Source organism: Chelonoidis abingdonii, chromosome 22, assembly GCF_003597395.2.
Source record: "Chelonoidis abingdonii isolate Lonesome George chromosome 22, CheloAbing_2.0, whole genome shotgun sequence".
NCBI lineage: Eukaryota > Metazoa > Chordata > Testudines > Testudinidae > Chelonoidis > Chelonoidis abingdonii.
Window position 1 is genome coordinate 25,033,852 of NC_133790.1, and position 143,082 is coordinate 25,176,933.

General features: G+C 47.9%; 2 protein-coding genes across 3 annotated transcripts in view; both read left to right on the forward strand.

Annotated features, from left to right (window-relative positions):
- The first annotated feature begins 4,878 nt into the window (after window positions 1–4,878).
- On the forward strand, window positions 4,879–100,404 carry NOS1 (nitric oxide synthase 1). The gene is made up of 29 exons (XM_032800025.2): window positions 4,879–5,158; window positions 32,180–33,431; window positions 45,791–45,920; window positions 55,185–55,322; window positions 57,110–57,255; window positions 57,868–58,030; window positions 59,200–59,291; window positions 60,833–60,974; window positions 62,148–62,287; window positions 62,866–63,040; window positions 70,011–70,112; window positions 71,244–71,438; window positions 72,649–72,734; window positions 76,898–77,042; window positions 77,524–77,628; window positions 78,271–78,329; window positions 82,896–83,012; window positions 85,299–85,473; window positions 86,760–86,898; window positions 88,076–88,154; window positions 89,410–89,603; window positions 90,280–90,449; window positions 91,398–91,608; window positions 93,135–93,222; window positions 93,714–93,835; window positions 94,620–94,768; window positions 95,493–95,687; window positions 96,976–97,094; window positions 97,869–100,404. The coding sequence occupies exons 2-29, from the start codon at window positions 32,698–32,700 to the stop codon at window positions 97,882–97,884; spliced, it is 4,326 nt and encodes a 1,441-aa protein (XP_032655916.1). The 5' UTR covers window positions 4,879–5,158; window positions 32,180–32,697; the 3' UTR covers window positions 97,885–100,404.
- Window positions 100,405–109,514: 9,110 nt separating this feature from the next.
- Window positions 109,515–143,082, forward strand: part of FBXO21 (F-box protein 21) — a 36,720-nt gene continuing 3,152 nt past the window's right edge. The window contains exons 1-12 of one of the 2 annotated variants that reach the window (XM_032800028.2): window positions 109,515–109,720; window positions 113,622–113,757; window positions 114,933–115,027; window positions 121,766–121,887; window positions 126,472–126,618; window positions 126,968–127,104; window positions 127,414–127,550; window positions 128,527–128,703; window positions 129,513–129,645; window positions 136,882–137,072; window positions 139,133–139,290; window positions 142,307–143,082. The exon at window positions 142,307–143,082 is cut by the window's right edge and continues 3,152 nt beyond it. In XM_032800028.2, coding sequence (XP_032655919.1) covers window positions 109,539–109,720; window positions 113,622–113,757; window positions 114,933–115,027; window positions 121,766–121,887; window positions 126,472–126,618; window positions 126,968–127,104; window positions 127,414–127,550; window positions 128,527–128,703; window positions 129,513–129,645; window positions 136,882–137,072; window positions 139,133–139,290; window positions 142,307–142,485 — 1,794 coding nt within the window. In that variant the 5' untranslated portion in view covers window positions 109,515–109,538 and the 3' untranslated portion in view covers window positions 142,486–143,082. The remainder of the gene's footprint in view (window positions 109,721–113,621; window positions 113,758–114,932; window positions 115,028–121,765; window positions 121,888–126,471; window positions 126,619–126,967; window positions 127,105–127,413; window positions 127,551–128,526; window positions 128,704–129,512; window positions 129,646–136,881; window positions 137,073–139,132; window positions 139,291–142,306) is intronic. The other variant, XM_075060077.1, reaches the window with a different exon arrangement.

A 143,082-nucleotide genomic window follows, 5' to 3' on the forward strand; every position in this document is an offset into this window, starting at 1 on the left:
CACTTTTATCTCTTTGGTGTCTTTCTGAGACTCAACTAGGTTCAGTCAAGGAACCTACCACTTGTGCCATCTCCTGCTATTTAATTGCTGTTTTATTAGCATTTTTTGTGGTCAGAGTTTGATTCCACATTTGTATTGCTCTTCAAAGATGTTGTAAAGGAATAACAAATCTGTGGACATTAGCACATTTAGAAATAAAGGCCCCACTTCAGCAAGCACCTAAGTATGTGCTGAAAGTTTAAATGTGCTTGAATGCTTTTATGGAAGGGGGCCAAGTTAGATGAAAAACTGCAATCCAGAGTGTGGTATGGGGCTAGATGTTATGCTATCACATACTTGTGACTTGTCTGCTAGCTAAAGGACCGACATTAAGGAGAGTTTTCCTTTAAGGCTGACAGATCGTGCGGGAGAAGGAGAGGAGGAAATTCAAAAAATTCTGCCTTTGGATGGCTTTATATTAGTTTTTGCTCCAAGTTATGTTAACTTGATAGGATGGGTAATTCTTAAATGGGAAGTTTAAACTTGTGATGACCCAGCTAATATAAAATCATATGATGATCAGATCAGTTACTAATAACCAGTGATTTTTGCATACATATAATTTATAAGGACACATGCGTGAGAGAGAGAGAGGGAGGAGTGGTTGAGGATAAGCAGGAAAGAGATCAAGATTCTTCACTGTGAGGTCAGCCAGAGGTTCTGGGTCTATTACAGGAAAGGGGGGGAGAGGTTCCGTGGCCTGCTACGGCAGGAGATCAGACTAGATGATGATGATGGGCCCTTCTAGCCCGAAAGGCTATGAGTCTGAGTCTGTTTTATGCCATCTGTGTGGCGGCACGCACTCAGTAGCATAGTGTAGGAGCAGCTGAACAGAAAGCACAAACCCCATAACCTTTAGGAGACTTTCCAGCCCTCCCATAGTGGTGTATGGTCGGATAGGGGTGCAATAGTGAAGGTTCACTGCCACCTCTAGGCAAGCATTAGTATCGGCATCCTCTGAAGACTGGAGCACAGAGAGAAAACAATCCTGGGGTTTGTCCCAAATCATTGCAATCTCTGTGCCAGGCCACCTACTATCAGCTGCTGTATGTATGTATGTATGTATGTATGCGACTAAATCAGCTGTTCAGGCTTTGGTATAAATACTTGTAGCTGTTTCTTTGTTCCCAGTGCAGTAATCCCTCTAGAACACTTAGAATTACACACAGCAAGCATCCGAGTGAGGCCAGAGCCACCGCTCTGCACTGGATTGCTGCCTAAGTTACTGCAGCCATGATCCATGCTGAGGCCACATTTTCCCCCCCGGCCTAAGGATCTTAGCGCTAAGCATTGAGGGCAGCCTGTTGTGGACAGGCACGTTCACAGTTAGATCCCTTTGCAATGGAGCTTGTCTGGGGCTGTGCCTAAAACTGACCTCGGCTGGGGATGTGCACCCACCTGGGGCAGCACATCCTGCCACTGCCTTCAGAAGATGCTCTAATATAAACCCCACCTTGATAACCAGTTTGTCCTCAGAGAGGTGGGGGGAGGATGTGTTGTAGAGGGAGAGGAAAAGAGAGGTCAGCACGACAGGTGAAGAAAACTTCTTAATGAGTGTGTGAGCTGGGAACCTGGCTCCTATAATTGCACTGAGCATAGAGAGAGCCTAGAACTATGTTTGGCCTGTGTTGTTTGAAATGTGGGCAGGGGAAGGCTTGAAGACATGGAGGCAACTCATGTGGAGGGGAGAGGAAGAGTTATTTCCTCTTATCCTTTTTATTATTATTATTTTTTAATCTGCCACTTTGGTGCATCCCTCAAGCAGATAATTTGCGCTTCCCAAGTATGGTTCTATGACCTGGGGACAAGACATCACAGGCAGGCATGGTTCAGTGGTATCTAGAAATGGGGGGGAATGCCATCCCAGGAAGGGACAGCCTCTCAACTCTCTATTCTCTGGGGTGGTGGCTCCTGAGTCCCCTCTAGCCCACATCTGTGCTGAGATGGGCATTGCTTTCTCTGCTTTTCTTGGGGCCATCCTGTGTGTTTGGCATCCTTCTCTCATGTGTGGAAATTGGAGTGGCTGTGAGTTCAAGGATCAACGTTCACATGCTGGTAACCACCTCCGTTTCCCCTGAAGGAGGGGGGCACAGAAAGTACGTGCCCATTATGGAGAAATTCAGTTTGTGGGCACCTGTTACTGGAAGAACAGTGTCTCCCAGAGGGATGCAAACATCTGTTGTCCTATCATCAAACCCTGGGCTGGATTGGAATGGATTCACTGAACACAGATGGGACAAGGAGGCTCCTTCACCTGCTCTGCTCATCTGAGTCTTCCTTGTGAGTCCAGTTTGCCTTTTACGCCATTCATGATTTAATGTTGTATTAACCCCCAAGCACCTTTCTCCAGACTGGCTCCTAGACAGTATGGGAAGGGAGGACTGACAGACTCTTCCATGGCATGTGAAGATTTACAGGGTGCACAGAGACTAGGGCCCTGGCATGTTTTTTGAATACACGGGGCCAAATTCTGCTCTTGGCTACCCTGGATTTACACACTGAGACAGAACCTCAGCTGGCATGAATCAGCATAACTCCACTGACTTCAGTGCGGTTGAAGTTGTCAGGGCTGTGTTGATTTGCACCAGTTCAGGGTCTGGCCCATTAACTTTAGCATGGATACTCTAGCTTTACACTTGTGACTGAGAATAGAATTTGATGGGCAGGGGACTGCAAGTCGTCACTCAGTGAATCCACAGATCTGCACCTGGGGCTTGATCCTGCTCCGCTGGTGCCAGAAATGGTGCTACTGAACAGAGTGGGAACGGGCTCCTGAGGAGGAAGGTAAAGACTCGCTGGGTGTGGGGGGGGGGGAGTAGGAGCGGGAGTACTGCTAATCTCCTCATAAAACATGGGCCAGTGAGGAGTGGGGGAACCCCTGAAAGGGGCCAGCCGTGTTCCTGTACATCCCCCCGCTGCACTGCCTATCTCTACATCACAAAGCTGTGCACCGTGGAGGCCAGGCTTGAAAACTCTCCTGGAGCATCAGTTTCACTGGGCAGGTGTATATGAGCCCTGTGCTGAAATCGGCGACCTCTAGCCTAGCAATGTCCAGCTGTCCACTATGCCAAGCTCAACCTAGGTGTCACTCAGCTGAAATCATGGGGGATGAGCTGGCCCAACTGGCTCTTTAAATATTCATGTTGATCTGTCAGTCCTCCCACCCCACCCTCTACTCCTTAAATTTGTGTTGCAGGCAGGTTTCCCTGCTGAGTGTATTTGAGCAGATGCCTTTGGATAGCTTACTATTAAATTAGTCCTTCCTGCATCTAACTGGAGATAATTATGTTTTCATTAGCCTGGGCTGATGTATTACACCTTGATGTAACAGGCATGCCAGAAAAAGAGAGAGAGGTGGAACTGGACTTTTTCTTTTGAACTGACTGACACAGCCAGCTAGACTTCTCAGCTTTCCCAGGCTGGGTGCGCTTAATTAGCCTATTTTTTTTCTCCCCTTTCTTCATTGGCTAAATGCTCTGACACCTCAGAGGCTCACTTGGGTTTGGTGGTTGCTTTTTTTAATCAAGGGTGGAAAGTTTTCTAATTGAATTACCTGGGATGCTGCTGTTTAGGGCAACTAGACAATCTCCCACTAGGTGCTTTATCTACCCAGTCCTTTGCTGCCCTTTTTACACACAGGAAACCCAGTGTCCAGGTTTCCCATGGAAGGGGTTGGCACATGCAAATCAGGAGAGCAGGCCCTTAGATGCAGGTCTCTTGTTTTAAGAAGGTGAAGGGTGAACGCGGTGTGTGGCGGTGTTGCCATAGAAATAGGGAGCAGTTGCAAAGACAGGATGCTGTCAAACCTGTGTCTACACGGTGGTTTATTAGGAGCAGTTAATGCTCCACCAAGGGAGGAAAGCTAAAGATAAGCAGACAGCCCCAGGTCTCTCCTTGCTAGAGCTCTGTGGCTTGGTTCTTAAGAATAGAAATATATTCCATGGAGGGGGAAAATGCTATTCCATCCCGCTCACCACAACCCAAGCCTTTCCTCCTCCCCTCCACCCTGAGCACAGGCGCTTTAGTAGCCGAGAGCTTTTCCTTGCTTTTCAGCCTGGGCGCCTTTCCTCAGCATGATCGGCGTGGGGGCGGTGGCAGAATGAGGCATGACTCCAAAACCATTGTGTGGCTTGTAGCCCCGTGAACAATCCCCTCGCTGTCCCGTCCCCCACCCTTCCCCTTGGAAATAGGTAGCTGCAGGGGCACGTGGGAAGAGACCCTGCAGGATGCAGAGGCAGGGCCAGGCAAATATTTGTTTCAATACCTGGGCGAAGGAGAGGAGCCTGCTTCTTCCCCCTCTGCATGCTCTGGATCCAGCTTTGGGGTCCGACCTCCACCGAGCTCTGCCTGCGGGGGGTTGCTGGGGGGAGAGGGAGTATGCAGACACTGCTCCAGGCAGCGCTGTGACTAGGGCTGGGTCTGTATGGCTGGTGCGCCGGGATACCGCTGCCTCTGGTCACCTTTCCCCAGGAGCCAAGGTTTCCCCCGTCTAAGGAAAAGCCCAAGTGACTGTCCAGAAGCCTTTTCCCAAACTGGGCGAGCGGGGGTGGGGGGATCTGTGTCCACCCCGCGCCTCCTAAGTGCGAGCTGGCGGGTACCGGCTAAAGCCCCCCCCCCCGCCCTTTGCTTTGGGAGAGGGGCCAAGCGGATGAAGCAGGCTGCAAAGTGCCTGTCAACAAGAGAGGGGAGGGTTAGCTCTCCACGGGGGTGGTTAATATTTGGCCCCCTGCTACAGTGGATCCCCCCCCCCCCCCCCCCAGGCAGCTCTATAAGAGCTAGAGGGTGCTGAGCGCACAGAGCCTGGACTCCACCCCGCTCCACCCCCTGGCTGGACGTTCAAGCGAATTCGTTTCCGCGATGATAGGATAAAGGAGGCACATTAAGGAATAAATTCCTCCTCGCCACGCGCGTTCAGCTCAGCGCCGGGGCTCCGTCCCTACCTATTGATGCTGCTTTTCGCTTCCCCGCGGAGAGCCGCTCGGAGCTTGCAGGGGAGGGGGCGGCTGGCACAAGCTACTTATTCCTCCCACGGCGCGGGAGAGCGGAGCAGGCAGCCCCATTGCCGGGGGAAGGGGGGACTGCACCTCGGCCAGCCAAAGGCGGATCGTCTCGCGGAAAGGTAAGTGCCTTGAGCTGAGCAGCGGGCTGGCAACTGCCTTTGTGCGTTAACCAGGACCGGGAGGCGAGAAGGCGCCCGGCGTGACCTTTGGGTGCGCCGGGATACCACTGCCTCTGGGCACCTTTCCCCAGGAGCAAAGGTTTCCCCAGTCTAAGGAAAAGCGACCGTGCTCGTAGCAAATCTGCGGGGGGAGGAAGCCAGGCCCTCCGCTGAGGCACAGGCAGATCCGTCGGGTTGAGCCGGCGTTTCTCTAGCAAACTTTGCAGCTACTTTTCAGTTTGTTCGGAAGAGCGCGCGTGTCTGTGTGCCTCTAATACACAAAGCTGCAATGACAACTGATCAACAACACTAGTGGAGGGAAAGGGGAGCTCACCTGGGGGACACAGGTACAGGTCATCCTGTGCAGCACTTTAAGAAGCTCTGTAACATGCGTGTCCTGGGTGAAGTATCTCTGGGTGCGCACACGCTTCTCTAGCAAATGTATGTGCACTAGGCAAGACCATGATGTTTTCACCTAGAACTTCGCTCTGTCCACCTGGCGCCGATGCGGTTTCAGTGTTGGGTAGTTGCTGAAAACTGAAGCTGCAGGAGCTAACAAGTTGTAGGGAAAGGGGATTCCTTCCCCCCCTCCCCGGCGAATAAATGCGGGGAAGCTGTTACAAGCCCGCCGGCTCTCGTGGTCGCCAGTCGCCCCCGAATTTCCTCGCTTCTCTTCCCTTTCACACGCTGGAAAGCGAGGGCAGTGCGGAGCGAGGAAAGCGGGCGGGCACCAGGCTGTGCAACGGGAACACTTGTTGGAAGTGGGAGACGGGGTTAGGCAAAGTGTTGGGCGCGACCTGGAAAACCAGCGGGGCTGGGTTTCTCCGCTTGGCTCCCCTCTGCAACCTTGTCTTGGCTCCCAGCTCTTTCCCAGCCGCTGTGTGACATACCAGCAGGAAAGCCCCTCAGTTTTGGTCAGGGGGATTCGCCAAGGGAAAGCCGGGAGCAGGTACTCCCCGCCCGGGTCTCTCCAGGTCTCTGGCCTCTCCAGGCGCAGGTATCTGTTCCTGGCAGTTCCAGAGCGCATGGAAAAGCAAAAGCGCTGCAGAGAGCCCCGCAGCTCTTAGGGCAGCAAATCTCCCCCGGCCGGTGTGACTGTAAAACGGCCTTGCTGGGGCTAGAAACCCCCTGACAGACAGGTCCGGCCAGTGCCGGGTCAGATCCGTGCCGGCCACAGCGACCGGCTGTTGTTTTGGCTTCAGAGGCTCCTGCTTTTTCTCCCGAGTCTCATCGGGACGCTCTCTCCGCACAGAGCAGGGGGAGTGTCCCCGCGGGACTTGTGAAACTCTCCCCTGGGGCAGGAGGGCCGGGGCTGCTCGGCGGAGAGCAGCGGCGTACAGAGCTCCCCGGAGCCCTGGCTCCGTGCCCTGGGCTGGAGCAGCGATCTCCACCCCGGTACCATTGACACGGCGGCTGGCACCGGCTTCACTTCGCGTGGGACCTCGGGCTGCTCTGGTTCTAGTTTGACATCGCTTTGAAGATTAGCCAGGCTAGCTGAAGCCGGGGTATTAAAGTGTGCATTGCCCTTCGGCTGCTCCAGCCCCTTGCCTGGCTGGGGACAGATCTCTGTCACCCCCGGGGTTGGGGGAGAGAAGCCAGCGAGATGGCGCGGCAGCCCAGCCAGAGACAGGCCCGCGGGCTGCGAGTTTTGCTCCCCGTGAGATAACACCCATCCGATAGCCGAGCTGTTGCTGTAACTCTGTTCAGGTGTAGCGGGGCCCTGAGAACCAGCAGCAAAAACCAGGCTCGGGGCGGGACCGTCCCTGGCTGGAAGAGAAGAAGAAACCGCCGTCTGCGGCCTTTCCAGCGAGTCTGGCTTTCCCCTGGGGAAGCCGGGCTTGGGGCTGCCGCTCGCCCGGCTCCCTGGGGGCGAATGACTCCATAGAGCCGGGGCCCTTCCCTGCCACTCTCTCCCCAAACCGCCCTGAGACCGAGGGAGACCGGGGAGCTAAAAAGAGCATCTGGCAACTGCAGGAGTCCTTGGACAACGCCCGGAGTGGTCTGGACCCAGCCGAGCTACCCGGGCGCTCCGGAGCATCAGCCCCGGGTTGGCATCTGCCCGAGAGCGAAGGGGGAGCCGCTGCCGCCCGTGACCCCTGCTCACCGTTTATCTAAAGGAGTCCTCAGAAGTTTCGAGATTTTTTAAAGCTTTTCAGGCCCTGGAAACGCATCACGCTCGGCCTCTGCAACAGGCCCTGGGGTCTCCCCTCCGCGTTGCGTAATATTTCCCGCTCCGTCCTTCCCCCTCCCCCCCACGAACTGCTCTACCTAGGAAAGGAGAATCGCTCTGCAGAGCAAACGAGCTGGGCCTGGGGGATCAAAGAAAGCCGCTTTCTCGTGCTGGGCCGCGGGTGGACATGCAGCGCCGGGGTTACCACCTTTAACTAACGCCACTTCCTACCCGCTCCGCTATCCACCCTCCCCGCGCCCTCTCGCCGATGTGTCCAGTCGCTAAAGAATCCGCCCCGGGCCCTGTGTGCAGGTGACAGACACAGGCTGCTCATAGCCTGCCGGAGCAGCCACCTGGGGCTCGCCATCGACCCCCCCGCTAGCAACCCGCCCTGCTGCGAGCATCTTCCCCGCTGCGCCTGACCTCCCTCCCGCAGCCCCTGGCTGGGCAGCCCGGGGGCGCCCTGGGGCGCTGCCCGTCAGCAGTGACTGTCCCGTACCCCTTTGCCACAGGAGAGTCATTCTCTCCGCGGCAGGTTTTTACGGGCGCTGCGCAGGCCGGCTAGGGAAAGGGGAGCGGCGCGGATCACAGCTTCGGCTTGCAAAGTCCCAGGGCCAAGGGGTGTCCTTCCAACGCGCCGCTTGCTCCGTGGAGACCGGCCTGTGCTCAGCTAGCACCGATCCCCTGGGGCAGCAGCGGGTCCCGCTTCTCCTGGCGCAGCTGGGTTCAGCGCCCAGCCGAGAGCAGGCCGGCCTGGCCCGCCAGCCCCGGGATCTGTCCATGGTGCTGAAGCTGGACTAAGGCCTTTCCGGGCAGCGGGCGCCCGCAGGGTGCACAAGCCTCGCTGGCTTCCAGAGGCGCCTGTTGGCCGAATCCTCGGCCCCGGCGGCGGGTGAGTTCAGAGCGAAGCATGGTGATGACAGCGGCTCTGGGCGCCCCATCCCACCAAAATACACCCAGGCTTCCCCCCACCAAAATACACCCAGGCTTTGCTTGCGAGCTTCACACTCAAGGGAATCTCTACTGGGGCCATTTGCACTTGCGGGGGTTCCTTCCATCCAGGCCTCCGGGGCTCACTCGGAAGCGTGAGGGCGGTTACAACCTGTAAACCGTTTTCTCAGCTCCTCTTCAAGGTCCAGGCCTTGATCAGCACTAGGCCTGGAGAGCCGGTCTCCCCTGTTGTCACCTCTCCTGGCTGCTCGCTCTAAGTGCTAACCAGCGAACAGGGGGCTTCGCCCAACCTCCGGTGCGCTCCCTGAAGCGGAGTCAACGCCCTTAGGAGGCTGCGGGTCTTCAGTTCTCTGAGCCCGACTTCAGTCCGGTCCCGCTTCCCCGCCTGGGGTCTGCAGCTGCTCTTCGGGCCAAAGCGAGTGGGGATTTCCCAGGCTCTTTGCCCGGCCCAGTACAATGCCCTGTCCCTTTCCCCCTCCATGCCCAGGCTGGCCCACCCCCGACCGGGACCTGTCCTCCAGCCTAGAACGGAATTCGGAGTCCCATCTCGAACGGCCCAGAACTGAAGAGCGGGACCAAAACGCCGGGGTTCGGGTGCTGTCTGTTAGGGGAGGCAAACTTCAGATCCGGATGTCGATTCAGATTTTGACACTCCCTTCCCCCTCCCATAACCTGGGGTGTCCACACCTGGAGAGGAGACGGAGCAAAATCCTTGGTCATTTCTGATGCCGGCTCCATTCTGCTTCAAGTTAAAGGCTAGAGAAGAAGGGGCAGAGAATGTGCCTCGTCAAGGAAACTGGGGGTTCATGTCTTTACTTGTTTGGCTCCAGGACATTGGAAAGCAATTTTTAGATTTGAAAAAAATGTAATTTGTTCCCCCAAGACTCAAGCGGGATGTGCGCCGCTTGCAGTGCATCTCGTGTGACTCAGAGCAGGGCTCTGTGGAGTGGCTAACACAAGCTGCCTGGAGGCAAAGCACGGGGGATGCTGTGTTCAGCATTTCTTAACATCAGGTTTTGTTAACAAATAACACGAGCAGATGAGCCGTAATGAATGGAATATCCCAGGGGTCAGATCCATGTTGGTGTAAATCAGCATCACTCCATTCAAGTCAATGGAACTACACAGATTTACACCATCAGAAGATCTCTGCTTAGCTGGATGCTCTTGAATATATAACTGGGTGCATTCATTTCCTTCCTATGCATTCAAGTTAGGATTTTCCTCCTGAAAATCCTGCCAGGCCACTTGATAATTATGTACTAAATCCCTGAAGATCTGCTCCACCTCCCATCTAAGTTAATGGAAAGATAGATTCTCATTGATTTAAAGGGGAGCAGAATCAACTACTCGCTGTGAATGGAGCTGTACAGATGTGTGGGGATTAAAGGGGGGACTTGGAAAGGCACAAAGGCACTGAACTGTCAAAATCCATCTGCCTTTCAATGACAGTGGAGGCCTGAATGTCATTTGTGCCTGAGAAATTCCCCCACCCACCTCCCAGGCAGGGCCCCTGCCCCCAAAGAATTTACAACCTGGGTTTAGCTATAACATCCTAGTGATAACCTAGCTGAGGAACTGATCCTATAAGCTGCTGTTCTTTTTTTTGCAAACGAGTCTGTATTTGCATTTCAAGTCAGTAGTGGATCTGTATAAAGGCTCAGGAAATCTGCCTAAATGTTTAAATCAGTGACTGAAAACTATGTATAGTAACTGATAAGTCATGTGCGCGTGGCTTGCATACATTAACATTTACCTTTCCTGAGTAAGGAGAATACTGTTCAATACCTCCACAATCAGTCCATGCTGTGAGCCGGATATGTTCAGAAACCGTGACGGTGGCATTCTGCCCATGCATGGATACAATAACTGTGGCATCAAAACAACTTGATGTGGATTATCTGGTCACTCATGTATGTCCATAAATAAACATGTTCTGGCCTAAAAACAGAGATATCCATAAGCCAGTGCCGTTGCTGAAACTAAGGGAATGTGTGTTTGCTCGCATCAGCCTGTTCCAAATGAATTTCATAGCACAATGTGGAGTACCTGAACCAATGTACTCTTTTATGTTAATATCATCTGGTTGAGCATCACCATACACTGCAGCTGTAAAGCAAGCAGTGCTAAGTACCAATATGGCAATGTATTAATGTTCGGCACTTGTGTGTGACTGGATGTAGCATGGACGTAGATTTGGATGCACCTGTTATGAGATATACAAACTGTTTATAGATGCAGTACTTGGCTATATGAGTATTGCATATGTAAGAAATCTCTATATATCTAGGCTAATACTTTGCCTTTCTATATCCCCCTTTATCTGAGGATCTCAAAGCACTCTATAAACAATTAATTGGGCATAACAACTCCATGTATTATCCCCATTGTGCAGACAACGAGACCCACATTTTCAGAGGTGCTAAGACCCTGCAACTCTTATTGATTTGTGAGGGGAGTCTATGAATGCTCCGAGACTTTTAAATTGGATCCTCTTTCCAATTGGACCCCCCTCCGCAAAAAAATGGAGGCATCCAAAATTTAGTGAACACTTGGAAATGTGGGCCTGGCCAGGTTTATGGAGAAAAGGTGAGATTGGAATTCTGGGCTCTTCAGTGCCTCTGCCTCTCTCAATGGTAGTGTAAAAACATCTCCCTGAGTAGATCCACAGGGCACAAATTGGCCCAGATTGAAGAGTTCATCTACTCTTGCTCTTTATTTGCCCCCTCTCTCCAGTGTACAGCAGCCTTTGGTTTGCAGTATCCTGCTTATTTCCGCATCAACCAGAAGTGATGATACAAGTGCAGGATTATGCCATCCAAGCCAGGGAGTAAGCATCCAGAACAGATACACTCTGAGGGCCTGATCCTGCCTCTCTCACTCAGGCTGAGTTGTAACTTTCTGGGGGTTTGATTCTGTGCTCTGCATCCAGCACTCAGTACAAATGTTTTCACACACCACAGTGGGTGCGGGATCAGGCCATTTGCAGACTAGTCTGGTTGAAACCATTGGGACTACTTGCTAGGTAAGGCACTGCTCAGCATGAGTGAGTTGCCCAAACTTATCCTTGAAGAAATGTTTGTTGTCCAAAATGCCTTTCCACCAGAAAACTGACACTCAGGAACAGAAGACTGGACGGGACCTCCTAGGTCATAGAGTCCAGACCTCATAGTGCTAGAGGGGCCTCCTGGGTTATAGAATCCATTCTCCAGCTTTTGCAGGCAGTGCTGTCATATGGTCTTGTTCATAAACTCATCAAGGTCCATCTCCAAACTACTGACAACCACTTTTACTTTTAAACCTCCGCTAACCAAGAGAAGGGAACAAAACCCCAAACACCCCACCCCCAAAACCCAACAAACAAAAACCCTTCTTCCAGCAGAACTTTGAGTCTGTAAAGGGAATTGCTGGAGACTCCATATAGTTCACTAGGGATTTTGCATGGAAGACATTCAGGTGCTACAGGGATGGATGGTGTATAAACCCCTAAGATAAAAGAAACTGAGATTCGGGGCCTGAATCATCACTGCTTTACACCTTGCGCCATCATTTGCACCAGTGAAAAGTGGGAGCATAAGGCTACTGGATCCAAATGGCAGCACCGCACACCCACTCTCCACTGATGTAAATGATGGCTCAAGGTGAAAGGCAATGTTGAAGCTGGCCCCCTGCTTTTATGCCCAAGTCCCTAGAGATCGAAGTAGCGATGTTGGGTGGGAACAGGAGAACATGAGCATTTGAAGGAATTATCTCCAAATGGAATGCTTCCATAAGGAACTGGCAGCAAATCTTGAATGTCACTCTGTCTTGCTAAATGACTGTGCTTCAAACCAAGAAACCATAACTCCTGCCAGGAGAAGCTTGACGTTTTCATGAGGATTTTAAATAGTGATATGAGTCATTCTTTCTAAAAGTCTGTGACAATGAAGTTTATTGTCATTTTCTGTCTTAATTAGGCTGCTTCTCTCTCAGGCTTGTTATATTAGGAGCATTTAACAGGGAACTAGGAAGATTTCTGAAAGTCAGCAGGAGAAAGAATGTAAGAGAGTCTGGGCTTCTGTGAAATTAGTCCTAAGCTTTATCCCTGGAACATCTTAAGTTGAGATTTCTGCCATTGACTTTATTGCTTCTGGCTGGCTGGCTGCATTAGAGTGATTAAAGTTTCAGCCAACCTGCAGCAACTTAAATATCTATTAAAATGGAAACATGTTTTGTTTCTTGTGCCTTGATTGGATTTCAAAGCCCTATATCAAGTTACACTTTTTCATTTATTTCCCATCCATCTCTTGTACTTTTGGTAAGAGTTGTGGACAAACTGTTGTCATATCAGCATAGATCCATTTGTCAAATTGGAGCCTCCGATAAAATTCCATTCCCTTTGGGAAATTGATATCAATGAAATTTATGTTCTGCAGATGGGCCCATACTAAATAAGAGCTTTAATTTTGCTTGTGGATGGGGTGGAATTGACTATTTTATCCAAATAGTTTCAATATCACATTTCAGATGCAAAACAGAAAACAAACACACACTGTATGAAACAGTGAAATAGAAGTGGCAATCTTCAATATCACATTTCAGATGCAACCCTCCCCAATCCACTTATGAAATGGAAGTGGCAATCATGTTATTGAAATATGTTTAGCCCTGGAACTCTAAAAAAGCTGTTTCCATCATCAACATAGTTGTCTTGGCAACATTAAAATTTATTTCTCTCAATCTGCTTAGACAGCTGCAGGTTATTTCACTATATTTCAAACAAACTCCAATGGCATGTTATATATAGGATCCAATCTTGCTCCCTTTGAAGGTCACATCCTACTGTGATGGGCACTACCACTGATTTCACTGTGAATGCGTAGGAATGCTGTACAGATGAAATACAATTGGCTGGTATTACAAGATCTGTTGGTTTCCTGAACTTGGCATTGCTTTGTCGTGGAATGCACTGAGTGATGATGATTCAGATAAATATGAAACCATGTCCTAGTAATTGAACAAATGTACATTTGTTCACACTGAACAAATACTGTATCACTTGGATTCAGTTCAACTATATTGGGATGAGGAAACATGTACTGCTTTAATTTCATGAAAACAAAGCCCTGATTAGAGACTAACGTATTCTCTTAGGAAATGAACACAGATTTATTTATATCAGAAAGTAGGCAATAGTTTTATTAACTGCTTTCCTGCTGGTGCCCATTCTGTATACATCCATAAAGAATACACACTGGCTGTACTGCTAAATACATCAGGCTAAGCATCTTAAGGTTAGCAGATGGCAAATGTGAATAAGAATGGCCATACTGGGTCAGACCAAAGGTCCATCTAGCCCAGTATCCTGTCCTCTGACAGTGGCCAGTGCCAGGTGCCCCAGAGGGAATGACCCTAACAGGCAATGATCAAGTGATCTCTCTCCTGCCATCCATCTCCACCCTCTGACAAACAGAGGCTAGAGACACCATTCCTTACCCATCCTGGCTAACAGCCATTCATGCACTTAACCTCCACGAATTTATCCAGTTCTCTTTTAAATGCTGTTATAGTCCTAGCCTTCACAACCTCCTCAGATAAGGAGTTCCACAGGTTGACTGTGCACTGTGTGAAGAAGAATTTCCTTTGATTTGTTTTAAACCTGCTGCCTATTAATTTCATTTGGTGGCCCGTAGTTTTTGTCTTATGGGTATAATAAATTATTTTTCCTTATCTTACTTCTCCACTCACTCATGATTTACTATATCTATTCATGTCCCCCCCCTTAATCTCTCTTTTCCAACTGAAAAGTTCCTGGCCTCTTAATCTTTTTCATATGAGACCCGTTCACCCTTAATCTTTAGTGCCCTTACTCTGAACTCTTTTCTAGTGCCCAGATAAACTTTTTTGAGTAGGAGACCAATCTGAAACGCAGATATTCATAGATGGGGTGACCATCAATAATATAGGCCCATAAGAGTAATTCTCAGTTGTCTTCTCTATTCCCTATTAAGATTCCTAACATCCCTGTTTGCTATTTGCTGCCTCTGCACTGACGTGGATTTCTCAGAAGATTCTACATAGACCCAAGATCTTTTCCTGATTAGTTGTAGCTAAATTAGCCCTGTATATGTATGTATAGTGGGTTTATTTTTTTCCGTGTGTATGTACTTTACATTATCCACATTAATTTCATTGATATTTGTTGCTCAATCACTTATTTGTGAGATCTTTTTGAACCTCATTCAGTCTTGGTCTTAACATCTTGGCATTTTAGTATCATTGCAACTTTGCCACCTCGTTTTTAACCCTGTTTCTTCCAGATCATTATGAATAGATTGAATAGGATTGGTCCTAGGACTGACCCTTGGGAACACACACTAGTTAACCTCTCCATTTGTATAATTATTGTTTTTCTACATATTTAGTTCCTGTTTTTAACCAATCTCCAATCCATGAAAGTAACCTTCCCTTTATCCATGACAACTTATTTACGTAAAGCCTTTGGTGAGACAGCTTGTCAAAGGCTTTCTGGAAATCTAAGTCACTATGTCCACTGGATCCCCCTTGTCCACATGTTTGTTGACCCCTTCAAAGAACTCTAATAGATTAGTAAGACACGATTTCTTTACAGAAACCATATTGACTTTTGCCCAACAATTTATGTTCTTCTATGTGTCTGACAATTTTATTCTTACTTTGTTTCAACTAATTTGCCCAGTACTGATGTTAGACTTCCAGTCTGTAATTGCCGGGATCACCTCGAGCCCTTTTTAAATATTGATGTTACATTAGCTATATTTCAGTCATTGGGTACAGAAGCCGATTTAAAGGACAGGTTACAAACCATAGTTAATAATTCTATAACTTTACATTTGAGTTCTTTCAGAACTCTTGGGTGAATGCCATCTGGTCCGGTGACTTGTAAATGTTGAGTTTATCAGTTAATTCCAAAACCTCCTCTAGTGACACTTCAGTCTGTGACAGTTCCTCAGATTTGTCATCTACAAAAACTGGCTCAGGTTTGGAAATCTCCCTAATCCTCAGCCGCGAAGACTGAACAAAGAATCCATTTAGTTTTCTCACAATGACTTTATCGTCTTAAGCACTCCTTTTGTATCTCAATCATTCAGGGGCCCCACTGATTGTTTAGCAGGCTTCCTGCTTCTGATGTACTTAAAAAACGTTTTGTTATTACCTTTGGAGTTTTTGGCTAGCTGTTCTTCAACTTCTCTTGCTTTTCTTATTACATTTTTACACTTAATTTGGCAGTGTTTATGCTCCTTTCTATTACTCACTAAGAATTTGACTTCATTTTTAAAAGATGCCTTTTATCTCTCACTGCTTCTTTTACAATGGTTGTTAAGCCACGGTGGCTCTTTTTTAGTTCTTTTACTGTGTTTCTTAATTTGGGGTATACATTTAAGTTGGGCCTCTATTATGGTGTCTTTAAAAAGCGTCCATGCAGCTTGCAGGGATTTCACTTTAGTCACTGTACCATTTAATTTCTGTTTAACTAACCCCCTCATTTTTGCATAGTTCCCCTTTTTTAAATTAAATGCCACAGTATTGGGCTGTTGAGATGTTCTTCCTGCCACAGGGATGTTAAATGTTATTATATTATGGTCACTATTTCCAAGCTTTCCTGTTATAGTTCCCTCTTAGACCAGCTCCTGCGCTCCACTCAGACTAAATCGAGAGTTGCCTCTCCCCTTGTGAGTTCCCGTACCAGCTGCTCCGAGAAGCAGTCATTTAAAGTATCAAGAAATTTTGTCTCTGCATTTCGTCCTGAGATGACATGTTCCCAGTCAATATGGGGATAACTGAAATCCCCCTCTATTATTGAGTTCTTAATTTGGATAACCTCTCTAATTTCCCCTAGCATTTCATCATCACTATCACTGTCCTGATCAGGTGGTCAATAATAGATCCTTAATGTTATATTCTTATTAGAGCATGAAATTGCTATCCATAGAGATTCTATGGAACATGTAGATTCACTTAAGATTTTTACTTCATTTGATTCTACATTTTCTTTCACATATAGTGCCACTACCTGCCCCCTACGACCTGTTCTGTCCTTCCGATATATTTTGTACCCCAGAATGATTGTGTCCCATTGATTGCTCTCAGTTCACCAGGTTTCTGTGATGCCTATTATATCAATATCCTCCTTTATCACAAGGCACTCTAATTCACCCATCTTATTATTTAGACTTCTAGCATTTGTGTACAAGCACTTTAAAAACTTGTCACTATTTACTTGTCCCTATAAAATCAGGACATTTGGTCACTCTAAAGCATCTGGACTGGGCACTTGACTTCTCCATTGGGATGAACAGGAGAAGAATCCTTCCCATCCCTCAAACAGGCTGCAGAATGGCAACACTGCTTACTGCACTCAGCAATTGCCAGGGGCTCCATGGCCCTAGATCTCCCCACCTCTCCTCCATGGGGGTGAAGGACCAAATGTTGTACATAGTGGTAGAGACTCCATGCCTCCCCCTGCATGTGGCTGCCCAGGCAGCTTCCACTGATCTGAACATAGGGTACACGCTGCAGCCTCTTTCTCCTCTACTCTATGCAGCAGAACCCCACCAGTTACATTATCAGCGAGCCCCCCAAACCTATAGAGGAATAGGCAAGAGTTGTCCCCTGGGATTAAATCTCAGCATCCTTCCTTAGGCACAACTTGCACTGAAATCAGTGGGAGCTTTGGCCAAGTAAGAACTGAAGGATCCAGTGATTTCAGTGGGACATTAAATGGTGACCGTAGCATATTGGGCGTGGTGGTGGCACAGCAGGGAAAGAGTTAAAATGCACTGCTACAGCCTGCATGGACTGGCTAGGTAAATTTGAGCAGTCCCACCAAATACTGGGATGGTCACTGGCACAAAACTAATAGCTGGGTATCAGTAAGCACGGAGCGCTGGCAACAACAAATAAAATCATTTCCTTTACCTGTAGGTGCAAGTCAGCCTTACCAAACAGTCAGGAAAATGTACCAGCCCAGACACACAATTACTTTTCTCCCCTTTACTCTGTTGACTGATAACAACATGCATAACGTTTTACTTGCCTGCCAAAGAAATATTCCCCTGTTCAAAGTGGATTTTTGCAAGGCTGGGGTAGATGGATATTTGGGATTGTCGTGAAAATATCATCATGAGAGCAAAAAGGCTTGGGTACCGTGTATATATGTATCACTGCAATTGTTTGAAATGGAATGGCGTTCTGTGCAAAGCAGCTGGCAAGAGTACAGATGACTGTCAGTGAATCATCTCAGTGCTCCATTTTCAGGTCCACGAACGCAGGTTTACAGTAGCTGTGCATATGTTGCATCCCGTTGCTCTTCATCAGACTCACTAATAAAGCTCCATGGCTTGTAAAAATTAAACCGGCATAAATCTGTCAGCTCCGGGGCTCTTTGTCTGACCATATCAATCCCATGAAAACTGATTTAAACAAGACAATAGTGTGCATTTAAAGCTGGCACATAAAAATGTAAGCCATTAACATAGCCAAGATATATGAGGGAGAGGACTCAATTGATTTTCTGAAGGCCTGGGTAAAGTAAGTGTCGTTCCTGAGGGCAGGTGTGTAATGTGTGTTTACTTCTGGTAGCCTGGAACTGATGGCTGGGGTAGTTAGGGGTCTGTACATTACCACATAAAATTGATTTGCCTCCTGTCTTGCTTTTAAATAAAATCAGCCAATTAACATATGTGCTGGATTTTATTACTTAGGATGGTATCTGGAGACTCTAAAAGCTTTTCTTATCAGTTTCCGTGGGATTTGGGGTTTCTTAAACCAAGGACCGCCAAGCTGTTTTGATTTTTATGCCTCACCAACCATTAGCTCTTACCCAGGTTCCAATTCTGCTACCGTCGACCATGCTGACTGGGTGTTCGGTCTCCGAATAGTCCCACTGAAATCAAAGCAGCTGCGCAGGGGGTAATGTACCACTTGATGGGAGTGAGTGGATCAGAATCCAGCCCAGAGTTAATCCCTTTCAGCAAAGGTTCTGAAAGCACGTCACAAACCATTAAACCTTGCAACACCTTCATGAAGCGGGTTGATACTGTTACACCTGGGGAAGGAAACCGAAGCAGAGAGGTGAACTGATTTTGTCCATGGTCATGAAGGGCAGCCAGTAAGAGAATGCAAGAGTGCTGGTTCACAATCCCTTTTTGTTCTGACCGTTGGCTGCCTAACCTGGCATCCCTGGAGTGTCAGCGTATTTATTTTGGGTCTCACTAGACCACAGCAATGTGTGTATGTTGCCAAGTCTGCATCCTACAGCACAGCACAGCCTCTGCTATCAATAGCAGCAGTTCTTTATGAGGGGGTTGCAGCATGTGTGTGTATGTGAGTGAGGGAGTGAGTGTGTGTGTGTTGCCATTAAATGGATGCACTCTTAGGTATTTCTGTGGCTGCCATCACTGTAATATTGGAGCAGCTTACTCAGTCCAATGTTTTTATCATCACACCACCCCGGGGAGGCAGGGCAGTGCTATTATCCCCATTTGACAGATGTGGAACTGAGGCCCAGCGAGACAAAGTGACTGATTTACCCAAAATCACATAGGCAGCCTGTGGCAAAGCAAAGAATAAAGCCTGGGTATCCCAAATCGTAAGGCTAGTGTACTATTTAAACTGGTTCTCTTTCATATGGAAATGAGAAGAGGATCATCCATCAATGCGGCATATGTTACTGCATTCAAAGCAAATCTTGTTCTCCGTATTCACGAGTAACATCAAAGGGAGTAAGCAGGACTTGATCCCTAATAAATTTAATGCTATGTTCACTGGTTCTCTGAATTGATGCTTCTAGATTCATTGATCACAGATGATGTATCTTTGCTTGTACTAATAATTCTCCTAAAGATAACTAACGTGGACCGTTAACTAGAACTGTTCTGCCGTCCCGTTAGGACTGTACTGCATCTGTCCCTTGCTTTCCATTAGTGGAACACTTCCAGCTTTGGTCCAAAATTTGTCCTTTCTGTTCATAAAAGGACTTGTGAAAGGTCATAGGACCTGTTGTGCAGGGAGCCAACAAAAGCAATAAGGAAGATCGGTTTAGACAGAATCCACTTCAGATAGAAAACTGATGTCTCATTTTCCCTGCTGTCCCCTCTGCCTGGACCCCCCTTCCTGTCCCAATCCCACATGCCTCCATTTAAATGTTTATAAACAACCCTTTGCACTCAGATGGCGCTGTTTTCACTTCCAAGCACTTTGCAAACATTAGAAACCTTACTATGACTTTGTTAGGTCAATGTATCCCCATTGTAGAGAGGGGGAAACTGAGGCACAGAGTAATCACTTGAGTACAAAGTCACACACAGACAATATCTGATCCAATCAGCACTGAAAAACACTTGTCCTCTCATCTTTCCCTGGGAAGGTTGGAAGGGATCCTTACTCCTCATTTCCATCCAACTCCTCCTCTTTCTGGAAGGGCTTTGCCCCAACAGACCTTCCTTAACTTTGGGGGGCATGTAAGGAAAATATTTAAATGTTAAATTTAAAAAAATCTTGGTTTTGGGGGCAAATATGCAAAGCGGGGTGTGAAAAATAACATTGGCCTAAATCTGCTTCATTGTACGCATGCAACTTCCTGGCCTCTTTTCGGTCACAGAAAGCCATTGCCGTCTGATGCACACCCAGGAGTCTCTCTGAAATGTAACTGGGGCCGACAGATCAGCTCCTGGTGGGAAAGTGTTTGAATCACACAAAAGGCATCCTTGTAGCTGGGTCTCTGAAGCCTCTCTGCTGAAACTGCAAGGTGCGGGGTGCCAAGGACTGAGTGGGTCACAGAAACTGAATTGGCTTCTAATCTTTAGCCGTGGGCCCTCCGGGAAGGTCTGGGGCATGTTACTGGGACAAGGCTGAGCAGGAGCTGTGCTGAGTCCATGGCATCCCAGCTCCGTGGATAAGTCCTCAGGCCTGACAATCTGGCACCTTCCACAAACTAATTTCTCAAAGAATGTTGACCTCCTTTGTAAAGTGCTCTAAGATATACGGGTGAAAAGCTCTGTATAAGAGCTAGGCCTGAGTATTGTTTGTTACAAACAAAGGATTAGATTCAAATGCTTTACTGAGGAGGAAATTACCTAAGTTCTGCAGCATGTAGAATCTGAAGGATATTGTGAGCTGTATGCACAAGTGCAGCAAATGCATGAAACAATCGGCACTGCCTGGAGCCTCTGGAGCTGTTCCTTAGGCTTCCCCCTTGGAGCATTTACCAGGAATCTGTTTCTTATTGCTCCCTCTGACTTCTCCCTGAAAACATGTCTCAGCTGATTGACATGTGATGGCCTCTAATGGGCTCTTGTGTGTCTAGGCAAACATTTATAATGGGTATGTGTTGACAAGCAGATTCCTAGACTGAGAGCTTGGCCCCTCATTCCCCAAGCACTAGGTAGGTGACACCATCTGAGCTCTCTAGCTTCCCTATAATGACACCTGCTGGGCTTTTAGGAGGGACTAGGCTGGAGAAGACTCAGAGAGACAGAAGGGGTTGATTCTGATATTTGTTTACAGCCAGGAGACACTCCACTGAATTGAACAGAGTTGCATCTGTGTAAAACCAGCATGAGTGAGATCAGAATCCAGCCTAAGCTGTCTGTATAGAGATTGGGAAAGTTGCATAAGGGGAAAAGCAAGAAGTCTGACATTCGGGTAATTCGTTCTGACTGCATGTGGACCTGTCAGAGCTGCAGGATGCTAAGACAGCAAAACCCATGGCCTGTCTAGGCTTTGCACATGAATTTCTAGCAGGTGAGGGGAAGATCTGTTTGATTTCTCACTGTACTTTATAATTCTGTAGGAAGCAACAGAAAATTAGGAGTTCAGGAGAAGTGAGAGGCTCTACACTTTTATCTGCAGGATAGGAAGATTTTTGTGAGTGGGTGCGGTGTCAAAATATGTTTCTTAAACAACTTTCAGTGATGGGTGGGGAAGCAACATCAACACCTCTTTGCCCAGAGCACAATTTCCTGGCAAACAAATCAGAATGGCGGCATTAAGGACTATGGGTCTGATTTTTGCTAGAACTCAGTACCTAGTGGCTCAGTGTAGGCACCTGAATGCAGGGGCTTCATTTCCAGACGCGCTTCGCATCCAGCTGCTGCCATTGCTCTGTGGGAGTGCAGCACTTCTGGGAATGTGGCTGAGGTCTCAGCTTGCCCTTAGTCTCTGAGGAACTGGTTTGGCCACTCCTCATCCTTCCTTGGAAAACATTTTTAGTCATTATTTCAGCTTATGTGTATAGCGTCACCTGTAATTCTGCTAGCTGCATTTTGCCATGATATTATTGATCAGCAAATTGAGTTTCTAAATGATATCTCACAAGGCACACCTAGTACAAACATAAGAACATAAGAACGGCTGTACTGGGTCAGACCAAAGGTCCATCCAGCCCAGTATCCTGTCTACCAACAGTGGCCAATGCCAGGTGCCCCAGAGGGAGTGAACCTAACAGGCAATGATCAAATGATCTCTCTCCTGCCATCCATCTCCACCCTCTGACAAACAGAAGCTAGGGACACCATTCCTTACCTATCCTGGCTAATAGCCATTAATGGACTTAACCTACATGATTTTATCCAGTTCTCTTTTAAATGCTGTTATAGTTAACATTATTAGGGTGCAAACACAGGGGTATATATTAGTAGGGTGTAAACATGGGGGTATTTTCTTTCATGGTGGGGTTTGAAGAACTGATTCCTACCAGATCACTTGCTGGTGTTGGGAAAAGGGGTGGCCTGGTAAGCTTTTTGGTATTGTGTAGGTTCTTTTATGGTTTTTAATGCTTTCACCTTAAGAATAAATGTGCTTGCTTAGAAAGAGCTGTGTGATAACTCATCACCGTGGACAGTTATGTTGTTCATAGCCTTTGAAGCATAAGCAAAATGCAGGTGCTGGCCTGGTTAAGCAGTCTGGCTTGCTGGGGATATCACAAGGTAGTCAGGGAACTGCACAGTCTGGGAAAACGCTGGTCAGCATGGAGAGAAACATGGGTCTGTGTCCCAGAGAGGACTGCTGGGAGCCAGACACCTAAGAGTGGGTGCCCTCAGGGGACCACAGAGTGGTATAGGTACAGTTACCATGAACTGTGGCAGTGGCCATTGCATTTAGGAACCTAAATAAGTGCTGGGATCCTCTGAACATTTGGTCTGCATGGTCTCAAAAGATCTGTGGAGGTGGATCTTCAGACCTCAAAGGTAAAATATAGTGGCTTGGGCAGAGGCCTTGGGAGTTGGGGGGTCCTGTATCCTTACCGTTGCTCTTTCTATGACCTTGGCCAAGTCACTTTGGCTGCCAAAGATTGTGGATGCCCGACGTAAAACTCCTTGGGCCTGGTATTCAGAGGTGTTGAGTCCCTATGACTCCCAGTGACGTCAGTTGGAGTTATTGCTGATTTACCCCAGTGTGAGATCAGGATCTGGCCTCTTCCGTGTCTGCTGCCCCCACCTGCCACATGGGGATAATAGATATACTGCCTGCCTCATGTTCAAGGATTAAGTCAGTAAACGTCTGGGGATTACTCCCGAAGTGCTAACTCATTGGTATCCCAGTCATGCCTAGGGACTGGTTTCAGACCAGGACCCCATTGTTCTAGGCACCGTGTGACCACAAAACAAAAAGACACCCCTCCCCACACCCAAGAAGCTGACAAGCTAGATGCTGTTGCTGTGTAAACTAGCAGTTATCCACCTCGACAATTACATTGCTCGCGCGGCATGCACGCTGATTGTAGAGTCTTGTTTACAGCCCTGTATTACTAAGCTAGCCTGTCTCGTACTCCTATCCTCTCCTGTGAGCTTGGGGGCGGGGGAGAAGGACCACTGGCAGCCCCACAAGAGAGCCCAGGCAGAGGTAACCTCAGGCACAACCCCTGGACAGACCCGTCAGAGAGGCAACTCGAGAGCAGAGCTGGTTATTTCGTACAGAAGCAGAAGGTTTAGGGCAGCATCACCCTGGCAGAAGGGTCCATCAGGCACGAGGCTTAAAGAAGGTCTAAGCTTGAGAAAGGGTCTGTGGGGAATTCCCCTGCTACTGCACCCGCTGATCTTGCTCAGCTTTTGTGGCCCTGTTGTAATGCAGTTGCAATCCCTTCCCCCATCTCGATTCACCCCAACTGGGGGACAGATTCAGTAAGGGATGTGCCCATGTTTGGCTACCCAGGGAGCAGGGTCTCCCCTCTCTCCCACTTGCAATGAGCTGGACCCTCTCAAACAAGCCCCCATTGCAGAGAACAATGTGTGTAGTGGGAGAGCTGAGAGCCATTGAACCAAATTGTAAACCCTGCACATGATGGAAACCACTTCCAGCCAGGGGGTGCAGCAGCCCCCCTAGTTCCAGCCCCCCGTCCCATTGGCAGCAACTCTCTAGGCAGCTGCTGCCCTCCTGTCGCTAGCAATAGCAGGTGGCCTCCTTCCTGTGGCAGAGTGAGGGATGATGAGACGCTCTGGATACAAAAAGCTGTGAGGGAGAGGCAGAGACTATTGACCTGAGATTGCTATGAGACCCCTCTCTCCCTTCCGTTCTCAACCTGCTTTTTGTCGCACTCTGGGCACAGCCAGTGTGTAGGAGGCTCGAAAGCAACAGACTTTCTCTCTTCATCTTTGCTTAAATGGTTGTTGAGTGGAGGAGCTGGGAGACTCTCCAAACCCGGCCTCATTCCCCTCCTGCCTTTCCCTGGCTAGGTCTCCTTGATGCATGTTCATGAACTGAGCACTTGTTCACAGTGGAGTACGGGGAGGAAAAGGATCCTGGGATGGGAAGGGAAGCTACCTAGTGCTGGGTGCGCTGTCCCTGGTTCTGATCAGGGCTTAGAATAGTGGAAGTGAAATCGGGCTCTGGGCTGGGAGCCGGGGAGAGAGACAGATGGACCAACAGGGAGGGAGAAGTTGAGAAATGGCCTTGGTACCATACGGTACCAGCCACAAACCCTGCTGTATCGCTGCTTCTTTGGACAGCTACGATGGTATCCTCTGTCCTAGTTGTGTGTGATGGGCACAGTGGAGGGGAGGTGGCATTACTCTGTCTAGTGTCCCATCTCCTCTACACAGGGGCAGAGGATGCTGCAGATAGAACCATGGGGGATATTGGAGGATAAAAACCTATGTCCCAAATGCAGCAGTTGACCCCACAGCTGTCAGGGCCAGGTCCACATCAGCTGGTCCCGAAGTACAGGGCAAGTGCCAGCTTCAGACACCAAAATGGTTAGAATAACCTGAGAGCACGGCGTGTCTCAAGTATCCCACGAGGGGGTAGGATCCCAGAGGCCAGCTCCAGCCAGAGCCCAAGCGTCTACACTAGAGCCCCACAGCCTGAGCCCTGAGAGCCCAAGTCAGCTGACCTGGGCCAGCTGCCAGCGTTTAACTGCAGTGTAGACGTGCCCCTAGTGACTTGAATGACCTGACCCCACAATAGGCAGGTTATGCTGCATTTGAGTGGCTTGTCCCCAACTGCCATCCCCACCACCAAAGATGAGGTGTTTATGAAAGACATGTTCTGAGACCTCCCCACCCCTCCACTCATTGCACGTGCGGCTTCATTTGGTCACAGGGAAGGGCTGTGCTCACACAACACCTTCAGGCTGCGCGGCTCAGGAACTGGTCTCCAGCTGGAGTGGGTGAAGATCTGCCCTAGGATGGGCCAAGCCTTGCCTTGACTCCAGGCACTCCCCCGGGGTCCCAGAGTGGGTGAGACAGCTTGGAGTTTGGCCCAGAGTGTCTGTGCAGTGCAAGTTGGTTTTTTCTCCTTTCATACTCAAAGGAAAGGCAGAGAAGGCCCCCAAGTGAAATGAAAATGATTTTGCCCTGGACGATTCCTCACTCCAGCTGCTCGGCAGTGTATCCCGCCTGTGTCCTAGAGGGGTGCTGGTTAGTCTCTCTTGTGGTTCTGCAGTTCTGTGCATGGAGATGGAGTGCCGGGAGTTGAGCCTGCTTCATGCTGCGAGAGAAGAACTGCTGGCGCCTCCCTCAGAAATATTCCCCCTCTTGGGCTGGGATCTATCGTTCTGGGCCCTTAGGTGTGTGCCTGCCCCATCATGGTAATCGCAATGCCCTGGGGTGGGGGTGCTGCAGAAAGGAGTGGGAAACCTCTTGATTTCTTTCCCCTTTGAAACCAAGGAAGGAGGCAGTGCCACTGGGCAAACAGACTTGCCCTACAGGTGCTTTGCTGGGACCATTTGTACATCGTCCCTGAAATGTATCCTGGGACTGCAGGGCCTACGAGATTCAAAGGAGACTAGAGAGTTAGGTGCCCAGCTCTGATTGGATGTCAACAGGTTTGGGGTGCCTAACTCCCTTTGGCACCTTTGAACAGCCCGAGAGTAACGAGCAGTGTGGTGTTGGAAATCAGGGTGAGAAGGGGAAGATCGTGGGGGTCTCCTCCCCTGGGAATTAACTTACACATACACTTGCTGTTTGGTGCAATTTGGCTCATTTTAAATGCAAAATAATGTTCTATGCCAATATTTTGCTGAGCCCCTGAGTAAGCTGGCCCTGGCAGGGAGGGCGTATTGCTGTCTCCAGAGTCAGGGTCACTCCACCAGAGAAACAGCTCCAACCCTGTCCTTCACGTTGGCGGTGGAAAGCGAGCAATGTTAACCCTTTGCACACATCGCTGCAGCGTGCGACAGAGCTGCACCACAGAGTCAGGAGGGTTAAATCTCTCAGCATAGCATGGGCTCCAGAAAGTGGACCCTCAATACTCGAGTGAATTATTCTTTATTCTTTTGCCCTTTTATTTGTTTGGGCTGAATTGCAAATCACTCTGCCTTCCAAAGAGCTCACTTTGTATCAGTGTCGGAGAGAATGAACTAACGCTGAGCGCCTGCTGCACATGCAAGCCAGGACTCTGCTCCTGGGAGCTCCTGTTCTTCGCCTTGGAGTCTGGTAGGGACTCGGCTCCCTCCTGCCTTGCTGGATGCTGCTCCCATGCTGGCAGGTTTCCCCTAGGCCAGGATGTGGCCCCTGAGGTCCTGCTCATATTGCTGCAGCAAGGTCCCCCGGCCTGCTCGAGGGAGGGGGCACTTCCCCTGCGTACGGAGTGAAGCTTATTCCTACTGTTACTATGATAGTTTTTCTCTGGAATGCATGAGAATTACTTGAATCCAGCCAACAGGTTGCTGTTTGGCAAGCTGCCTGCTCTTTCCTTTGTGCACTAGAGAAACTGAGTGAGAACTGGCTTTCGGGAGTAAAAATCCAGAATGTGCATGGTTTGGGGGATCTGAGACCATTTATTTTGGCATGCAAATCCTTCTATTCCAAGCACAAACAGTAGGCCACATGTGAAGCAACTGGTCCTGCCTTGAAGGAGCTCTTTAATATTCAGATTCCAGTTGCAACTAAAAGAAGCTATGTCAGGACTTGGGAACAGAGAGGATAATTTTTAGAAGAATTTAGGTGACTTAGGAGGCTAAGTCCTATTTTTAAATCTAGCTTAGTCTGTTAGGAGCTAAGGGCTAGTCAACACGATGCAGCAATGCACACTAGAGAGGTGTGAATTCTGCAGCTCACCAACATCTTGCACAAGAAAGGGTCCATGCAGACTCTAGTGTTGCTTTAGCAGTATCATGTTAACACGCAATAGGAACTTTTAGTGCATGCAACAGGGCCTAGAAGGGCCAGTTAGTGTGCAGCACGTTGGTGCGCTTTCGAATTCACACCCCTCCAGTGTGTATTGCTGCACCGTGTGGAGCAGGGGTCAGCACCCTCGACACGCGGCCCATCAGGGTAATCCGCTGGGTGCCGCGAGACATTTTGTTTATACAGACTGGCTGCAGGCACGGCTCCTGCAGCTCCCAGTGGCTGTGGTTCACTGTTCCCTGCCAATGGGAGCTGTAGGAAGCGGTGCGGGCTGCAGGGATGTGCTGACCACTGCTTCCTGCAGCTCCCATTGGCCGGGAACGGTGAACTGCGGCCACTGGGAGCTGCAGGGGCCATGCCTGTGGGCAGTCAAAGTAAACAAAATGTCTCACAGCCCCCAGTGGATTACCCCGATGGGCTGCTTGCCAAGGGTTGCCGACCCCTGGTGTAGACAAAGCCCAAGTCTCATTGAGGGCATGTCTGCACTGCAGTTGGACGGGGTGTAGTCCCCAGCATGAGCAGACTAACACAGGCTGTCTCTGCTTGAGCTAGCATGGTCAAAATAGCAGCGTGGCCATGGCATGGGCAGCAGCTCCAGCCAGGATCTCAGGTGGGGTCGTGCTTGGGTGGTTAGCCCATGCCTGAGCCACTGCCCATCCTGCTATTTTTAGTGGGCTGGCTTGAGCAGAGCTACCGCTTGTAGGTCTACCTGAGCTGGGAATTACATCGCCAGTTACGGTGTAGACACAGCCTGAAAATCAAAGGCACATAGGAGCCTAAGTCACTTAGGCGTTTTTTAAAATGTTACTCACCGGCTTTGGATTTGTTAGGAGCTGAGATTGAGAAACTCACTGCATCTCCACCCTGGGTGATTTTCCATTAGGTGAAATAGTTTGTTTTGGAATCGTTCCCTGAGAACTGAATTTCAGGGGATGAGAGTTGAGGGGGATTCTTGGACTGCCTCCTCAAGTTGGCATCTCATGCAGGAACACTTTTGATCTGTAGTAAAGTGAAGGAGGAGATGAATTGGGACCAGATGATGATACCCTTGTGCCACAGATAGTCCCATTGCCTGCAGTGGGACTAACCAAGAAGTAAGGTGCTACTCAGGATGAGTGCGTTAATGTGGAAATCTGTCCCTCAATTCAGGGGCTCTCAACCTTTCCAGACTACTGTACCCCTTTCAGGAGTCTGATTGGCCTTGCACACCGCCAAGTTTCACCTCACTTCAAAATGACTAGCTTACAAAATCAGACATAAAAATACAAAAGTATCAAAGCACACTCTTACTGAAAAATTGCTGACTTTTTAATTTTTACCATATAATTATAAAATAAATCAATTGCAGTATAAATATTGTACTTACATTTCAGTGCATAGTATAGAAAGCAGTATAAACAAGTCATTGAATGAAATTTTAGTTTGTACTGACTTCGCTGGTGTTTTTTTCTGTAGCCTTTTGTAAAACTAGGCAAATATCTAGATGAGCTGACCCCCTGGAAGACCTCTGTGCATCCCGGGGTACGTGTACTGCTGGTTGAGAACCACTGCTGTAACTCTCTCCCCTGTTAAGGTTGTTATATGATTTTTCACTCTTTCTCCTTGTCCCTCGATGCAGGCTCGGTGTTCAGATGGAAAGGAGTGGGAATTAGATGTTTGGCTGCAGGTGCGTGTTCTCTCTGCGTGCTGTACTGCCTTTGATCAGACAGCCTGTACACCAGGCTCCAACTGAACTGCCCAATAAATACACAGACTTCATTTTTAGCGAAGGAACTTGGTTAGGTTTGTTGCCGATGAAGCACGGTGCTAATGCCCTGGCACAATGGTTACAGGTACACCGACACATGTGTGCTTGTGGCAGTGGACCGGCTCAGGCAGTGGTGGGACTTTCCACTGTTCCCTCGGCCAGACAAAGAGACTCCCTTCAAGGCTTTATTTTATACATTAGTACAAATGAGTTATGTACTGCCCCTCTGACATAGTCAGTTACCACCTATCACCTTGTACATTTGTATTTATTACACTATCATCCTGACCTTATCTCTAGGATGGGTCAGCATGTTCCTGTTATCTGTGGGGAATGTGCTGGTATCAAGGTGTTCTGCTACCACCCTTCTGGAATGTATCTGCATGAGTGCTCTGTGCCTAGCACCAAGGGTTGCCAAACCTCCAGGATTGTCCGGGAGTCTCCAGGAATTCAAGATTAATCTTTCATAAAAGATGATAATGTCATTTGATGAAACCTCCAGGAACCCATCCAACCAAAGTTGGCAACCCTACTAGCACCTCTTAGGAATGTGTGTTTTTGCAATATTAGCCCCGTTCTTGCCAGATTCTGTGAGCAGGGCCAGCTTCTACTCACAACCTGACTTTGCTTTATATTAGCAAAGCTTTGACCACTACTTTAGCCTAGGCCTCAGGCCTCATACCAGGCTTTTGATGCAAGGGCTTATGCCTCATGCTCTCTTCCTACTACATTCCCTCACTTTTTGGCTTTTTATGGGGTGGACGTTCACCCACCATCCTGGAAAAGCAGAATGCATGGACTGAAGATGACCCAGTGGGCTAAACACTGGGTACGTCGTCACCTTACTTTACCATTTACACCTTCATGCCGCATCTGTTCTTTGGTTTGTGCATTTGTTTGTACGACTGATGGACAGATTTTATTTTCCAATTATATGTCATTTTTTGTGGGGGACCCGGGAATGTTAGGCCCAGGATTTTGATTGAGGAATGTAGTTTTATAGTTGCTATGGTTTTGTGGTTTGGCCCAGATAGCTACACGCTCCTGTTAGGGCATTTACAGTTACCACCTCTCTTATTATTATTGGTAGTAAGCAGAGTGCTTTGAAATACTGGGATAGGTATTATAACTGTGTGTTTTACAGTGCTATGAATAAGAGAAGTAAAAGAAATGTGGAGTATTGGCATTACAAATGAGGCCTTTCTATATACAATTGCATAACTGGTTGCTACACAGTACTGTCCATTCATGTTATAGGTTACCCTTCCCAGGAGCGCTGCCAGCTTTTTTGCCACCCTAGATGGTGGAAGGTCCTGCCCCCAAAATGCCGCCCCTGACAGAGGCGGCGGAAGGTCCCGCCCCCAAAATGCCACCCCTGACAGAGGCAGCGGAAGGTCCGGCCACCGCGGTCACTACCCTCCAAATGTTAGCGCCCTAGGCAACCTCCTAGGTCGCCTAATGGATTGCGCCGGCCCTGATCCTTCCTGCTGGTTGTTAGCCTTTGGTAAGCTTTATTGGGCAGGAAACAAGAACGGCTAGCTTCTCTGTTCCATTGTTCGCATGGCTTCGTGATACACCAGTAGTTGACGTAGATTCACTTATTTTTTATGGATGCTGTTTTTTAGATAACCTACTGAATGGACAGTAACCGATTTGTTAAACATTGTGTGCCAGGGTTTAGTATTGGCACCCAGACAGTGAACAAAATTGTTTTGAATAACAGGTGCCTTACTTAGGATATGTTGTCACTGACCCCAAAGTGTGACTGGTACTACTAGGGAATTTTTTTACCCAATTTGAAGTTACTGCGTAACGTAATTTTTTTTTTAACCAATATGGGTTTATTTATTTTTTTGCCTTCATATTGTTTGCTGCCATTTATTTGTTGATTTTTTTGTTTTTTACTTATGTGTTGGTTAAACAGTTTAGCGATGTTGTGCACATTGTAAATGTTGTACAGCAATAATGCAGTTGCTTTTACACAGTAGCCAAATTTAAATTAAATGACAGTTTAACCTGGTTCAGCTAGTGGTTTCTAACTGGTTGCCAACTTATTTGTTCATATATGGTAGACTGAGGTGTAGCTGACCAGTTTTTTATTTACACTTTTCTTGATGCGTGGGGGTTTCTTTACTGTGTATTGATATCTTCTGATGTCTTTGGGAGGGGGGTTGGTCCGTGGGATGCAACCCTAAACAGCTTAAGTGAGTTAACATCATAAAGTTCTGTGTGTGTTTTACATGTTTCTTGTTTTTAGTAACCCAGATTTAATACACTTATTAACGTAGTGTGTTTACAATGCAATAGGGACCAAGCTTTGTATAACACAAGCTATACTTTTGCAATTGTTGTACAGACATTCATTTTTCACTTGAGGTGCATTACTGATCTTTTATGTTCTAAATAGAGTGTTTAACTGCTCAAATTGATGCTGACATTTTTTTTATGAAGAGGTGTATTGCCTTCCCCTGCTGAGCTTTGTTTTAGCAAAAGAGGTAATGTTAGAATTTTTACCCAAGCTTTTTAGAGTTAATTTGCTTGTGATACCAATTTCACTTTTGTTAACTGTTTAGAGGCACAAACGTTAACGAGTACTTTCCCTGAACATAACTTAAAAGAGAATAAAAATGAAACCAATATGAATTTTAAATACATGCTTATGCAAATATTTTGAGAGTATTAAACTTTGATGATGCTTGGGTGTGTTTGGGAGACAAAGGTGGAAGCCTGTTGAAATTGTTTGGTTAGCTTTTTTTAACGTTTTTACTGTGATGTTGTTATGAAGATATATTTAATAAGGTGCAAACAAGTTTATAAAAACCCAAATAAGAAATTGACATTTTGCTAATGTTGAGGTTTCCCTTACATTCTTTTTGTTTAAATAAAAAAACCTATAATTAGGTTGCTCCTGGGGCCAGGTCTGCACTACACATTTACACTGATATAACTATGGGATAAATCCACACCCCTGAGCACCACAATTATACCAACCCAACCCCCAGCACAGACAGCACAGGGCTTCTCCTGCCAACATAGCCACTGCCTCTCACGGAGGTGGATTAACTACACCAACGGGAGAAGCTGCAGCATTTTACATGTCAACCTGCCCTCGGTCATCCCTGCCAGGCAGACTTTGGCTCATGAAGATGCTTTGAAGAACAGCAGCCAGAGCCTTTGCTGGTGTAAATCAATGTGGCTCCATAGAGTTCAGTGGAATTATGCTGATTTACACCAACCAAAGAATTGGCCCCGAATTTTCCTTCCCGGGACTTTATTCCACATCTGCTCTAGTTAAGGTGGAAGAACTAGACAGTGGGAGAGGTTGCAGAGGGACAGAGGAAATATAGCTTGGGATGATTTCAGGGTACAGCCAGGTTTTGAAACACAGCTCCAGAGAGGATACCTGTGCTGAATGTATTGTATCGGGGTGTCTAAGCCATTTAGATCTCTATTTGGGGCCCGTACTTAGCTCTTTCCATGCTCATGTATTTTCTCTCTGTCTCTCTTTTTTTTTAAATCCCCCTTCACAGACAGAGAAGCTCAAGATCCATTCAGAGCCTAAAAACTAGTCCGCAGAGATGTCTGTGAAGTGAGCCAGTTTCCAAGCACAAGATCAAGGGATGGTTCGAGGCCTATCGTGTCTCCTCTCTAATCTTTTGTCCCTGTGACCTTCTTCAGCAGAGAGATGCCTAGTTCTGTGCCTGCTGCCGCCAGCCCAGCCTTCTGTTGGTGACACGCTCTTGCTGTCCCAGTGAAGGTTACCTGGGCTGCTGGTGTCTTTACCTTACAAAAGAAAGAAAGAGAGGAGGGAGGAATGAATGACTGAAATTATGCTGGCGAAGACAGAGCTGGAACTGATGTGCAACGACTGATGCTCTGCAGATTTTGCAACAAGGCAAGTCATTCCAGAGCCAACAAGTTCCTGCTTGCAAGCAGAGATAAGCTGTGCTCTCTTCTCAGCCGCTAATCTCTCTGCTCAGCGGTGGGCTAGTCTGTGCTCAGCAGGTCTAGAGGGCTTGGGCTGCAGGCTAGAAGACCAAGGGCTACAATGGAAGAGAATTTGTTCAGTGTGCAGCAGATACAACCCAATGTCATTTCGGTGAGACTCTTCAAACGCAAGGTTGGGGGTCTCGGGTTCCTGGTGAAGGAACGTGTTAACAAGCCCCCAGTAATCATCTCCGACCTGATCCGGGGAGGGGCAGCTGAGCAAAGCGGGCTCATCCAGGCTGGGGACATTATCCTGGCAGTCAATGGCCGTCCCCTGGTGGACATGAGCTATGAGAGTGCCCTGGAGATCCTGAGGAGCATCGCCTCAGAGACCTATGTGGTTCTGATCCTGAGAGGTCCCGAGGGCTTTACCACTCATCTGGAGACCACCTTTGCCGGTGATGGGATGCCAAAGACTGTTAGAGTAACCAGACCTTTGTGCCCAACGGCCAACGCAGTCGACTTGTCCAATCCAAGCATCCACGGCAGAGATCTGCAGCAGGGTGTGGACCCTGCCAGGGGCTCGTGTAGTTCAGCATGGGCTAGAGAGAACGAACAGGAAGCAGAGTCCCTTGTGCACGTCAATGGTGTGATTACCAGCGCCAAAGGCGAGGACTCTTTGAAGGGAAGGGACAATGCCAGTGCCAATCCTTGCCTGAACGGTGGGGTCGAAAACAATGAGCTGCTAAAAGAAATAGAGCCAGTCCTGAAACTCCTAAAGAGCAGCAGTAAGGAACTCAATGGAGACGCGCCAACCAAGGTGGAGACAAGAGATATAGAAGTCCAGGTGGACTGGTAAGTACCTACGTACATTTTTTACCCTTAGTATCGGTTATGGTGACACAAGTCAGATGGGTTTGGTGGGGTCAGGTTAGAGCCTTCTCCAGGTCACAGACCTATTGCCCTCTAAGGCATGATGGTCAGGAGAGAGAATGACGGCTAGACAGGGAAAAGAGAGAAAATGTGAGAGAGGGAAATGGAGGTAAGAGGAGGACATATGCGTGGGGGAGAAAACAAGAAGCGGGCAGGAAGCATGGGGGAACAGAAAGGGGAGAACAAGGAGACTGAAAGAGGACAAAGGGACAGGAAAATAAAATTTCACGGACACCGGAGCTAGCAGTGTGGTCTACCAGATTGGGCACTGGACAGGTATACGGCACACATGGCTTCTTTTCCTGGTTCTGCCACTGACATGCTGCATGACCTTAGGCAGAGTTCAGTGCCTCGATTTCCCCGTCTGTAAAAAGAAGCCAATGATATTAGCTCTCCTAATACAGGGCTTTGAGTTTTGTTCATAAAAGATGCCATATAAAAGCTAAATCTTGTATTATTACAACCCAAACCTTCCAGAAGGGAAGCTCAACTCGCTGTAAATGATGCTTCTAACAGCCACCATATTTCAAAATGCTCTAGGCCTGTTCTGCCACCCAGCCCCAGCAGTTAGGCATCCAATCCTGCTCCCACGGAAAGCAGTGGGAGTTCATCCACAGATTGCAGTGAGAACAGGTTTGGATCCTAGATGTGCAGCTCTGCTTCTCTATTTTTACACAAGCAGGAGAAATGCTATAAACCGAGAGTCTTTAAAGTGCCCCCGAGAGCTTGAAAAACGACATTTCACTAGAATGTAATTGAGGACCTGTGTAATTCCCCCCTGTGTTTTTAATTGTTGTTAATTGTTCTGGTGTCTGTGCGCTCGCAGGAGCAGGCTCCTTCCCAATTAGCTCGCTCCTCCTGGCCATTTATTAGCAGTGATGCATTGCCGTTTCCTAGTCCCTTTCCCCAAGAATCTCAAAGCATTTTATAAACATCTTGGGTACATCTGCATAGCAAAAACAGCCCCAAAGCAGTGAGTCTCAGAGCCTGGGTCAACTGACTCTGGCTCAAGGGGCTTGCGCTCTGGGGCTAAAAATAACTATGTAGACATTCTCGCTCAGGCTGGAGCCTGGGCTCTGAAATCCAGTCACGAGAGGGGATGTCAGAGCCCTGATGCCTACAAATGCTACACTGCCAAATGTCTACACTGCTATTTTTAGCCTGGAAGCATGAGCCTGATCAGTTGACCTGGGCTCTGAGACTCACTGCCACTGGGTGTTTTTTGCCATTTGAATATACTCTGAGTCTGCCAACCCCCTTGTGAGGTGATGGGTTTTAATTTACAGCTGGGGAAACTGAGGCACAGACCAGTGAAGGCCAATGTTTTCAGAAGTGGGTCATTGATTTTGGCAATCTCCGTGTTTGGGGACATAGCTTGAAATGCTGGCAGGCCTGATTTTCAGAGGTCCTGAGCATCCTAAATTCCAGCTGTAGTTAGTGGGATGTGCAAGGGCTCCACACTCCTGAAAAGGAAGTTGTGGGTGTCTCAGGTTGCACACTCAAAAATAGAGAAATGCAAAACAAGCGGTCGCGTTTGTAAACCTGTTGATCTAAGGGAGTCACCAGCATCCCAGAGAAAGTCAGTGAAAGAATCAGCAGCAGTGGAACCCAGGAATCTTGACCTCTATATTCCTACGGGACCTGCTGGCCATCAGTCTCTCTCTGTCCGTCCCTCCTTTGTTCGCCACGGTGACATCACAACAACTTCTGTGGAATGTATTGTGATGTCACAAAGACTCACTGTGATATTGCTGAAGAGGTAAGGAAGGCTGATTGTAGAGGAGACAGCCCCTGAGGATAAACCCAGTGAATGGCTTGCCATGCCAGGAAGGCAAAAGCCAGGGTGAATCCAGCACTTACATGGGAGTTGGCTGGTGAATTACTCTAAGTTTGAGCAGCAAAGAGTCCTGTGGCACCTTATAGACTAACAGACGTATTGGAGCATGAGCTTTTGTGAGTGAATACCCACTTTGTCGGTTGAAAGCTTGCAAGGGTTGGGAGCAGGGCAGTGGAGGGGGAAGAGACAAAAGGTACTGGAAAGCCATACAGCTGAAAGGAGTCTGTCCTTTTAATAGTATCTAAAGGAAGTTGAAAATTTTCTGTAAAAATTCTTTAAGGAAAACTGTGGCTTTGAAACATTTGAAAACAATAGCCAGGGCTGCCCAGAGGGGGGGAGGGAGAGGCAAGTGGGGCAATTTGCCCCAGGCCCTGGTCCCTACAGGGGCCCCGCAAGCCCTGGCCCGGTGGTGGTCCGGGTCTTCGGCGGCATTTTGGTGGAAGGGAGCCCTTCAGTCACTCCGGGTCTTTGGCGGCATTTTGGCAACGGGGAGGGCCTTCAGTGCTGCTGAAGACACAGAGTGACTGAAGGGCCCCCCCGCCGCCAAAATGCCACCAAAGACCTGGACTGCTGCCAGGTGAATACAAGCGCCTCAGCTCCCCCACTTTGCCCCAGGCCCCCTGAATCCTCTGGGCGGCCCTGATGGTAGCAGCTTTCTGTGATAAATGTCAACTTTTTGACAAAACACTAACCTGAAACCAAACAATACTTCTACCTGGAAATGCCACCATGGTGGCTCCTGAGAGTTACAGCTTGGCTGCCTCAAGCCTCTGTTCTCCTCTCCATCTGGGTTCACTAGCTCAAGTACCTGACTTATTTTCTGCAAAAAAAAAAAAAAAAAAGTCCAACCAACTCTAATAAACTCCACGATAAAACATTCATGTTTTTTTTTAAAATGCTGAATCAGTAGGTTTCATGCAGAATCATGGTGAGGGAAGAGAGGCCAAAGAGCAGAGAGAGCCGCCTCATACTTTATTCTCGAGAGTCCTGGGCCTGTGAAATGCTGAGCCTCACCTACAACAACGCACTAAGAACCCTCGGCTCTCATTGAAGTCAGTGGGAGCTGAGGGTTCTCCAGTCCTAGCTCCTCAGTGGAATCTGTCCTAAGCAGCTATCCCAAGAACCAGCAAGAATTAGTGGCCCTGAAGAAGTTAGTGTTTAACTACACCTTAAAGAGCACACTAGTATCCTTGGGGAAGCTTTAAAGTGGCCTCTGGAGAGAAACTCTGGCCCAGGCTTCACCCAGAGGCTAATATAAGGCTGAGAGGGAGCATGAAGCCCTGTAAGAATGACAAGGGCAGTGGCATAATTCACTGCATTGTGGGTAAAATACTGGGGCGCGGTGATGCTAGTGGTTTTAGACAGACATAGAAGAGTAGAAACTCTGCAAGGAAACTGGCAGAGAGCAGCCCTGTGCATCAAAGAGTCTTTTCACCCTTGAGAGAGACGTGGGACAGTCACCCCAATCCCTACCCACCACTACCCGGGGCTGAAAATAGTCAACTCATTTCCTGTGCTATCTGCTCAGTTTGAAACACGGCTGGTGCATTGGGGAGGCCTGATCATACGGAGAGAGACACTGGGACAAGCACAGAAAGCCCAGGGAGACTGGACAGCAGGATAACTATGGATTCTGCATTGGCAGACGCCATTGAGATGCTTATAAAACAAGTAACCCTAGGAAGAATTAGACAGTGGTTAGGTGCAGCTTTACACCTTGGGCTGTGACCTCTTCAGATCTTATAGACTAGGCCAGTTGAGCCTAGTCAGAGTGGGCATGGGAGATCTCCAGGTGAATCCCAATTATTGCAGGTGCTGATGTTTGCTCTTTCGTCCGAGGTCAGTACTGAACATATGCCTCCATATGACTTTAAGGAAGTTAAAGAGGCTGTCTTTTGGGTAAGAGCTAAAGCTGAGGTGCTGACTACTCATGGTCACTAAAGGTCTGGTGGTACATTGGGTACATCTATACTACCCACCGGATCGGCAGGTAGTGTTTGATGTATCGGGGATCGATGTATCACGTCTCATCTGGACACGATAAATCGATCTGCTAATCGACACCCGTAGTCCACCTCGGCAGGAGGAGTAAGCGCAGTCGACGGGGGAGCCGCAGCAGTCAACTCACCGCTGTGAGGACGGCCAGGTAAGTTGAACTAAGATACCTCAACTTCAGCTACGAGACTAGCGAATAGCGTAGCTTAAGTTGTGTATCTTAGTTCGAACCCCCACCCCACCCCGCTAGTGTAGCCCAGGTGTTAGTCTCAGCTAGAATCTAGTGTGAGTAACTGTGTTCTGCCTACCTAATTCCCCCCCCTGCCTTTGTAACTGAGGTCTGTGTTGTTCTCTTCCTGAACCATTGTGTAACATTGCAGATGTTGTTAAGAGGCTGCTGTGTGGTCCAGAGATGGCGGTATTTCAGGATAAAGCCAGTTCCCTTTTGCAGAGTTTTGGGGATTCTTTGGAAGAAAAAGAATGGTGCAAATATGGAGTTTATTAATAATGGGTCAAGTAGTGAGGGTCTTTCTCAGGACAGTCTCCCTCTGAATCAGTGAATGTTTTTCCTGAGTAAAAAGTGAGTAAGAACCTCAGGGTTTTGACCCACTACCACAATATCATATGTAAGTGTAATACCGAACAGCCCTAGTCCTCAGCAAGCGGGATTGAACCTGGGACCTCTGAAGCTAAATACATGAGCCTCTACTGCATGAGCTAAAAGGCACATGGCCCTTAGCTAAGGCTGTAGAGGAGACTCATTAATGTTTCCCTAAGTGATCTCGGTACCACTAGATGGGCCAGAACACCATGCCCAGGAGGTGTGTGGGTTACATAAGGGATACAAGAAATCACTAAGACTGCACCTGGCAGGAGGTGGCTAAATTGCATCCTAAGCTTCCTTGGTCTGTATTCACCTGGGAAGATGCCTCAGATATTAGATGCCATCCATCCACTGCTGTTTTCTGGATACATGCTCGCCCTGCGGATTTGCTGTCTGTCTTCAGGGGAGCTATAACTACAGCTGAGTGTGCGCTGTTCGGGGCAAACCAGCTGTAATGGAGTTAATACAAAAATATACCTGGAAGTGGGGAGAAAGGTCTGATGAGAAGCAACCTCTCATCTAACAGGGTCTCGGCAGGCTACAGCGTAGAAATCAAGCACAATTCATTCATTGCCAGCTAACCTTGTTCTATTTTTGACCCTCAGCCAGAGGAGAATTGTCACATCCCATTTCCTTTCATGTTGCTGGCATTTATATTGTTTAACCCTCTGGGTTGTTTTTTTTCCTTTTTCCTCTAGGGACCGTTCCTTAGCTAGATAGAAACATGGCAGTTTTAGGCAGCAAGGGCCTAAAGAGCAGTAACGCCACAGTAAGACGTAGACTGGTGTGGAGGATGGAAGTTGTTTCACAAAGGATTTAGAAATCTGGCTTCATTCTGTACCCGAATGAAATCCAACATTTTTTAAATTCTCAATGAAGGAAAATTCTGGAAAAAAAAAATTCATTTGGGGGCAATCAAAAAATTCAGATTTTGACTTTTTGGTTTTGTACTATGATATACATAATATTATAAACACTTTTTAAAAAAAATTAAAAACAAAAAATGGAAACACTTCTTTCTGGAAGTGTTGAAACAGGACATTTTGAGGTCAGAATGGCTTTTCTGGTTTTCCTCTAAAACTAAAATCCAGTATAAGTTACCCACATTCGTAAAGTGTTTCGATTTTGAATCTGACGGAGTATGGTTCTGTTGAAGTTTCACCTGCCAGCCCTAAAAAGGTAGACTGCTTGGGACTAGTCTGACAGGATGCTGTCGTGTTTTTTCCCTGAGCAGTTACATTTGTTTTTGTGCCTTGAACTCCATCTATTCAAATGACTGACCTGCTTTATAGTTGAGAAAGCCACTCGATCAGGGGTAGCCAAAATCCTGTGCATGTGTCCATATGGCCTCATACATGCTACAGTGTGGGTTGTCCGCTTCAGTGCAGATGTTCTGCCTGCAGGCAGCATTCCAGCCAGGCTGCTGTGCCCGAGAAGGGAGCATTGCATGCTGGGGGTCTATCCAGCTGCAGCTCTGTGTCAATGACTTCAGTGTGCTGTCTGATGTGTTTAAGGTACTTCATGCAGTCTCCTGCAAGCTGGAAAGTCATGTGCTCTAGTGATATAGGTGAGTGATCAGGAGACCTGGGTTCTATTCCAGACTCTGCTATTGATTCACCAAGTGGCTTTGGACAAATCACTTGACCTCTTGGTGCCTCAGTTTCCCCATTAATTAGGTCCTGTTTGTAGAGTTCTGTCAAATGATAAAACTCTCTGTAAAATACTTCATAGCAGCATCATTAAATCGCCAGGGAGGGGAAAATTGGAGCATACCCTGATTTAGTGTCATGTGACTGAGCTGGGGATCAATTCACCTCCCAGGAACCTCCAGCTGCTCTTACTGAGGTCCATGGCAAATCTCTTCTTTACTTAATTGAGTCCAGGCTTTAGCCCTGGGGCTGATGCAGCTCATGATGATTCACTGACCAAAAATAAGGGACACTTGAGAATATGCAAGGTCCTGGTTCCCCAGGAAACAGCACAGGAATACATCACCTGAGATACAGAACTCTTAGGACCCTACGGGAAGTGAAGAGGGTAACCAAAGGAAGGGCATGTTGAACCATTGCCTATAAAGAGAAGAGCAGATTGGGCAGCCATTGCTACTGCTCACGGCAGCTGGTGTTTGTTCTGCTCGCAGTCTGATGCCCGAGCTGCTGAGGGGAAATTGTACAGCCAGTAGGTCACCAGGCACCAGTATTGATATGGAGCATACTGATCACATGAATGAAAATAGAATTTAGTATAGTAACCCCAGCCCAAGTTTAAGGCAGGTGGAGGTGCTGACAGGAGGCCACAAAATCACCGCACCCTGCAACTCATGTTCCAGCAGGGCTGAGCATATCTTTATTGGATGTCCCCACAGGAAAAACTGTTTGACTGATGCCCGAGGAGAATTTCTCTTCTGATGCGGTGATGTGACTCTTTCTCTCTTTTGTTTTGTTTGTTCTGCCCCTTGAAGTCTCCAAGGACTCTTCTCTCTATAGAGGGGACTGACTCTCTCTCTCTCTCTCAGCCCTTTCACCGAGACCTTACTTTTGTCCTTTCTTGTTTGCTGACTTGCTCAATCTATAATCAGACGTGCATGCTGAGCATTATCTTCTGGTTGCTCTTTGCGTATTGCAAACCCAGCTGGGGAGAACATTCTATGATGCAGTTTCTGAACCTGGCCAAACCCTGACCGATGAAAATGGGAGTTTTGTGCCAGTAAAGGCTTTAGGGTTTGGCCCGATGTCTGTATTCCTCTAACACCCTCTGTAGCGAAGAGCATGTTCAGAACCTATTCAGTACCTTTAACAAACCCTTATTAAATACAAAGACATGGCTCCAACTGCTAAGCGCAGCCACCACAGTTCCTTGTTTGTTAATCCAAAATCTTAGCATAATTCCTCAGATGCCTCATCTCCTCCTCAGGGCACGGGATCCACTTATTGTTCCGCACAATGTTCTCTTTAGGGAGGCTTTTGTTCTCTGCATTCATATATTTAAAACATCCCTTTATCGCTTAGGAAGCTGTTCTCACTTGGATCATTTGTGATCCCTGGGTTCTAGCTGCAAGAGCAGCCCCAGCATGTGGGCCTTGTTCCATCTTGGGGAACTGCCCCCTGTCTCTTTACATGCCTGTTCAATTCTAATTGGATATGAGGTTCCCCATGTCTTCCCTGAGACTACTGCAGAATGCTGCTGTGTGCTGCTCCCTGCCAGCCCCACGGGCGGTTGCGTTTTATTGCTATGTGCAGCATGGGATTACCTCTTTCTGTTGGTGTGTAAAATGCTTTGAGATCCTTCGGCCTGACTGTATAGAAAAGCATGTTGTTACTTCTGATCTCTGACATTAGTTTGATCCTAGGTAATGGAGAAAAAAGATGGGTAGTCGATTCTTCAGCATTGCAGACCATAAACTGCTATCTGGAGTAGCTGGTTGTGACTGGAGCAGAGGGTGGCAGCTCCTTCTCAGCCTGAAATATTCCCCACAGCAGGAAATGCTACCTGAGAATGTGGAAAACTCAGAGAGAGAGCGAAGGAAAATCACTTACAAACTACTCTGTGGCCCATATTATTGATGGTGGTGGGTGATTCTGCTGGAGGAAAGCTGATGGCAATGCCTCAGGGCAAAGTGAGATGTGAAAAGAAACCTATTTCTCTTGAATAGTCGAGAAGAACATTCTCTCTTTTTCCTTCTCATGCACACACAGCTCCTTCCCAGCTCATACTGGCACAGACACCTATAGCCAACATATGCTTTTCACGCACTGGGACAAGGGCTGCATTCTGCCCGTTGCCAACAGCATCCTAGCCTTCTGGTTACTGCACTAGGTGTTGCTTATGGCATCGATGCAAAACATTAGACTTCCAAGCTCTTGTTGGTTCATCCAAATGAGCTGCCAGGAATCTGAGCAATCAGTTCTCTCTCTTGTCAATGCAAAGGAAGTTCGAGAACACCTACTGCCAAGCAAACTCAGTAGACCGAATAGGTGAATGGACTGGGACTCAGAAGATCTGGGGTGAAATACTGATACCAGTGAAGTCAATGGCAAAACTCCCCTTGACTTCAGTGGGGCAGCTTTTCAGCCCTAGGTTGTAACCACAGCTCTGCAACTGATGTGCTGTGTGCCTTTAGGCAAATTTCTTGACTTTCCCTGTGCCTCTGTTTCCCCTCCCACACTCCTGAGCGACGTAGTTCTACTGAAGGAAGTATATAGTGTAGACCTGGCCTAGGTGTCCATACAGTACCTAGTTCAATGGGGTCCCAGTTCTGGTTGGGACCTCATTGGTGCAACCCAGGGCTGCCTAGCAAGGGATGCAGGACAAAAGGAGCAGTTTGCCCCAGAGGCAACAAATTGAATTTGAGGGAAGGGCAGCTTGGCCAAACCTGAATTGCTCTGCAATCCCGTGCACCAGGTTGCTATGCCCAACCCTGCAAGGACAGGAGGTGCCACTGCAGAGTGAATACCAGGCACGCTTACTCCCCAGTGTCCCCCTTTCCCCAGGCCTCCCCTCTAATTGGTTTTGCCCCCTTGGTTTCCTGATTTCAGTGGGGAGTATTCTTTTTAAAATCCTTGCTTTCCATAGTAGTTATTTGGAAAGGCGGGGAGCCCTCAGTTTCAGATTTTGCCCTAGGTCCCCCAAATCCTCTGTGTGGTCTTGGTGCAACAGGAATACAAATAAAAAATAATAGCACCCTTGGAGGCATCAATGAGAATAATAGGTCTTGACTGTGCTAATGAACGGAGGTTAAAAGGACCTGGTCCAGTGATTAGGGGCACTAGCCTGAGACTAAAAAGATGATCTAGGTTCAATTCCTGGCTCAGCTTGGCTTCCTGTGTGGACCTTGGATAAGCCACTTAGCCTCCCTGTGCCTCAGTTTTCCATCTGTACAATGGGGATAACAACCTTGCCCTGCCTCATGGGGGTATTATGAAGGTAAATACACTCACACTTGGGAGGGTGTTCGGATATTACAGTAATGGGGGGCCATATAACTACCAAAGCTCAGTCCCTGCTCTGAAGAGTTGCTATATTCTGTTCCTGTGATATCAGCTCTTGTGCACAGCCCCAAAGGGGTTTGTGACATGCACAGTAGGTAAACTGTGCCTCAGAAGCAGGACCCCAGCCTGGCGGGCAGGAGTGGGAACAACACAGTGCAAAATGTTCACAGTGTTTGATGCATGCATTATTCTGTGTGTAGCACATAGGCATTATTTTACAGTCATCTTTGACTTTGAATGGGCCAGCTTAATGGTGGGTGAGGTTCTGTATTTAATCTGATCAAAACCCTTTCACATGTGTATAAAAAGCCAAGTTAGCAAAAGAACAATTTCCTCCTGGTAGAGGTGACAGATGGGAATTTCAATTAAAAATCCAACCCCTGTTGGGTTTGAATTCTGTTGGAGATATGAAGTAGAGGCTTTCTCCCCAAGGCTACCCGGTGTTTAGAATATATCCCCGGGAAGTGGTGTAACATCTTGGGTGCTGGAGGGCTCAACTTCATTCCATAAATGAACTAGAAACTTCTGGAGTGATTGGAATAAAACCAAATGCTGTTTTACCTCATTTATACCAAAAGCCACATGCATGGGGAAAACCTCCTGACAGTTAATTTGCTGTGGGCGTTTCCCTTCTTTTTAAGCTACGAGTGGCTTCGTGATCAGGGCACCTATTCAAATTAGGTTTTGAGTGTCACGTTCCTGATTTGAGGCCTGATCCCAACCCCCTAAAGTCAATGGGAAGGCTCTCACTGACTGCAGTGGGCTTTGGATGAGGCCCCAGGTTTGCAACAGGAATCGTTTTTCATCGTTTGATGTCAGGGGAATAAAGATCAGACCTACACAGAAAGAAAGGAATTGCCAGAGTGGATTAGAACAATGGTCCATTTAGTCCAGTCGTTTACAAAATCCTAACAGTGGGCAACTAAATCATAGCAGTGATACAGCATGGCCAGAAGGCAGCATAAGAGTGTTAGCAGGGGGCCTTATTCCCTGCCAAGGGAGGAAGGTTTGCTTTAGATTAACTAGAACAGCTGTGGCCAATTAGAGCACCTGACTCCAGTCAGAGCACCTGACTCCAGTCATGGGATATAAACCCCTGCTTCAGTCAGACAGGGGGTGGTAGTTGAAGGAGAAAGGTTGGATTGGAGCAGAGTGCAGATTGCAGAAGAGAAGAGTTTGTCCAGAGAGAAATAGAAGGTTTGGAGGAGTGCTGCGGTGGATTGGGAAGCCCAACAGAAACCCTAGGTAAGGGGCACCAGGCTTGTATAGAAGAGAGGCGAGAAGCCCTTCACAAGCTGACGGGTATGAGAGGGAAGTAACCCAGGGGAAGAAACCGCTAGTCAAGTGGTTCACCACAACCCCAGGGCCCCTGGGTTGGGACCTGGAGTAGAGGGCGGGCCCAGGTCCCTCCCTCTCCACTCCCCTCCTCCAAGAACACTAGGGGAATGATTAAGAACTGGTTCAGAGGCAAGCAATAGCGCCCTGAACCTACCCCAGAGAAGAGAAAGCGCGAGACCCAGAGAACAGTACCGGCAATTTGCCACATAGCATTCTTACGGAAGAAGTGTCTTCCCAACCCTGGGCTGTAAACAGCTGGGTTATGTCCTCAATCATGAGAGCTGATGTCATTTACACATTTTTACCCTAGCTGGTTTGACTGAATTATATTCTCATAACTCACATAAATAGCTAAGTCCTCATTATCTTTGTTTTAGTATTCATATTGCAGTAGTGCTTAGACACTGTATTGGAGCCTACTAAATAATTATCCTCAATGATATCTTGTGGTGGTAAGTTCCACAAGTCAATTCTGCGTTGGGGGGGGGGGGTGTTAAACAAAGCCAGTATTTCTCTGTGTCACTCTTAAATTAAGTCTGATCCAGCATGGGTAACAATTGCAATGTTGTTGTTTTTTCTTGCAGTACTTGTCTCTTAGCATATTAATCCTCCAGTCTTGGAAACATGAGTAATTTTACATCTGTGAGTAGTCTCACTTCGGTGGAATTCCCTGTGTAAAGTTACTTACGTGCACAAGTGTCTGCAAGATCAGGCTCTCAAAGCATCGAACTATCTCCCTGAGAGCCACATCAATTTGTTCCTTCCCACTTACATTCCACTTAAGCAACAAGTTCACCCCTCCCCAACAAAGCTATTATAGAATAACCACCATCAGCCCTATATTCTATCCCCTTTCCTTCCAATCCTGTTTGTAAACTAAGGCCCCTAATTTGTTTTGATGCATTTGTATACTAAGAGCACTTCAAATATGCTCTTTGTTCTTATTCCATGGGACAGCATGGGGCAGAGGGCATTGTGTATAACTCAAATGCACTCTGGCTAAAGGTTTTCCACTCTTTATTGGGTCCTGCGATGGCTGGTGTTGGGAGTGGTAGCTCGCTGCACAGAGAGTGATAGGGTTAGGAATATGTCTTCCCTGGAGTGCAAAGGTGTAAGCTGGATGATTATCACTTCCCTACCTTGGCCCAGTGAGGACTTCAGCTTCCTGCCAATTTTAGGAATTGGTATTTTTTACATTGCAAAACTCCCATTGCTTGTTGTCGAACTAACACGGGGTGATCCTTTGCCAGTGTGGGAAGTTTCCAATTCTTCCCCTCAACCCCTCCCCTTCAAACTCTTGCAAGTTTTCAATCCTGCGGGAAGCTGCCCAGAGCCAGTCCTGTATCCAAGCAATTGGCAGAGGGTAGCAGCTGCCTGCTGGCAACACACCGGCTTGAGTTCATCCCCCATGCAGTAGGCAGGGAGGTTTTGCTCTAAGGCTGAGCAATCTGGGATGTCTGATGGGGAACAAGCTGTGTGTGGTTCTGGGAACGAAATGACTAATATTCCCCACCCTCAGTTTCAGGGAAGTGGACAAGTCCCAGAAACCCGTACCAGCCGGGATGGAAAATGACCGAGTTTTCAATGACCTGTGGGGGAAGAGCGACACACCCGTCGTCCTGAACAACCCCTACTCGGAAAAGGAGCAGGTAGGCGCTGGTGTCTTGTGAGGTGATTAGTAGGTGTGGGAGCCGGTGAAGAAGCATAAGATTGGCTGCAATCTGCTTGTAATGGCTGCTCCATGTGGGAAGGGAGCACATGCAGGGACTGATCCTGCTCCCTCAAAGGCCATTGATGTCCATGGGAGATGAGGAGCTCAGCATGTTGTAGGTTGGGGCATGGGGTGTGCCCTAAGACAGGCTGCTGCTGCCCTGAGAGCAGTGGCCTTTTACAGCTCAGCTGACAGTGGCCAATGCAAGTCTCCTTTCTCTTAAAGCCACAGTCACGCACGGTCTGGTTCCTGGGCATAAGGTAGCATTGGAGGAGGTCACTGAAGCCTGAATCGCTCCTTTGGGTTGGGTTCCCATAGGAGCAGCATTTACCATGCCCCAGGTATGCTCAAGCCCTTCTCTGAGCACATGACAGCACTGGCCCAATCTCAATTGTGTGGCCCAGTTACTCCAGAGCAGGGGTGGTTAACCTGAACCTGAGTAGGAGCCAGAATTTACCAATGTACATTGCCAAAGAGCCACAGTAATACGTCAGCAGCTCCCATCAGCTCCCGTCCCAACTGCCAGCACCTCCAGCCCACTGGCAGCCCCACCAACCAGCGCTGCCCCTTCCCTCCCCATCAGCTGTTTCGTGGGGTGCAGGAGGCTCTGGGGGGGAGGCGGAGGAGCGAGGGCATGGCAGGCTCAGGGGAGGGGGCGGGAAGGAGTGGAGTGGGGGCAGGGCCAGGAGTTGAGCAGCGAGCCCTCCTCGGCACATTGGAAAGTTGGTGCCTGTAGCTCCAGACCTTGAGTCGGTGCTTATACAAGGAGCCACATGTTACCTTCTGAAGAGTCACATGTTGCTCGGGAACCACTGTTTGGCCACCTCTGCTCCAGAGCAATCCTGTTTGTTGTAATGGGATCACATGTGTGCAGCTGTGAGCTGAGTCTGGTCTGTTCAGTCCAGAAGCCATGCGGCTGGTGGGATCCCATTGCTGATGGTAGGGCTGCAGCTTGCGCTGGGTCTGAGTCTCTGTAGAACGTTCCCCTCGGCGTCCAGAGCATACGTGGCAGAAGAACAACGTCCAGTCCAGTCCTCACCAAAGCTGAGGATCCCCCGTGGTTCCAATCAGTGGCCAGAGTGGGCCATGAGAAGAAAGCAGAATGTTCTTAACAACAGACATCTTGTCAGCAAAGCCCTCAGTGGTGGTAAGCGTGTTTCTCACTGCATTCATATAATTTGAAGTGGCCCGTCAGATAGTATTTACATCGTGTTTGTCATCTTCTAGCACTTTGCAAACATTCCTTGCTTCTCACACCCCTTTGCCAGATTGGTATTAGCCTCATGTCTGCAGAGTGGACAGAGGGGGAAAGTGATTTTTCCCCACTTCGGTGGGATTGCACCAGGGATAAAGTAGTGTGTGGAATTTCTTCTGGACTTATTGGGCCAAATGCAATTCTGACATGGGACCAGAGTCAGAGGCAGGGCTAGAACTTGGCAGTTCCTGGCACCCAGCCCTGTGCTCAGACCATCCCATTCCCATGGCTCCCCTCGCTGTAATTCTTGGTAGGCTGTGCGGCAAAGAACACTTTCCAAATGGAAAAACAGATGAACCTTCAAATGAAGAAGTCCAGGAAGACCAGTATTGCCTCTGCTTGGCTCAGTCACTTCCTGAAACAAACCTCCTACCCCTTCCCGGCCAGGAGCCATTGGCAGGGCAGGCACTTTTTGATGGAGTGCATTTTAAGGCTATTTTTCTTTCGTTCCTATATTGATCGGCTCCTGCCCTCTGGGCTGGCGTTAGACCACTCTCGCCAGCCTGAGTCTTATTAACCTTTTATATCCATTATTTATATTCCAGTAGTGCCGGTCAGGATCAGGCCCCTGTGTGTGCTGATCAGGATCGGGGCCTCACCATGCTAGGGGCTGTACCAACAAGGAGGGTGACATTGTCCCTGCTCCAAAACATTCACAGTACAAGAGAAGATATCAAGTAGTTGTGATCATCACGGTCCTTCTACCGAGCCATGATCCGGCACTGAGTGGTGACGCGACTTGCTACTGTCACATGTGGATTCTGCAGCCGAGTTAGGAACATAACTCAGAAGTCTGGACTCCTAGTCCTGCGCCCTAACTACTAGATAATTCTTTCTAAAATAGCCTTGTTCTGTGCTGCTCCGTACTACCCAGGGTCTCCATCACTTGGTGCACTCCCTGCTCATTGAGAAGTGACTAAGACGCAGGGGTACTTGGTACTTTTGTGGAGAGCTTAACTCTCCACTGAGCCCTTGGCATACTTCGTGAAGTGACGCAGTGCAGGCAGGCATCATGGTGGACAATGATTTAGAAGTGTGGTATCCAGGGCTGCCGGGGGGGGAGGGGCAAGTGGGGCAATTTGCCCCAGGCCCTGGGCCCCGCAGAGGCCCCCACGAGAATATAGTAATCTATATTATTGCAACTTTTTTTTTATGAAAGGGGCCCCCAAAATTGCTTTGCCCCAGGGCCCCTGAATCCTCTGGGTGGCCCTGGGATATCTCCTTGTGCCTCCAGGAAATAAGAGGCCCCAGGAGACCTTTCTAAACATCTCAACTCGCTCCTGGAGTTTAAACCTCTCCAGGATGGGGGACACCTGCCAAAAATTGCTCTGTCACATCTGCTATGATCTTTCTAAGGGCAAGATCCACTGTCAAGTCCCTAAATAAAGATTTTTAAAAATAGACTGTGAGGGTTTTTAAATGTTTGTGTCTACAAAAAACACCCCAGCTCAGAATCTAGGGGGTCGCGCACACAGGAAATACAGCTCTTACCCAAGATTCAGACCAAGGAAAGCCAGACAGTTCAGAGTAAAGTCTGAAAATCTGTCCTTATCTCCCCCAAATGCAGTCCCATATTGCAGATGATCTGGTTCTCATAACAGTGTAGCTGATCTTGCCATATGTGCTGTAATATTTAGGCACAAGGAGGTGAGTCCAAGCACCACGAAACACCTCGCTCAGTTGCCAGAGTGACTTCCCTGTTTCAACCTGACTCTTTCTGCTTAGTTATCAGTGGGCGCTGTGACTCCTCTTCCAGCCAAGCTCAGGTTACTGATTTGGTCCTTTCCCCTGTGCCTGGAAGCGCAGTCTTTCTGTTTTCTTTGCTAAGCTCCTTGCATGGATCTGTGACTATAAGCACTTTATAACCTTCTGTGTTCAGAGCTTAATTTCTCTCCATGTTAGCGCTGCTACAATCCCCAGTCTTAAGCTGCTATTAAACTCATTTTTTTCCACTAGATGTGCAGGCTTCCCTTTTATCCTTCTTATCTTTATCGTTAGACATCCTCCTCCACTAGCAGGTTTGGTCTATCCATACGCTTTCCGCTTCCACATCTCCTCACCCCCGCCTCCCCGCTACAGCCAGACTTAGGACTTCTGCTGTGCCATTCAAGGCTGGCCGGTGTGGGTTCAGGGCCAGGAGGGCTTGCGTCTGAAGGTGTATATTGCAGCTGGTGACAGCAACTGACTCAGCACGCGCCACTCAACTCTCCACCAATATAGGTTCATTGGGGCCTAAAAGAGGATCGATTAACAAGTGGATGGCTAATTAGAGGGGGAAGCAACCCCAGCCCCAGGAATTAGAACAAGAGCTCCAATTGTCTACTCTGCCCTAGAATCGCTGCTCCTTGGGCCACTCTGAAATGCTCTCTGCACTAGGGCCATCTGTAGAGTGGAGAGGGGAAAGACAGAAGCTGCAGTAGAGGCCCCCTTGTGCGGGGGGTGTTTCCTGGCTGTGGGGTTCCTATACCCGCACTACAGCCCTGATGTGCCATCACAAAGGGATAAACTCCCCTGTTTTTTCCACATACTCAAGCAAACCAAACGCTCAGCGGGCTGGAGTGCATTCTCACATCCATATGTAATAACCGCAGAAGGATCGCTAATCTGCACGCTCAGTACTTATGATAACATGCTCTGTTGTAAAAAGTCTTTTGCATAATGCATGTGTGCCCCTGACTGCTACATTAATCTCTCCATTTGTCCCATGCCTGAGTCGCTAATTTCACTGCTACCTAATTAAAACATAAAAGGCGCTAATATCACCTCCCTGACAGAACCCCGGATAACATTTGGTTTCAAGCACGCAAGCCAATGAGGCTGAGTGGAGAGGCAAAAAGCACTTTGCATTTTTCTGCTGGTCATCAGTTTCTTTCCTGTAGCACTGCACACAGTTGCCAAGCCAAGCGAGAGAGCCTCTCTTGGGTGCTCTGTCCCAAGCTGTTAGAGGACACATCCTTCCTTGTTCAGCGCGGCTTAATGTACCGACTGCTATGCCTACCTTCATGCCTCCAGCTTCCATCCCGGGCACATCACACGATCCATTGTCTACAGCCAAGCACTGAGGTACAACCGCATCTGCTCTAACCCCTCAGACAGAGACCAACACCTATGAAATCTCCACCAAGCATTCTCAAAACTACAATACCTGTACGAGGAAATAAGGAAACAGATCAACAGAGTCAGACGTGTACCCAGAAGCCTCCTACTGCAAGACAAACCCAAGAAAGAAACCAACAAGACTCCACTGGCCATCACATACAGCCCCCAGCTAAAACCCCTCCAACGCATCATCAGGGGATCTACAACCCATCCTGACAATGATCCCACACCTTTCACAGGTCTTGGGGTGGCAGGCCAGTCCTCGCCCCACAGACCAACCGGCCAACCTGAAACATATTCTCACCAGTAAACTGCCACGCACCATACGTAACCCAGCTCAGGAACAAAATCCATGCAACAAACCTTGATTAGCACTCTGCCACATCTACCACCACGCGAACACCATCACAGGACCTAGACCAGATCAAGCCACACATCACGGCTCTTCACCTGCGTCCATGAATGTAATTAATCCGAACTCGCTGCATATGCCACAATGCCCTCTCTACTGTACATCGGCCAAACTGGAACATCTCTAGGAAAGTATAAGTGGACACAACATCAAATATTAGGAATGCATCATACAAAACCTGTAGGAGACGCACTTCAACCTCCCAGCCACAACATATGCAGACCTTAAGGTGGCCATTCTGCAGCAAAAAACTTCAGGACCAGACTCAAAAGAGAAACTGCTTGAGCTTCCGTTCATTCTGCAAATTTGAACACCATCAGAATGGGATTAACCAAAGATGTGAATGTCTTGCCAACTACAAAACCAGTTTCTCCTCCCTTGGTTTTCACACCTCAACTGCTAGAACAGGGCCTCATCCTCCCTGATTGAACGAACCTCGTTATCTCTAGCTTGCTTGCATATATATACCTGCCCCTGGAAATTTCCACTACATGCATCTGACGAAGCGGGTATTCACCCACGAAAGCTCATGATCCAAAACGTCTGTTAGTCTATAAGGTGCCACAGGATTCTTTGCTGCTTTTACAGATCCAGACTAACACAGGTACCCCTCTGATACATGAATTTCACAGTAATGCATAAGGTGTTTGCTAATTCATTGCAGTGTGTTATGTCTGGTGGGGGTGGAGAGAAACCTTAATTTGGGGAGGTTTCAAGTGTCAATTTTAATTAAAGTTTTATGAATCCTGTGGACATCATGGGAACTTCATACCCAGAGAAATAAAGGGCCAAATTCACATCTCAGTGCATTTCAGTGGTGCAGCTCCGGTGAATTCAGGTGGCATGCAATAGTGTTGCTGGCCCACAAATGGCTGAGATTTGTTGAAGGAGGCAGGTGCGTAGGAAAGAAGATTACAACATGGCCATCCCTGAGCATTCAAAAATCATGAGTCAGGCCCCCCAAAGCCATGAGATTGGCTTAAAAATTCAAGATTTTGAAAATAATAAATGTTGGGGCTCTTCTGATTTGCCTCTAGGTTTTGAGTCTTTAGGGTTCACATTTTCAAGTTGTATTCTGCAACCGTGAGGGCTAGAGACACACTTTAAAACAATGACAGCAGAGGCCATCATTTAATCACGTGACTCCAGGAGCTGGGGAGACCACACACAGCCCAACAGAGCATGAGCAGGGATAGTGAGAGTCTCCAGAGCCCGTGAGAACTAAAGAATATGGTACAGTAGTATCAGATGGAGTTCCCTTTCTCCCCCTGACACATGCACATGGAGGAAGATACCAGATGCTACTGCACCTGATCCTGTTGTCACTGAAGTGAGTAGCAAAATCCCCATTTTCCAGGGTCAAAGACACTTTTAAAAACTTGTCAAAGGTTTTTGTGAAATTGCCACTGCCCAGCATCTAACTAGTACAGTATAGTCATGTGGCTGCTGCTATCTAGCCTGCCTCAGGAGCCTGGGCCAGACATGGCTACTCTTTCATATGCTGCAATGTGGTTTCAGAGCATTCCTAAACAAGAAGAGTGAGAAGAAGCTTTGGCTTTGCTGTTCTCTGTGAACCAGTTGTGCCTTTCTGTAAAGAAGACACATTTTCATCTGGAGCAAAGTGATCTACCAGGACATTCAGGGGCAAATGCTGCTCTCATTTGCTGGAGCCGTTCCACTGAGAAGAGTAAGGTTGGCTTTGGATTTTCATCAGCGTGACTGAGAGCAGAATTCTGTATAGTGCAACGAAATGCAGAGCAGGCTGAGGCCCAAGTAGAAAATTGGAGTTCTTGTTCTAATTCCTACCGCAGCTTTAAGAGCGGATGCTGCTGGAATGTCTCATTACTTGCCTTCCCTGGTGAGTTTTAGGACATAAGCCCTTTTCTCGTGGTGGTCAAGTGATAGCTGGGGATCCTTCACCAGTTACCTCCACAGCTATTGGGCCTGTCAAAGGTGTCAAGTGAGTGATTGCCTCTGAAGAGTGAAGGCCGTTTCCTTGTCTGTATATCAATGTGGAAGGGAGGAAAAGTTAGATAGAGAAGAAGCAGATGAATCTTAAGTGACTAGATCCTTTAAAGGGCTTTCTAATAACATCGAATTAAAATATTTAATCTACATATTCTTCATATGGGTTCTATCATTTTTCTTCCAGTCTGTACTCATTGGCAAAGCTAGTCGTGTTGAAACAAGGGCTTTCTTCATCACAGCTCATCTCTTGCCTCTATTTAGTGAGGTCACAATGCCAAATTTGTGCCATCGCAACCATTTCATGATGTGTGATGATGTCATAGGATTACAGCTTCTCTACAAGATCACAGAGAAGGAGCATGAATATCTGCATCGATAGTAAAAAGAATACGGAAAAATGCAGAAGTGTTTTTTTTAAAAAATCTTGGTATAAATTACCCCTGGTCTATACTATAGTGTTAGGTTGACATGAGGCAGCTCTGTAAGCCTCTACACTAAAACATCATTCCTGTTGACGTAACTCGCCCACTGTGCCGACTTAATAACTCCACCTCCACAAGAGGGGTAGTGCTTTGGTGATTGTAGTGAGGTTGACGCAGTGTCAGATACTGTGTTGCTTACATTGACTGCTGCTGGCTTTCAGAAGCCATTCCACAATGCCCCACACTGACAATTAAATCGATGCAAGTGCTCCCAATGAAGACGTGCACCAGTGACATAAGGAGCATAGTGTGGATATGCAAAATCAATTTAATTACTGCGGTGGCTGTACATTGACATAACTCAAGTCAACATAATTTTGTAGCATAGACATAACCTGAGAGAGATTCAATGTCTGGATCCAGATCCAAATTTCCCCAAAGTTTAGGCAGTTCGGATCTATTTTACAGAGATGGGCTTGAGACACCAAGTTTTGTTCTGGCTCCAAACTTCCCCAAACTTGAATGGATTTGGATAGGATGCCCCAGTTTGGGACCAGATCACTTCTCCATGGAACATCCAACCAGGCCTTAGTAATACTGAGTGATGACACTGCGCTCTGCTGAAAGTTCTAATTCGGGAGTAGGCAAACAGTGGCATGGGTGCCGAAGGCGGCACGTGAGCTGATTTTCAGTGGCACTCACGCTGCCCAGGTCCTGGCCACCGGTAGGGGGCTCTGCATTTTAATTTAATTTTAAATGAAGCTGCTTAAACATTTTAAAAACCTTATTTACTTTACATACAACAATAGTTTAGTTATATATTATAGACTTATAGAAAGAGACTTTCTAAAAACTTTAAAATGTATTACTGGCACGCAAAACCTTAAATTAGAGTGAATAAATGAAGACTCGGCACACCACTTCTGAAAGGTTGCTGACCCCGATCTAATTTCAGGATGGGCTATCTCCCCCTTCCAGGAGCAATCTGTTGTGGAGCTTTTGGCATCTTCATGGAGTTTGTCTGCCAAAGCAGATTTCCTCTGAAGTTCACTAGAACTATTTTTTACCTGGTGTCACTCAGGATCTCTGCAGGCCAAGTATGTTCATTGCTGTGTCAGTACTTGCACAATGAGGTTCTCTCCAAGATCCTGGCTTGCCACACACCTACATAGGATATCAAGGAGCGAGATGGGAGTGGTCCAAGTGCACATAATTCAAAAGTCCTTTCACTTCCTCCCTATGCTTGTCCTTATGCCTACATTTCTCCAGCAAAAAGGGGCACTGGCGAGGCCTGCTTTCTGTTCATTCCCTTAGAGTAATTGTCAGATATTAAGACAACCTTCCTCAGAGTACTCAAACCACCGGCACTGGTTTTGGTGCATTTAAAACTATGGCAGATAATACACCAGTGAAGGTAATGTAGGGGGAAAATCCCACATTGACAGGGAATGGACTATATCAGGGGTCAGCAGCCTTTGAGAAGTGGTGTGCCAAGTCTTCATTAATTTAAGGTTTTGCGTGCCAGTAATGCGTTTTACATTTACAGGGGCCGGCGGATGGAACCCCAGACTGGCAGTGGGCTGAGCAGCTCAGCCTGCTGCCAGTCTGGGGGAAGTTCCGTCCACTGGTCCCTGCCCGGTGGGGTCCCAGCAACCGGCCCCGCTCAGCCTGCTGCCGGCCTGAGGTTCTGTCCATCCAGGCCAGCAGCGGGTTGGCAGCAGACTGCCACTAAAAATCAGCTGGTTGCTGACCCCTGGACTACATGAGCTAATAATTAATTTCCATCCCTACTTTCTGTGACTCTTTGCTCTTTCAAGGTTAGGCTTCTTCTGAACAGAGTTAACTTTGCAGTTATCCAGAGTAATTTTTTTGGTGTGGGCAAATATTCACTAGGGTCTAGGTCAAGACCACACAATTCTCACCAGGCCTCCATAGATGAAGAAGTCCATTAATACAAGATCCACCTGCTGTTACATCCTACACTTCTCCTGTAACTGATCAGTGAGCAATAGTCTGACACAACATCATTTTTTTTCTTTCCTCCAGCCACCGCCATCTGGCAGACAGTCCCCGACTAAGAACTTGGTGAATGGAAGCCCGTCCAAGTGCCCACGGTTTGCCAAAGTTAAGAACTGGGAGACTGGCTCAGTGCTTCACGATACCTTACATCTCAAGACAGCCATGGTGAGTGGGACTGAGTGTTCTGGCCAATGTTTTCTGAGTGCAGTTGACCAAATCAATGTCTCTAAACCTGATTTAACTGGAAGAATTTGAGTTGCTTTGAATAAATGAACCCAGCTTGTGTGCTGCCATGGCACTTCAATGAGCTGCTCTGTTGTGGGCTAGACTAGAATGAATCAAAGAGAGGCAACTGAGCTCTTTTGAACCTTCAAATGCTGGTGGAACATGAGGGTGGGGATGATTAGAATGCACGCCAGCTGCATTATCCCTCTTTCAATCCTGGTGTTCTCTTTTCTTGGCAATAGCCGTAAATGAAATGGCTTGTGGGGTAGACTTCTAGGCTGATAGGTGGTAGATTCTGCAGGGCAATGTTGCAGAGGTGTTTACCCATAGAGTAGGAGGAGGTATGGTGTAAGGGAAGGTCTACTATAGAGTGTAGAAATGGGAAAGTAAGGTATGGAGGTGGGTATCTATTACCTCCCAGCAGCTGATGGTGGCTGAATGTACAGCATTGAAAAGAAGGCATTTCCTGCTGCTGGCAGAAAGAAGGACGCAAAGCTGATGATAGGTGATTGTTTCCTCCAAGGATGGTATGGAGACCGGCTTGGGGGACGGAGAGCTAACATGGAGCTATAACTAAGATTTAGGTTGGACTCTTATGAATCCCACTTGTCCGAGCCACAGATGTAGGTCAGGCAGGGTGAGGGACATCCCTCAGTCGTATGCCTGAGATCAGTGCCCTCTCTGCCAAAAAAAAGTGCACATGTGAAAGCAAACCCACTGGAAATATCGCCACTTGTGCCTGTCATAAACAGACGGTTAAGGGTTAATGTCTCTTTTACCTGTAAAGGGTTAACAAGCTCAGTGAACCTGGCTGACACCTGACCAGAGGACCAATGGGGGGACTTTCAAATCTTGGTGGAGGGAAGTCTTTGTCTGTGCTGTTTGTTTTGTTCTTTGTTCGCTCTTGGGGCTAAGAGGGACCAGACGTGCAACCAGCTTTCTCCAATCTTTCTAACACAGTCTCTCATGTTCCTAATAGTAAGTACTAGCTAGAAAAGGCGGATTAGTTTTATGTTTGTTTTCTTAATTTGCAAATGTGTATTTTGCTGGATGGATATTTTACCTCTGTTTGCTGTAACTTGTATCTTAGGCTAGGGGGGAGAGAGTCCCTCTAGTCTATATAAGCTGAAGACCCTGTAAACATTTTCCATCTTGATTTTACAGAGATAATTTTTATTTTTTCTTTCTTTAATTAAAAGCTTTCCTTTTTAAGAACCTGATTGATTTTTTTCCTTGTGTAAGACCCAAGGGGATTGGGTCTGAACTCACCAGGGAATGGTGGGGGGAAAGAAGCGGGGAGAAAGATTAATTCCTCTCTGTTTTAAGAGTCAAGGAGTTTGGATCACAGTGATCTCTCAGGGTAACCCAGGGAGGGGAAGTCTGGGAGAAGGAAAGGAGGGGAAATGGTTTATTTCCCTTTGTTTTAAGACCCAAGGGGTTTGGGTCGTGGTCCCCCAGGGAAGATTTTGGGGGGACAAGGAGTGTACCAGACACTGGAATTTCTGGTTGCTGGCAGCACTATCAGATCTAAGCTAGGAATTAAGCTTAGAAGGGTACATGCAGGTCCCCACTTTCTGGATCCTAAAGTTCAAAGTGGGAATAATACCTTGATAGTGCCAAATCCAGAGGTGGCATTTCACCAGTGTTAGTGCAGCCCATCTTGTTCACCATGTCAGTATAACCAGTGGTGCAATCTACAGTTCATACATGGCCCTTCTGTCTTTCAGGCCAGTGCGTGTACAGAGCAGATCTGCATGGGATCAGTAATGATGCCCACCCAGCATATCCGGAAGCCAGAAGACACTAGGACAAAAGAACAGCTGCTCCCCTTGGCTAAGGACTTCATTGATCAATACTACTCCTCCATAAAGAGGCAAGTCTTCTGGCACTCGCAGGCGGTGCTGCTGGCAGGTTTTTAACAGGAGGTACGCCGTGCGGTAAAATACCTCTGACTTCTTACCGGCAAAGCTGGTTGCAAACTCAGACGTGATGGTGTGATCAAATTGCAGTGCCCAAAGTTAGCCAATAGTCGGATCGCTAGCTGTGCGTGCCCCAGCTGCACGCACACCCAGGGGTCAGGCCATTTGAAATCTGTGCTGGCCTCCAAAGAACACAAGACTGCAGACATGCATTTATAGGTTCTCCTCTATGTCGGACAACCTTGTGCTTCCCGTGGTCTGCATCTGTGCTCTGTGTGTATGTCTAGCTGGGTACATGAGCATGTGCTATGCTGATCTGTCTAGAGATTGTAACGCGCAGCTGCAGCCAGGGAGACTCCCTTCCCCAGAATTCCATCCTACAATGTAGCATCTCAGAGTTTGACCCTTGGGGCAGAGAGGAACTTTTGCCCCCACAATTATTATGACTGGTCCAGAGTTACCTCCAGCTGGCATGTGTGTATGCGTACCGGGACCAAACAGCATCCGGCGCTATCCACTGCCCTGTGAATTGGAGTTGGTCACTTCTCCTTTCCCCACGCTCACAGGTTTGGCTCCAAAGCCCACGTGGAGAGGCTGGAAGAAGTGACCAAGGAGATTGAAACCACAGACACCTACCAGCTGCGGGACACAGAACTGATCTATGGCGCAAAGCACGCCTGGCGTAATGCATCCCGCTGCATAGGCAGGATTCAATGGTCCAAGCTACAGGTAAAGCAGCAAATGCTCTGGCTGTAGCTGGCAGGTTGCTCTTAGAGGGGTCGATGAGCATGGAAGGTAAATCAAGGGAGACACAGCTGTTTCTTTGGATGCTAAGGATACAGTGACTCATGCTTGTGGATCTGGGCAGTACATGTAAGAAACATGCCACCCTTTCATCTGTGGGTGCAGGGGCTTGTTTGGAGGCTCTGGGAGGAGAGGGGTTTGGAAGAAAAGGTGCTCATGGGGGAGGGTTGCATAGAAGGTGATGGCGGTGTCTGCATTTGAAACTGCAAAGCAGACTTCAGAGGTAACACTATCATCTTCCAAAATGTTCTGGGTTCTGGGCTCCTGCTTTCCGCATGCTTCTTTAAAAACTGAAGCTATTCCAGGGTTGCATAGAGCCCCTGCCCCAGTGCACTTTTGACTCAGGGTTGGGGCAGGGGTTGTTTGAATGCATTGTTCCCAGTGACATTGGGCTCTGGCTGCAGTCTGATGCCACACTCCAATACACACACATGGGAAGCCGTCACTCCAAAGCTGATGAGCAATTTCATACAGGGCCTCAGCACGGTTTGGAGCTGGGAGGCTAAGCCTCTCTCTCACACAGTGAAGCTTCCTGCTTCTTTTGTTTTAATTAACATCTACGGGAGCACTTGGCTGTGGAAAGGAAAGGACTCGCTACAGCCAGGCATAGTGTAGGAAGATGCTTGCAAGTGTCCCTGCACGGCTCTGCAAAGGAAGGTCAGTCCTAGCTTCCCTTGGCACTCACCCCCTTCCTCTGCCATGCCACTGCCCCTCAATCCTGGTTTCAATCACTGATCTCTCAGCCCTGGGTTTCACTTAAGGAGAGACTTCTGGAGCCAGAGCTGATTTGCTGGACACTTCTGTTGCTCTTTATGATACTGGGGACTGCAATAGGCTGAGAGCACTGAACCAATGTCAATCCTGGATTTGAGTTTGGCTCCCCGGAGTGGAAAGGGCTGAGGTACGAGGTGCCAAGATGTTACAGTGGCAGGGAGCATGTATGTGCTAGACACTACTTACGGCTAGCTAGATCCTCGTATCCTGTATCGCGTCAGTCCCGAGCGCTTTCCAGCATGCTGGGCTGGCTATGGAGGAGATGCAGGTTTATTTAAGAGTGAGAGAGTTCTGCAGACAAACCCTTTCAACTGTTGCAGGTGTTTGATGCCCGAGACTGCACCACAGCTCATGGGATGTTCAATTACATCTGCAACCATATCAAATACGCCACCAACAAAGGGAACCTCAGGTGAGTCCCCCACCCGGGCCAAAGGAGGGAGCCCTGGCTCTCAGCTGGAGGGGGCTGTTAATTGTTTAGATTTGTGTATATGGCTTGGAGTGAGAGTAGTGCTCCTGGTAGTGGTCACCTGGCCCTGACCTTGGCCACATGCCCGAGGACCCTCTGACCTGCCATTAGATGGAAACTTGGGGTTACAGGCTCCTTTGTGCTGCATGTTTCTGCTGCGGTTCTAATCGCACCTTCCATATGTCCCGCCTCGCCTTTTGGGTAGCTTTTGCACGGTGGCATACTCCCTGAGATCACTGACTCACCACTCAACTGAGAGGGTAGAAGTGGGCTGAGCCACCAGCCCAAGCGTGAGGACAGGCTGTCTCCCTGCCCTGGCCAGTTGTGAGCTGCCATCCCAGGTTCTATAACACCTCGGGCCAGACTGAAGAGCCTTCCTGTGAACTGCTTCAAATGCAACATGCAGGCTCATCCTTCACCTTCCTCCAGCAAAGTGCTGCCATGTGCCTGCAGCCGAGTCTCTGGAGAGTCCCAGGTTCCGAGCTGGAGTGTCTGGATGCCGGGGGCAGGAACTGCTGAGGGGAAGGAAGGAGTGTCCCTCCTGTCCACCTTGCTTGCTTGCTCGCCCTTGGGCCAGTATCTCTTCCAGCTGTAAGGAAGCAATAAATTAAACTTCTTGGTTGCCCCTCTACCCACTCTACCTAAGGGAAGGAAGTAAAACTTAGCCCCCGGGCCCACAAATGCTGAATTCTGCCTCAAACCCGTGTGTTTTTAAGAATGAATTGACCCCATGTCCAAGTGATCAGTATCTTAGCAATCATGATACTTAATGCTTGTGATTCACAAAGGTGGGAAAGCATCAGTAGCTCCACTTCCCAGCTGAAAGAACCCAGGGACAGAGAGACTCAGTAACTCTGCCCAAGGTTATGGAGTAAATCAGTGGCGGAGAAGGGAACAGAACCCAGGTCTCCTGGTCCTGTGCTCTACCTGCTGGGCCCCTCTGTCTCTAGTGGCTGGGCTGTACAGAAACAGAAAATGTATTTCTCCTTCTTTCCCTTGCTCCTCTGTCTTTCCCGCTGGATGGATCTTCCCCCTCCGCCTCATTTACTGGGGGCCTGTTTGATCTCTAGGCTCCTAGGTCACTGGAGCGAAGGGAAAGAACTGAGAGGGAGATGAATTTGCCAGGGAAACAGAACTCTCCCTCCGCCCCCGCTACCTGTTTGCCACACCTTGGTGCCTGGTCTGCAGACTGGACTGTTCATCTCACACCCACATTCCTAAGGCACAACGGTAGTCGCTGGAAAATCAGTTGGAAAGGGGGCTCTTCTCTTTTCCGGACAGGCACAGAGGTTAATCTGGCCCCAGGCATGTTCACAAGCAGAAACCATGTGGCAGAGAGCATAGCGGCTGAGGTGCTGTGAATGCCAGCAACGGCTGTCCATCATCCCAGGCAACCCCACTCAACTTCAGGAAAGAGCACATGCCCTCCCGGCTGCCACCTTTCACATCACTAACGCCAGCCCCCTCCCATCCGTTCCTTTCAGGTCTGCTATCACCATCTTCCCCCAGAGGACAGATGGCAAGCATGACTTCCGAGTCTGGAATGCCCAGCTCATCCGCTATGCTGGCTACAAGCAGCCAGATGGCACCATTCTGGGGGACCCAGCCAACGTGGAGCTCACAGAGGTAGGCAGCGCAACAAAATGAAAAAAATCCATTCTTCCCAGTCATTGTAGGTTAGTGTCTGATAGGAAGTGCACCTCTGAGCGCCTCCTGAGGCGCTCAGATAGGATGGGGACATCTGCACATTATACTACAGTGTTTCAGTCCATCTAGGACAGTAGTTCTCAAACTTTTGCACTGGTGACCCCTTTCACACAGCAAGCCTCTGAGTGCGACGCCCCGCATCAATTAAAAACACTTTTTAATGTATTTAATACCATTATAAATGCTGGAGGCAAAACGGGGTTTGGGGTGGAGGGTGACAGCTCGCGACCCCTCAGGTAATAGCCTCGCGACCCCCTGAGGGGTCCCGACCCCGAGTTTGAGACCCCCTGATCTAGGAGACCCACTCGGATTTGCTTTGCTTTTCCCGAGACAAGTCATGAGATGCTCTGCACTACCACTAGGGGGACCCTTAGTATTTGTATTTGTGCGTGTGTGTTCATGCACCACTGCCCTCTGCAGAGTGCAATCAGAACTTCTTGTGTTTCATAGTCTCTGTACTGCTACAGACTAACAACACTATAGCTCAGACAGTGGTTTGGAGCAGGAGGTCCAGGTTCTAAACTCACTGTCACCTGCAGGTCCCATGTGGCTCATGGCACACTGCACAGTGACAAGTGTCAAGTCCTAAGTGGCCGTGAATTTGTTCCAATAGCCAGTCTCTGTGCACCTTGATGAGAATAGTATCAGAGGGGTAGCCGTGTTAGTCTGGATCTGTGAAAGCAGCAGAGAATCCTGTGGCACCTTATAGACTAACAGAGGTTTTGGAGCGTGAGCTTTCGTGGGTGAATACCCACTTGACGAAGTGGGTATTCACCCACAAAAGCTCACGCTCCAAAACCTCTGTTAGTCTATAAGGTGCCACAGGATTCTCTGCTGCTTAATGAGAATGTGCTTATCACCTACTTCTTAACTACAGAACACTCTCCAGTGACTCAGCCTGAACTCTTAGCAAACACATGGCTCAGACTGAGTGGAGACATCCCTTATTAAAAAAAAAGTACAAGAGACTACTACTGTACTTAACAGCCTTCCACCACTTTGCAACCCCCACATCCTGCCCACAGCACCTGAGAGACATTGCTGGGCAGCCAGGTTGGTGAGAATATTAACGTGAATTCTGTTTGGCTGCAGATCTGCATCCAGCAAGGGTGGAAGGCACCCCAGGAGCGATTTGATGTCCTGCCACTCCTCCTCCAGGCCAACGGCAATGATCCAGAGCTCTTTGAGATCCCTCCGGAGCTGGTGCTGGAAGTACCCATCAGGCACCCCAAGTAAGCTTGAGCACGTCCAGGTGCCACTGCGGGGGAGGTTCTGCAGAGTTCTGCTCTGCTCGAACCACCTACGCCTGCTCACAGTGCACTACACGGCCTTGCCCGGGGGACCTACATTCAGACCTAGAGTCCCACCAACATGGAGCCATACCCATTGCTGCAACCCTTAGAGCTTCCTTCCACTGTACATGGAAAACTGGCCCAGGCTTAAAAACCAGTGACCCTGGTCCCTTTCTCATGGATGGTTGGCAAGGCTGCTCTCGCATCACTTCAGTTTCTCCGGTTCCTCTGTCCTGAGCCTCCTGCCATTCACCTGTTATCCTCGCCCCTCCCCACAACTCCCCTGTTGTGTGCGCCTCTCCCAGTGTGCAAAGGAAACGGTGCTGCAATCCCCACAGGGCCTGCTCTGCTCCCTCGTTCCCAGGAGCGGTTCTGGTGGTTGGTGAGAACTGGCTCGTTGTAGTAAGACAAAGCTGCCTTCGGGCTTCTGTGGAATGACTGTTAGGGGCAAATCCCCTCCTTTGTTCCCCTCCCTCTGAGGATCCAGCAACCTGGCTGACCCCCTCGTGTGCTCGCAGGTTTGCCTGGTTTAAGGACCTGGGGCTGAAGTGGTATGGTTTGCCAGCGGTGTCCAGCATGCTGCTAGAGATCGGAGGCCTGGAGTTTACTGCCTGCCCCTTCAGCGGCTGGTACATGGGCACTGAGATCGGCGTCCGAGATTACTGTGATAACTCTCGCTACAACATGCTGGAGGTAACCTGCCCTTGGCTATTGCTTGCCTCACCTTGGGGCAGCTGTGGGGCTGGCGGGGGTGCTTTGGGGTGTACGGCGCTACCAGGAGCAGAGCGCCAAGCTAGGCACAGCCCTGCTTTGTGGGGGAAAATAAATGAAACCAAAGGGCTGCCTTAAATAAGCTGTGAAGATATAAGTGAATTCCAGCCATGCTGCCACATCAGGGCAATGTGTCCAGGGGAGCCCTGGGCCCAGCAAGTCCCTGGTACATCACCTGCATAATAGTTACTTGGGGTAGGAAAAGAGGAAGAAACTTTGGTACTAAACATACCCAGAGTGTGGCTTCCCCACCTCGGGCTGGAGGAGTCCCCAGGGGGAACTCTGATGCTGCTCCCCCACAGAGGTGTACTGTGCTCCTCCCCTCACATCCAGCCAGCTCTGCTGTTTCCCTAGGAGGCCTGGGAGTGCCCCACAGGGATCACTCCTCTCCTCATCCTCTTTCAGGTGTCCTGCCCCCGGGTGGGCACTGGTAGGGAGCTGTGCCTGCTGTCAAGCTGGCCTTCAGTGGCACAGGGCATGGGGAAGCAGGGCACAAGCCCCAAATTGCGTAAGCACTGGGGAGCTTTCAGTTATGCTTCGTTATCCTTGCCCCTCAGAGTGAGTTCCAGCAGCATAAAGTTACAGTTCCTTCTTGTTAGGGCCTTTTTTCCTTTCCCCCTTTGCTCTTTGAGCAGCAAACTCAGCTGATGGAAGGTACTGTGGCAAGGTACCTTCTCAGTCTCCCCAGCCTCTGCTGCTCTTAGCCCTGGTGAGACAGGCTTGGGTAATCCCTTGCAGCTGTCTGTCCTGAGTTTATCACATATCCCCCCGCCCCCGCTCAACACTACAGGGTTGGGCTACTTGGGTCGGCAAACAGTGTACCCTTGAAAGGCCATCCGCGTTGCCATGCTTGATTCCGGACCTATGTTGTACTCTGAAGTGGAAGGGTTGTAGTGACAGGAACCACCTTGTCACTCTTGCATTTTTCTCTTTGTTTTGGTGCATCCCCTTCAGAGGGGCATGGTCCGTGACAAGGGTAAACTTCCGTCCAAGTAGGTAGTAGCGAAGGCTTTCTACGGCCCACTTTACGGCCAGGCATTCCTTCTCTACTATGGCATATTTATGTTCTCTGGGCAGGAGTTTCCTACTGAGGAATAGGACTGGTTGTTCTTCCGCTCCAACCATTTGTGAAAGAACCACTCCCAACTCAACCTCAGAGGCATCCGTTTGCAAGATAAACTCTTTTTTCCAATCTGGACCCAGCAGTGGGTCAGTGCAGAGGACGGTCTGCAGATCTGCAAAAGCCTCCTCAGCCACGCTAGACCATCTTACTATGTCCGGGACATGGGCTTTCGTTAGGTCTGTTAGCAGGCATGCCCTGGTGGCAAAGTGGGGGATGAACTGCCTGTAGTACCCAACCAGCCCCAGGAATGCTCTGACCTGTTTCTTCCGGACTGGCCGGGGCCACTTCTGTATTGCCTCTAACTTGTTGAGTTGGGGCTTCACCACACCTCTCCCCACTATATACCCAAGGTATTTGGCTTCTGCTAGCCCAATTGCGCATTTGGAGGGATTTGCAGTCAGACCCATCTTCCTCAAGGTGTCCAGGACTGCTTCCACCTTCCCCAAGTGTCTCCCCCAATCTGGACTATGTATAATGACATCATCAAGATAGGCGGCTGCATACTTGCCATGTGGACGCAACAGTTTGTCCATGAGCCATTGGAAAGTTCCAGGAGCCGCATGTAAACCAAAAGAGAGGACAGTGTATTGATGCAGTCCCTCTGGTGTTGAAAAGGCCGTCTTCTATTTGTCGGCCTTGGCCAAGGAAATTTGCCAATAACCCTTAGTCAGGTCAAGTGTGGACAAAAATCGTGCTTTCTCCAGTCGGTCAATTAACTCATCTATCTGGGGTATAGGGTATGCATCAAATTGAGACACCTCATTTAGTTTCCGGAAGTCATTGCAAAACCTCATACTGCCATCGGTTTAGGTACTAGGACCACTGGGCTTGACCACTGGCTATGAGACTCTACAATGACCCCTAACTTCAACATTTTCCTGACTTCTGTCTTGATCTCTTCTCTTTTCACCTCTGGGATCCGGTACGGCTTGACATTCACTTTCACTCTAGGCTCTGTGAGGATGTGATGGTGAACCTCAGTAGTCCTGCCTGGCTTTTCTGAGAACACGTCCTGGTTGTGTTTGATCATTTTGATCACCTCAGTTCGTTGGTCAGGGGTCAATTCTGGGGATATTCCCACTCGGCCAGATGGGTTGCTCTCAGGAAGAGGTGACCCTAGAGTGACCACATCAGCTTCTCTGTCTTGCCAAGGTTTCAACAGGTTTATATGATAGATTTGTTCCAGCTTCCGGCGTCCAGGCTGTCGGACCTTGTAATTGACCTCTCCAATGGCTTCTATTATCTCATATGGCCCCTGCTGTCTGGCCAGAAACTTGCTTTCCGCTGTGGGTAGGAGCACCATTACCCGATCTCCCACCTGGAATTTTCGGATCGTTGCTTGGCGATTGTAGTATGTTTGTTGGGTCCCTTGTGCCCTCTCCATGTGTTCCCGCACTATGGGGGTGACTTGGTCTATCCTGTCTTTCATCTGCAACACATGCTCGATGAGGTTTCTCCCTGAGTTCGGCTGTTCTTCCCAACTTTCTTTGGCAATGTCCAGTATGCCGCAGGGGTGGCGACCATATAACAGTTCGAACTGGGAAAACCCAGTTGAAGTCTGAGGCACCTCCCTTATCGCAGACATTAGGTACGGTAGCAGGGTGTCCCAGTTCTTCCCATCCCGGCTCACCACCATTTGTATCATGTTCTTCAATGTTCTATTAAAACGCTCGACAAGGCCATCGGTCTGCGGACGATAGACTGATGTCCTTAGGGTCCGTAAGTGGAGCATTGCACATAGATTCTTCATTAATTTAGACACAAAGGGGGTTCCTTGATCTGTCAGGATCTCTTTGGGTATTCCCACTATAGCAAAAATTTGGATTAATTCTTTAGCTATGGTCTTGGACGTAGTGTTCCGTAGGGGAATGCCTCGGGGTATCGGGTGGCATAATCTAGCACCACCAGTATGTGCTGATGGCCTTGGGTTGATTTTTCTAGTGGCACTACTAGGTCCATAGCTATTCCCTCAAAGGGGACTTCAATAATCGGCAGAGGTACCAAAGGTGCCCTTAAGCGTGGTCGGGGCCCATGTAATTGGCATTCCGGACAGGAGGCACAATATCGTCAGACCGCCGCATATATTCCAGGCCAAAAAAACCTCTGCAGAATTCGATCCAAGGTTTTATCTACCCCTAGATGTCCCCTGAACATCGATGGCTGTGGGCTAGCTCCATCACGCCCCTCTGATGTTTCTGTGGTACTAGGAGCTGTTCCATGACTTGCTCTTGGATACGGACTGCTCTATATAGCAGATCCTTCTTGATCATATAATATGGCCCTGGGCCCTTGGCTCTTCCTTCCACAGGGACCCCATTCACCTCAACTACTTCTTTGCGAATATTATTATATACTGTATCATTGGCCTGATCCTGTCCAAAATTCTCCAGTGAAGGTCCAATTTGCCAAACTCAGGGGGTTTTATTTCCCCCTCCCCTCAAGGGAGGTCCCTGGGGAACTGGGCCTGGCTGCTGGCTCATCGACCTCCTGCCTAGTCCCCTTGTCAGTCGGGCCAACTCTTTCCCCTATGAGTATAGGCTTCTGGTTCTGGGTCAAGATTCTCGTTCCCCTCCTCTTATCTGCCCTTCTTTCTCCCCGAGTCTTCCTGGTCTTCCCAAGGGGCGAGAAAAAATCTTGGGCAAATTCATGGAAGACCAAGGGGGTGCTAACTATCAAGGTCATCCCATTGCTCTCTGGGTTGTTATCTTCTTCTGACTCCCTTCCAGGAAGTAGACTGCCAAACCCTGGGAAGTCTCATCCTATGAGGACTGGGTAGGGGAGTTTCAGGACCACCCCCACCATCACCTTAGTGGGGTTTCCCAGGACCTCTATTTTTACTGGGATGGTCGGGTAGTAATTGGCATTCCCATGGACACAGGATATTCCTGTGCGCTTGGCCCAGGATAGTTGATCATACCCGATCAGCTTTCCCGAGACCAGCATGACTGCACTTCCTGAGTCTACTAACACAATGGTCTTTATACCATTCATTTTAACTGGCCTAGTATATCTATGAGGGACCATTGCTACCCCTACTAGATTTATCAGGTCACATGGCTCTTCTAAATTTCCCAGGTCGCATTGCATGGGCTCCTCTAGGTTTGGGCATTGGGCAGCTATATGCCCTATCTCTCCACATGCCTAGCATCGGTACCCTGCTCGGGGAAGCCCCCTATTTTTCGGGCTGTGAGACCTTACCCCCCGAGTCTTTCTCTAGTCCTGCTCCACTCAGGTATTCTGTCTCCACAACTATGATTTCCACGACCTCCTCTGGCCAGTGGGTCTCAGGGCGCAGCCACTTCCTGGCTAGATGGATCAGGTCAAACAGCTGGGACCTCAGTGCTTTGTTGACTCGATATTTCCACTCATGGAACCGCTGTGCCCTTGTAGCTGTCGTCACACCAGACCTCGACAGGATCTCCGCCTTTAGCTGGGAGTAATCTGAAGCTGCTTCTGTTGTCATATCAAAATATGCTTCCTGAGCCTCCCCACACAGAAAAGGAGCCAGGATACTGGCCCACTGGTCTTGCGGCCAGGCCTCTCGCAGGACCGTTCACTCAAATGCAAGGAGATAAGCCTCCATGTCATCATCCATCGTCATCTTCTGTAAGTAGTGGCTTGCCCCCAGGGGCCAAGTCCCAGGGGGGCCGTGCATTAGGGTGGTCAGGGCCTTTAGCTGGTTCACAACCTCATGCAGGGTGGCTCGATCCTGAGCCGTCTGGCTCATCAGTAGTTGATTTGTCTCCTGCTTTACTCGCACTGCCTCCTGCTGGGCAGCTATCCGCACCCTGGTAGCTTCTTGTTGAGCCACAGTAGCCTGCACCGACACCTTCACTACATCTTCCTTTTTTTTTTTTTAGGGGGTGTTTTACCCTGCCCCGAGACGGTTTGCCACGAAGTCTCACTCACATCCCACTCCAGACACCATGTGCGGCAAGGCATCTTCTCAGTCTCCCCAGCCTCTGCTGCTTTTAGCCCTGTGAGACAGGCTTGGGTAATGCGGTCCCCGTTGGGACACAGGGGAAGTCTGCTCCCTGAATCTCCACCAATCCTGTTTAGAGTATTTTTACTTCCTTGTGGGAGAGAGTACTGCCTCTGCTCCTGGTGAGGCTCGCTGTCTTGCTGCTCCTACACTCCTGGTAGCAGGACTCCTTCTCTCTCTGCTCTCCCCCCTCCTTCCTCCCAGGGAAGGGTTTAAAAAAGTCTCAGGCAGCTCTAAGTTGGAATCAACTGATCCTAATTAACCTCAGGTAGCTCCCCCTCAGCTGATTCTAATTGCTACCTTGGTAACCCTTTCTCAGCTGAACCTGATTGACCTGTAGCTGCCTCCCAGTTGATAAGGAGGAGGGCCTTTTAACCCTCTGGGATTGTTTCCTACCCCTCCCTTGCAGCTGTCTGTCCTGAGTTCATCACAGTGTTCACTTGCATCGCTCCTCTTCGTGGTGGGGTAAGAACAATCAATGGAGCCTTTTGTCCTCTTCATTGTTCCATGATAGTTCATCTGGTGTCGATGGACCTTGCTTGTGGGGCAGGACAGAACGCCTTCTGTTGGAGATCCGCGCTTTACACTTGCTAAAGTCTCTCTCCTGTCTTGCAATTTTCACAGTCACAGAAGCTTGCAATACAAAAGGCTCAAATGTTGCCTCATACTCTGGGGTACAGATGTCACAGTGAGATCAGTGCAGGCAGCAACTCACATGCATTCCATAATGTCTAAACACTAGGCACTTTTTTATAATGAATGCCTGTTTTAACAATACTAGCAGACAGGTGAACCAGCCGGATTCCAGCTCTGTATTTGTCAGTATTCAAGTGAGGCATAGGGACCTGCTAGGCTAACAGCATTTCGGGCTGTATAAGTAGGGGCATTGCCAGCAGATCGAGGGACGTGACCATTCCCCTCTGTTTGACATTGGTGAGGCCTCCTCTGGAGTATTGTATCCAGTTTTGGGCCCCACACTACAAGAAGGATGTGGAAAAATTGGAGAGAGTCCAGCAGAGGGCAACAAAAATGATTAGGGGGCTGGAGCACATGACTTATGAGGCAAGGTTGAGGGAACTGGGATTGTTTAGTCTGCAGAAGAGAAGAATGAGGGGGGATTTGGTAGCTGCTTTTAACTACCTGAAAGGGGGTTCCAAAGAGGAGGGAGCTAGACTGTTCTCAGTGGTGGGATTTGACAGAACAAAGAGCAATGGTCTCAAGTTGCAGTGGGGGAGGTCTAGGTTGGATATTAGGAAAAACTTTTTCACTAGGAGGGTGATGAAGCACTGGAATGGGTTACCTAGGGAGGTGGTGGAATCTCCTTCTGTAGAGGTTTTTAAGGCCCAACTTGACAAAGCCCTGGCTGGGATGATATAGTTGGGAATTGGTCCTGCTTTGAGCAGGGGGTTGGACTAGATCCCTCCTGAGGTCCCTTCCAACCCTGAGATTCTATGATTCTATGACCTGGGCATGAGCTGACATCTGGTCTTCCAGCATCACACCTGCCCTCCCCGCTGGGCTCGCCCACAGTCCCTGTGTGAGGCTGGGCACAGCCAAGCCCTGACTGTTCAGGAGGGAACCAGGGCACCGGGACAAAGTTCAGTGAGACAGGCAGGTTATTTACTGGCCCGTACCCAGCAGCCATGCCTCCCTTCACGGAAGTTCTCCATCAGATGCAGAGATGGGGCTTGCCCTCGCTTAGCTCGCTCTCCAGGGCAGAGGCCTTAGGACCTGGCTTTGCGGCCAGTACTGAGTCACCGCTCACTGATTACTGCGTGTCTTTGCAGGAAGTAGCCAAAAAGATGAACCTGGACATGAGGAAAACCTCCTCGCTGTGGAAAGACCAGGCACTGGTGGAGATTAACATTGCTGTTCTGTACAGCTTCCAGGTACCTGAGGGGTAGGACTTGCTGGAGCTTCAGCACAGGCATCCCCAAGGCTTTGGGGTTTGGGATGAGATCAGCCCCTGGTGCTATGTCAGGAACTGGCTTGGGAAGGGGCCATAGGGAGATCTCCCCCAGGGCCACAGCAGCTAGTGGTTTAACAAACATGCTTTTGTGTGGCACTGTCCTGACACGGAGGTGAGAGTGACTAAAGTCTGGGCTGTGCTGCTCAGGAGGGGCTATGCCACCTTTGGGGCCTCCCTAATTTGGGGATGTTCAAGGTGCTGGGGTGGCCCCCAGTGGAATTTAGCACACTCCAGCCACTGGGCCCGACACAGATAGTATAGGACTATTTACATCAGCCCTGTGCAAGTCTTTCCCTGGGGGGATTTCTAGCTCCTTTACAGGGCGTGAGTGGCACAAAAAGGGCCAAGGATCTGGCCCTGGGTATCCACATTTACATTTAAAGGGATTTGTGATTTTGGCTCATCCAAGCCAAAACTAGCGATTGGGGCAGAATGTTGCTTGGCACTGGGTGAACCAGGAGAATATCTCTCTGCCTTAGTGTGTCTGCTCTGGGAGGGCAGGGGATACCCATGGGCAGTATCTCAGTCTTAGGCAGCAGTATCCTTCAGCAGCTGTTTTCCTTGGAGTTTTATACGAGTGAGCTGAGAGGACAGCCCTAGCAGAAGAGAGCAGTGGCTGGTCCCAGAGCTGGACACCCAGAGTAACAATCCCCTTTGACCAGCCCACAGCAGAGCTTAGGGAGTTCAGGGTCCCTCCTACCTGTCAACCAGCTCCGCATACTCAGATGAAAAGAAGTTTCAATGTGAGGGCTGTCTTCTCAATCAGACCTCGCCACGGGGCCCTTCCTGATTGTTTCTCATGGCCCATTGCCACTGACAGACGCCTTCCGTTGGAGGGAGAAATTGAGCTTTCAGCCTTTGACTTCTAGACAGAAGCTGTTTGTTGTCCTAATGTCCACTGCAGTTCTTGGTGGGGATGCTCCTTTTTAGCCCTTATGGCAGACTTGGCTCCCAGCCCAGGCTCCTAATGCTGCCTCCTGACTCCTGTCCTCACTGCCCAAGGAGCATTAGCCTGCAGTTCTACTGGCTGTCTTCTCCTTCCCTCCAACAGAGCGACAAGGTGACCATTGTGGACCATCATTCAGCCACAGAGTCTTTCATCAAACACATGGAGAATGAGTATCGCTGCCGCGGGGGGTGCCCTGCTGACTGGGTGTGGATCGTCCCCCCAATGTCCAGCAGCATCACCCCAGTCTTCCATCAGGAAATGCTCAACTATCGGCTCACGCCCTCCTTCGAGTACCAGGTACTACCCAGAGCCAGACATCTGCCGGTGCCGCACACCCTGCCCCTCGCACACAAGGGTACCGTAATGGGCGGGGCAGCTGGATCTACGTCTTCATCCCAGCTGTGGACAGGCTCAGTATCCCAACTGTTGTCTCTCTGCAGGGTGGTGGTGCTTGTTAACAAGCCTGATTGTTACAAGGCATAACCAGAGTCAGGTTTGCCAACCCCTGACACAAGTTGCCTTCCACCAAGGAGGGTGGCTCTTTGCATCTCTGCCAGAGTGTGGAGAATCATTGTGGTCCCATCTTGCATCCTTCATCCCAGGTGAACCGAGCAGAGCCCTGGTCCTCAATCAGCCGTGGGGGGCTGCTGTCGGCCCATGCCAATCAACCCTTCCCTTCCTCCACCGTCTAGCAAACTTGAGCAAGCTGCTCCTGCCAGCTTGGGGATGGAAAATCTGACTCTGGTCTCCTGCCTGGCCATGCAGAGCATGAGCACTAGGTCATAATGTTAGCAACAGAGCACTTAACCCTTCAAATAATGGGAAAAGGGACCCTGGGAAACAAACCTTCATTCGCCAAATGTCTGTGCCCCTGCCGCTTTCATTCAGTCTGGCCATTAGTCTAGATCCCATAAAGAATAACCAGGAAAGGGACCCACTTGTTCGTCTGTGTTATCCATCTCTCATGAACCCAGAGCGTTCCCAGCCCTGACTGTATCCTCCGGGCTTGCATAGCTGCTGAGCCTCTTTCCTAGCCTCCGCCCCTTCTGGAGGCCCTATGGAAAAGTGGAGGTGTGCAGTCCTGCATCTCCCTGCTCGTTAGCTGTCAATGCTTCCTGGGGCAGCCCCACTTCCAGGAGGCACAAAGGGCACGGTTCTCTACCATGTTGTTACGAGCCAGCAACATCCTCGCTGCCATGCGACAGCGTGTTGAAACCCTGGTGCGTGCAGTCATACTCAAAGACATGGGCATCTCTAGAGGGGATCATCTCCAAGCTTAAATAGCTGGGTTGTGGAGGGTAAGATGGGGTTACCAACCATCCCCACAAATAAAGACCCCTGACAAGGGTCTGAGGCCAGCTGGGCCCTAGCAACCAGGCGTTGTGAATGTGTCGAAACAGGCTGTCTTTACAAGCGAATGCACTTCCACTGCCAGGCCCCACACACCTGGCCCTTGTTCAATAACAAAGCTCTGTCCCTCAGCTGATGTCCATCTTTTTCCTCCTAGCCTGACCCTTGGAACACACACATCTGGAAAGGGGTCAATGGGACTCCCACCAAAAAGAGAGCCATTGGTTTTAAAAAGCTGGCCAAGTAAGTACCCTGGAGTAGCTATCCCCACACACTAGGAGCCAGAGCACCAAGATGCAGCACACTGGCCGTTTACTGTTCAGGTTCTGCATGGTGGGGCTGCCACATGCACCTTGAATTACTGCTGAGCGGTCAGACCAGGACTCCCCCCGTGTCTTTTGGAGGCCTCTCCTTTTGCCATGTCATCCTGTGTGGCACAGGAGAGAGATGCCCCAAGTGGTGGGCAGCATTTGGGGCCTGCCACTGGAGCAGTACATGGGAGGGTGAAGGTATAAAATAGCTAAAAATCCTCATCAGGTCTCTTCCTACCAATCAGTTCCTTCTCCAGCAATGTCTCTCTGGTTGTTCCAGTACTTGGCGAGAGACTTCAGATGGCTCCTCTTCCTTCCTCTTTCTGGGGTGATAAGGCCTGATTCTCCTTCCGTCTCCCCCTATGACAATGATGTAACTCCATCACTGTTACTCCCAATTAGCGCTGGTATAAGTGAGAGGAAACTCCTACCCACCGAATCCTCTTCCTTACTATTTGGGATACTTCAGCCGATCGCTCCCCTGCAGTTCGTGGGGACCAAACCCTCTGTGAGTGTGAAAGGAGAATGGCATGGGGACATAAGAGACGGGCTCAAACCAGGATCCTAGATCTGGACAGCCCTTGACATTTTGAAATAAAACCTGGGTCCATATGTCACAGCTAGTCCCCATCCCTTCCATGGGCAGAACAAGCCCCCTAGAGTTGGATATCCCAGAATGCTGACCAGGGATCTGCCCAATTGAGCTGAGCAACTTTGGACAATCTTGGTATTTTATTCCTGGTCTGGAAGCCATGGGGGTGGGGTTGGGGGAGGTATCCCAATACAGTAGGTAGAGTGGCCTAGCAGAGAAAGCAGTGGACTAGGACTCAGGAGACTTGTGTTCTACTTCTGGATCTACTCCTGGCCTGCTGGGTCACCTTGGGTAAGCCATGTCATGCCTCTGTGCCTCAGTTTCCCCATCTGTAAAATGGGGAGGAGACTACTGACCCCCTTTGTGAAGTGCTTTGAGATCTACTGATGAAAAAGCACTATATGATAGCTAGGTGATATTATTTTTAGCCAGTAACATGCATGTTATGTTACAGACAACCTAACCATGGTCAATGATGCTACACAATCATCTAGACACTGCTAAGTCTGTGTCCCTGTTGTTGTGACTCTATTCTCATCCAATATCCCCCATCTCTTCCATTAAGTTAGTTTCCGTGGTGCGTCCATGAAGCCACCATACCATGAATACATTCTTGAGGCCAGTGCCTGGCGCTGAGAGTCTGGAGGAGGTAGAGGATTCAAAAAGATTAAGTGAGCTATTGAGTTAGAAGAGGACACAATGGCTGTTAATTATAGCAGCTCTGTGTGTGAGTACGTAATTGATAAACAGCTTTATAAAAACGTGAACTTGGAAGGTAGGATTTTTAAAGAATAGCCCCTCCGTTGTTCTTGGTGTGTAGGTGGTTTTAATTTTTTTTGTAAATTTACCATTAATTCTGCCTGGCTCTGAGCTAATCTGCTCTTTGACTGCTCCCGCGCACAAGGTGGGAACAGTTGAGCGATCAAAACATTCCTGGCCAGGTGGGGTTTCATTACAAGATGATTTAGATGCTGTCCAGAACTGGTTGCAAAGGGGCCAGACAGTTCATCTCTCAGCTTCCTCCTGGACCCATCTATACTTTTGCCAAGATCTGATCAGTGCCAAGGCTGGGGGAGGCCAGTGGCATCTGAAATGAGTGGGTGAAATCAACATGGAAGGGTGAATTCAGGAGCTGTGTTATAGCGGCAGGTAACAACTATAATGAATCAGACTGAAAGCAGGATAGGAACTGCCCAGAGGCAAGTATCTTGAGACCATGTTGTGGAGGAGTGGGGCCAAATAAATCCAGTTCAGGCTTTTCCTTTCCCCCCCACATTCCAAAAAAATCTCCTCTCTGGGTGAAACTGGGGCAGATTTTGCTAGTGGACACCTTTTACCTGTAACCACATGGGCAGTGGAGAGGCGGGGGGGAGGGGGAGGGGCTTCCCTAACCGATTCTCATTGGCGAGCCTCTGCCTGGTGCATCCAATGTAGCTGCAACTGGCATCCTCGTCAATGTACCGCACGTCTGTTCTGATGAGGGCACTAGAATCTCATGGGCTGCTGGAGCAGGGCTGACACTTATCAGACTTTATGTTGTGTTCCAACTGGGGCAAACGGGACTTTTTCAAGCCACCTCTCAACTGTCAACAAACTAAATCAAGCTGCCACGATTTCCGTGGCGTCTCTGTAACGAGATGCCGTGGCTGATTCTGCCTGGTGTGTTGCAAGAGACACTGGCTAGATCGGGGCCCATGCTCTAGCCTGCCATTTTGATGGCTCCATTTCCAAACTTGGCATGACTTTAGAAACAAGAGAAAACATTGAATATTTTTGAAAGCAGAATTCCGATCCCTGCAACCCAGGGTCACTCTACAATAACAAACAAGCGTGTACAGTGTTGTATTTGCGGCCTTACAGTACAATAAGAAATCTGTCTCTGCTAGACTTTTATTGCCCAGAATGCCTCCACCAGTGGTGCTAAACCAGCACTGGGCGAGGCAGAAGCACTTGTGCAGACAGAGTGCTGATGGCCACTGATGCGAAGGTGCCGTGTCATGTTGGGTGTGTCTACATGGGAGCTGGAAGGTGTCGTTTCTGGCTTGGGAAGATGTACACGTGCTAGCGTTGATCAAGCTAACATGCTAAAAACTGGAGAGTAGTCACAGCAGTGCAAGTGGCAGGCAGGACTAGTCACTCAAGTATGCGTGTGCTGTCTTGGACAGGATTGTACTCCATATGCCTGGTCCCTAGGAAGTATATAGATGGAGATACACCTATCTCACTGAGCTGGAAGGGACCCTAAAAGGTGATTGAGTCCAGCCCCCTGCCCTCACTAGCAAGACCAAGTACTGATTCTGCTCTAGATCCCTAAGTGGCCCCCTCAAGGACTGAACTCACAACCCTGGGTTTAGCAGGCTAATGCTCAGGCCACTGAGCGATCCCTCCCCCTCCTATGAAATGCACCACTGCAGCTATACTGCTATTTTTATCACGCTAGCTCAATCCGAGCTACTGCAGTATGTCTTCTCCAGCTGGCAATGACACCTCCAGTTCCGGTGTAGATACACCCGTAGAGCTGCTCTGAGCTGGGTTACAGAACACAGGGCTTGACACGCTAGTGGGCCCTGTCTACACTAGCACTAGAGCAGGTGGAGATGAACCAATAGTAGTAATGGTGGGAAATTCTGGGGCAAAAGGGGTTTTTATGTAGACAAGGCTAATGGGTGCATCTGCTCAAGGAAATTGATTCCAGCTGCAGGAGATGAAAGGCAGGTGGTTAGAGCCTCTATCTTGCAGCTATTAAAGGGGAGTACGTTGGCTCCTGGGGGTGATCCCCATGGGACTGTTCCCACAAGTCAAGTTATGCCCATAGGTGCTGTCCCCACTGGGGCATGACGGTGAGAAAAATGCAGGCTTTTAAGCGAACAAACGCCCTGGCTGACTGGGGAGGTGCAGGTTCGGTTTAGTTAATAATCGATGCTCTTCCCAGAGCAGCGGGGCCTAGGTGTATGTCCTGGGCCCTGTGCACAGGGAAGGAAGTGTGTGTTTTTCCTTCTTCAAACAAACTCATAAGCCATGTCAACGTCCCTGTTAGTGAAAACAAAGAAAACAGCCATTTCCCAGATGCTGTCTGGGCATGCATGAGTGGAAGAAAGAAAACATTCTCTGGAGGTCTGAGACCCGAGAACATGAGACCGCAAGCTGGCAGGCTTCCCTTAAAGCCAGCAGGGGGACTGGTTCCCACTGCCTAGAGCCCTGTGCAGTCACGTACAGCTGTGCAGAGCGTCAAAGGCTGCCTCTCCAGCCAGGGAGGGGTCTCCAGCCGCTTCGCTTGGCTGTAAATCACAGCTGAGTGGGGTGCAGTGGCTGTTTAAAACAATTCCTCTTCCTTTTCCCCAGACTCTGGAATTCTCACCCCACAGTTGTGAACTAATAACTCCTCCGTGATCACGCAGTCGTGCTTGAAATCTAGGAGAGAGAGAGAGAGATGGGGGGGCGGGAATTGCAGACTGTGCTTCTCATGTCCGAGGATCTTATCGAGGCTTCTACTTGCTTTCCAGAGCTGTGAAGTTCTCTGCCAAGCTGATGGGGCAGGCAATGGCCAAGAGGGTCAAAGCGACCATCCTCTACGCCACGGAAACGGGCAAGTCCCAGGTCTATGCAAAAACCTTATGTGAAATCTTCAAGCACGCTTTCGATGCCAAGGTAGCGTACCAACTCTCTGCCCATGGAGAATGGTGCATGGGGCTGTATGGCTTGCGTCCACCGGGCCCAATGCAATGAGCTGCTGGGCACCCTCAACTCCCGGGGAGTTTCCTAGGAATTACAGGTCCTCAGCACCTTGCAGGATTGGGTCCTGAGGCCAGTTAAGAGACAGAGACTCAGATGCAAACGAAGCTGTCTTCAATGTGAACATATTTGGAGAGGCCTCATGGCCCAGTTTTTCACTCTGTTACCGTTTAGCCCCATGGAAGTCCCCAAGAGGAGCAGAATTTGTCTCTCCTTTAAGTCTCTGGGCCTCCTCCCTTAGCAGTACAGATTGGATCTCAGCACCACGTTCTCTGCCAGATCCTTGTCCTGAGCTCTCTGCCAGTAGAACTGCACTGAATCCAGTGGAGAGACTGGCCCCTAGCCCAGCCAATCTCCCTGTGCGAGGGGCCATCACCAGCATCTCTGTCTGCCTCAGGTGATGTCCATGGATGAGTACGACATAGTCCACCTGGAACATGAAACCCTCGTCCTGGTGGTCACAAGCACCTTCGGCAATGGAGACCCACCGGAGAATGGGGAGGTAGGAAAAGTTTAAGAATTATCCCGGTACTGCACGTGGCAGTAACGGTGTGGGAGGGGGAACAGCACCCACTGATAGGCCTATTCATTACAGAGTAGGGGGAACATTGTGCAGTGGTCAAAGCACATGGCCGAGCCTCACAAGACCTGGGTTCTTTCCCAAACCTGCCCCCCACTTGCTGCAAGACCTTAAGTTTGCCTTAGTTTCCCCATCTGTAGATTGAGAGAACATCTGCCTCACCCCCAGGGAGGCTGTGAGGTTAAATTATTTAAAAGCCTGCTCTTGATCCAAGGTCAGTGGAAGGACTGCCATAGATTTCAGGGGGCTGGATCGGGTCCTCAACACTTAGAGACCCTCTGATGTACAGCAACACGCAAGAGAAAATTATGATTAACCTGTGGATGTGCTTGGTGCTGTACGAACTCTCAAGGCCCCAGTCCTGGCCCCGGCAGGCTTACAGAGCAATAGATGAGTTCAGTCCCAGCGCACGGTGCAGATGATCCACAGTTGGGTCCCACTGGTGAAAGCAGGTGGGGGCCTCTGGAGTGGAGTGGAGTGGAGCAGCCCCCTGGACCCACACTTACCTTTGATGTCCTGTATGACAGCCGGCGGAAGTGACGACAGTGCTGTTTCTCTCTCTAGAAATTCGGCTGTGCGATGATGGAAATGAGGAATCCCAACTCTCACCTGGAAGAGAGGAAGTAAGAGACTCAGACAAGAGCCCCGCATCACTCCCGCCCCAGCAAAGCTGGCCCGTCCCTCGGGAACCAGGCACCACATCTCTCCCTTGGGTTAGCTGGCCTCTGTCCCAACTGAGGCTGCAAGTTTATGGCCTGGGGAGGGACTCGCAGGTACTCAGGCCACCAGTCCAAAGGTCTAGGTAGCACTGACCTTTCCCCTCTGGACCCGGCTGAGATCACAGGTGAAACAAAGCTTGGCCATTTCACTCCACTCCACTGCCTGGTGGATGTTTGTCCATCCAAAACTGGCCTCAGGGTCTGTAGGGACCCAAGTAAGAGATCAGGTCAGGTGGGCTCTGCTGAGGGAGGGGAATGCAGCCTTCTGGAAGAGTTGGGAGTGGTGGAATTGGGCCTGGTATTTCCTGTGCTTTGCTAGAGGAGAGGGAGAACCGGGTCAGGAGCTGCTCTGTGGCCCTCCCAAAAGAACAGGACCCTGGGCAGTTCTTGTACACAAAGCTGATCCAGAATTCCAGTGTTTGGGGGGTTGCAGTGCAGGCTTCGCTCTAGGGGAATGAGTCTATATACCTTTCCTGGCATTAAATCCCTTGCCTGTCACCTCCTTTTCCCCCTCCAACAAGACACTGGCTCCAGCCCAGCAGACGTTCCTGGCCTGGTAAGAGATGGGGCCGGGAGAGGGATACCATTCCTTTCGGTTTGTTTGCCACGGGAGCAAAGCCGGCTACCCTGGCAGAAACACGTGCCTCTTGTAGGGAGTACCAAGCACGCTGGAGCAAGAGCAAGGATGGTCCATTGGGGAAGGTGCAGGCGTGGGACTCAAAAGACGCATATTCAATTCCTTGCTCTGCCACCGACATCCCCTGTGGTCTTGAGCAAGTCACTTATGGTACGTCTCCATGGCAAACAAAATAGGATACAGCTGCAAGTCTCAGAGCCTCTGTCAGCTGAATTGGGCTTGTGCAGTGGGGCTCAAAATAGCAGTATAGACGTTTGGCTCTACTGGAACTTGGGCTCTGAAACCCGGGGAGGGAGAAGAGTCCCAGAGCCAGGCTCTATATGGAGCCAAATGTCTGCACTGCTAGTTTGAGCCCCACAACCCAAGTGGCTTGAGCTGGCTCCAAGACTCACTGCCACAAGGTTTTTCCAGTGTGTAGCCATACCCGCTGTCTGCCTGGGTGAGGGGGAGAAAGAACTGTGAGGTGCTCAGATCCTTTGGCAGTGAGGACTCAAAGCAGACTCCTGTTGCAGCAAGACTGAACGCAGAGCCCAGAGACTGTCAACTAAAGATGGGCCTGCCCCAAACCCGGGATCCAGCTGCTCTGGGGGTTCTGAATCTGGATCCAGACTTGGCACTTGTGCCTTTCTGTAATAGCATCTGTAGCAGGGAGTTACCTGGTCTGGCCTCACGTCTGTCTGCTGCCTCAGTTTCCTCCCTCGGAGCATTCATCCTCAGCTTCATAGGCTGCTGCAGTGCTCTTATGCAGGAGCCTTTAATGTGCTGCAGCCCTGAGGTCACTAAGTCCTCGGGCTTAGCCAGAGTTCTCTCTTGCTGGGGCAAAGCCAGTCCTCTAAGGGCCCCTCTGTCCTTTTTGAGAGTCTTTAGCCCTTTACTGGGCTCGGCTCCAGCCCTCTTGGTCTCCTACCAATCCCTTCTTCCCCTCATTAACCACCAATGGCTGCAGCCACACATGGGTTGGCAGCTTGGGGAAACCCATGCCCACACTCTGTTACAAGTCCATACCATATCCCAAACTGCCCTGTCTTCCCTGCACAGGGCCTCTTCCTGCTTCATCTCCCAGGTCTGCTGTCCTTGGAGTCTTTCTCCTGACTAGTTACCGGCCACCCTTATACCTCACGGCAGGCCTGGGTCTTAGTCACACATGACGCCTGCACTCTCATTCCCTTTGCCAGGGAAGGTGGGCTAACCTTTTAAAGGGCCAGCTCACCCTATGGCCGTGCCATACAGATAAACACCACACCACTAACGCAGAAGTGGAGCCCAAACTGGGGTCACGGCTGGCCTTTGCAGGGACCGCTTTTCATTGCATCTTCACAGACTCTCATGGCCCTCTCCCCTCCCATTCACCCATTCGTCTCATGCCCCTCTCCCCTGCTTTCCATAATGGGATATCATCCCTGAGGCAGCCTCAGCAATCGCTTACATGGAAAAGGACAAGAAACTATGGCATGTATTTTAGCTTCTTTTAATGCAAATTAGCTGCTGCAAACGAAGAGAAGCCAGCACTCTGCAACCAGCCACGTGTCTGTGGCCCAGCAGCAAGCGCCCCATGAACTACTGGTGATCCACAAACCACAAATGTGTAGCTATGCTTTGAACATGCAGTAGTCGTTAAATCAGATTACCACGAGGTGGCAATGTTTCACAGATTTCTCTTCTTCCAGGCAGTTCTAGCTCTGCATTGCCAACCCTAAACACTGAGATTATTTAAAAATAGTAAACGTCTCCTTCTTTTTATTTGCCTTTAAGCCTTGAAGGATCACATTTTTTAGCTCTTCTTTGCAACGATAAGGGCTAGTAACTTTCTTTAAAATGCTGAGATTCTCACATGACTCTAGTTGCTGGGGCTTCAAGGAAGACCCCGAATATAGTGAAACTCACCATAAAATTGCTTTAGGTAGGCTGAAAGGCCTGGGGATGTTAGAGGGGCTGGCTTCAGTTTATTGCAGTGTTGTGCAAAAACACCTCTAAGGCGCATGAGTACTATGGTCAAGCTAAGATTGTGTCCTTCCTTCAAGGAAGTCTGGCTTGAGGTGAGAGCAGAGGACTGGGAGTCAGTTTTCTGGCATCTGTTACTGGCTCTGCTATTGAAGCAAGATTAGACTTGGGCAAGTCACTTAACATCTGCCAGAGTTAGTTAATCATTTGTAAAAAGCTTTGAGATCCAGGTTCCTGCAGAATGGCAAAGTGTTAAACATTTATTGCTGCTGCAGTCACTTCCAAGAACAATTTGAGCTGTTGGCCACTGTCTTTAAGGGCCTGCACAGCCTGGAGCCTGACTATACGACAGACAGTCTCAGTCTTCTACGTCCCACAAAGAGCTCTGGGGACGGTCTTGCTGTTAGCATGGACCTCTCCAGTACCCGTGGCTGGAGTTTCTCAGCACAGGGCACTCCCCACTTGACCACTCTCTCTCTGGGGGAAGCCACCAAAACCCAGGGACAGTGACCTTCCAATCAGGAGGTGGAGAGCACTTGTTTATGTGTCCTGGTAAGGTCACCGTTTCTGAACCTGAGTGTCTAATGCCACTGGATTCTCAATGGGGCCATATTTCGGGGCCTAAATTTCATAAGGATCTGTGCTTGCTGGAGGGGAATGGAAATACCTATAAAAACCCCATCCCAACATTCCAGCGAGTCATGGACCTGCAGCTGGAAGCCAGGTCGTGTAAAACCCTTGCCTGCTACACAGCTGAATAAGGCCTGGGTGCAGGCACGGCTGCCTCTAGGCACCAGCAAACCAAGCACATGCTTGGGGGGGCACATTTTCAGGGGTGGCATTCCGGCCATTTTTTTTTTTGCTTCGAGCGGCAAAAGCCTAGAGCCAACCCTGGCAGCAGCAGCGCATTGTGCACGGGGGGCACCCTGGGGCCACTGCGGTTTCGCCACGGGGGAGCAGCGCCTGCACCTTGGGCTGGGCAGGTTTCAAGCGGGGGACACTCGGGCTGGGGGCCGCCCCATGGGGCACACTGAGCTGCCTGCAGGTGCCGCAGGGTGGCCACCCCCCAGCACTGCAGCTGAGGCTGGGAGAAGCAGCCTGAGCCACCCAGGGACTGTGGCAGGGCGGCCAGAAGAAGCGGCAGCAGTGGGGCCATAAAGGGCAGGGCGCTGCAGTGCAGGGCCCACGTCCTGCTCCCTGGCACTCCGCTCCCTCTGAGGCTACCCTGCCCCGGCTCCTCAGCCCCCTGCTGGTGCAGTCCCCCAGCTCTGCCCTCCCGGGTCCCGGCTGGTCCTGGAGGCAGGAGCCCTGACTGGAGGGACCCTGGGCTGAAGTGTGGCCTGGAAGCCCTGCTGCTTATCTCGACCCTGCCAGCTCCAGACTGGCTGGAGGCGAGGGGGGAGTGGGCAGAATCAGCACTGATGGGGGGAGCTCAGCACTGGGGCAGCAGGAGGTGCAGGGGGCATGTGGGGGAGTGAGAGCCCAGGGCTGGAGTGGGGGGCAGCCAAAAATTTTTTTGCTTGGGATGGCAAAAAACCTGGAACCGGCCCTGGGTGCAGGGCTCTGCTGATGCCATGGTTGAGCCAGGCTGGCTAGCCAGGACTTGTAACAGACTCACTTCCTCTGTGCATCGGGCAGCAAGTAACATACATTGACAGTGGATTGCACCCATGCAGGGAAGGGAGCACAGCTCCCTGCTCTGCTGTCAGCATCACTAGCAGCCTCCCCTGGGGCAGAAAAACAGCAGAACCCTGAACCCAAGCCCTTGCTGGTGAGAGCTGTCCATCCTGCGCCCCAGTTCCCAGCACTCGCCTGCCATCCTACCGCTGGCCCAGTAGCAGGTGTAGAGGTGCCGCGGCTGCCATAACGCTTGCTGTCATTGCTGCTTGCAGGAGCTACAAGGTCCGTTTTAACAGCGTCTCCTCTTACTCGGACGCACGGAAGTCTTCGAGCGATGGACCCGAAGCCAGGGACAACTTTGAGAGCACAGGGCCTCTGGCTAATGTCAGGTGAGCAGGATGGAGAGGGAGGGAGCTGCTATCTTCCTGAGGGCTCAGCCTGTCTCCAGCAGGCAAGGAGAGAGAAGGGATACTGCAGCTGCTGCAAAGGAACTCATACCCCATGTTGTGGGGCCTGCCTGCCCTGTAGCGCACTCTACTGGGCTAGTGTGGCACTGGAGGCACTCCCTGCCTCAGTTTCCCTTCTCTCTGGGCCCCTTAAGAATTCCACAGAGTCCAAAAGGGTGTAAGACACAGTTCCCCTGCTGGGTTATGCTTTATTAAATCCCCAAATAAACTTGAAATAAAGTCTCTCCCTTGGGCTCAGGGGTCACAGAGCCACTGACGCTGTCCTCCTCCTCTTCCGAGCTGTGGGCTCTAGGAGCTCCTTGTTCTGGGAGCCCCTCCCTGGAACTGAGCCCTAGTGGTTTTTATCTGGCTCAGGTGCTCGTTGTTCAGTTAACTACTGTACCTAGATGGGTTTCTTCCCCTTAAATTAGCTGGCCGGGTTAGCTTGGACTGGGGTCCCATTATGGGGGCCGGCAACTCCATGACACCTGCCAAGCAGTCCTGCAGTGCCTCAAAAGTGGTGAGCACAAACCTCCAGGCAGTCTGTTGAGAACCAGGGCCCAAGCCCCAAATTGGTTGGGAGTTCTGTACTTGGATTTCACCGTCCAACCACCAAGTGTGAACTCCTCAAGCACTGTAACAGCCCAGCCATGCAGCCCCAGACTGTCCCCTTGGGCACTCCGAATCTTCTGTCTTGCCATCCAGCTAAGCCTGCCTCTGTGATTGTCTCACACCATCACAGCGCTAGTCAGGTTACGCCCAGTCACTTACCCCGGGTCGATTGCACCTTACTTAGATCTCTCACCAGAGACAACGCATGAAGCCAACCCTATAATAACGATCTAGAGATTTATTATATAGGAAACAAGAGAGTAATGTACAAGGTTAAAGAAGGTAAACACACACACACAAAATGAGTTCAAGCTTAACTTTCAAAAAGTAACAGAAATGTCTATAAGAAGCAAGCTCTATGGGTCCTCTAGGGCTGACCCAGGGTAAGCACTGGGGCTCTTTGAGTTATGCCTAGTAACCCTTGCCCCCCAGAGCCCAAGCAGTATAAAGAGAGAGTTCCTCCTTTTGGGGACTTTTTTTTCCCTTTCCCCCTTGCGCTCTGAGCTGCAAACCCAGCTGATGGGAGGAATTTGCTGTCAAGACTCCTCTTCATAAAGTGGGGAGGAGAACAATCAGCAAAGTCTTTTATCCTCCTCCGTGTTCCTCAGTAGTCTGGTGTTGATGGGCCTGGCTTGTTGGCCAGGCCGTAGCAGCTTCTGTTGGAGATCAGCATGTCACACCAGGCTCATGTGTCTCTTGTGTCTGGGGATCTGCAGTTACAGAGGCTCACAATGCAGAATGCTCAACTATTACCTTAGAACGTGGGCTACAGCTGTTACGAGTGAGATTAATGCCGGCAGCAGCTCCCAAGCATTTCCTAACGTCTCAACACATTCTTATCGTTCTGACACCTGCTTTAGCAATACTACCACCCAGAGGAGCCAGACTGGCTCCAGCTCTGTATTTGCCAATGTTCAGTGGAGGCCTGGGGGCCTGGGCATGAGCTGGCACCTGGTCTGCCAGCACCACAACACCCTGTAGCAAAGATCTCTAAGCAGCTGTGCAACAGGTAAATAGCCACCAGCTCCCTGAGCTAGCCTGACTCAATGTCTCTGTTATATTCACCTACTTCTCCTGCCTGACTTGGTCAGTGAGCCCTGACCCCCTGGGTCCCTAGGAGACTAGTCACCAGGCATCACCCCAGAACCGCTAGGACTAACAAGCTGTGACTCTCTGTGCTTGGTTCATCTACATCCCATAGCCATGTCAGCCCTGGCTCAGTGATCTCCAGCCTCTCCTGCCTGCCACCTTGCTAGCCAGATCCCACCAGTCCCTGCCAGGCAAAGCCAGCCATGTCCCTGCTGCCCTGACATGGCCTGGCAATGCCCATGGTGGTTGATGCATCCGTGGCTGTTTCCTCCCAGAACTGGTGAGGCACAGTTGCCTCTGGAAGGCTTCCTCCCTTGGTTTCAGACAGGAGAAGGCTGAGCCCTGATGCTCTGGTTTTGGGGTGCCGGAGGGCTGCAGAGGGGTTTCAGTGCTTCTCTTTTTTGCCAGTGCTGCTGGGCCCGCAGGCTGGGCAATGACATGTGAGTGCAAGCCGGGATAAGCTGCCCGCTCTCTCTCCTGTCTCTGCTGTCATCCTCGGATAGCTGCAGCTTTCCCGTCTGCTTGCAGGTTCTCGGTGTTTGGCCTAGGATCGCGTGCCTACCCCCACTTCTGCGCCTTTGCCCGTGCCGTCGACACCCTGCTGGAGGAGCTGGGAGGGGAGCGCATCCTCCGCATGGGGGAGGGGGATGAGCTCTGTGGCCAGGAAGAGTCTTTCAGGACGTGGGCTAAAAAGGTTTTCAAGGTAGTCTGCTTCCTTCATCTTTGGGAAGGGGGACAGGGAGATCAGAAGTGGGCAGGGAGAAAGGGCCTGGGAAGCTGCCATTGGGCAAATCTGCTTTCAGTTAAAGTCGGGTCTGAGCTCACCCCTGGGTCCCCAGCACCCTGGCACATTGCAAGTCGTTTGGAGTTCACAGCTTTAGCTGTCCCTGCTCTTTGTGAGGATCCTGCAGCAAAGCAAAGAATCGGAGACCTGGCTCCTCAGGCCTCCTGCCTGTGCACCGCAGCCCCCAGCGGCCTAGACAGGGCGTGGGGACCAAGCTGGTTCAGGTGGCCCAGGGGGCAGTTAGGAGCCCCTCTAGAACCCTAGAGGAGAGCTCAGGATAATGCGGCGCCTTCTCACCAGGCTGGGGTGTCTTCGAGGGTTTGGAGGAGGTATCTAAGTGCGTTCTGGGAGGTGGGTCTGGATTGTGAGGCACCCAGTATGCCGGGTGTTTGGACCCTGGGTTTTGGTTCAGCCAAAGGAGAGGAGCCCTTGGCCAAATGGGGGTGTGAATCGAGTATTGCCAGTCCCACATGTTCAAAAATCACATCAGGCAAAAACAAATTGGCGACCAAGTTAACAATAGTCAGTGCTGAGTTCCATTTACTTGCCTTCGGGTTCTTGAGCCATTACTGGTCATGGCTTTAAGCTTTCCTCCACACCATGAGGGCTAGAAATTTACTCCTTTTATTTTTAAGGAAAGTTGATAGTCTCTTGTAATAAGCCGACTCCAGGAGCTGGGTCATTAAAGAGAAACCTCAGATATCATGAAACTCAGGTCTAATCACGAGAGCTGTCGAAAGAACCTGGGTGTGGAATCTGGACACCTTCAAGTTCTGGAGGTGGTGGGAACCAAGGCTCCAGTCTGGCCTATTATAAAAAGAAGGGGCCAATTCAGATTCCAAACACCCCAAACTCTGGGGTGATCAGAACTGGGCTTCTGATTTAAGCCCATGTGCAACTGAGGAGGGCAAGTTCTAGGGAATATCCCCCATGTTTGTGCGTCAGGGGAGAGGAGGTGATGTTGACGCTAACAGGAGATGTGCCCATGCACCTCTGGCATAATATCTCCCTGAGATGTGCTGGGGGAAACTCACATAGCCTCCAAGCATGGTGCTACATCCTAGCCAGCGCCGTCTCGCCTTCCCTTCCATAAGCATGTGGGTCAGTGTTAGCTGAGAGCAGGCGGTGCCACCTCCTAGGAGCCAGGTTGGGCTGAAGGCCTGGCTGAGCTGGGGGGTCCCCTGACAGCCTGGTGTGTGCTGCAGGCAGCGTGCGACGTGTTCTGCGTGGGAGATGACGTGAACATTGAGAAGGCCAACAACTCCCTCATCAGCAATGACCGGAGCTGGAAGAGGAGCAAGTTCCGCCTGACCTACGTGGCTGAGGCCCCCGAGCTCACACAAGGTATGGCCGCTTGGTCACCGGGGGTCTTTGAGCATGGGGCAGACCCTGGGGCAGATTATAATCCTTGGGGCCAGTGGTGGGCTTACTTGGGGGAAGGGTGCAGGTCACCCTGGACGGAGCTCTGCTGAGACCCTCTCTCTGGGTATTTGACTCTCTTGTCCATATCTCACCCCCACCCCAGATGTTTCCTGTCTCTGCTCTTTCTCCGCTCCCTCCATTCTCTCCCTCCTGCCCTCTTACCTCCCTCCCTCTGGTTCCTTTCTCCTGCTCTCTTTTCTTCCCATATCCTTCACCCAATGTCCAACCCTACTGCTGGATAGAAAACTCCCCCTTGTCCCTGCCCCTCCAGCCCCCATTCAACTTCAAACCCCTCCACTCCCCCCGAATAGTGCATTGTGGCCTGGGAGGAGAATTCCACTGAAGTGTTGTCTGGTTTTGCCTCTTCACCACCCGCTCCAGCCGCAGTCAGGATAGGACGCCCACACTCGGCTGGAGGAAGGGTCTGGAGACAGGTAGCTGCTGGCCTTTGGAGCTGACGGAGGGCCTGCACCAGGGCAGTAGTAGGCTAGGGCAGTGCTGAATCTGGCCGACCTGCTGCTGCCTTCTCTTGCAGAGCAGACACGCTCATTGCTGAGAGAAAGCGGAAGTGGAAATCCAGGAGCGCTCTATGCCACCTGTTTAAAACTCTCCCTCCCATGATGTAGCGCAGAGTGAGGCCAACCCACTAAAACACAGTGCCATTGTGTGGCTCCTGCAGCTGGTAAACACAGCACTGCCTCGGCTCCTCCTGAATTCAGATGCCCAGTTGCCAACCAGATGGTGTGGGCGGCGAGAGAAATGAAGGGTGTGTGTATGTGCATGCGACTAGTGGTTGTTTCTCCATCCCCCTGGTTACCTACGTGCTGAGAGCAGGGAGCTGCTGCAATCATTTGCTCCTTTCACATGGCCCCGAAGGCTCCCTAAAGCTTTCCAGCAAAGGCACTGTGGGTCTCCTGTGGGGTGGAGCAGGAGGGCCCAAGCCAGGGCAGCCCTAGATTCACTCGGCTGCTTCATGCCAGTGCAGGTTCTGAAATGCTGAGTGTGGTGGTGCCCAGCCAGACCCTGGGGGCAGGGTTGCAGCCAGCCTGCCCTCTCCAGTCCCCGCTGCTTTCATCTGATTGAATCTTCTCATCCGCAGGTCTGTACAGTATTCACAAAAAGCGAGTCTATGCCGCCCGGCTCCTCACGCGCCAGAATCTGCAGAGCCCAAAATCCAGGTAGGACTGACAGCCACACATCTCACCCATATATCCAGGAGGCGCGCACACAGTCTGCTCTGGTGCATACACGTGACACACACACCCAGCTCTCTCCAACTTCTTAATTCCAAGCATCTCCGCTATCAATCAGCCAGGCCAGACCTAAAGTGTGCCCTGAGTTACAACATAAGAATGGCCAGACTGGGTCCATCCAGCCCAGTGTCCTGTCTACCGACAGCGGCCAATGCCAGGTGCCCCAGAGGGAGTGAACCTAACAGGCAATGATCAAGTGATCTCTCTCCTGCCATCCATCTCCACCCTCTGACAAACAGAGGCTAGGGACACCATTCCTTACCCATCCTGGCTCATAGCCATTAATGGACATTAAAGTCCTAGCCTCTTTAATCTACAAACCTTACTTCTAACTTGGTGGTGAATGGTTCCTAGCATCCAGTGTAGTGAATCTTCTACGGGTATCTCAGGCATGCTCCTGTCTGTGCAGACCACCCCAAAGTATCCTCAGCCATAATTGCGTCTGAATATGCTTCACCTTTGCTATAGTGGTGGAGGAAGCTATCAACTTAGCGCTGTCCACACACGTGGTTAGTTCAGTACAACTGCATATGCACCACACTCCCGCGTGACATAGTTATACCGAAGTAAGTGTGTAGTGGAGAACTGGCCTCACTTCCACGTGCTTTACAACAGTAGGGCCACATGCACTTCAGTGGAGTTTCTTCTCATGGACACCTGTGGCCCACTTCTTTGATGTGACATTCCAGAACAGTACATGGGCTTCTGCTGCTAGCTCTGCAGCCGGTCAGGGGCTAATTGGTTTCCCTGAGACATTCCTGCTGACACCAACCGTGCTAGTGTCGAAAAAGGGGCAGGGTGCTGCATTCATGGCATGACAGGCGATGCAGAAGTTCCACAAAGGACAGCATTGGGCCAGCGGGCTCAGCTTTCCAAGCTGGGTGCAAAAGAATGGCTCGCAGTGGAGAACACCACCACAGGAAAGTGGGGTGGGAGGCTAGGTCTGAACAGAGGGCAGATTCTTTCCTAAGCGCCCGTTCTTGTTTTCTTTTTGTTAGTTCAACATACGATCATCTGGGCAGACTCTGGGCTGCTCCTGTGCCCTTCTTCCTGCTCCTTAGAAAATCACACCTAAAGAAACAGCTCCCAGAGCTGGGCCTTGTTAGCGCAGGGCTTACAGTTGTCCAGAGGGCTCGTCGCAGTGCTGGATTTGTTTTGTTTTTCACCCCCCTCCCTGCAGTCGGTCAACAATTTTCCTGCGACTTCACACCAATGGGCAGCAGGAGCTGCGCTACCAGCCTGGAGACCACTTGGGAGTGTTTCCAGGCAACCACGAGGACTTGGTCAGCGCCCTGATGGAGAGACTCGAGGATGCACCCCCAGCCAACCAGCTGGTGAAGGTGGAGCTCTTGGAGGAGAGGAGCACAGCTTTAGGTAACCAGGACCAGCACAGACACCCTGATTGGGGCCAGCTGGACCCCATTCCCCTCCCCCCTTGCAAAGTCTCTGGGTGCCATGTGGATCCTAGCAGAGGGGTTTTGGACCACATTCCCTGGTGCATTCCCATAAGGACTGTAGGGTTTGTAACGCTGGTTTTAGCTTCTTCGTCATGAGAGAGTGTCCCCAGATCCACAGCTGAGCTGAGCTGAGCTGCACTCTGGGGCTGTGGGGTGCTCAGAGCAGCCGTGTCGTGGAACAGTAGGGCCATAGGGGAGGGCTTTCTGTTCCCTCTGGCAAGCTGAAACCTCTTCAGGTACCTAGGATGCAAGACCTGAACAACTGGTCCCTGGAAAGTAGAGTTAAAGGGTGTTGATTGGCTGGGCGCACCGAGCTCTCCCAGACTGAACATTCTATGGGCCTGATGCTCCATTGCCCTGCGCTAAGCAGGTGGTAAATGCTTTCTCCCCAAAGCGATAGAAAACTGGGAGAACCAAATGCTGTATCATTAGTGTGGCCGATTGTACAAGGTGAGGACATAGCGAGCACCAGGAGATCATGTCAGTCTCTTCTTTCTAGCCCTTCCTCATTCATTGTCTCCCACTGGAGTCAAAGCCTTCATTGGCTTGCCCAAGGTGGACTGGCAGCATTGTACTGGATTCTCTCCCATCAGGTGTCATCAGTAACTGGACGGATGAGAACCGCATCCCACCCTGCACCATCTTCCAGGCATTTAAGTGCTACCTGGACATCACCACGCCTCCCACCCCTCTGCTGCTGCAGCAGTTTGCCTTACTGGCCACGAACGACAAGGAGAAGAAACGTCTGCAGGTCCTTAGCAAGGTAAATCTGTAGATCTGGTTGGCAGCCTCTTCCAAATATGGGAAGTTTACTTGTCCCATGCTTCTGCTTAATCTTAGACAGTGGTAACCGGAGAACGCTCCCCTCCCCCGAAAAGAGAGAGAGAGAGAGACAGCTCCCTCTCGATGAACATTCCACCTTTCTGTCCGCCTCCTGAATGTCTCAGGATCCATCTGGCTGAGGAAAACTGCTTGTTTATGTAAACTGCTGTCAAAGACTTGCCTTCTCAGATCCTGGAGCCAGATTCCACTGCAGTCCTGGGTGGTTCATACAGAAATGCAGCCTGTGGATATTACATGTCCCCAAGATGCATTCTTCCATCCTGATCAACGTGGTCTCCCACACTGGCTCCTCACCCAGGGCTACTGACACAGTTTAATGAGACACCATCTTTGCACTGATATAACCTCCCTCCTGCCCCCAGCATGCTTTGTGCTCAGTGAATTTAACCTCGCAGCTCCTTGTCTTACAGAGGAGGGCTCTGAAATTAAGTGACGTGCCCAAGATCACATGGGAAGTCTGTGGCAGAGCTGGGGATTGAGTGTACAGCTCCTGATTCCCTGTCTTGATCTCTAGACCCTCCTCCCCCTGAAATCAGCATGAGCATCTTGCACCGCTATTGCTGTGTCTGTGTAGGAGTGTCTGAGCCGGAGATCCCTTATGATTGTGCGGCACGCTCATCGTATATTGGAAGAAGCTCAGAATCCACTGAAGGCTCCGTCAGGAAGGTTTGAGCCCTGAGGAACAGGCCCTAGGATGGGTAGCAATCATGGCTAGAGCCCTGGGTGTCCCCGAGCCCTGTGAGAAGCAGTTGCAGGCATGCGTCTTGGCATCCCCAGCCAGAGCTCTTTCCTCTGCTTCACCCTGCCATGATGCAATGGGTCTGGCCTAGAACAGGAGCTCACCTGTCCTTTCCCTCCCACACTTCAGGGCTTGCAGGAGTACGAGAAATGGAAATGGTCCAAGAACCCCACCGTAGTGGAGGTGCTGGAGGAGTTCCCGTCTGTGCAGATGCCTTCCACCCTGCTGCTCACCCAGCTGCCCTTGCTGCAGCCTCGCTATTACTCCATCAGCTCCTCCCCCGACATGTCGCCGGACGAGGTGCACCTCACCGTGGCCGTGCTCTCCTACCGCACTCGAGGTACCATTCCAGCAGCGCTGCAAAGGGCTTGTGGTTTGCGTGGCAGCGACTGGCTAAAGCCGTCCCATAGCGTTGTGCTAGGTGGCCACGCAGATGGGGCCTTCATCTCCATTTGCATTGTGGGAGGTGGCCATTAACATATGGGGGCGTGTATGTGTGTTTGGGGATGGGGGAATCCCTCTTAAAACCTTGCTGCCTGTCACACGGGGCTCTCTCGGGGTAGCGCTGGGGGCTGTGGCAGCCAGACACAGCAGCAGAAACTGATAGCTTTCCAGCTCCTCCAGGCTGCTCTGCACTATGCAGCACAAAGGCTGTATGCGCTCGTCTTGGCTGCCTTGCACCAGTGGGTGGTGGGGAGAAGAGACTTCAGATTGGCCCACAGGGTAGATTGACCTGGCCCCCTCATGCAGGCATGTGTCTCTCTTGCTTCCCACCCCTGGGAAGCTTATAGAAATGTTGAATGTTCATCCTCCACACTGCCAAGCACTGGTGTCTGCTTGCATTGGCAGGAGAATATCGGGGTGGCACAGAAGCCTGTTACCATCTTCTCAAGGCACACGGGAGGAACACTAGCTGGGGAGGGGGGATCCCTGGTTTATAAACCTCCAGCAAGAGCCTGTGGCCAAGGTTTCTTTGCAAGCACTCACTCAGCTGGAGACAGCTCTGGAAGGTCCCATTTGGCCCTTAGCAGGGGGAGTGTGTTAGGGCCACAGCAAAATCACAAACTGCCCTGCTCCAGCAAGTGGCACCTCCCTGATGTTTGGCAGGGGCAGGGGTCAGCAACCTTTCAGAAGTGCTATGCTGAGTCTTCATTTATTTACTCTAATTTAAGGTTCCGCGTACCAGTAAGACATTTGAACATTTTTAGAAGGTCTCTTTCTATAAATCTATAATATATAACTAAACTATTGTTGTATGTAAAGTAAAAAATGTTTTTAAAAAGTTTAGAATCATATAAGATTAGGGTTGGGAGAGACCTCAGAAGGTCTTCTAGTCCAGCACCCTGCTCAAAGCAGGACCAATCCTCAGACAGATTTTTACCCCAGTTCCCTAAATGGCCCCCTCAAGAATTGAACTCAGAACTCTTGTTTTAGGAGGCCAATGCTCAAACCACTGAGCTATCCATCCCCTAAGAAGCTTCATTTAAAATTAAATTAAAATGCAGAGCCCCCCAGACTGGTGGCCAGGACCCAGACAGTGTGAGTGCCACTGAAAATCAGCTCGCGTGCCGCCTTTGGCACGCGTGCCATAGGTTGCCTACCGCTGGCCTGGGGGAAGCCAGCCTGTCCTGAGCGCTCCAGTGGTCCAGCCTGCCCTGAAAAGCAGAACTGGTCCCAGGGACCACTCAGTGCCTGGCCATTCTGACCCCAAGTCACAGGTTGGCTGCTGTTAGTGCTGACGTCGCAGTGAGGTTTGGGGAGAGCATTTTGCTGGGTGCAGAGAGGTAAATGGCCAGGGCATTCTCCAGCGATCCATTCAGCAGTACCGGGGCACGGAACAAACCCTCTCCTCCTTTCCTTTCCTAGATGGGGAAGGACCGATACACCACGGGGTCTGTTCCTCCTGGTTCAACCGGATACAGGCAGATGAAGTTGTGCCCTGTTTTGTAAGAGGGTGAGTGGCATGGTCACTGCATGTGGAGTCCCCGAGAACCAGGGAGGGTTTAAACCATTCCAAGACACACTGATCCGTCGGCTATTCACAGCAGAGAGCCCCTGAATTCCTGTCTGGAGCTCATCATGTGCGTTCACGGCTCTAATGGGGATTTCTACTAACGAACTGCCTCCTCACCCTGAACGGTGGAGGGGCTGAGGCCCAGTTCCATAGAGCAGTCTGCAACAGCACTGTGCAGACCATGGGGTGGGGGGTGGTACCTGATGCCCCTGAACAGTCAGGGGTCACAGAAGAGAGAGCGGTGTGGACTGCAGGTGGGCACTGTTACTATGCACTCTGCTTCGAACGCCACTTCTTGCCACCGCCTTCCGCACTCAAACTTCTGCCCTTGCGTGCCTGAGCTACATTTCTACCCCCACAAGGATTTCATTGACCCAGCCTGGGCCTTGGCCCCTTAGGGGCATCACTAACTTTAGAACTTGTTTGTCCAGAGCTCCTGGGTTCCATATGCCACAAGATCCCCAGGTTCCCTGCATTCTGATTGGCCCAGGTACGGGAATCGCCCCATTCCGGAGCTTTTGGCAGCAGCGGCTCTTTGAAATCGAGCACAAAGGTGGGTCTGAGGTCTTGAGCCTCTGATCAGTAAGGGGGTGAGCGAGTGCCTGCACAACATCCTCAGGGAACCCAAGCGTAGTACCCCGCCTGAGCGCATGCAATCATGTCGCCCTCCAGTGGCTGGTCCTGGTAAGGACTGGAGCCTATTGCAGCTAATAGAATTGCTCTGTTAGCTCCAGGGGTGTGTGTTTAGTGCTAGAGGCGTCAGGCTGAGTGGTAGCTGCTGTGGTGTGTGCGTATGTGTTGCCATGACTGTTTCGCTCACCATGAGATGACCTAACATAGAGCTGGTTTGACATTTTTCAACTGGGCTTTTTTTAATGAAAAATGCCATGAATTCTTTTCTTTAGATTACACTTCATTCCATTTTCCAGTTTTTCAATGAAAAATTAAATAGTTTAAAAATATTTTTTATTGCAAAAACAAAAAAAAAACATTTTTTTTTTTAATTTCCCACCAAAAAATCCTGACCTGTTTCACCCAGCGCTAGCTACTTGGGACCCTGGATCCATGCTCTGAGGGGTTACACAATCTCCCCAAGTATCTCCTCTCGGACCTTCTACCCTTCCCCCTCTGCCATCTGCTGTCCCAGGGAACAGAGCTACACATCCAAAACAGGCTCCCTCAGAGTGCACAGAATGGCTGCCAGCAAGTGAAGAGGGAATCCAAGCACAGCATTTGCCCGCTCCGTGCAGGAGGGTGTGTGCAATCCCAAGCTTGGGAACTGGGGTGCAGGGGATGGTTTCCGTGACTCACTGCTATCCCACCTGTTTCTGCTCCAGCACTGAAGCCCTGTCCGATGATTTTGGTCTTTGGGTGCCGACAGTCCAAGATCGACCACATTTACAAAGAGGAGACCCTCCTAGCCAAAAACAAAGGCATCTTCAAAGAGCTGTACACAGCCTACTCCCGGGAACCAGACAAACCAAAGGTAACCCTGCTCTGCCACCTACGTTCAGCCCTGAGTCGCCGTGACCAGTCTGACGCAGATGGTGAGAGGAGCTCCGGCACCCCCAGGGCTGTGGATTCTCCCAGCCGCTAGGGGAAGTGTCCAACCTCTCGTGCAGTCACCTGGAGGGATTTGCCTGCACTAGTTTGAGGACATGTTCTTGGCTCAAGCTTTTCACACCTCCATGGTCCAATGAATCTCCCGTTTAAGAATCCCCAGGAAGGCAATTACAGCACAATTGCCCTCAAACCCGTTAACCAGCCCTCTCCATCTCTCTCACTTTCAAACAAGACCTAAAGCCACTTGTGGACATTAACAGCCCTCTGGCGCTTTCCCCTAGCCCAGTACTGACTCCACGGCCATGGCTGGGTTCCACTGGGTCTCTGACTTCCCCCCTTCTGACAGTCACACTGGACTCTGCTTTTCAGGGGTGCTGTGCAGCTGGGGAGTTCCACTGACTTCAGCTGGAGTTTCTGGCATTAAGCACTTCCAAACATGCAGGCCCTGATTGTCTTCAGTTCCCTTCCCAAACAGTTGTGCAGCATTGCCATGAGTTGTTAAATGGCTGCCGTGTTCCACCCCAGAGGTGGCTGCCCTGCGCCAATGGATGGAGGGGTGAAGTGACTAGTGTGTGTAAAGCTGGGCTGGGCCCTTTGGGAGCTGCGGGTGACAGGCGCCGTGCAACGTCCATTCCTGTCTCCCCCAGAAATATGTGCAGGACGTGCTGCAGGAGCAGCTGGCTCAGTCTGTGTACAAAGCGCTGAAGGAGCAAGGAGGCCACATCTACGTGTGCGGGGACGTCACCATGGCTGGGGATGTCTTCAAGGCCATTCAGCGCATTGTGAAGCAGCAGGGGCAGCTGTCAGTGGAGCAGGCTGGCGCTTTCATTAGCAAGCTGAGGGTGAGTGGGCCCTCCCCAGCCTGCCGCAGGGCTCAGTGCAAGCTTGGGCCAAGGCATCAGGGCTTCCACTTGTGCAGTCACTGAGATGGGGTAATTGCGGCAACGAGCTCTGGGAGTGGTCAGTAGGAACCACCCCTTCCAGCCTCCTGACCTGACTTCATGGGTCCAGACTCTCTGCCCAGCTGTGCCCTCCTCTACTGACTCCCCAGGGCCCCTGGCTTGCCAAAGGACCTGGGGAATGGGTGAGCTGCTAACTGCAGCAGGCCATAGGGGTCTGGGACTTGCCTCCAATCTGTAAATCTGCAGAATGGTTCTTGCCGTTACCGGCCAGCCTGGGTCCAGCACAGGGAGTGTGTCTGCGCCAAGGACTAGTTCCCAGAAGAATTCTTGTCCATAATCTGCTTCTGCAGATTAACCCTGTTAGCCTTATCCACACTAGCACTTCACCCACCGCTGGCCTAGCACTGATGCAGCTCCAGTGCCAGCGAAATGCCAGTACGAGCTGCAGTTCCGGGTCCTTTTGCAATGCTGGCTCTACCCAGGAGATGACTCTGGAACAGTAGGCAATGTCCAGCCAGCTAACAGTCTTTACCTACCATGCATGTTATTTACCTATCTAAAAATTGGCTATAATGTCCTCACTGTAAATGCAAATATAGCAAATCTATGGCCACCTCGTACATTCATGGTTGTCACGTATTGTACAATACGGCCATGCAGATCCTGCTGCTGCATAAGCACAGGCCTCCCACTTGAGCTAACAGGGAAGCTCCTCTAGTTGTTAGCAATATAGGACCTATGACACACAGTTAGACAGTTCTGATTCCATCCAGTGCAGGGCACTGGTCCACATGCATTGCAGTCTGTTCACTATGGCAATGTTCCGGTTAGGCTGTAGTACAACTCCAGTTCCCCTGGGCTCTCTCTCTCTTCCTCTATTTTTTAACCTTAAGGCATGTGGACAAGTAGCCATTTAGAGAGGCAACCAGCGTAGTGGACACTGGACAGAGTGCCAGGAGACCTGGATTCTGTCATGGCTCTGCCCCTGACCTACTGGGTGATCCTGGGGAAGTCAGTTCCCTGCTCTGTGCCTCAGTTTCCCCTTGTAGGCTTTTCCTTTCTTGCCTATTTAGCATGTAAGCTCTTAGGGGCAGGGACTGTCCCACACTCTGTTTGCACAGCACCTCCCACCTCAGCTAGCATCTCTAGGTGCTACAGAAATACCATAATAATAACTTGCGACTACACCCTTCTCTCGGTGTCATGCCTCTGCTGTCCTTGCTTTCAGGATGACAACCGATACCACGAGGATATTTTTGGAGTCACCTTGCGTACATATGAAGTGACTAACCGCCTTAGATCTGAGTCGATTGCATTCATTGAGGAAAGCAAAAAGGACACGGATGAGTAAGTTGATGTGCTTATTTTAACCTGCGCTATTGTTTCTTAGACGCGCGTGGGTTGTGGAATAAAAGTTGGAAGGATCCTTTTATTTATTTGCATGTATGAAGCCAGTAATAGCAGAAACAGGAACAGGCCTCTGATCCGAAAAGTAGAAACAGACAAAGCTGCAGTACAGTTTCTTTGAGAGAACAATCAACTCAGTGGGCTAAATCCATTCCAGAAAGAATCGCCAGGGTGAATCTGACCATTGTAGCCGCGAACGCAGCCTTTTCCATACCACTTGCCCCTGGCAAAACAGACAGGCTAGAAAGCATGAGTAGGTGGGCACAACTGGAGCTGGTTGAAAATTTCCCAATAGAATAAAGTTCAGTGGGAACGTGTCAATTTGATGGAATTGACTTGTTCTGTGGGAATGTGTCGATTTTGTCAATGGAAACCAGACCAGCTGGCTGTCAGGCTGCCTGGGACCCATGGTTCTCCAGCACCTGGAATGCACGCCTGGTAGGGGGGCAAGCTTGCCGGCTACCCAGGGAGCCAGATGGTCGGTTCCCCAGCCAAGGGAGCTAACTGAAAACCCAATCCTGTTCACACTGACAGGCAGAATACCCACTGGGATCCAAGGTGGCTTGACTGACTCCATGCTGAATCTCAGCTGGCTGGTGGCCAGATGTGCTCGTTGCATTTAAACGCTATCTGTCCCATGCCAGTAGGGGGGACCGTGGGGCTACGCGTGGAAGGGAGCATTGGTAGCTAGTCATTCTCCCCTTTCCCTTGCAGGGTTTTCTGCTCATAACCAGAACCCCTTGCCCCAGATGGGATGCCAAACCAGCTGCAGCAGCAACCACCCCCCTCCAGCCAGAGGGCGCTGGGTTTTGTATTTACACGGACACGGCGGCTCCTTTTCTGCGGGGCCTGCCCACGGAAAGTGCTCTGTCTCTTGTCCTGTCGTCGTGTCCTGATGATGATGATTTCTCTTTCCTTTCTCTCTCTGTCGTCCTGTGGCGGTTTCTTTTCACTCCTTGTTTCCCTCCTCGGAGTCCCCTGCTGAAGTGCGATGGCTTTATAATCCGCAGTGGCTCTTACGAAACTATGTTTCTTCTTCTCTTGGTCCGACGAGGGCATTTTGCGGCTGCATGAAATCACCACCTTCGTGATCATCTGCATTCTTTGGTGTTTGTGAGGGTGGGGCTGGAGCAGGGGGAGCTGGCTGTTCCTGATCGGGCAGCAAGGACTGGAGAGAAGCTGTTTTGCCTGAGATCCCTTTCCCCACCTTGATGTGGAACTTGGCTGAATCGCTGCATCTTCCTCGCTTTGCTTTGGCCGCTCTGGGCCTGGCCCAGGGGGAAGTTGGATGGAAAGGAAGTGCTGCCCTGCCCCCTTTCTTGCTGCTGATGGAGGCACCAGAGCTTTGTTCTGTTTGAGGGGTGGGGTTCGTCTGTGTTCAATGGGTAACAATTCACCTACGTGAGCTCTGTGCTGAGATCCTTGAGGGAAAAACTGTTACTCGGGCGTGGGATGCATCCAGTAGCTTCCCTGGATTAACAGGGTGCTGGCGGTGGGCACGTGAGTCCTCTCCAGCAAGGCAAGAGAACGTGTAAGGCGACAAGGCTGGGAGGCAGAGTAGCTCTGAAGCCGTCTCTGCCCAGGTCCAAGCAGCACCAACCTGCTTATAAAAAAGGTTGATAGGCAGCCAGCAAGTAGCTGCTGTATGGGGTCTACTGCACCCATTCCTGACCCCTGGTGCCAGGCCTTCTGGGAGCCCCATGTAACGCCCCATTAAATGAGTAACAGTTGCCTTGATTACTCAAAGCATGGCAAGTCTGTCCTAGCGCGCTCTTGTGAGATGTCCTTTCTCAGCAACACCACCCCCCACCCTGCAGGAACTGCAATGCTCTCGTGGTGCCAGGCTGGCTGCAACGGGTGCCTCCACTCTGCAAAAAACCCCAAATCCCCTCCATGCCCCCTCTGCCTGCTGCATGCACGGTGCCATTATTCAAATTGCACAAGGCCTCTGGGACGGGAGCTCTCAGAAGAGACGGGGAGCAAGCCCAAGAAGAGAGGCACTGGTGCTGTCTAACACCAGGCTCTGAGGTGATGACTGCTCAGCTCCACTGCACAAATCCAGACCCGCTCGAGACTTACTGGAACTGCTACAGAGCTGGCAGCCCCCAAGGGTCACTCCCCTTTTCCAGGTAGGAACTTTGCCACCCACCCCCAGGCCAGCTCTCCCTCTCTCAGGGGGAGGGGGCTTTCTCTAGTTGCCAGGTTGTTTGGGGGTTCCCTCGTCCCTTTCCCCATCTGTGCTGTACATAGCCATCCACTGGCTAGACTGAGGCAGCAACAGCAAACTGGTGCCTTCAGGTGGCACTGGACCCCCTCCTGCTGACAGCATAGGGAATTACTGCCGAAGGGGGTCAGGACTTGGGCACGGCAAAGGGGGCGGGTCCCCACAACCGCTGTCACCGAGGGGTTGTTTTCAGAGCCCAGGATCTGCCACTGCCTCCCCCTGAACCAAGCTTCTAACAAAGTGAGTCCAGCAAGGTCGGAAGCCTCCCCTGGCCTAAGTGTGACTTGGCAGCTGGGCTGCTCAACTTCAGCTCATGTTCACTCGTCTCATGCTTCGCAGTGACCATGTGGTTGCTCTGGTTTTGCTGCCTAGACCCTCCAATGTGGGTAGGCGCTCATGTGTGCTGCCACTGCCACAGCAATGTCCCTGGTCTTTACCTTCCCTGACCACCACAGATGGATCTGACCCAAAACCCTGGGCCCAGAGGCCCCAGAGCTTTGGGAAAGCTCCGCTCCAGACTTTCTGCTGCCCCAATCCATCTCTTCGGAATATTTTGCTCAACTAGGAGTCAGCAGGACTTTAAATAGGGACATGCACAAATGCTGCCACCTTGTGGTAATTTGCATGCACGCTGTTCTGAGGGTGGCCCGAGGTGTTGCCCTATGAGGATGAATGAAGGTCCCTGGCTAAGCCTCTGTTCAGTTAGGAAATCACGGCTGTAGTGTGGTTATTCAAATTGCAGCAGCGACTGTATGCCCGCACCCACTCTGCTGCCTGGCAGCTACCCCGCACTGCCTCCGCAAGGACCACCGGGGGACATACCCACAGCGCCGCTCACGGAGAAATGGATTCTGGGCTGTCCCACTATACAGAGTGCTGGGGTGAAGGAGAACAGCCCAACAAGGGGGAGTAGGGGCTGCTAGCTACACTGCAAACCCCCAAGGTGTAGAGCCAGTTGCACCACCCTAGGTCCCTGGCAGGGGGCAGGTGTGGTTAGCTGCCATGGTTACTAACCAGGTGGTGTGCAGGCATCAGTACCATGTGCTGTTACAAACCCTGGTCGCTGTTGTGTAACCGGGGCCTAGGAGCTCTTCAGTGGGGCCGAGAGCTCAGGCAGACACCGACCCTTCTAGTCGCATGTCCTGGTCCCCTGGGAGCCAATGGGAAGAGAGAATGCGGAGCACATCAAGGGCAGAAGGATGCCTTTGCTTGAGATTGTGCCTCACAAATCTGGGTAGGGATCCAGCCTCTGGGGGCAGGGGAAGAGATGACAGATCCCTTATTCCGCCCTTCGCCCCCCCACCATCCCACACACTGGGGAAGTTTGGCTCTGGATTCAGCTCAGACCAGGCTGACCTTTCTGTAAGGTGCCCGAGCAAAACCCTGCATCTCCCTTCAGCCCACTCCACACAAACCTTGGGGAGAGTTTGAATTTGGATCCAAATTTTGCACCAGGCCCATCTTTCCTGGAAATGTCAATGCAAAGGAATGCCCAAAGCCATGTCCTTCGCGTTCATTGCTGCTGTTCATTTTCCCATTCAGTCCTGTGCTTCTGTAACAGCCCCGCTCCGGAATGAGCTTTGCTGATACCGATGCTCCCTGTCTGTATCTGACAAGAGAGGCTGGCTTTGGCAGAACAGATTGTGTCTCCTCCAGTCCGATATACCCAGGAGCCACACTAAAAATGCAGCAAGTGGAGCCACGGAAGAGCCATGACATCCGGATTCAGCCTCTCCCATTGCTAAAGGCTGGAATTTCCCCGGGTGCCTAGAGGAGTCAGGCCCCCAAAGGCTGTTGAAATTAACTGTGAGTTGAGCACCCAAGTCCCTTTGTTCTCTTTGATAATCCCAGCCTTAGAGAGTAAAAAGCTGTGCTACGTCCAGCCCTCTCACCTGGTGCACCCAAGAGACAGGACAGGGATGGGGGAAGGGACAGGTGAGTAACAGGGAAATCCTACCATTGTGGGGTGAGTTGAATTCAAGGGCTCCAGAAGCTGTCATCAGCCTGCCCTGCTTGGCTGGGATAGTTGACTTTGAACAGGCCGGGCTGGCTTTCTAACTGAGCCAGTTCCATTGACTTTAGTAGCCAGTTTGCTCTCTTCACCTGCAAGGGTTTCACATGCTTAATTTCCTCCCCCAGAAAAGGGGACATGATCCTGCTAACCTCTGTAATGCCACAAACACAGACCTTTCATCTGCCACCCGGACACAGTTCAGCTGGGTGAAATGGGTGTGTATGTATAATAGATACATAGCACCTGGGTGGTGGAGAATGGAGATAGCCAGGCAATGGACTGAATGTATCTTGTGCGGTTGATGGCTTCGCCTGCCCTCTGTCCATTAATCCCAGTCCCCACTGGCTAATTCCAACACTCCAATAGGCTGAGCAGCTCCAAACAGCCCCTGGTGGTCATGATGGACCAGTGGGCTGATCCTATCTGGCAATTCCTGTGAATGGCAAAGACTGCCATCACCACCACCAAAATGCTTCACAGTGCCCCAGCTCACTTCTTACTCCAAAGGGTTAACAGCCAGGTGGGTCCTTACTAGAACTGGTCAAGATTGTTTGAATTTGCAAATTGCGCATGAAAAATGCTCCCCATTTTTTCTGACCAGCTCCACTCTTTACCTTAGACTGATGAGCCGCTAAGCCTCAGCTCCACAGCGACCATCCCCAAGGCTTTGCCTCCCCACAGCAGCTGCTTAGAAGTTTAGATAGGGGGCAACATACAGGCCTGTGTTTATATTACAGCACCCTCGAGGAGGGGAGCAAATAACAAGGTCACTTTCTACCCCCAAACAATTTACAATCTAAGATGACAAAAAGCAGAAGCAGGAGTTGAGGACAGGCTGCAGCACAAGAAGCCTCTCCCTGCTATATTTTACCCCTAATCTATACTCAATAGTAACTAGTTATTGACCTCTGTTAATTCCCCATTTCACTATTATTCCCCTCCCTTATCATTCCACACCCTTAGCCTGTTACCAATTAACCAACTGGCCTTCCTGCACCTCTCGCTGGAGAGATCTTCCCAGCATCCACCCCATGCCCAGCCACACAAGAGGGAGGAGTAGCTCTTTAGTAAAGGTAGGTTCTGGTGATGGCAGTGGGACATGAAGCACCTAAAGCAAGGAGGATGCTAATGCTCTGGGGACTTTCTCCCCTTCTAGCTGGCTCTCTCCAGCAATGATCCCAGCCCATGGAGAGACTGAGGGATGCAGGGAGCAAGGAACTTCACCTTAAAGAGACAAATTCTGCTCTCAGATCTGTCAGTCAATTCCCACAGAAATCAATGGCAGTCAATTTATACCCGTCTAATGGCAGCAGAAGTTGGTCTACGTTCTGAGCCCCGTTCTGCAACCATTTACCCGGAGCGTGATGTGACTAGGAAGAGTTTGCAGGACCAGCTCTTCAGAAGCAGCAGCATGTACACACTGGGCATAATCTCCGCACGACACATATAGTGCACGAAGGCCTTGTTATTACTGATAGGGGGCAGAAGGGGTGTCTTTGCTGAGGTGGCTGTGGGCTTAGCCAAATATACCAGGCTAGATGCTAAGCTGCCGTAAATCTATCTAGCACCATTAGAGTGCGTAGAGTTGCTCTAATTTTCCCCAGTGGAGGATCTTCTCCAGGGGTTGCTGATATTCTGAGAAGGAGAACTTTATGGTCTACGGTAAAGGTGCTGCTACTGTCAGGTATGTAGATGTGGCTATTGCTAGAGTGAGATCTGTTGCTGGGTTTAGAATTATTATTATAATTTCTCAATTACTCACAGAGTTCCCTAGAAGCTCATGGCCCTTCTCAGAACAGATAGAGATGGGTGGCGCTCAGCATGGCCCTGATTTTGCTTCTGTGGGGAGTTTCAGTGCCGGCATCAGCGCGAGCAGAGTTAAGGCCACGCTGAGTGCTTATGAAATCCCACCCCCAATCAACACTGCATTGAGATTGCAGAATCTTGTGAGGTACTAAGGACCCCCCAACACCCATTGGCTTCGGTGGAAGACGGGGCGATTGTCACTCTGCAGCATCGGGCCTGAGGGCAATAGCAGTTACAGCAAATACAGCTTTGCATGCACCAATGCATTATTTCCTAGTAATCTTGTTTCAGATCTACCCCAGGCTGTGGGATTTCAGCTCTGGCTTCTCCCATACAACTACCTTTATTTACTAAAACTTCAGAGGTGATGGGAAAAGCTAATGAGATAGTGGATTTAAAGCGCTTTGTTCCAGGACTGAAACAGGCTCTAGTGGGGTCAGTGTTTTCTGGGTTCTGCTAAAGATACAAGGATGGCATCTGAACTTTTTAAACATCATAGTACGTGCCTATCTTCTCCCTGCTGAGCCAGCGTTACAACATGGCCTGGACTCTAAAATGCCCCAGACTGGTGCTGTTGCCTATAAGGGCCAATGACGAGAAACTGCAAAGCTCATTTCAAACATTGTTTATCAACTCTGCTGGTGAGAGCGGCTCACAGTGACTTGCTGATCACACATGAGGGCACCTTTCTTTCTCATTCATGTCACTAAGTGGGGGCCAGATTGTGTGGGCACAACTCAAAGGCAGTAAAACTAGCCGTGTATGGGTCCCCCACTGGTTTAAGGGATCCCACAGGCCAGGTCTTTGCACCAGCTTGCTCTGAATCACCACTGAATTGAGCTAGTTGGAAAATTGTCTATATGTGGGGGTGGGACTGGGTTTCCATGGAAAATGGGGATTTTGTTGGGTGCGGGGCTGGAAGAAATTCAAATACTGAAAACTTCGAAAACAAATCTTTCGGGTTTGAGGCATTGTTTTTTTGATGAAAAATCAAAAAATTCCACGGAAAGTGGGCACTTTGAGCCCCCTCTCCAAAAAAAAAAAAAAAAAGTTTACTCAAAAACTCAATTCCTCAACCAGAAAAAACAGCTCTGATAGAAAATTTTCAACCAGCTCTGCGTGGGAACGCAGCAAAAGTGACAATAAATGCAGCAACCCCTGCCCCATCTGCTCTGGTGTTTACTCTGAGTCTGAAAGAAACGTTTTATTTTTTAAGTCGTGTTCAAAAAATGTAAAAGTTTGTGTTTCCACAAGTGCCAACCAACAAGCAGCTTTAGCTTTACTAATGAGGTTCCAGACGTTTTGCATGTGTGTGAACTGCTCCCATCGATTCCAGTCTGAGCTGATTGCACCCATCCCAGGCTGTGTTTGGCTCCGCTAAAGAGTGCAGAGTTCATAGCAGAATCCAGTCACTTCATTTCAAAAACAACTGCAGCCCGCTGAACAATGCAAAACCAAAAAATTGGGACATTTTGTTGAAAATTTTCATGGACATTTCAAAATTAGACAAAGTTTTGACCAGCACCGTAGTTGGTCAAAAAACATGGTGGGGGGGAAATTGTAAAAAATGGCTTCAAGAGTTGGGGGGAGGGGGTTAGTTAAAATTCAATATTTTGTCCAAAACAAACCTTGAAAAAAAATCAAAATTTGAAAAAACATCTACCAACTTCAGGGGAAATAAAACAACTGTATCTAAATCCGCCTTTAACTAACAAGCCTGCATGCCTCCAAAGCAGCCATTCATGTCTGTGTGGGGTATAGAATGGTGTATTAAGAAAACTCACTCTAACGCCTCTGATGTAGGAATGCATTTCAGACCCTTCTTTAAATGAGGTTTGCTGATGTGCTGCCTTGAAGTGATGGTTTGAAAGCCAAGAAAACGTAGGGCAAACATCAGTTCTTGTTACAGTGCTGTAAAATAGACAAATGTCAGGAACTCCCAAGATTGGGTCAACTCCTGACCTGGAAGAAATAGCTTTGGCCCATTGGGTAAGCCTCTCAGAAATCCTGGTTTCTTATATTTTGAAAAGACCTGAAGATTGAGTTCTCCTTGCTTCTGGCAACGTCTGAGTTCTGGGCTGTATGTGGTTCCCTAGGAGCAGGGCAAAAGCGCCTTTCAAGCAGGACTGGTTGTATGGCACTGGTTCCCATCTAGTTAGAAACACAGGCTGAAATTCTCCTAGCTCCCAAAGGATTTTGGGTGCTCTATTCCAATTCATTTCAAAAGGAACTGGGTATCTAATTCACTTTGGCAGATTTGAAAATCTCAGCTTTTTAAATGACTTGTCTCATGAGGAGCAAAGACGCAAAAGTGAAATGGAGACATTTGCGAAATGTGACAAAGGTTTGGTGAAACCTCTACAATCTAGAGGTTTCCTGAATTCTCTAACTGTCCTGGGTTTTCCTGTGTTCGCTGGAACTCCATCTTTTCCAAATTCTCTCAGCCTCGTGACCCTTCCGCCTTCCCCTTGTAGCTTTGTGCCTTCCGTTTATTTTTTAAACAATGCCATGAGTTAAGAGCATCGGCTTGACTCTCACTTTGTGTTTCCTGAGGTGGGTGGACAGATTGGTACATTTTGTAGCATTAAATGTGATTCAAACGTAGGTTTCTTTCTAAGGAAGGAGGGTGGGCAGGTGTTGTATTTGATCATACCAGTGCTTTAAGCAGTCAGAAACATGGTTTCCCCTACCTCTGAGCTCTCAATGCTGCTAAAATCTCTGCCACTCATACAATGTACTCCAGCACCTCTCTCATGGACTGACTCCTGCTCTGTTTGCGAGGTATCCACACTGTTCTAAAGCATGCACCTCTCTGTATAGTTCCAATCTTTTGATTTTATGGAATAAAATACCTATGCCTGTTTGCATTACAGTCAAAATAAAAAAGTGGACTAAATCTAGTGGACTGTCTTGTTAGTTGATTTTTCTTTTTCTCTTGTGGGGTTCCTGACGCTGAAAATGCCCTGTCTACCTCACTACATCCCACTGTCCCTCCATTGACTAACAATAGTAGAAAATGCTGGTGCTTTACAAAAGAAAACTGTGAGACCTCTTGTATTTCTCTGTGAGAGATGCTCACTTCCTTGCAGGGCTGCTTGGTTTCTGAACATTACATCGTAACCCTGTTTGCACTGTGAACCCTCTGGAGGGGTCCTTACATGAGAAAATATCTAAGCTGAACAGGGTTAGATGCCTACTCTGTCTATTCAACACCATCCATTGTTGGAGCTGCACCAGTCATAGTGTAGTCAATGCCAGCGAGAACTGGAATACCTGTCTGGCACGAAGAATGGCGGCAGGGGGCAGCGAGATGGACAGAATCCCTGTGTAACTGTAATGTTGCCCATGCCTACTGTACTGTCAGCTGATATAAGATACCTTTACTTAGATACAACACCCACATACTCTGTCTGTCTGTCTGCAGGAATAAGAATAGAATAGAGTGAGGTCAGGACTAAAGCCCAGATCCTGACATACCTGTACCTTGGGGACATTCAGTTCAAGATCAGAATCCAAATCCAAATTTTGCATCTTGGGACTCAACCTCCAAAACAATTGTTACCCATGGAGCCTTTCGGGCCAGCAAAATCCAGATCCAGTGCCCCATATCCCCAGGGCAGTGTGTTTGCTAGTGGGAGTCACACACCACAGACAAAGGGCTGCCTCCTAAACATGAGGAAGCTTCAAAAAACCCTGAAGAACTAGGATAAAAAGGGCAGAACTAGCCCCAAGGGGGATTGGCACTGGTTGTGGGCTCTGATGCAGAGATCTCAATAGTCAACAATTCAGAGAAGGCAGAGCTCATTAATGGGGTGTCAAAATGCCCATGACTGCATCTCTCCAGGATGTTCTGTCAGGACCATACCCTGCCCCTCAGTCCCAGGCTGGGGCAGGGACAGTCTGGCCAATAACCCAAAGGCTGGTCAGCAGTTACCCCGCAAAAGACCCTGCTTTCCCAGCTCCTCCAGGGCATTCCCAGTCGCTGGGACCAGACACTGTTGGAGATGGGCCTGGGGCACAGAATTCTGATCCCAAGCTGGATTTCTACCCTTTCCCAAAGATTGAGGTATTTGGTTATGAGGTTTGGTCTCAGGTCCATCTTTAATGGACCCAGAGATGCCAAGAGGACAGGGCCTGGCAGCAAAGCACATCACCTCCTAGTGTGTATGTGTAGTGAGTCTTGTGAAGGTGCTAAGAAGTGGATGGTGAACAGTGGAATCCATTTTCCGGAAATCCTAGGGGTGTGTGGGTGAAAGATAGAGCATGAGAGACTTCCTAAGCTCCCTGATCTGTGGCATGCATGATGAATCAATACCAGAGATAGGGCCATCCAGCAAATTTCTGCTTTGGATTTGAAATACCCCAAGGGCAAGGGATGTTTGGCCTTGTGACTTTCTTTCAGCCCATTATACAGATGGGAGCTGGTAAGTAACTTCAGACCAGGTTTGGATTCAAAACCTCTGTTAAATTCCAGGGGCTTGAGACCCAGGGTTTTGGTTTGAGAAAAGGCAGGTCTCTCTTGATTGAAATAGGGCAGTAGGAAAGAAAATATTATGTGGGGAGTAACTAAGGACACTAACATTAAAAAGACTGAAACAAGGAAAAGATCAAGGGACCAAATTGTAAGAAGTAAAAAAGTGACCTGTGTGTGCCTAGCCCTGTAATGACACTCATTCATATTTAAGCACTTAAGTAACTTTGGCCTGATTCCAGAGTGGATGAGCACCCACAACTCCCACTGAAGTCAATGAGACTTCAGCAACTCTTAGAACCAACCCACTCATTCAGTACTCACATATGGACTTAGTTGTTCAACTTTCAGGGCCGCCCAGAGGATTCTGGGGGCCTGGGGCAAAGCGAGGGAGCTGCAGTGCTTGTACTCACCTGGCAGTGGTCTGGGTCTTCAGCGGTATTTCGGCGGCGGGGGACCTTCAGTCGCTCCATGTCTTCGGCAGCACTGAAGGGCCCCCCCACAGCCGAAATGCCGAAAAAGACCCGGAGCAACTGAAGAGCCCCCCCACCGCCAAAATGCCACCAAAGACCCAGACCGCCGCCGGGCCAGGGCTCGCGGGGCCCCTGCGGGGCCCGGGACCTGGGGCAAATTGCTCCACTTGCCCTCCTCTCTGGGCGGCCCTGTCAACTTCAAGCAATCTGTTTTGAACATTTTGGCCTTGGGGCAAATGAGAAGGAGAAGGGCTCAGTTCTGATGGGAGCTGGGTAGGCGACTAGTCCCATATATCAGAGGGGTAGCCGTGTTAGGCTGGTTCTATTAGTCTTTGCTGCTAGTCCCAAATAGTTTCTCTTAGGAGGAAAGAGCGGTTGAAACGCAGCAGCCTCCTTGGTTAAGAGCAGTTGAAAAGTGATATCACACTGGCAATGACATTACTGGGTGTCACAAGGGGGTGGCTCCCTCTTTCCATTGCTTTCTCTCTCACACCTGCCACTGGAGGCTGGTTGGAGTGGGGGGCATTGTGACAATGTCCTGGAGCAGTCTAACATTTGTGATATAATAGTGAAAATTCACAGGCCTCACAAAAAGAACAGGAGTACTTGTGGCACCTTAGAGACTAACGAATTTATTTGAGCATAAGGCAGCAGCGTGCATGAGAATCTTCAGCCTACACTGAGAGAGACAACATGAGTGTGAATGACAGCAACAGCGAGAGAGACAGGAGCCCATCGGACCCCAGCGGTGCAGGTCACTGAGTCTGTTCTCCGCCCAGATCAGGAGCTAGGAGGAGCCCCTGTCTTGCTCCAGTGGTAATGAGCTCACTTGCAGCCCTGACTACTAAGATAATTTGTATAATCAGCCTTATGCTTCAGGGCTTCAGCTGGCCAACTGCAGAGGACAGGATGAAATTTTGCCTCCCTGACGCACAACTGATCAGCTGCATTATAGGTGTTTTTTCATGTTCCTCTGACTCCTCAGGTCTGGGCCAGGCAGAGCAGCGGATGGAAAGGACCATGAGGCAGCACAGCGAATGCCCTGTTCCCAGAGGCTGGGCTCGTGTTCAGGGTCACGCCGAGCCCCAGGTTTGGGGATGGGAAGGAAGTGGCAGTCTGGCAGGCACCCCGGGAGTCACGTTCCCCTGATGCATGGACGAGGGATCCCCTGTTAGGATCATCGGGGCCCATCCTGCCTAGTCAATTCTCTGCCACGAGGCCTCAGGCACTGGTGGAACCTCGGTCTCCACCCCCGTCATCCCCCCACCGTCCCACCTTTGCTCTGCGGCTCTCCGGGAATCGAACTTTGCAGACGCTCCCTACGGCTGCGGGTCCCCGCCTCGCGGCGGAGTGGGCGGGGCCGCGCGCGGGTCACTCACTCAGGGAAACAGCCAAGATGGCGGCGGCGGAGGCCGGCGGGATGGGCCTCACCGACCTGCCCGGGGAGCTGCTGGAGCTGATCCTGTGCAGCGGGGTCCTGAGCGCCGCCGACATCGGCCGCGTCTCCTGCACCTGCCGTCGGCTGCGGGAGGCGTGCGGGGCCCGCGGCAAGGTCTGGCGGGAGCGCTTCCGCCGCCGGTGAGCGCCGAGCCGGGAGCTGGGGCGGGGCCGGTTCCGAACGAGCCGGGGGGCGCTAGGGCAGAGCCCGGGGGGGGAGGTTCCGACCCAACCCGGGGGTGTCGGGGTAGAGCCGGGGGAGGGGCGGTTCCGACCCAGCCGGGGGGCGTCGGGATAGAGCCGGGATGGGTTTCTGATCCAGCCCAGGAGCGCCGGGACATAGCCAGGTGGGCGGTTCCGAGCCAGCCAAGGGGGGCCCGGGGGGGTGGTTCTGACCCAGCCCGGGGGCGTGGAGGCAGAGCGGGGGAGGCGGTTCCAACCCAGTCGGGGGGTGCCGAAGCAGAGCCCGGGAGCCTGGTTCCGACCCAGCTGGGGGGTGCCGGAGAGCAGGTACTGACCCAGTAGGAGGGGGAGCAGCGAGTTTCAGGCTGTGACCTACCCCCCAGTAGGGTTCTAGGCCCTGGGTGTTTGCTGATTCAAGTCAGACTGATCTGTGTGTGGACAGGCAGGAGGCTTGGGCTCAAACCTGAGTCTGACCCTGGGTTTTTGATGCTGTGTAGACACTTTATCAGGGCTTCTGTGGGAGAACACCCTGTGTACAGTATCCTGGGTATGTCTGCATTGCAATTAAACACCTGCTGCTGGTCTCAGTTAGCTGACTCACACTGGGACTGGAAAGCTGTAAAACTGGGGTGTAGATGTTTCCCCCCTCGGGCTTCCAGGGCTCGGTCCCCAGCCTGAACATCTACACTGCAGTTTTACAGCCCTGTAGCTTTAGCCCTTCCAGCCCAAGTTAGCTGACACCGGCCAGCCATGTGTGTTTTTAACTGGCATGCAGACATACTTTGAGGCTGCTGAAATGTGGAATAAACTGAGTTGAGTGAATAATTGATTTTCTGATTCTGGGGCTGAACCAAAAAATCTGGAAAAAAAATATATTTAAAAATTTTCACTAGTTCAGTTTTATCATGCCAAGCTCCATCCCCATAATTTTTTGTTTCAGGTTCAACAAAACATTTTGATGGACCCAAAATGTGGTGGTTGTTTTTTTAATTCCCTTTTGGGTCACTTTTAGGTTTTGCTGCTGTTTGTTAAAAAATAGGTAAATTTCTAAATGAAATGCCTTTTCAATAGTATTTCATTTTGTTTTGTCAAAGCTATTCACCACATTTGACCTGAATTCATGAATAGTTTGTGTTTTAAAAAGTGCATTTTTGGCAAGTTTACTATTTGCTGGAGATTTTTTGCCCAGCACTAGTTTGTAGAGAAAGAGAGAGATTAGAGGGCAATGATGCACCTGTTAGATGGATGTGACTCAGTGCAACTCACTCCAGAAATTTTGGTGGTAAAATCCAATAAACAGGACATGTTGTTCTTAGGTGACCTATTTTCTCTTATTCAAAAGCATCATACTCAACGTGATTGTCATGTGAAGAAGTGTACATACAGACGAATGCCCTTTTAGTAATATAAGAAATGTTAATTTGTTTTTGTAACTGGGAGTCCATAACGTGTATTGCATTTGAAAACTGTAGCTCAAAACAACAACCAAAGCTAGTAAAATATCTTTTGCTGACCTCTTATGGAAAAGACAAAGGGCTAATTAGGGAACTCTTCTGCCCTGCCCCATCCCACCCCTATCCATTACTGTATTTGGTAACCCATAGTGAGCAAGTGAACCAAACTTCGAGATTGTGGCTTGGTGAAATAAGGAAAATAATGTTGTCAGTCACTCCCATCACAAGCATTGGTTGAAATAGATAAGTATGTGTGTAGTTCAGAAGTCTTTCAGTATAAGCTATTGTCAATAAAATTAGTTTTGAGGGCTGTCGGATTGGGTAGTGCAAGTGATTACATCTGCTTGTTTCACTTTCTCAGAAATCATAAACTCAACAGATAAAAATGTTCTCAAATTAATTTTTTACATCTAAAATTGAACTCCTATAAAATTTCAGTTTGAATGTACTGTTCCAAGGACTAAAATCCACTATACAATCTGTGATGAATCTCTGTAATTCACTAAAGCTACTGGGCTTTCTAGATTAGAATAAATTCATTTGCTATCTGGTTTTGTTCACATCTTGGCACCAAAAGATAAATTGTGTTGCTGTCTCTAACTGCCAGTTGGCTTCTAAAATGGAGGTTAGTAAAGGAAACTGTTCTTTCTCCACCTGTGAAAGAGGCTACTGAACAATAGCTAGTTCATCAATTCAGCAAACTATGACTTTGGATAGGTAGCCAGATATGTTCATCAATTCAGTGGTTACAATTTCAGGAGCAAGCCTGAACTTTTAGAATGGTTCAGAGTCATTCTTGAAATTGATTATGGTGAATGATTAGTAGACGCTCATGTTGCAGTAGTATCCACGGCTTTGATAATAGAACTTTTGGCAAGAGTTTAGATACTGACCTTGTAATCCTGGCCAGATTCCATTTTGAGTAATTACATTTTATCTCTCTCAAATTCTCACTGTAATTTTAGTTGGACAAATTATTCTTTGCTTATCATACTAAAATAAACAGTTGTTAGTATTGTTGCAATGTGGCTGCATTTTAGTGATGGGTGAGTAATTGGGGATCCATTAGAATGAAAGGTACTATAGAAATGCAAATATATTTGGCTAGCCTCTAAGTTTGTGCCCCAGCAGATTCAGGGTAGCCTTATTTTTAACTAATACTAAAATATTCTCCATCTGTTTTAGTTCAAACAGTATTAGTTACACATTGACTTGGTTAATATCTATTAAATAGAAATAAAAGATGTCATTCATTACTTTAAGAATCTGGACACATTTTATTTAAGGCAAGTCATGTCATTGCTTGAGGAAAACCTGGATTTTTACTTTTCAGATTTGTGACGGGAAACCTGTAACATTCAGATCAAATTTTAAAAATAAATATTAAAATTTAAAGCAAGTTACAAGTAACCTCTTATCTTAAGAAACCGCACACAATATTTCTAGCTGTACTGAGTGCAATTCTGCCTCATCTTTTAAACACCTTCATTAAGCAGCTGATTTTTCTGTGTCTTTTGAGCAGTCATGGGTATCGTTGTGCTGGTTCTTATTCTCTTTCACTGGGGCTGCCACTGAACAGATGTCTCAAATGATGCCAGTTTATTGGGGAAAGTGCTTTTGTTTATGCTAGCCTCAGAAATGACCTTTCATTTCAAATACATTTTGTGGCTTAGAGATAGTGAGAAGGGCTTTGTACTTTGTTAGCTTTCAGACTGAAGGGCTGATCAAAACAGGTGCATCTTCAAGTTTGTGTGTGTGTGTGTACTTTAAAAGTACTTGCAGAAGCTGTTAGTAAGATTGATTTCAGAATTTCGTGATTTTCCTGCAATAGTTGATGTCATTGTTTACACCTAACTCAGTATCCAGAGCTACATTCTGCATACCCTTTTAGTTAGAGATTTCAGCTATAGCAGGAGAAACATAGGGCAATGAATTCAAGTCTTGTTAGTTGAGAGCAATGTCACCTCTGAGCTGTTTTGTCTTTAATATTAGAAAATATATGTAGTTTAAAACTATAGGCTTATTCTCTTATTGATCTGAGGACTTAAAATTAATTTGTAAAGCTTTAGGGGGAGATTCTCAGAAGGGCCTAAGGTATTTAGGAACATAAGTCCCATTCAAGTCTCTATCTGTGCCTCTTCAGCACTTTTCCCCGTAATGCTTACTTTGTGTTTACTGTAATTTCTTACGATCTAACCAGAAATAGTCAGACTGGAGGGGAATAGGAATTATACTCTGCTTCTTGGATAAATTTTAAAAATAGAACATGTCTTGACTTATCTCAGGTACTCGAGTCACAGATGGTTAACTGCCTAGCAATAAGTAACACATTTTACAATATTAAACTGTCATGTGGAGGCTGCAATATATTAACCACTGAACCTGTTCCTGTGTGTGTTATGTAGGTGGCCATCGCTACTGAAATACTACAGCCAGACAGACAACGTCAATTGGCTAAAGGAATATAAAGCACGGCACAATGCCGGCTTAGAAACTCGACGAATTGTAGCATCATTCTCCAAAAGATTCTTCTCAGAACATGTAAGTTTTCTAATTTATTATACTCTTGAAAATAACCTAGCCGTTTGTGCACTAGTATCTCTTACTTCATATTTCTTGTCGTCGTCTTCTTGCTCTGAGGTTGAATCTTTACATTCCCTTCTACTAGCCATTATTCTTATGATTTACTTGTATTGCAGTAGCATCTAGGATCCCCAGTCATGGACCAGGACCTCATGTGCTAATGTGCTGTACAAACGAGAATACTGTCCCTGTCCAGTAGAGCTTCCAATCTAAGTATAAGAGAAGAGAGAACAGATGGATACGAGAGAAAGTACGAGGAAACAATGAGACACTACTGACCAAATAGACCAGATGGATGTAGGGTGGGGGAAAGGGCGTAACACATAGGCAAAGTGAAAAATATGATGGTGGTAGATGTCATGGTAGTTCCATGATTTTTTTCCCCTTTGGGTGGGTTGACTTCGGAGGGGAACCGATGAAAGGAAGGGGATAAGGCAAGGGAGGAGAGACAGGTGTGGACTGAAGCTGATGTCAAGGGACTTGCGAGGGCAGGATGAGGAACAAACAGCCAATCAGGACAGGGCAGAGACAGTCAGAAGTTGGAAACATACTGATCCTTCAGAAGTGGCTATCTTCTCATTCTTTTCAGATTAGTTGGCTCTGCCATTTTTATAGATTGTGTGACAATGTGTTCTCATGAGTGGAGGGTACTGGGGCTAGACCAGCATTTTTTAAGAAATAATATAGATATAATCAATAGATACAAAGTACTATGTTTTACAGTAAGTAAAAGTAACATTTTTACTTACTGTAAAACTTTCTTTAGCATTTGTGAACTTTTACATACAGTGTAAAACTAACAGGACCACTGGGTCAGCCACATGAGGAATTACTACCCTCTTATTTGTTTACTGGGGCCCATGGCTGGTCATTGATGTTTACTCAGATACATCTTTCATCATAGCTGGAAGACTGCAAAACTTCAGGTCACTTGAATTATTGGAGGCCTAGTACTATAGATGAGCACCCTCCAATGAGAACTCTGTTTTCAGGCCTGGAAAATCTGTTTTCAGTTCAATTTCACTTGTATACACAAAATATTAAATTGGGAGCTTGAAACTTCTTTGAAATTACCTATTTCTGCTTGAGAAAGTAAACTCTTCTGTAGTGTGTAACAGTGTTCTGTTTGCCAGGTCCCCTGTGATGGCTTCAGTGACATTGAGACTCTTGGGTGTCCAGGTCACTTTTTTGAGGACGAGTTGATGTCTATCCTTAACATGGAAGGAAGGTGAGAGAAAAATGAAAGGAGTTTGCTGAATGGAGGTGAATGCTACAGTGCTGAATGCACTCTGGTCAAATTCAGGCTCATTTCATCCTCCCTTGTTTAAAAGAAACAGATAAATGTCATAGCCTAGTAAATCTCAGCATTATGAAGTTTATCTTGATATTCACCTTCCTTTTCCTTAGGTAGTATCTGTCTCTTTGTTTTTAAACTTCAGAGCAAGCTTAATGGAAGTAACTTTCCAGAGGGAAAATACTTATATATTCTACAAGAAGCAGGGCTTTTGGCACAATGTGCTTGTAGTCCTTTCCATTGCTTTTCTGGTTTTTGTTAGGGAAGTGCAGCTTATAACCTTTTTTGTCTTGAAATCAGCTTGTTTGAGCCACTACAAAATGCACTCTTTGGTTAAATTGCATAAATACAAGCATGTTACATTGATCACTTACATTAAAGGTAGAAACAAACCAATACAACTCTGGTTCTTGTCTGTGTAAATATTTTTGTTGCCATTGTTAGTCTCTGGAGCGGTGAAGAGGTGAGCATTATCATTCAAACAAGGGTCCATTACAGTGCTGTGCTATCAGTGGCGTACAATCAGTAGAATGCTGCTTCTGTTGTGATTGAAATGACAGTAGATTTCTCTTAGGCCTTGGCTACACTGGCGCTTTACAGCGCTGCAACTTTCTCGCTCAGGGGTGTGAAAAAACCCACGAGGAGGTGGAGTACCTGCAGTGCTGGAAGAGCTCTCTCCCAGCGCTGGCGCTGCAACCACACTCGCACTTCAAAGCGCTCCCGCAGCAGCGCTTTGGAGTTTCGAGTGTAGCCAAGCCCTTAATGTTGCCCGGTAGCCTGTTGTCCTGATTAAAGGGATTGTTTAAAAAGACTTAAACTAGAATGAAACTATTCATTTAATTTTCTCGTCACATTTATTTTGTTACTTCTGTGTTGAAATGGGGGCTTTCATTTCATATTTGACAACTGATTAAACACAATTTGAGCCTTTGCACTCGCCAAATGCTTTCTCATAAAGCAGAATTCATGCTAATTACACCCTGATTGAGCTGCAGTCCTTGCCATTCAATTTCATTAGGCTAAACCGTTTCCCTGGCAAATGTCCCAATAAAGCGACTGTCCCTATGGAGCATCCTGATTAATTAGTGGAGGATAAAGTATTATGAGATTTGATTCTTTCAGTTGGCAGGATGCAGAAGAGTTGCTTGGTCTATGGCTTGGGGGAGAAGGAAGAAGAGCAGGGGAAGAGAAGGGAATTCTCTTCAAGGAAGCAATTCAAATGTGTTTCAATGGAAACTCCACAACATGAAGAAGGAAGCCAGACTGAACAGCGACATTTATTTTCTGAGCAAATGTATGAAACGGTACATTCCTGAGGACTTACCATCTGTAACCCTCTGACCACTACATACAACTTCGTATACGCTGAACAGCTCTGTGGAAGGACCTCAGAAAACTGAGAAGCCATTTTCTGTATCTTACATACTCCAGAAGAGACCATCTCAAACAAGAAATCATCATATGCTCCTACGCACTGGAAGAAAAAAAAATCAGCAGACCTACCTAATGATCATGCAGGAAACACAAAACAACTACTTAAAAAAAACTCACCTGTGACAGCCATCCAACACACAAACAAAAGGTGGAACCAACTGCCACAATTCCACAATGCACAGAATAACACCTCTGGGAGAAACCAAAGACACCACGACCAAGCACATGGACACCGACGACAACCCAACATCATCAACCTATCAAGACTGCTCCTAACCGGACCTGAAATATCTGTACACTCCAAGAGACTGAATTTCTGCCCCACCACAGAACCTGATACCTTACTAGCATGTGGAGAACTAGAATAAATCTTGTGCTGACTCCATGACAACACTACCCACAGCTTCCACATCCCCACTGACAGTCCATAAGAAGAAAAAATCTGATTGGATCTCTCCCCCCATGGACAAAACCACACACTGGATCATTACATCAATTGCTTTAAGAAAAAAAATTGACTCTGAAATCCTCAGCAAATGTTAAGTATCAGAGAGGTAGCCGTGTTAGTCTGGATCTGTAAAAGCAGCAAAGAATCATGTGGCACCTTATAGACTAACAGATGTTTTGGAGCATGAGCTTTCATGGGTGAATACCCACTTCGTCGGATGCATGTAGTGGACATTAGGGCAGGTGTGTATATTATGCAAGCAAGACACGGAGAATAACAAGTTAGTTCTAATCAGGGAGTATAAGACCTGTTCTAGCAGTTAGGTGTGAAACCAAGGAGGGAAATGGATTTTGTGATGCTGCCATAACGTCTTTGTATTATCCTGAGGACTGTGGTCCGTAATTTGCAGCTGTAATTTGAATCCAGCTAGTGCAATTTCTGTCAATTGAAGTTCGTGTCTGAGTCTTTTTTGCTGCAGAATGGCACTTAGATCATTTAAGTATAGTGGGGCCAGGGAGGGTTGAAGTTCTCCTTCAGGTATTTTGTATGTTGCCATTCCAATAGTGACTTTGTGTCATTATCCTTTTCGGTAGAGATGTCGCAGTTTGGCGATGTACATAGGATAGTAGGGGCATTGCGTGGCATTATATAGGGTATATTACAAATTGGTGGACGTGCAGTGAACTGTAGCCCGATGATGTGTGTGGTCGTCTTGATCTTTTGTAGTGTGGTGATCAGGTAGCGCTGCGGTAGATATGTGATGGCAAGAGTGGCATCAAGGTTTGTTGCTGATTACGTTCTGAGCTGGAGATTACTATGGTGCGGTTGCAGCTTACGTGTGACGAATGTTCTTAGTGGCATGGTTGTCTGTGTGGTGAGAGGCCTGCCACGGTCGAAGCTTGTGAATAGGCTGGGATCTGATCCAGGATGGGTATGTAGTGCCCTGATGTGCGTTGGAGGGGTTTGAGCCTCGGCGGACATGTATGTTGATGAACAGTGGAGAGTCGTGGGTTTTTCTGGGATTTGTCTCGCACAGATGAGTGGCTTCTGGGTAACGTCTGGCTTGTTGACTCTAGATGATCCTTATTTCTCTGTGCGGTATTGTAGTTTTGAGAATGTTGTAGAGAGTTTCGTAGGTGCTGGTCTCTGTCTAAGGGTTAGAGCAGATGCAGTTGTACCTCAGTGCTTGGCTGTGCAATGGATCGTGTTGGTGGCCTAGGATGGAGCTGAGAGCAGGAAGTAGTATGCAGTCCGGTAGTATTACGAGTATAGGCTGGTGTTATGTGACCATCACTTATTTGTGCACCGTGGTGTCTAGGAAGTGCCTCCTAGTATTAGATTGGTCTGAGGCTAGGTTGATGGTGGGTGGAACTGTTGAAATCGTGGTGGAATTTTCCAGCGTCTCTTCCATGGGTCCAGTAGTATATGGCGCGTAGGCAGTAAGGTGTGCGAGTGGAGCGCGAGAGGAAGCGTCTGACCATGGTTCGCCATAAAAATATGGCATATTGTGGGGCCATGCGGTGCCATAGCGGTGCCACTAGATCTGGAGATATTATGTCATCAAATTATGAAATAGTTGTGTGTGAGGATAATAGGCGCAGAGTCAGTAACGTTGTAGCTGTGGCACATCAGGATACAGTTCTGACAGCTTGTGTGCCATCTGTGTGTGGGATGTTTGTGTTTGTCTACATCCATGTGGCTAGGATGGTGTTTCTGGAAGGTACCAATAGCATTGATTTCTCGGAAATCAGTGGTGTCACATGAGATAGTGGAGTGCTGGTGGCATGGGTCGAGTAGAGAGTCCACATTTCAACAGTCCTTAGTGAGTGCATGCCGAGATGATGAGGCGACAGATTTCCAGGTTTGTGTTGGGTATGTAGAAGAATAACCCTGGTCGGGGCTTCAAGGGTATGTTGGGTATTCCGGTGTTAGTGTAGGGATGTCCTCAGTAGATATGCGTTTTCTTAGTGTATTCCTCAGTGGGATCTGAGGGAAGTGGCCTGTAGAATTTGGTATTGGAGAGTTGTCTGGCGGCCTCCTTTTGGTAGTCAGACCTGTTCATGATGGCAACAGCACCTCCTTTATCCACCTCTTTGATGATACCGAGGCTGTGGATGGCATTGCGTTCTGCACGACTTAGGTTATGAGGCAAACGATGTTGTTTTTCCACAATTTCTGCCTGTGCATGTCGACGGAAGCATTCAGCAAATGTTATATCTGCCACAATCACTGCCACTGACAGAATAGCTATACAATCCCTGAAATCCCAACCACCAGATAGTGATCAAACCAGCAGACAAAGTGGGTGCCATGATAGTCTCTATGTTGTGATGAGTACATCACAGAGAAAAACAGATAACTCAGGCACTACCTAGGGTATGGCTACACTCGAAACTTCAAAGCGCTGCCGCAGAAGCACTTTGAAGTGTGAGTATAGTCGCAGCGCCAGCGCTGGGAGAGAGCTCTCCCAGTGCTGTACGTACTCCACCTCCTCATGGGGTTTAGCTTGCAGCGCTGGGAGCCGTGCTCCCAGCACTGCGGCACTGTTTACACTGGCACTTTGCAGCGCTCAGGGGGGTGAGAGAGTTGCAGCGCTGTAAAGCGCCAGTGTAGCCATGGCCCTAGTGTAAAGAATTCAAAAAAGACCGCACACCACCATTTACAGAGGAGTTTAATGATACCATCAAATCCTTCCTCAAACAGCTCCACGAAAAACTTTACAGTCTTATCACATACAAACCCAGGGTACCTTCCTTCTGCATGCTTCCCAGGATACACAAGTGAGGGAACATAGGCAGACCTTCCTAAATGGCCATGATGCTTTTCCTGAAGAAATATCAGGACTCATAGAAACCATCCTCAAACCACTTATGACACACAAGTTTCAGCTTCCTCTGAGATACAACTGACTTCCTCCAGAAACCCCACAACATTAACAACCTCCCTGAGAACACCACCCTTGCCAGCATAGATGTCATCTCCCTATATACCAACATCCCTCACAATGATGGCATTGCTTTTTGCCTTAGATACCCACAAGGTAATTTACAACACTCAGAAATCCACCTTAAATGCAGCATCAAACTCATCCATTTCATTCTCGCCTGCAACAATGTTGCATTTAACAGACATTTTGTACAAACCATAGGAACAGCCCTGGGTATTAGGAGCCTCCCCAATATGCCAAACTCTTCATGGGTCACCTTGAGGAAGAACTTTTGAGAAAATCTGAGATATATCAATGATTGTCTGTGCAGAAGATTAAAATCTAAACTCTCTCATAGATTTCTACCATAACTTCAACTACCATCACCCATCCATCAAACTCTCCCTAGTGCACTCCCACACCAACATTGACTTCCTGAATACCACGATTAGCTTCAACAGTGGAACCCTACACACGACTATACAAGAAAGCCACAGATGACCACATTTGCTTGCCTTGAGAGATCCAGCAATCACCCCAGACACACCAAGAAATGTATCTACAACCAGTTACTCAGATACTACAGTATTTACTCAGAAAGGAAAGTGGGATACACACTTAAAACTGCCTTCACTAAACAAAGGCATTCCACCAGAGAAGTAGATTGCGTCATGGAAAGGTCCACCCAAATACCCTGGGAGAACCTGCTTCAATACAGAAGAGAGAACCCACTGACTGCACACCCTTAGTTGTCACCTATAACCCTACTTTGGAACCCATATTGGGTATCCTCAAACAGTTACAATCCATATTTGATGGGAACCACATCCCCAAAGAAATGTTTCCCAACCCTGCTCTTCTGGCCTCCAAACAACTCCCCAACCTCTCCAGGTTCATTAGAAGCAAGCTCCACACCAACCAGGACACACTAACTCAAAGCTGCCTGAGCAGCAGATGCAAAACTTGCAAATATACCACCACTGCTACAATGATCAATACACCTCACAACACACCTTTCAAGATTCATGGCTTCTATACTTGCCTTGTCACATGTGGCGTACATCAACCAGTGTATCAAATGGCCCGACAACAGTTGTGTAGGTGAAATCAGACAATCGCTATGCTCTGAAATGAACTCACAGAAAAATAATAAAAACCTGTGGCCAAACACTTTTCACAAGGCAGTCGCTCCATATGTGACCTCTCAATCCTTGTCCTCAAAGGAAATCCACAGAACATCTTCAAAAGGCGAGTTTGGAAGCTTAAATTCATAATTCTGCTAGACACCAAAAATCATGGACTCAGACACTGGTTTTATGGCTCATTACAACAATTTGTAACACACCACATTGCCTGCTAACCATCAATTGCCCATTTCATTTTAAATAGTTTCCTACAGCATACTGAACCTGATTTGCTTAACAATCTGTCTCAACTTGTATTTAGTTCCGACATTCTGTGAGGTTTGGAAGCTTGTACCTTCCACCATCAGAAGTTGGTTCAGTAAACACATGGCAGGAATAGTGGGTGTAATAAAACTGTGGTGAAAATGAATGGAATTCTGCTTTGCTATTCCGAGTCTTGGACCTGTCCACGTGTTAACATTCTGGAACAGAAGAGTTTGAGGAGACTGGCAAAGGCCAGTGGTGACCCTGATAGATGTGATTTAGAGTGTCTGTAAATTGGAACTGTTGACATTTAAAGCCCCTAACCATGTATGCCTTGGCTGCATTCAAGATCACCTCCTTAAACATCCCCTGATGGTTATTAGATCTTTGAAACAACAGGACTTGCAGAGATTCTGCCATTGCTTGTTCATTTAGTAGGTGATAGGGCCTTTATGTTTTTATGTTCACTTCTACAGGAAGTGTCTAACCTGGAAGTACTATGCAAAGAAAATTCTTTACTTTCTACGACAACAGAATATTTTAAAAAATCTGAAGGCGTATCTTGAACAACCTGGGGACCAACTGTCGTTTTTGGAAGGTGAGTATTGGCCTGAAAGAAGTCTCATGGTTTATTGTGATGGATTCATGAGGTTTGGTCTATCCCTTACCCTGTAACCCATGTCCTGGGAGTGTTTCTGCGGTGTGACAGACTCCAAGGATTCACGGGGAAGAGCTGTGGCCTCCACAACTCAGAAACTGGGCTTTCAGGCACCAGCCATCCTTGTCCCTTTCCAGGGCTCCCTGCAGTGAGTCCAGCCAAGCCAGAGTCCTGGGGGAAACTCATTCACACTCCTTTAGGACAGTGTTCTGAGAGAGGATCTGCAGTGACACCAGGTAGCCTTTTCAGAACAAGGTAACTATATTGATTAATCACGTGCAATGCAGAGTCTGAAAGTCTTTAGGTTAGCATGAGAGAGGCAGGATATCATTCCTGTTGGTGGGAGTCAGGGCATTGCCATGCCCTGTTTCCCTTTTGTTTCCCAGTTCCAAGAGAGAATCTTCTCCTGTGTCCGTGTACCCTGGTCTTCATACAGACACCTTACACCTTCCCCCTTTGTTCTCCTATTTGAGGCCTTTGCTCTGCTTTCCTGCAGAGATGTAGGGGGAGTTTCCTCCTCCTTTAGGCTGTCTTTTGGGTGTGACTTTTCCAGGCCATTGGAGTTTCCATTGTCTCTCCTGGATAGGATTGCCAACTGTTCCTGTTTCGCTGGGAGTCTCCTGGAATCGGGCTGTACCAATCTGGGAGATTTTAGGCTGCTAAAACTCCGGCAGCACAGTGGGGCTAAGGCAGGCTCCCTGGCCCTGCGCCTCTCCCAGAAGCAACTGTCACATCCCTGGGCGGGGTGGGAGGGAGGTGTCTTTGCAGCTTCCCCTGTCCCGGGCACTGACTCGGCAGCTCCCATTGGCCACGAACTGCAGCAGGTAAGGGCAGTGCACAGAGCCCCTGCCTCCCCCAGGGGCTGCAGGGATGTGCTGGCCACTTCTGGGAGAAGCGCAGGGCCAGGGCAGGCAGGGAGCCTACCTTAGCCCCGCTGCGCCACTGACAGGGAGCTGCCCCCCGCCACTCCCCTGCCCCAGCCCAGTGAAAGTGAGTGACAGTGGGAGGAGAGTGAGCAATGGAGGGAGGGGGGTGGGGCCTCAGAAGGGGCGGGGCAAGGGTGTTTGAGTTTGTGTGGTTAGACCATCGGCAACCCTAATGCTGGATCCTCCATTCACAAGGGTAGGCTCTGTTCAGTTAGTTAATTATTCTGCTCTCCAACCAACAAACAACTTTTCCCTTCCCTTTACTCTCAGGCCATTTCTGTGCTGCAGGAAGTGTAGAGGCATAGCTGTGGTACCTTGGCTGTACCAGCATAATCCGATGGCATAAGTACAGCAACAGGAGGGTTTTTCCGTTGCTGTAGGAACACCAGCTCCCCAAGTGATGGTAGTTAAGTCAATAAAAACATTCTTCCATTTACCTTGCTTGTCTACCCCATGGGGGGCTAGATCAGCATAGAGTGTCTTTCAATGCTGTCAAGTATCAGAGGGGTAGCCGTGTTAGTCTGGATCTGTAAAAGCAGCAGAGAATCCTGCGGCACCTTATAGACTAACAGACGTTTTGGAGCGTGAGCTTTCGTGGGTGAATACCCACTTCGTCAGACGCAGGTACCTGCGTCTGACGAAGTGGGTATTCACCCACGAAAGCTCACGCTCCAAAACTTCTGTTAGTCTATAAGGTGCCGCAGGATTCTCTTTCAATGCTGTAACTACACGGACCTAAAACTTCACTGTAAACCAAGTCTCAGTGCATAGCTGTACAAAGGACTGAGGGAAACTGAGGCGCACATATGACTCCCCCAAATGTTACCAAAATCCCTATGATAGTCACCATTATTAACAAGGTAGTGATTGAATGCTCTCTAGCTCAAACGGACTGTCAGCTGTTTGTATTTTTACTAGGTCTTGTTGAGTGATTGAACAATAGATCTGAGCTCTTTAGGTAGCTGAAATCCTCAAAAACTAATGCTATCTGCTTGGACTTGTGTCGGTGTCAAGATTTCATTTGTTTCTCTCCGTGCTGAGCCCTGTAATGCTCACAAATGCCAGTGGGAATGACTGGGAAAGCAAAAATACTTGTCAAACGTATGTGTATATGGCATGTCTGCCAGAAGGCCTCTAGGAGCCTGATTCAATAAATGTTTATCTATGCTTTTATAGACAAAATACCATCAAATATATGCAGAGGCAAAGCTAGCTATAGCTCACATTCAAGGGTATTTCCTTTGATCAATTATGCTAATATAGCTACCGTACATCTTGGTCCCAGTTCTCAGAACCCCTTGCATCTACTCTTTTAGTCCCATCAGATGTCTATGGAAATCACTGAGCAGACAGATTTTGCCCTTTTATCAAATGCATTTTAAAAAAATCACCATTGTTATTTTGTACATAAAATATAATACTTCTGAATTTCTCTGTTGGTAAGAGAGGGAAAAGACCATATAACAGTGTGTTTAGTTGGCTGTTTTAATGAAAATGACTTAACGGTATCAGTTAAAACAAGCCAGACTGCAGACATACTCAGTGATGTGACATTTAGTACCTATGTGGCATGTTCTGAGGTAAGATGCACAATGATACCATTTCCTTGTTTTGATTTTGTGTTGTTTCAGCATTAACTTTTTTGGAGGTGTGGGAGGTGGATGGTTGGCTTTGTGTTCATTTCTGCACCAGCTTGGCTATTTGTTAGACTATGGAGATTTTTTATTAGGCACCTTGGCCTAAATTCAGCTGTCTGTATTCAGCAGAGCATTTAAACATATGCTTGAATTAAACACTTTGCTGTAAAAGAGACTCTGATAACTAGAACTGAGGTATATGGTAGCTGCATTGTTGTAATTGGTCAAAGTACATGAGCTTTAATGAGAGTTACAACTAGTTTTGCTTCTGTATATGTTTAATGATATTTTGTCTAAAAATATTTCTGATGTTTTCATTTTGTCCTCAAATGTGTTAGAATAAATATTTACATTCCATGCATATTTGGCTAACTGAATGAAGATTAATGTTTAAACATTATGAAAGGTTTGTTTTTATACCATGTTTTGTAACCTCTTCCTGTATACAAATTAAATCTACACTTAACAACTGTCTTTCAACTTTGTTCATCAGGCTAACTCTGCAAAAGGAATCTGCTGTCATTTCTTTAAATCAAGTAATCTTACCTTTCTTTAAAATGTTTGCTCACCATTGTAGTCTTAGGAGATGCACTTATGTGATTGTCCCAGGGGACAGTATTTATATAATATCAAGCAGCCTACTTCAGTACTATGTTAGCATAACGTAAGGTACTCAAATTACACTAGGCTTCTTAAAAATGAGGTGCAGTTTATTTAAAAAAAAATCCTAAACAACCTCCTTTTAAAGTTCTAATAGTGGAAACAAATGCTCTTTAAAGAAAACTTGCGGCATTACTGGACACATGCTTTTCCCAAAGTTCATACTCTTGAGCTACCTCATATAAGCCAGAAATAGAGAATTATGGAGAGAATATGTTTAAACTTTGGAAGTGGAGGGTTATCCCAAGATTTGGGGAAGAAGCAATCAGTCTTGGTGTGTACTCTAAAAATATGGTAAATGTAAAAGTTAAAACACAGTTTAGAGAGTTTATTTTGGTGTTATGAGTTAAAAGTGGTGATAGACTTTAGAGAAGGGAATGTGTTGGGGCAGGAAATGGAAGCCAAAGGCTGCCACTTTATGGGCTTTTTTAGAGGGGAATTCTGTGACTGATATTGCAGGAGGTGTTTTTGTCATGCGTATTGGGCTGCTGATGTATGTGGCACTTTGCAAAACTAGAAAAGACATGATCCCTTTTGCAGAGATCTTATAGACCTTCAGCAGTTAAATATAGTAAGGATAAGAAGTTGGACAATAGGGAGGTTTTGGAAAGAGCAGTGACAAGGCAACCAAGGAAGGATTCTTGGGAAAAGTGGGTTTTTTTCCTCAAGGAGTTTGACACAGGGCACTTGGACAAAAATAGGAGACTGTTCCAAGAATAGTGGATATATTAAATGAAGACATCATCAAAGGTGGGGGTAAGGGTCAAATGGAGCAATAAAGAGAGAGACCTGAAGGAATATAGGGAGCATGGCTGTAGCAGAAAGAAATCTGAGCAGAAATGGAGTTGGATTGAGAGTATGGAAGGCCTTAAAAGTTAGATTCTTGAGTTAGACATAAGTGACAGCAAAATGCTGAAAAGATTCAAAGAGGCAGGGAAGAGAGATGACTGGTACAGAATTGATTTAATGCAGCTTCTCCAATTCTGTGTGAGGTTCCATTACTTCTGCTTTCAAGACACTGGGGGACAACTTAGCTCTAAAGAGCAGGAGGTTGCATACTTGAGATTCAAAATCTGAAAGTCTGAGAAGCGGTTGCAAGATGTAAATAAATGTATCTTTAAGTCAAAGTATCCATATCATTTCTGTCGGTGTCTCAGTTTTATGCATTTGGGTATGACTTTATATCAGAACCAATGAACATTTAAAAAAAAAGTTGTTATGCTAAAATATGTGCTTTTAAACTAAGAGCTGGCAAGTGAAGAACAGACCAAAATCCTATTTTTAAATAGTTTCTGTTCCAGGTGCTGTTTTAATTGACCAGTACTGTAATCCTCTCTCAGACATCTGTCTAACAAGCGTCCAGGCGCAGGTTGACGATATTACAGACAAAGTTCGCAAAGTCCTGCGGACCAAAAACCCTAGGCATCCAAGCTTGGCTCCAAAGGCAGGTACTGTAGAAAAATGTGTTCTAGTTGGCCCTTTCAGAGTGATATCGCTGTAGTCTTGACCTTGCCTAAATAATGCTTATTTTGTTTAACTTACTCCATACTTTTTAAATAGTCTTAACATGGGGCTTGGGAGGTATCCTTTTCTTTCTTGGAGCCATTACAAACTGAACAGCAATGAAACCACACTCTGGAGTGTCTTCTAAGATCTGAAAGAGGGAAGTCTCTCCCATGAACCTCTTGAAGTGTTCTGTGAAGTTTGCTCTCTTTCACGGAATGAGCAGCCAGTGTGTGTGTCATTACTTAAGTAGTAATCTTTTCTCTCAGTCTTGTCACTCTGTATTCATTTTAGGAGAGGTCTTGATTGTTTCTGATGTGGAGTTTCAAAGGCAGGTACTGGATGCTATGAATTGTGTCCTCTATGAACAGTTAAAATACAAAGGAAATGAGATGGATTACTACAACTCCTTGAATTCATTCATTCACCAGGCAAGTGTGTATTTACTGAACCAGCCTAGGAAGCCACTGCTAGTACCAGTGTGAGAGAGAATTCTACTTACACTTTTTTGTCATGTTTCCATGAATGAGGAAGTAAAATAAACCTGTATGTACCAGTGTCACAGCATAGTATGTTAACTTTCTCTGCACTTGCTGCTAGGTCAGTGCATTTTGAGGCATTTTGAATAAAATTGCATCTCAGCTGAGAATCCTGGTACTCTGTACATTGAATTTTTTAACATCTTACATTAAATGACATATGATTTGTAAGCTTCCCTCTGATTTAGTCTCATTTTTCAGGTTTTAATCCGTAGGACAGGAATCCCTATCAGCTTGTCTGTGCTCTATTTAACAATTGCCAGGCAGTTGGGTGTCAGACTCGAGCCAGTCAACTTTCCTAGTCACTTCCTGCTGAGATGGTGTCAAGGGAAAGAAGGGTAAGATTTCTGTGAATTCCATTTGACTTTTGAGAAGACCAATAAACCATTTACCCCCAAGAGGCAGTTTTCCCAGCCTGACACTCTGTTGGCAGAGGGGTCAAGTAAAGCAACCCTCTCTGATGACAAGACGATAAAATAAATCAGGTTGAAAGTTCCTGGTTAAGTATTGTTTCACATTTTTTTTTTTTTTTTTTTAACCAATGCAAATAGAAAAGTTACTTTAATTCTGAAACAAGAAGTGTTTTCTGAGGTAACCCACAAATGCAGGAGCATCTTGTCCAATATAGATGTATGAGTTTAATTGCTAATTCTGTACATCAGCCAGCAAGTGAAAACGCAACTGTGTAGTCACTCAAAGGGTTCTGAATGGCTACAAACTTCCTGAATAAATGTAACAGTAGTTAAGGTAGCACTTCCGCTTTTCATAATTTTACAGCTTTTATTTTTTTAAGGAATTTCATTTAATCCTTTGTGCAGCACAACTGATAGAAGCTGACGCTACTGTGTCATGTACCACCTGCTCTCTGAATCAGTGTTGATAACTCCTCAAATGACCTAATGATTGGCTATTGGCAGTGATGTTACTCCCAGAAGTACATATTTCAGGGGTAATATTAGTGATCTCATCCAATACAATGAACTTGATTACACAACCCCCTGATGGGTATCTGACTCCCATCCTGACACCATACACTGCCTTGGGCTGCATTGTACAACAATCTCTTGTTAGCCAAACATGGCCTTCAAATATAGCATCAGGTAAAGCAAACTTGAGAACAGTTTGCAAGCTTCTCTGGGGAGAAGAAGCACTGCTGATAAAATAATTTGACTTTTGTAGCCTTTTGCAGCCTTTTGCCATGTGTTTGCAAGAAGGTAAATAAGAGGAAACTAACTGAACTCTATCACTAAAGGAGCTGAGGTACTGACAGTATTCACCTCAAACTTAAACTTTATTTTCTTGGTGTTTCATTAGAAGCACAGACATCTTTGACTACATGTACATAGATGCCTTTGGAAAGGGAAAGCAGCTAACTGTGAAAGAATGCGAGTACCTGATTGGCCACCATGTAACAGAGGAGTTCTATGAAGTGGTTACTTCAAAGGAGGTCTTGCAGCGTATGGTGGGAAACCTCTTAAACCTTGGAAAACGGTAAGGTTTACTTAAACCTCATGAAGAATTTAAAGCCTTACGTAAATGTGGACCTGAAAAATTCTGCTTTGATCAGTAATATGCTTCTTTGTGGCAGTCATGAGTGGATTTACGGAGTATAAGCCATACCAGTTATTCACTTGGCCGTTCTGCCCATCATTTCTCATTATTTAGTGACTCTTACAAGAATATTCCTGTAGAGGGAGTATCAGAGAAAGTATTTAGTACAACAGATTTCATACAAGCAAATCAAGGGACTGTTTTTCTGTTAGGGCATATGTTAGAGTTTTCACTATCCTGTAGAGAAAAAGGATCTTCCATTATGATCTGGTGGATTGATCCCACATGATCAACTTCCTGTAGTTACACTGGGGCTGTCATCATTGGACTTGTAATTCTGTTTCTATTTATGAGCACCTTTCTTCATTTTGTTTAAGGAGTCTTCACTATTAGTTATAGAAGACCAAAAAACCAAAACATAAAAGAATTGCTCCAAGCATGAATGAGCAAGGAGAACCATATCATAATCTGAGAGAAAGTAAGCTTGCAACTTGGAGAGTGAATTCTCTGAAAAGGGTCTTGGAACCGTGAGGGGGAAGGAGTAGAGTTTGGTAGAGCAATTTTAGTGCAATTCCTTCCTGGCAGATTAGTGGATGCTGTTAGCAAGAGTGAGCCCCTGGAGCTGCTCCAATTGGATGAGTACCAGTACTGTGTAATGTCTTTACTGATCGTTGTCTCCCAGATGCTGAAGTAATAGGGAAAGGAAATGAAGATTTAACCTTAAAATTGAATTTCTTCTTTGCTGGTAGGGAAAGCACTGATCAGTCCTACCAGCTCTTGAGAGACTCCTTGGATCTGTACCTGGCCATGTATCCGGACAATGTGCAGCATCTAATGCTCCAGGCTAGGTTATACTTCCACCTGGGAATCTGGCCAGAAAAGGTATCCTAACACTTGGTCATATGTTTTATCATAGGGGTAAGCTATAAAAACAGTAGATGATTGATTCTGGGCTACAGTAGCTTGTATTATAGTCAGCCAAGAGCTGTTTCTGTTGTACAAACAATGTAAAGAATTATCACACTTCAAAAATCAATATCTCCGGTATAGAGAAGAGATTTTCCTTTTTGTAGTCATCACTGCATATCTGTGGATAGCCTCTGACCTGAGTCAGAAGTTAGGATTTCCTGCCTATAATTTTGTTTTTTTTCATTTTAACTTGGACTTTCAGGTTCTCTTGATATATCTGGTACTTTACTTCTGCACCAAGGGTGTATGTTTTTAGGTAGACTTAAACAGCCGTAGAGCTGTAAGATACACAAGTGTTTTACCAGTTATAAACTAAAACTGTGTTTTGGTGCTCTCAACCCTTTCCCACTTATTTTCACAATAAAATAACTGCAAAAGGAATCCTAAGCATGAGAATAATGGGGCTGATGCTTCAGTCATGCCAATCAAGGCAGGAGACCAAATAATTTGACAGAGAAAGGACCTGGACATACAAATTGTCTAGGTCACTCAAGCCTTCCATCAAGCTGAGAATAAAGCACATAATTAAGGAAACCAAGTAATTACATTGAGCATGTTATATGCAGCTGCACTGTAACAACTTAGCAAAATTCAAGTCATTATCAGTGAAGGGGGATACCTCTTAAATCAAAATAAATGTAAATCTCTACTCATCAGGGACTCACCATTGGAACTTATCCCCCACCCCCACTGAAGATAGCTCCATTCACTGCTTTAGGGCTCTGCTGCCAGATCTTTGATTGTTCTTCAGGGCAGGAACAGTTGCTTCCTATATGATGGTGCAGTGCCTAGAACAATGGGCCCCAATCCTGGTTTGATTATGGATAATAATACGTGGCTGCATATTCCACAGATATTGTCAATCACTTCTGCACAGCAGAATGTTACCCAGCGTAGTGATTGTCAAAGTGACATGATGAAAGTTAGTGGCTAAATTAAGAAGGTCATTATGTGTACTGTGGTTTTTCTTGTTCATTTTCTGGAGTCAAGGGGAATACAACAAAACAAGATCCCCAAAACTCTATCGTGTCTTTATTTGTAATATCCTTTAAAAATCAAAATCCAATAGCTGCATGTTCGGATTATAAAGACTGTACGAAAGGAGCTCAGTCTTTCAACAACATTCTCTTCATTCCTCTTGCAGTTGCTTCAGCAACTTCTAAGCAATCTCTTCTCTCTCCCTCTCCTCCCCCCCGCCCCCCCCCCAAATTTCTGTCTTAAGTCTCCATGGACTTCAAAGTGACCACCTGTCCATTACCAATTTGGTAGTATATAAAAACACCCTTTTCATTACAAAGACACGTGATCTGACTACAAAACCGTTGATTCAAGGCCCATATAACTAAATTCCTCTTTGGCAGGCATGCTTCAGTGAGCTTGGGTGGTATAGCTAGCATGAATGTCTACCTTTGTATAATGTTCACCAAGCTTGCCGATGTCTGAAGGAAATATCAGATTTAAGAGATTCACCCACAAATAAAATAGTACAAGCTAAGAGGCATGACAGATGTACTGTGACATGGGACAGCTAAGCTTTATGATTCAGAGAGCTACCTGACAAATTCTCTAGACCATCAATTTACTTCCTCTCACACCAGTAATTTGAAGGTTTATGGTAGATTTATTTTCAATTTCCACTTTACTATCCTGCAATTTGTTGATCTTAAGTACAGATGATGTCCTTAAGTTGTGTTCTCCATATCACTAATTTACTGCTCCAGATTTGCCAAACATCTTGAAAATCCTCAACCTTCTCGGTTATCATTGAGGATTTCTTCATTGCATCCATCTGTGCATGTGTTAATTCCAGACTTCTGGACCAGGGATCTGTTGCTGGCACCTGGAAACAGCTGACAGAGAGCCCAGCATCTTTCTCCAGCCGAGAATGTACTTTCAACTCATCTCTGTGGTGTGGAATTTTTATTTTTAAGGGTTCCTTTTTAGCAAAGTGTCCCTCCAGCATAGAAAAAAATAAACCAACAACAATGGAGAACATCACGTGTAGAAATAAATGTGAAATCTTAAGAGCAAAACAGAGCTAACCAGAATGCATGTTTTACTATTGCTTAAACTTGTACCTTATGGAAATGACTTAAATCACTAACCTGAATTAATTAAGGATAGACAATTGGAGAGTGCGTATAAACAACTGTAATGCCAGATGAAGAAAAGATCCCTTTCTTTTGGTGTCACTTGATGCAGAGGAAGCTTTTGATTAAATGTAAAGTTCCACAGTATTCTAAGTCATGTCCCATATGGACTTTGGCCCCCAGTTCCTTAAATGGATAACTGCTCTTTACACTAGCCCAAAAGCAGCTGTGTGAATTAATGGGTTTAAATCTCTCTGCTTGAATTACACAGGCAGGGTAGGTGGGGTATATTCATTTTCTCCTTTACTTTTTGCATTGGCCATGGAGCCTTTTGCACAGAGGATAAAGAATAATGAATCTATCACAGGAATAAAACTTGCAGGAACACATGAGAAAATAGCTTTATATGTACTGATGTAATATTTTAATCTAAACCAAATATGTCCCTAAAACTAGTATCTAAAGAAATCTGAGAGTTTGGGAAACCCTCTGTATTAAAGTAAGTTATGCCAGATCTGAAATATTGGCTATAAATTTGCCAGACTCTGAGAAGTCATTCCTCCAGAAAACATTTGAATACAAATGGGCAATAAGTCCTATAAGATACCTGGGAATTCAAATCTCAGACATCCTAGAAGAGCTGTAAGATTTCAATGTCAAACTGGAATTGCAGTAAATGGGGGGTGGGGGGAGCTGGAGTGCTGAGGGAAATATGCAGTTTTCTTGGTTGGGAAGAACAGCCACAGTGAAAATGAACGTTTTGCCAAGCATAGTCTTGTTTCAAAATCTTTCTGTAATCATCCCAATAAAACCTTCACAGGAATACAGAGGAGACTGTTAGAATTTATATGGAATAAGAAAAGACTGAGTGCTGATATTTTGTACAGACCTTTAAACAGGATGTACTAGCTGTTCCCAATAGTCAAGGGTACTAACATGCCAGCCAGCTCAAAGCAGTAGTGGATTGGTGGTGCCCTCACTCAGCCAAACAGTGAGGTTTTTATTGAACAAGAAAATTGTGGCAGTGCAGACATGGCTAGGCTACCATGGATAATAAATGTTTAAAAAAATCATACCCTCCAGAAATGTGTACTTACCCTTAACAAAGGGTACTCCAGAGTTTGGGATAGAACTAGAGAGAGGCTCTTTTCCCTCACCAGTGATACCCATTGTAAATAATCCAGACCTTAACCCAGATTACAAACTATAAAGCAGGGGTCAGCAACCTTTCAGAAGTGGTGTGCCAAGTCTTCATTTATTCACTCTGATTTAAGCTTTTGCTTGCCAGTGATGCATTTTAACCTTTTTAGGAGGTCTCTTTTAGAAGTCTATAATATATAACTAAACTGTTGTTGTATGTAAAGTAAATAAGGTTTTTAAAATGTTTAAGAAGCTTCATTTTAAAATTAAATTAAAATGCAGTAATCCTCAGACCGGTGGCCAGGACCTGGGCAGTGTGAATGCCACTGAAAATAAGCTTGTACGCCGCCTTTGGCACACGTGCCATAGGTTGCCTACCCCTGCTATAGAGCCTTAAAGACTGAGTGTGCCATGTTGGCTGGCTATTCAGTAAAGACACTTCTCTAACTTAGGGTTTGGGTACACTTGCAGCTGTACAGCGCTGGGAGTTAAAGCTGTCTTCGTACAGCTGTGTAGGGAAAGCGCTGCAGTGTGGCCACACTGACAGCTACCAGCGCTGCAGTGTGGCCGCATTTGCAGCGGTGTTGGGAGTAGTGCATTATGGGCAGCTATCCCAGCGTTCAAGTGGCTGCAGCGTGCTTTTCAAAAGAGGGGTGTGGGGTGGAGTGTGAGGGAGACGGAGAAGAGAGTGGATTTTTGGAGCTGACACTCTGTCAGCTCCCTGCCTTGCAAGTTCTAAGGACTTAAAGATACACAGCACCAACCTTCAATCATTTTAAAAGTTTCGACCCCTTCCCCCACCCCTCTCTCATTCACTAAATGCAAATAGCCTTCAGACCAGATAAGCAGCTTTTCCAAAACGGACCTCCCCTCCGGGCTGCTTCTCTCCTCAAACAAACACTAGCTGTGGACATTCATCCCCTTGCCTGCCTCTGCTGGAGCAAACAGTAGCTGTGTTTGTTTTTTAGATAAGCAGCTCCGGGAGCCCCCGAGTTCACGACAAAACAAAGAGTGTAATCTTTACTTAAAAAGCATTATGGGAAGCTTCCGGAGGTCAGTTACAGCGTAGTAAGATTAATCACTGTTCACGCTGGCACTCCAGCGCTGCAAGAGCAGTGCGATAGTGGTTATTCCCCAGGCCGAGGTGGAGTACAGCCCGCGCTGTAGCCAGGGAGATACAGCGCTGTATGTGCCTTGCCAGTGTGGATGGGGAGTAAGTTACAGCACTGTAAAGCCGCCACTAGCGCTGTAACTCTAAAGTGTAGCCAAGCCCTTAGAGATGAAAAATTAAGTTTAACTGGCCCATTCTTCCATGATATCAGTACTTTCAAATGAGGCATTATTTCTCAATTTCTCTGTCTTATACAAAAAGCTAACTTTAATACAAGTAATGGTGTCTGGTCAATTAGGAAACAAAAATATATATATAACTAATTGATATCAATCTTTGCAGGCAGCTTTCCTAACCCGAAAAAGGTCTATGTAGGACATGCTGTGAAAAGGATCTGGATAGAAAGATTGCCCCAGAGGGATAGGATTTGATCTGGAAAAGAGGATCAGCAGCCTCAGTCTATAAAGCAATCAAAATTTCTCTAAAATGCCGTTTCAATGGTACCTCATGCCAGTCAGGTTAATATATGCGTACTTATAATATATGTATGTAAAATATAGATTGAATGAGGATAAATGTTTGAAAATTTGTGGCAGATGTGCAGATTTCATGCATATATGGTGGACATGTGCAGTCGTTAAAGACAACTGGATTGCAATTCGTAACCAAACGTTACAAAGTGTTGAATATTTATTACCAAATGGTCCTTTGGTAATCCTCCTTGGACTTCCTAGCGGAAGTGGTGACAGAAAAGGAAATGAAGACTTAACTTCTTATTTGCTAGGCTACTGATAGTCTCTCAATAGAAAAAGAAATAGCACAACCATAGAGGAATGACTCAAAAAAATGATGTTCTGGTTATGGAAAAATTAATGCACCAGTTACATCTCAATCTGGGACAGTTCCTCAGATTTGTCACCTAAAAAGAATGGCTCAGGTTTGGGAATCTCCCTCACATTCTCAGCTGTGAAGACCGATGCAAAGAATTCATTTTGTTTCTCCACAATGGCCTTTATTGTCCTTGAGTGCTCCTTTAGCATCTCGATTGTCCAGTGGCCCTGTTGGTTGTTTAGCGGCTTCCTGCTTCTGATGTACTTAAAAATTTTTGCTATTTACTTTTTGAGTCTTTGGGTAGCTGTTCTTCAGATTCTTTTTTGGCCTTCCTAATAATAATTTTATATTTCATTTGCCAGAGTTTATGTTCCTTTCTATTTTCCTCAGTAGAATTTAACTTCCACTTTTTAAAGAATGCTTTTCACCTCTCGTTGCTTCTTTTACTTTGTTGTTTAGCCATAGTGGCACTTCTTTGGTCCGCTTACTATGTTTTTTAATTTGGGATATACATTTAATTTGAGCATGTATTATGGTGTTTTTAAAAAAATTTCCGTGCAGGGATTTCACTTTTGGCACTGTACCATTTAATTACTGTTTGTTTAGCGTCTTCATTTTTGTATAGTTCCCCTTTCTAAATAAGGTTTAAAACAAAAATTGAGCAGGTTGTTTTTTAAATAGCAAAAGATCTGAAACAGCTTTGATCACTGTGCCAGAACTCTGCTTTTCCAGAGATCTCTTGCATTTGATGTTTCTGGCTGAGACATTACTTGGGAAATAAGACCTTGTGTCCTATGAAGCACATTTGACCAAAATTAGGTAGCAGGGGATCTTGAACTATGCAGCACTGCCCTCCAAGCCCTCTGCTCATTACTTGTCTAAGTATTTTTATCCCCTCATTCATGGCCTGTCCCCTCTCTGCCTCTTGAGTCAGTATATGTCAAACAGATCAATGTTTACTCTGATATTAACTTGTTACCCTATCCCAGATTTTCAGTGTTCAGTGTCCTGCAGGCTGTTGTAATGAAAATGCATAACCATGTTGCAGAAGCTATTAGGGGGATACTGGACAGGGGATAATTGAGGTATTTGACAGCGGCTGAAGTGTGTAAGTCAGTTTTTTGTGTTTTAGCAAATAGTAGGCAGATAAGGCTTTTGATACTAGAAAGGGGATATGTGTCCCATTCCCTGACCCTTTAAGACAAATCAGACTACTTAAGTTGACTTGGGCCCCGCTGAGTATCCCATTTTTGTAACGCATGTCTGTGTAATATGTTTCTACAATAGTCTCACAAGGGTGGTCTGGTAGTCTAGCAACAACAAGCTCCCACCATCTCAGAAACCTTGTCTGGGATCCTGAACCCTTCTCCTAGCTCTCAACGGTTGTATGGCTTATGAGTCATAGTAGGACTTTCAGGAGTGTACCTCATGTTTTGCAGCCCTGACCTGAGAAATTAGGTGTGACATTAGTTGGCTTTGAAGGGACTGTCTCCAGTCCTTCCAGCTAAAAGGCTAGTGACTGTATTAGTGGGCATTAAGGGGGCTTGTAATTAGAAACAACTCTGAAGGGCTCTTTGGCTCTGAAGTCTAGAGCAGATGATGGTTTTTGAAGAGCTGGCTGGTTGCGGGGTGCTGGTTCCCCACTTTAACTTGCTAAGCTGCAATAAAAGGCAACTGATAGGTTAAATATTTTCCTATTATTACTTTTCCGGTAAGTAATTACAGTAGTTGCCATGTGCATGTTACATGATGCTGAATGGGAAGGGAAGTAGTCTCTGCAGTGGTGGATAGGTCGCAACTGGTCCAAAATTTGTAGCAAAATGTGGTTCACCTCACGGAAAATTTTGAGAACCCTGATCTGAAGAGGAGCGGACATCTAGAATCGGGCACTTAAGCTCTGTGGAGAAGATAGTTGTTTTTTAAAGCTACTGTACAGACCTGTTTATAAACATAGTTTTCTTTCTCTCACTGCTGAAGGTTCTGGACATCCTGCAGCATGTTCAAGCGTTGGATCCATCCCAGCATGGGGCAGTAGGGTATTTAGTTCAGCATACCTTAGAGCATATTGACCGCCGTAAGGAGGAAGTGGGACCTGAGGTGAAGCACCGTTCTGATGAGAAGCACAAAGATATCTGCTTTTCTATTGGGCTGATCATGAAACACAAGAGGTAATCAACTCTGAACCTTTCAGTGCCCAAAGGCTGCCACTGCAACACTGTGTTCTTGTTTATATATGGAATGATGTATTCAGCTGCTTCCTTTTTACTGCAGTTAAACATCATTTTTATTACATGCTAAGGAACGGTTTGAGATGTGCCTGAGAAAGAACGTACTGCCCCATGTGTAGTTATGTATGTATCCTTTTAGAGATATGAAGCCTAACTTCTGTATACTTCACTGTCCTTTGACAGGTCGCAAGTGTGTTGTCCATTTTTTGCTTAGTAAGAGGACCATGAAGATGAGCCATCTGAACCCTAAGTGTTAATGTACTAGTGGGGATTCTATGGCTAAGCTCTTGAAATAGTACTGACAGCAATGAATATATCTCATTGTTTTTTCTGTTCTTGCTCTTCTGTCCTCTTTGAAGGGACAGTGGAAAGGAACAGCAAAATCTTATACATCATCTTTCTCCCGTAATATCTTCCCTCATTCACTGGAGACTTCATTTTTCTGTTTTTACTTTTTGGGGGGTGTGACCTGCTAGTGATGTGCTGCCTTTCTGGCCCCTGTTCCTGATAAGTGCACGAGGAACAAATTTAAAGGCAGAGACGGTAATTTTGACTTCTCATAGGATATCACACAATCATGTATAATGCTATAAAAATAAAATAGGTTTTATATTCCTGGAAACTCTTTGCCCAGAATCCTATGGTCACATGGCAGGAATGGACAATAATTGTCCCTCCCAATACAATGATTTCTAAACTGGGTGTTAAATGTAAGCTACAGGTCAGTTTGCATTGTAATAGGGTTGACTGCAGCATAGCAGCTAAATGTGCTTTTTTTCCCAAATCTATGCTTAGAATGCATCTTTTCTCCTTCCCAAATCTTAATTTTTCTGTTTTACTGTAACTTCACTGTAGTTTTCAAGTTTGCTTTAATCTGTGCCACATACTGTTTGTTTGTCTTTTAGTATTTAACTCATGATTTGTATTTCAGTCATTTTGGGAGTTAGTTAATTTGAAGGAAACTTTACAAGGTCTGTTGTATAAATTTACCAAGGGTTGTGGTGGATTCTCCATCACTGACCATTTTTAAATCCATATTGGATGGCTTTCTAAATAATCTGCTCTAGGAAATATTTAGGGAAAGTTCTCTGGCCTGCATTTTATACAGGAGGTCAGACTAGATGATCACAATGTTCCCTTCTGGCCTTGGAGTGCATGAATCTGTGTACTTCTATGACAGCAAGGTGTTTGTTACCAAAGAAGATGGGATTGGGGGCAGTATACACGAAATACATACCTGAGGCTCTTACAAGCTTGTACTTCACCCTTTAGAAATTGTTGTAACCTAATTCTGCATAAAAAACTTCTTTATTGGAATTTGCCCTTAGGCTAACAAGTTGTGGCATGATCCCTTATGACCATTTGCCGCAGAATAAGAAAGATTTATGGTGTATGGGTTGTGAACTAGTGGATGCTGTCCTGCTCCAGGTATTCAAATACTATGGTGAAGGATAGGCTGGAACTGATCAGCCATTGAGTAAAGGGAAAGAAGGTGTCAGCATCTCTGAAGTGTTTTGGATGGGTGTGAGGCAGGAACTGTGGTGATAATGATTATTGGTTTATCAGCAGAGATGGGGAGAAAATGGCTGTGTTCAGTTAAACAAATGTGAGTTTGCTTTAGTCAAAATATTTTCTTTGACCAGAGTTAAAATACAAGATGACTGTTCCAGTTCCCTCCTATATGAAGGAATATTATAAAAAGATCTCTTTGAACAAGTCTCCTCAGGTGGCTTGGATTAGAATTGGCACCATGAGAACTCCATTAATTTTTTGTTCTCAAAATGACTCTTAATTGGCTTTGTCTTCAGTTTGAAGGTGGAACATGAAATTCTTAATCTGTTTCAATTGACAGTGTTCTTTATACAGAATCTTTCCCAGAAGCTCATGAGTGCCAGCATGCAGCTCCCATACCCTTTAGTGGCAGTCCTCCTCTCTCAAGAAGAGTATCTAGTTGTGCACCTTTCCAAGGTTTTGATTTTTTTTAATATACTTCTAATTAGATATGGCTATAACTGTGTCATCTATGGCTGGGATCCCTCCTGCATGATGGGACAAGAATGGATTAGAAATATGAATGTGCATAGCCTACCTCATGGCCCCCATCAACCTTTTTACAATGTGCTGGTGGAGGATGGATCCTGCAGATACGCTGCTCAAGGTGAGCAAATAAATCTGTCTGTAGATGTGATCTGTGTGCATTTCATTTTCATGTTTGTGTATGGTATATCAGATCGGTTATGCTTACTATTTGAACAGTGTTAATATTTACACTAAAGTTATATAGCTACTAAATCACTAGTGCTTATTATTTAAACAAATGTACTCTGAAACCAAGATTCAAGCAAGAAGGAAACTGATATTCAAATCTTAAGTTGACCTACTTTGCTTCTGAATGCCCCCATAACTTTTCTCAACGAGATCAGGACTGCTAGGAATAAGTTAAAAGTTAACTTCAGTGTAACTTGCCACCCTCCAGTTTTATTTTGAAGTACCTTTAATAGTTTACATGATGATAGCAATCAAAGTTTTCATCAGTGTTTTCTTATTTGGGAGAATAAATCCAATTTTTCACTTAAATCTGAAAATTATTTGGTGGTATTACAGTTGATGTAATTCTGTAAGGGGCCTCAGAACAGTCTGAACACATACCAGGTGAGTTTCATTGTCTAGGCAGAATATGTTAAGGATAGAATTTTAGCCTTAACCCTGAATTTCTTGGCTTTTGTGGGTTTTTTCTTTTTTGTTTTTGTCAGGTTCTTAAGGAGATTTGGACAAAAATCAGGAGTAAAGTAATTGTGTAATGGAAGACTTTCTTTATATGATCACTATGCCTTTTATAGAAATTGTTCTGGCCATAATGCACTGTGCTGTATTAAAAAAAGAAATCTTGTGGTGGTCAACATAAAAATATTGAGTACTAGGAACTTCTGCATTCTAATCCTTCCTGTGATGCTAACTTCTCTTCTGATCTTGGGTAGATTACTTCACTTGTCTTCTTCTCACTATCTATATAAAATGGCGACAATACCTTTGTCACAGGGTGTTGTAAAGATTGATTAAATGTTTCTGAAGCACTTTGATTATGAACACTTATTTTGACTGATTATGGTTCAGCTTTCACTAGAGGGTGCTCTCTAACATAGTTTGCAGTACAGTACATGAGAGCAAGTTTCAAAAAATAAATTTAAAGGTCAGATACACTTGTAGCTGTAAAATACAGGGAGATTGGTGGTTCTAGATTTCCCCAAATATTTTACTTTGCACTTGGTAGTCCAAAAATAAGTATTACTTGGGATTCTTGAATCTGTGCCTCTGCCCCAATGCTTGTGTGTTTATGAAGCAGACTTTGGAAGGTCCTGCATTTTCTAAGAAGCAATATTTTCTTCTCTCTGCACACACTGCCATTAGGATGAGAATGAAGTATCTGCCCTGGTATCTTACCATAAATGTTATGGTCTCATCTGTTTCACTTTTTTTTTTTTGTAAACAAAATTAGTAACTATAGTACTGGTTGGTCGCAGAGCCCAAGTTCTCCTACATAAGCTGTGGGCTGGTACTGTTGTCTTGATTCTAGAGCACAATCTTGTATGCTACAGTTGTTTTGTCCTTACTTGCCATCACGTATCTCCCTTGACCACCCACACTTCCCTCCCTTCCTAACTGCGTGCAGGTCACTTTTTGCTTGTTGCGTCAATTTCAGTTTTGTGGTTTGGAGAGAGAGAGAGGGATTTTGAGGGGGAGAATTTCAAACAAATGTATTTTGTTTTTTAAAGTTTTAACAGTTATGGTTTATATGGTTTGGGTCACAACTAACTACTAAATACATTACCAGTAATTCTAAGTGGTTTTCACCATATTGCTTGTGACCGATCAGTTTAATTGTTGCAGGGCTGGCTCCAGGCACCAGCATTCCAAGCTGGTGCCTGGGGCGGCAATCTGCAAGGGGCAGCAGTGCCTGTTGTTTTGCCCCCAAGCAGCGCACCGAATTGCCGCTGCAGATGGCGGGGGCAGTCTGTGTACCCTTAGGGTGGCACGCGCGTTTCCACGGTGGCAGCAATTCAGCAGCAGCTTCTATCTTTAGCTATCCGCGGCGGCTTCAGCTAAACATAGAAGTTGTCGCCGAATTGCCTCTGCCGCAGAAACGCGCCTGCCGTCCTAAGGGCACACTGACTGCCCCCGCCATCCTCGGCGGCAATTTGGTGCGCTGCTTGGGGCGGCAAAAACTGTAGAGCCAGCCCTGAATTGTTGCTAGTTTCAGAACTAGGGATGGATGGATTGTTGTGGTGGTCTCGGCATCCTCCCCAAGCACCACAGATAAGCCAGACAGTGCTATGCATAGCTTGTATCAACCCATATTCCAGTTACTGCCAAGTATATGTTACATCACTCAAGACCTCCACGGGGATCGTACATCTGAGAGTCACTAATTGGCCACTGCACAGTAATGCTGCTTTACACAAACGAGAGCTTTTTCTCTGACCGAATAAATTAGAGTAGTAGGCATTTGGTTCATCTTCTTACTATAGCACCATTGCTTCTGATTTTCCTTTAATCTCTGTGTGTGCAATGATTAAATGGTTGTTTTAAAAATGGGAAAACATGAAAATACTGTGATGGTAAGGAATAAACATTCACTTCTTTAAATGGTAATCTCGGTGTGCTAGACATAGCCCAAATGTCAGCTGATCCTCAGGAGCCTTCAAGGTGGAAGACACAATTCTTCCTTCATGCATGTTTGAGACACCTGACTTCTCCTTTGCTCTTCAAACAATTTGGCAGTTTGTAAGGACCTCTTATGGGAATTGGCTTCCTGACTGTGGGAGTTTGAGCCCAATTGTGTAGATTCTGCATAGGTGGAGTGCCTACTGAACTCCCACATGTCCTTGTTCTCTCTTCAATATGAACCATTTACTTCTCTTCTGCACAGTGAACGGGTATCTATTAATGACTTCACAGCCAACAGCCAGTCAGCATTCTGACACTCTAGTTTAATTCCAGCAGTGCTGTTCTCAGACACAGTAGTTTGGTAGTAGTATAAAAAATATCAGCTTTGCTCAGAAAACAGAGCAGGTGAAACCCTGAAACAGAAGACTGACTAGCTGAAGGCAGAGCCAAAAAGCTTCTTCATTGCTGGGCGTTAGTGTGCTGATAACTGCTTTTTCTTCTCTCTACAGAGAACCTGGAATATAACTTGGAGCCTCATGAAATCCCTCACCCTGATATCGGTCGTTATTTTGCAGAGTTTACAGGCACTCATTACCTGGCAAATGCAGAGCTGGAGATTAGGTATCCTGAGGATTTGGAACTTTCTTGTGCAACAGTCCAAAAGATTTACAGCACAGTCAAGGAATGAGTGTAACTTGATCACAAGGACAGAAGAAAGTTTATCACAGCTGCTGCTGTATCCTCTTTGTGGACAGAATTATGGAAGCTAGTTTTCACAATGATCTTCAGGCATATGCCCCGGGAATTGCTTCGTATTTTGTAACCTGTGAGATCGCGTATGTCTAATAACAACTCGGTTACCATCTGCCCACACTAGTCAATTAATATGGAATGCATTGGTATTCCAGACAAGGTATTCATTATCCTAAAGTGACAATCAAAGTATGAAGTGTATTGTCCCCTTGAGCACTTGCATTTACCACCCGTGTGTTTATGATCTATTTTTCATATTTAGGTTGTGAGCATGTTATGACTGTAGCTGGAGTCTGGAATAATCCCATGTTGTGGATAAGGATTGATCATACTTGCAGTATTTTTTTTATATGTCTATTCTGTGTATGCAGTAGCTTTACGGTCTCTCTGAAGTTCCACAGTTGTTTGTTTTCCTCAATTCTGATTTTTCTCTTACCGTGAAAATTAGTGTTGTAAGCATTCAAATGCTGAAATCACTTGTCAGCTTCGGCAATGGCACTGAAACTTTGTTGAACAAGAATCATGAGGCACC

Excerpts from the sequence above, each read along its gene's own strand:
- NOS1 (XM_032800025.2), top strand. The coding sequence starts at position 32,698 with ATGGAAGAGAATTTGTTCAGTGTGCAGCAGATACAACCCAATGTCATT. Across the intron at positions 45,921-55,184 it reads CCTACTCGGAAAAGGAGCAG|CCACCGCCATCTGGCAGACA; the intron begins GTAGGCGCTGGT and ends TCTTTCCTCCAG. Across the intron at positions 72,735-76,897 it reads GGTTTTAAAAAGCTGGCCAA|AGCTGTGAAGTTCTCTGCCA; the intron begins GTAAGTACCCTG and ends CTTGCTTTCCAG.